Genomic DNA, 141,731 nt, shown 5'->3' on the forward strand with positions numbered 1-141,731 from the left:
ATCTTGTCTCGCTTAGACTATTGCAACAGTCTTTTTATTTGCCTTAATAAGAAGGATCTTTGTCGTCTCCAGACTGTCCAAAATTCTGCTGCTAGGCTTTTAACCCACACAAGTAAAAGGGCACATATTACTCCAGTTTTAGCTTCACTTCATTGGTTACCAGTGATATTCAGAATTCACTACAAAATTTTGGTCTTAACTTTTAGAGCCTTACAAGGACAGGCACCCCCATACATCTCTGACCTGATACAGCTGCGGACATCCTCACGTAGTCTGAGATCAACAGGTAAGAGTTGCCCTCCTTACACATTTTAAAACAAGGGGGGACCGTTCATTCCAAGTTGTTGCACCCAGGTTGTGGAACGCTTTGCCTCCTTCCATACGCGGTTTGGATTGGCGTGGTCGTCTGTCAGTGTGCTTTCGGTACTTTTTGTATTTTAATTTATCATCGTCATGGTAAATTATTGTGTTTGTGGAGGTTGCATAAACTCAGGCCTGTCAGGACTTCAAGGTCGAGTCCACAAGTTTCCATTACAAGAACAGGGACAGTGCTATAGCCTATCTTTTGTTCCTAGTGCGGTTTGTGCAGGTGAAGAGACGGGATTTCTCTTCCGCATCGGCTTCGGAAAACGCCGCCGTGTGTATCGTTCACTTCAGATCAAATGATTATCATCCGATCATATCAATCAACATGAGATGCCGAAGCAAGAATGTTGATCGTCGTATACAAATGGCATCAAATAGTGTGATATAGGTCACACTATTTGAACTTAGTACACTTAACACTTATCCAGAACTTAGTCTTGTCATGCCCTAAATAGAGACAACTTTTAATTTAAAAAAAAAAAATTGGTTGTTTAAATACTCAAATCTTTAATTTTCTGTTTTTGTTATAACCCAGGTGAAAAATATGTATTAAAATTTTACCTGAGTGCTGTTAGTACAATAGAAATATACTCTAGTAAAGTTTTTATACATTTAATAGTATATAACTCTACCCTAAACATACTAATGTCTGCTGGCCTGTTATAGGATCATAATAATCTGTACAATATTGTGAGCACAGTGTATATTAGCGAGCGTGTATACTATAAGCACGTCTCTCACCTAAAGGCACCTGTCCTGTTCTCCACTGGTTCTCCTCACACCACAGCTCAATTTTTTTCTGACCGTTCTGTCTGACATTATCCTGGCCTGTCCCTGATCTCTTTAGCATAGCAGGCTCATAACTTTATGGCTTGATCCGTCATACGAGTATTTCCTCAGCGTCTGAAATGTCATTGCAATCCATTGTTTTCCTGTTGTGTGAATCGACCGCTCTCCCGCTCATTGCGTCACGCCCGCCACGCCCATTTTCAGACGCGGAAGTTAAAATTTCTCACAAAAACGACTCCAGAAGCTTCTGTAGCGTATTTATAAGTATATTTTAAAGAAAATCTAGTTCCTACATTGTTTTTCTACGCATTGACTCGTTGGGTCCTCTATCCTGCAATATGCCCTTTAACTCACCCAAAGAAGGTCAAGGAAAACCATCAAGGGTTTCAATGACTCATTGGTTAGTTAAAGGTTCTTTATAAAACGGTTAGTTCCAATCCTTGATTCTGATTGGTCAATAGCTGTGCTTTATTGACGATAAAACACGGCTACGACCGCTTCACCCAACAGTTCTATTTATCACTGCACCCTTTCCAGATAGCAAACTGACATTGAATCAACGTGGAAATATGACATCGAAACAACGTTGATCTGACATTGTTTTGCTCATCGAATTAACGTTGAACCAACGTCAGACGCGTCATTCTTTCAAAACTAACGGAAAATCAACTTGAAATCAACGCGTTGTTTCAACGTTATGAAAGCAAACCAATTTTCGATTTTCATTTAGCTTTGAAGAATGCCGCGTCTGACGTTGGTTCAACGTTAATTCGATGAGCAAAATCAACGTTGTTTCAATGTCATGAGAGACGTTGTTTCCACGTTGATTCAATGTCAGTTTGCTATCTGGGTTAGCAACACCCTTAGCAACCACACATATCAACATAGGCTAAACATAGAAAAAAAACGTAAGAACTAAAAAGGATAAAATGTTTAAAGTAAATTTCGATTTACTAGGTGCCATGACGATGGATAAGTGGTTTGAGGAACAATTTGGAGAGACTTCTACAAATACGAAACGTCATGCTGAAGTGCTGAAATATAACATTGACACATTCGAGAAGACTCGTAAATACGTAATGAAAAAAATACCGTGCAGCAAACCCAATGGGCAGTGAAATGCTTCGGTGACTGGTGTAGTGAAAAGGGTTGCAGCATAGATTTTAAACAAATCACCAAGACGGAACTCAACGCACTTTAATATCCGTGACTTCTACGGAACTGTCAGAAGCTCCACTGGAGAAAAATATGGGATCAGTAGCTATGTAGTGTTACGTGCGGGTCTGAACAGATTCCTGAATGACCCACCTTTGAGTTTGTCCTGGTGTCTGATGAGAGACAGCGCATTCACCTCATCCAATAATGTTTTCGTTGGAGTCGTAAAGACAATGAGAAGAGAGGGTCGTGATAAAACGGAGCATCACACACCGATTTCTGCTAAAGATTTCAGCACCATAAAACTGTCTGATGCGCTTAATCCCAACACACCTGTCACTACACCAGTCACCGAAGGATTTCACTGCCCATTAGGTTTGCTGAACGTTATTTTTTTCATTACGAGTCTTCTCGAAATTTATTACATTTCAGCACTTCAGCATGACGGTTCGTATTTGTAGAAGTCTCTCCAAATTGTTCCTCAAACCACTTATCCATCGTCATGCCACCTAGTATAAATCGAAATTTACTTCGATTTATTTACGAAATTTACCTAGTATAAAACGAAACTTTTTTAAAATTATTTCTGTGACATTCTTGCTGCAACAGAAAACAGCGCTGAGCCCCAACTAAAATATCACCACAGTGGAGCCGATTGAAATGAGACAAATATAAATGCATGCACAATAAACGGAGATATTCAAATAAATTTAAATAAACAACAATAAATAAAGTATCTCTTGTTAGGCAGCATTTTAGCAACTAAATTAATAACTAGATTAAAGACCTAACTTTTATCTATCAAAATATGTGCCCTTGTTGTTGTTGTTTTTTTTTTTTGTATTTTGCTGAGAGATAAGCTATGCTTATTTGTGTGAGGAAATTTCACAAATTTTGTGTTGTAAAAAAATAAAAAGAATGAGACAAAGTTTGAGAATGGTTTGTTGTTTTTATTTGAGCTTTCCTGCATATTACACATTGGAACGTTGTTGTTCACAGTCAGGGACTATATTTTTCTAGCGGAAGGAATGTTTTTATTGATTTAACTACATGAAAGTTGCAATATTGTGTGGCGACCGTTTCTTTAATATTGTGTGGCAACCGTTTTATAAAAGCAATAAGGTACTCGAGGCAAGTGCTGTATCGTGAATAAGTAACGGCTGAAGGGGTTACTCCGCTTCGCGTCGTGCCTAACAACGCCCTTCAGCCATTACTTATTCACGATACAGCACAGCCTCTCATACCTTATTGCTTACATATGGAACTTTTTTTATAAAATAAATCCTTTTTTATTGCCTGTATTTGAAGGGGTTGTAATTACACTTTGATCCACTTTTCAGGTTTTGCTATAACCTCTGAAGGCCAATATTCATATTTATATGTGAGGTCTCCAGGTTGGATTTTCTGCGTAATCCATTGGATGTGACGTGCATGCGCGCTCCCGAGCCTCTCTATCCTACCTACAGTCTATGTGACCAACGGCACTTTAGCTGACGACATGAAGTCTGATAACCCCCCAAAACGTCCTGCCTCCAGCACAACACAGACTCCAACACAAACTCCACATAAATATAAAAAACAAAAAAAAGTTTTATCTGCTGAAGCTCGTCAGGCAAAACGTTAATCTGATCGACTCCGGACGAAAACGTGGATCAACATCGACAACATATTAGTAAACTCTAGTGAAATAGCAAAACTACATGAAACATGACATGAATACAAAAGAATGTTCCAGTATAACAAAAAGTCGGTGCTTTAGGATGTAAACTAACTAACGTCACTCATCCACTACTATCATATTGTTTATACATATTTCCAGACACGTTCAGTACAGTAATGTCACTTCCTACGATCTTACTGATACACTGAAACTGTTCAGTTTAGTTCACTAACCGTTTTCGTTAACATATTATACGTTCACCTTTGTTGACATTGCTGATTGTGAAAGATACATGAATAGTTAGTGAAATGGCTTATGCTATATAACATCACATGTCGGCTAAATGCAGTTTATTGTAACATTATCATGGTACGAGCACAGAGCATTAGTTCAACATCAAGCTGATAAAAGTACGCTATTAACTGCAGTGGGAGTCTACATTAGTTTCCAGCATGTTGAGTGATGCTTTCGCCCGGTGTATTGAAAGTCTCCGTGTGGCCGGTAGTGAATGCTCACTCTTCAGATCGAGCACGCACAAGCACACGAGCACTCTTGTTGCATTCTGAAACATCACTGCTAGAGGCCGCTAAAAAATCCATAGAGTATTTTAAATTATTATTATTTTTTTGGCTTAATTCTGGCTTAATGTGTTGTAAGTGTTTGAAATGTTTTTGAAAGTGTGACACCTGCTTAAGCTGTTCCCTAGTAAAAAGAATTTATTACATATTTGCTGCCTCTGTAGTCATCATTGAATTATGTGGAAAACGGGTGATATTCATTAATTTATAACATAGTAGTAACTTGACTAAATGGGATTCATTGGAAGTGATATAAACATATTGGCTTAACATCAAGGAATAAATTTAAGATAACATGATTAATTGAAGTTCAATAAAAATCATTAATTCAAGTTAAAAATAAGTGTTTAAATCATGTTTAGTGAATGTCATCTGTTCATGTTAAATGAACACAAATATTTCAAGCTCGTTGAACATCATCCATTGTTGTTAAGATAATGTGGTGTAATCACGTGGAACCACTGTCCACGATTAAATCATGTTCAACCAATGTGCTATTTTTTTGAGTGTATGTTCCTGGTTTCTGAAATCTGCCCGTGTCCTGGTTTTCTCGTTTCTGTCTTGCCCTCTGGAATTGTTTGATTGGACTGATTTTCTGTGTGGTGACCTTCTGCCTGTTTAATGGACTACGACTTTGGATTGTAGTACCAATAAAACTTCACTTGGATCGTCACTCAGTGCTTGCCAACACTTCCACGACATCGAATAAAGGGTTTTTAGATGAGAATGTGTGTATTTCTAAAGAGAGAAAAGCGATACTGTCTGATTTAAGACATACAAGGCTTCAGAAAGCTGTGTTCCTTAAATCTGCTAAAATTACTTTTAAAAAATCAAATAATTGCTTTGAGTTTTGTTTGCAATCTAAAATGTTACACAATGTGTCAGTGCTGTTTGATAAGTCTAGATCAATGTGATGTGGATTCATGACACTGATAAATCTATACATGTCAGTATTTTATGAAGTAGTATTTACTAACCATGAATAATGATGAAGATGTTTCTTGTTCCTCCACTGAACTTGAACTGTCTTGAGCAGAAGTTACTTTGAAACTCCTTTCAGTTCTGTGTTTTCATAAAGGACTGTGGAGGGGTTTCTTTTCTTCAGAACTTAAATCTGTTATACCAGAACTTTTTCATTAAACTAATAGAACCAGTTTTTCATAAGTACTCGTGAAACTCCCCACCCCCCTCCCCCCTAAACCTACCCAGGGGGTGTTCAGTGCGTAGCATTTGCACACAAAAAAACTTTTTTGGCGTATAAATGCCACGAGAAATGACAATCGTGGTATAGATATGCACTTTCATGAGACTGTGTTGGTTGTTCTGGACATGTTGGCGCCCAGCAACCCAAATCTGCGACCTGGAAGATCACGACGTGCCTAACTTCAGGGTCCGAGTGTCAGCCGCATAATTCATGGAGATATGCTTCAGTCTATGTGCTCTAGTAAGTTCTGCACTGTACAGTATCTTGAATGCCTCCATGATCTTGCTGTTCATTATCTGTCAGATTTGCGGCACCAATGCAAACAGTTTCACTCACTACCTGGGCTTGACATTAACACACCGCCAAATGTGGGTGGATTTCACGCGTGGCGGGTATTGCATTCACTCCCAATAGCCACTTTGGCGTGTTGAAATATTGTAGCCTTGTCAAAAAAAGACATCTGACATAAACGAATTGCAATTAGAGAAGATTAGACTCGCGGACTGGCCGTCGGACTGAGGGCTGTTTTTGTCTGCACTTAATGGGCTATATGCACGCATAAGTTCCGCATTTGACGCAAGGATGCTCGTCCATTTCCAGTTGTGGAGATTTAAGCGGAGGAGAACCGAGGAAAACGGGATTATGGCAGAGTCTTCAAAATTTACTGTCCTCCCGTCTTTGAAACGAAACGTACATACGTTTAGAAGTAATTTTATATATAGTTATGTTTACTTAATATAATTTTAAAAAGAAGCATAAACACAACGAGGGGTGTCTGTTTTATCTGTTTTTGTGACTAACGTTTCTTTATTATAACCATGGAGTATAAAATTCAATATAAATTCTCGGTATTGCATTGGACTCTACGATCGGCGGAAGTTATCGAGCATCCTTAATCCTTCGCCGGAAATACCGCCGTGCATAGAGCCCATTATCAACTTAATGTGATGATATAGCAATCTTTTTTAATAGCAGGAGAATCCAGAACATATGCGCGTCTCTCACGCTCTGCTGCAGTGCCGCTGCACGAGTGTGCACGCGCCAAATATGACATCCAGACTTTTGTCAAACGATCATCACACGCGACTGGTGCACAGCACACACACATAACACAGCGTTCAGTCAGTTCGTGAGTGTGAGTGGTGGTCGATATAAAGAAAAAATGATCATAATCTTCATGATTAAGGGACACAGTGTTTTTACTAGCAGGGCTTCCCTTATGGCACGGCATATTACAACTTACCAGAGTTAATTTTATGTTTTAATAAAATTAATCATGCCATGAAAGAAAGCAGGAGAAGCGTTTGTGGAAATAATCTGGAAAATAAAGGCCTGTAGCCCTATACTTGTTTCAGGTGGACATATCTCCAGTTGATGATAATTATTAAGTTAGAGCTCTGAGGAAATGCTAATGCAAAACAAACAATTCAAAGTCCCCAAAACTATCATATGGGCTTATATTAAGTTGTTGCCTCCTGTTCTGTTGCCTTAATTGTGGATTTTTTCTTAGAAAAAAATCATTTATTCTTTGCTCGTTGTTTCTAATGCAGATAATTGTTCTACTCTGTATTCTAGTGTTTGCTGTATAAAATTTTTTTTTTGGCAATTTTAATTTATGTAAGAAGCTATTTTATGTGTATCCTAATAGACAACATGTTTTCAAAAAAGGAGCTTTACAACTTTAAAGTAATTTAAACTTCAAAACTAATTCAAACTTCCTGGTCCATATTTTTACTGAGCATTTTCACATAGGTAAAATAGAAAACATCAAATCATTTATCATATTATTTACTCTGGCTTCTTCCTTTACACTATATCTTCCAGACACTTTAATTGGAGACTATAGATTTTCTGTAGCCATCAAAAATAAATCTATTAGTCATAATCAATCCTCTCACCAAAGCTGATCGTCTGTCAATCAACGCCTGGCCTACAGAAGAGCGGAAGTGTTTAAAATGTACTTGTTTACTTTCCACCTCTGTATATTTCAGATTGTAAAATATCTGTAAACTAATCTAAACTAAAAGCAGAATGCCTAGATCTCGATGTCATTATATTACTGGAGATTAATTCCTGAAGACTTACCGTGATGTGGTATTTATGCCAGTGTCAAATATTTCATCTCTCTGTCGCCCTGTTTTAGTTTGCAGTCTGTGAGCTGTCTACGCTTCCTGTCTTTGTGGTTTTCTGCTTCCCGCCTGCATCTTTGACGCAAGTATTGGCTAACGCATGCATCTTCTGTCCAGCAGCTTTATGCTAACTGCACTCGCCACCTCTCACATACACGTAGGGTGGCCATTTCCATAACACTGAAAGGGAGGGGGGGGGGGTGTTATGGTTTTAAACCCAATACATATTCATATTTCATATAATATTCATATTCCCATTCATAAAATCAACGTTTGGGGGTTTGCGTCGTGCGCGTGCTGCATATATTACCTTTCTGCCGTCGTGCGCGTGCTGCATCTATAATTCTATTATATATATATTATTAACTGTTGGCAAACTAAGATTGTTTGTAGAATTTGTCAAATTCTTATTTTTAGCTGGGTGCGCTTTCCCATACTGTTTCCTTGTGTAAGCAGTTGGAACATTTATTAAACATGTAGAATTCCAGAGCATTACATATAGTATTATAAATTCAGACGTTTGTGATATATAAAAAAAATAAAACATAAGATTATCTTTTTTAAATTAGATTGAACACGGAGCAGTTTTTTCCTGTGAGTGAGACTGGAAAACCCGTAGTGGATTAGAGTGGAGTGATAACAGAACGCTTAGAGTGCAGAGAGGAACGGGCTTTTGCTCCAGTCCTGGCCTTGCGTCCGCGCCGTTAGGAGCTAAGGTCTAGATTAGTGTATTTTTTATAAACTCATCTTTCAGGGATTTGACCGGCCGGATTCACACTTCAGCGTGAGAAATCGGGGGTGTGGCGTGAGAGCGTGAGAATTGGCTCAATTTTGCGTGAAACTCACGCCCAATGCATGAGAGTTGGCAACCCTGCAATCATGTGTTTGACTAGAGATCTACGGCATTAAACGCTATGCTGCTGCTGCGTCTCAATCAAGATTCTAGAGCGGTTTTTTTTTTTTTTTTTTTTGGCCGATTCAGATCAACAAAAAGGAGGACAAATAAGTGTCCGGCTTGAGGCTGCGCCGGACGCCGGACACGGAGCTTAAAATCCGGACTGTCCGGCCAAAATCCACACACGTCCCAGGGAAAAGTGTTAGGAAATAAAAGACGATGGACCTTTACTGCCCACAGAACATGAACACGCGTAGAGGGAGAATGACGCATTTTAATAGACGATTTTTTATAAAGCCTCTAGAACTTAACGAGCTTCAGTGATTGAGCAACACAGGATTCTCAATGTCAAGACGTCTGCCAGTGGCCGTTTCTTCCCATTTGAGAGTTACACAACCATTAAGATGTAAAAACTAATTCTAATGAACCAAGAGCCAGAGGAAATATTCAAACCACTCAACCTGTCACATATAGTTAAGAGACAGACAGACAGCGCTGAAATGTAATGTTGCGAGATGACAGCACTGTCAGGTTTCTCTGATCTCAGACCAGCGTTTGCAGCATTATGACATTCATACTGAGTCTGTGAGCAGGACAGGATCAGAGATGGCCAGAATATTAATGAAATGTATTTGAGCTTTACAAATCTTTGGACTGTGGATGGTGTTACATCATGCCAAAATGTTAGATCGGATGGATCTTTAAGTGTTACGTGCACATAATATTTGGCATCTAGAGGTTATGGGACGTAACACAAAATAAAATTAAAATAAATCCAATAGAATATTGTTTAAAGTAATATACTTTTACTCTATTAAGGAAATATGATGTAATAAATTAAGAAACAGACAAAGACCAAACTGAATGTGTACTTGCTTTAAGTAAGTAAAGTTGTTTGATGTAACAAGACACCCAATAACACAATAAACCGTGAATCAAATCCAAACAAACATCTATTTACAAATTATATACAACATAAAAGATTAACGATTACAAAGTGAGTGACAAGAGCGGTGCTGAAGAAAATAAATAAATAACACTAACCTCAAGTAAAGAAAACAAGAGAAAGAAAAAATCTTCAGCGTAAGACGCCACTAACAACACTAACAAACATAAATACATACAGGGGTTGGACAAAAAAACTGAAACACCTGGTTTTACTACACAATAATTTGTTAGAATGGTGAGGGCCTCATTTTGCATCCAAATACAGCACCAATTGACAGATAGAAGTCCTTCACAGTGACCAGAGGGATTATGAGCCGTTCCTCTTCCAGAACAGTGTCCAGGTCACTATATGATGCTGGAGGACTCGCTCCTCCAAAACACCTCGATAATATTCAGATCTGGTGACTGTGCATGTTCAACGTCACTTTCATCTTCATCAAACCCTTCTGTCACAAGTCTTGCTGTGTGTGTTGGTGCATGATCATGCTGATACACGGTTTGAGCATCAGGTGCTCATGATCCTCCAGAAGGGTTTGGTAGTCCTCGGCAGTGTCGTGTCCATCAAATACAATCAGGATTGTCATGATATTGGAGCTCAAACCATCACTGATCCACCCGTGCTTCACTCTGAAGATTGGCCGCCAGGCATATAGATGTGAAACCTCCAACATTGGCCAGTGTTTTAGTTTCATTGTCCAACCCCTGTAGGATTTGAATCAGCCTCGTCTGATTGATACCCGAACCGGCAAAAATGGCAGTATCGGAGCCGATACGGAGCCGAATTTAAGCTCCTTATTATGTAGCTGAATCTGTGCTGGTTTGCATTGGCCGTCTCCAGTTTTCACTTTGTTTTGCCTCCAGCTAGCGCCGTGACGTAACTGTGACGTCGGCGCAAAAGGGCTCTATATTTATGAATGTTAGCTAACTTATGATTGCTAAGTTAGCTATAGAGTTATTTCAGGGACGTAGCTAGACTTATTTTAGAGCTGTATATTCAGCTGTATATTCATATATTGTATATATATATAAGATCAGTGTCTAACACAAACTGCAAGACAGGTACTCTAATGCTTTTTTTTAACGAGTAACTTTGCATCTTCACCTTTTCTTCTTCTTTTTCATCCATGGCTGTTCTAATGTTACGTCTTTTTACCTGAGTATTCATTGGCGAATATTTAAATATAAACATGAGCAGAGTGGAATAAAGAAGTGTTTAGCAGGAATGATATGAAAACGGTAGGCACACACTGCTTTGTTTACGGTTTGTGTATCTGCAGCGGGCAGCATCGGTTTTTTGAATGTCGAGTCGAGATAGACGAATATATCTGCAGAAATAGACAGTCTCATTTACACCCGGGCGCAGAGCACACATCCTAGCTGACAGTCGGCTGTAGTTCTCTCGGTGTGTTCAAATTGTGCTTTTTTTCCTGCGACGCGAGGGAGTCGGCTTCATCTGCACGGCGATGAAAGACCAAACTAATTAACCAAAACACGAGTAGACCAAACGTGAAAGAGGGCGTGTTTCAAGATACGCAACGGAGTAGACCAAACTAATTAAAGTCGCCATGAAATCAAAATTGACCATACTTACTTTGTTTGCCTAAATTGATCGTTTTGTGGTGAACAATTCATACATGCAAGTCAATCCACACAAAAAAAAACATTTTTGGCTTCGTAATCTTTAATCAAATTTTGAAAATGCCCCTCCCCTCTGCATTGGAGGACCTTGCCTGATGACGTAGGCTTTACGGTTTGGGTGTCTCCTTAACATCCATAACCACACCCCTCCAACTGACAGCTGCTGTGTGTTTGCGAGCGCCGAGCGAGCATTGATTGACAGCATGTGTAAACTTGCGTCATCCTCCATTTCAGAATGAAACACCCATTTTTCTAGATCCAATCAGGTGCTAGTTGGAAAAAAAGTCACGCCCACTATATTGCCTCATTTTGTATTCCGTTTCTCTCGGAAATACGTCACAACACTGGAGAAAAGTCGTTTGCAACTTTCGGTTCACGGGGACTTTAACAGGGAGGGACAGTCACATGCATGCACACGAAACACACTCCTTGTTGGCCACGTGATCGATTCCCTCTTCCATTTGCGTAGAAAGAAATGTAAAATTATGATTTCCGTCATTGTTTTACATATATATTTTTTATATATAGGCTATTTGTGTTCCGGGCTGGCCCACATCGGCCAGCGGCCCACCGGGAAAGGTCCCGGTGCTCCAGATGGCCAGTCCGCCCCTGGATTATGGCCTGCCGGCCTAATTTGGCCTGCTGCCAACCAGTGTTTTTTCTTAATACTTTTTTACTACCTTTACCAGTGATCATTTTCAATGATGGAGAGAAAACGGCCAGGTGGAGCAGAGAGAGAAAGGACAAAGATAAAGAAAGCACTCGGAAGAATAAGCAGCAAAATGTTGCAAAATTATTGACCTGCTCAGGGCTTCAAGTCAGGTCAGTTTCATCTGTAAATACTGTACTTTTTTCTTCGTTAACTTAGTGTTGAACTGCAAGAAAAGTGATAAGCGATAGCGCCCGTCTAACATTACATTCGTGGAGAGATAAAAACAAATGAGTGAAACAGCACACAAAAAACTCACAGAAGAAAAATGTATTTGTTTTTATTTTTAGTAGAACAAATGATTTAGTTTAACGTAACACAACTAAAGGTGTTGTTTTGCTGAGTATTATCACAATTGAAAATTTAATTTATTGTTCAATAAAAAGTAGCATAGTTAATATTAATTATTAAATAACTTACTTTTCAGAGACAAACCATATTAACTGTTTTTGTTCTATTTCACTGACTAAAATAGTTACAAAGGAAACAGCAGCGTGGTGCCACTGAATGATTCAGCGTTCTGAACTAATCTTTTGTATGAATGACTCACTAATTAAGACGGCCACTTGCCGCCACCTATTGGCTATTTAGTATAATGTTTAAGTATTGCATTTTTTTTTATTTGTATATTCCAATATTTATTTAAAACATCAATCTCATAACATTATTTATTGCAGTTGTATTTGCTGGTATGGTATGGTATGGTATGGTATGGGTAAAACAGCCCTTGTTACGATAGGTGGTGGTATGAATCAAGGAAATTCAGGAATTTCAGGACAGGAAACAGGAATTTATTTAACATAACTCGGGAACCACAAAACACGCTATTACAATAAACAAGAACGGACCAGGACTGAGTGATAACACAGGGTATAAATGCACAGAGAACAGATTAGGGAAACAAAGCGACTGAACCAAATTTCTCATATTTCCTCTCTCTTCTCTTTGTATCATTGTCTGTTTTTCTGGGTTTCTCTTTATTTCACTAACAGATATGTAGTGCATTTATCATGGAGCACAAAATATTATGGGTATAATCTCTCTACAGTCTACTCTACTGTCAGCTTCACTGATGATCCATTATAATAAACCCTAAACCCAGGATAGAGCGGTTGAGTGAATGTGGTCTGGACTGTGTGTATGAGGCTCGTTGTGTCAGAGATGCCATAGAAGGACAGAGTTCCTGCACTGGGATCCACACACACTCCTATTTTACTGCTGATGGGCTTTACAGTGAGTTTAGTCTCTACGTTATTGTGTCTGAATGAGTAACTGGAGGAACAGCAGGACAAACTCCAGGACTGATCATTATATCCAAACACACACTCTGGACCCTCTCCCTTCCTGCTGATGCTCTTATATGACACTGATATAAACACATACCCACTCCACTCAATCTCCCAGTAACAGCGTCCACACACACTCTCTCTACACAACACCTGATACACATCATCAAATCTGTCTGGATGATCAGGATACGGCTGGAGTGTGTCAGTGTAAGTAATCATGTTGTTGTTCTCAGACAGATGGAGTTTATTCACTGTGTTCAGATCCAGAGTGAATGGAAGAAGATCTGATGGAGAGAAAACATATCAGAATCAGGAATTATGAATATCTTTTAATGAAGCTGTACGAAGAAATAAAGCACACCAAGGCTGTTTTCACACTGGGCTTGTTTGTTGCGGTCCGAGGCCAGGTGCGTTTGTTCCCGGCACTCCTGCAGCTACCCTGCAGGCTCACTTTCGCTTGTTTCCAAGCTAAATCATCACCATTATCATCCCTTACATGTGTTTTATTTAACTAAATACGTCATCCACTAAAACGCATGCGCAGGTTACTTTACTTCCTGAACAAGTGCGCACATGAGTCCGTGTTGCTTTCACATTCACGCGAACTGTAGCACAGTTAAAGAGTAACCACCTCCTTCAGGTATTCTCGGGGTCGGTACCACAGTGCGCACCATGACAGCGTTCACATTAGTGATTTTTCATGCAAACCGTGCCCTGTTCCTAATTAAACTGCCAGTGTGAAAGCACCCTGAGTCAGAACAGTCTGAAGGTCTTCTGCAAGTGTCCATTTTGTTCACATAATCAGCAACTTTTGTTAGAACACTAAAGTCAACTAGGCAACTGTGCAATAGGGGTGTTACGGTTCTTTGTTAAAAAATCAAATCGTACAGTTCACAAGTTTATACTTAAAAATAAGTCAGATAGAACAAATGCGTATTTGGCATGCTGTCCGAGGAGAGGGCTCCGGGCTCGGTATGCAAATCGAATTCTATTTTAGGGTTGCCACACCCTATTTTTTTCGGGGATACTCACAATAAAAACAAAGTGCTGGTGCTTTTCGCCAAACAAATAAAGAAAAACATAATGCGAGTTCTGCAATCTCTATGTCAGTGAAGTCTATTCTGAAACGCGGAAAGTGTAACTCAGTGAATACTCCGTCGTGCAGGAATACAGGCACACAGGCATGAAGCTTGAATTCTCATCTTTAAAATGAATTCAAACGCAAATAATCTGAAGCAAGCCACGCAAACATGTCAATGCCCACTACAGCTGGATAAAACACATCAAGTTTACTGAGAGTAATTTTCTTTACATCGTCTTGCTACACTATGAGGAATAATACTATCGTAATAATCCTGGAAAAGTTACCTCAGAAGTGCTGGTAGTTTCATTTCCAGGAGCAACGGATCAAGCTGATGTAAATAGTAGTAAGTTATTTATTCTTAAGTGGTTTGTTGTTTTGCGATATGGAATAGTGTCTATCATATACTGCAAAATAAACTGCAAAAATATGTTTTTAAAATATGAATCGTGTGTCTGTGTGAGAATAAATTAACGGCACAGACGCTTGCTGTTATCACTACAGCTGTACACCACGTCTGACCAAACTATTGTTATAGCCTACTGAGATGAGTAAAGATAGACTGAAATCTGTTGATGAACGTCCGTTAATGTTATACGCTAGTTAGGGATGTCAACGATTAATCGATTAATTGTTGATAATACATTAATCGATCAAACTTATTGATCATCGATTAACCAGGTTCATGCGCGTGCCTGCTGCTCAACCGTGAAACATGTAAGCGAGTGTGGCGGAGTTATGTTTGGGACTTCATGACTACGTTTGCGTGTGTATTCGCAACCTTTTGTTTTATGCAAATGTAAGTTGTAATAGTTTATTATGTGTACGCCTTTCTATATCTGATTTATGTCATATTGGATGCATTTTGTAAAGAATTGAAGCGTGATCTTTAGTGCGCGCAGCTCAAACGGCAATGCACGACTAATACTGACTATTGGGACTGTTATATTACATAACATTATAAAGAGAACAATATTGTAATAAAACATGGTGAATTATTTGGGTTTAGTTGCCCTGTCACGTTGTTCCAGAAAGAGCGTGTGCACAACATTTAGTCATTCTGAATGGCACGTAACTTGGTTCAAGTTCACTTGTGCCTTCACATCAATTTGGGAAGATATTATTTGTAATATTATCTTCATTTTGTATATATCTGACTAATCTCATATAGGTTGTGTTTCTTTGATTTAAATAATGAAAGTGCTCAGCGGTTATTCATTCAGCGCGCGCCGCTCAAGCAGCAATGCACTACTAATAACAATGATTAGTTTGTGACTGTCATCTTAGATAACATCAGAACACTATCTTATTAAATCGTTGTGAATTCATTGGGTTTGGTTGCTGTTTTCAGTGCGTATCCAAAACACATTCTGACAAGCACGCATCTGAGGTGGCGTTGGTGACACGTTGTATGAGTCGTTATATTTGATTTTTAAATAATTAATTTAATTTAATTATCTATAATATTGAAACATTTTACAATCCTACTAGCCCTTTATTTAGATTAAAAACCATTCTCTTTAATTTGGTGAGGAACATAGTGTTTTGAGCAGTATTTGCAGAGACTCTGTCCAGCTGTTGGTCATACGCCACCCAGACGCATAATTGATCGTTAATTTAAATAATGACCGATCATGGGGATTTGTGAAAATTGACATCCCTTCAGTTTTAAATTTGTCATTTCCAGCTCAAGTAATCTTACTGTTATCTTTCTCAGACCAAGGGGGATTATAAGTGCTGCTGCTACTGTTTCAATTTTTGAGAAAATTAAAAAAAAAAAAAAAAAAATTTTTTTGTCTGACAGGAAGAACAAAAGACTCGAACTTGAGACTCGAGAGATGAACTAATCATTTCTCTTTCCGGTACTGACAGCATAGACTCTATGGGACTGACAGGAAGAACGAAAGACTCTGATCCGCCCTGAACCCGAACTTGAGACTCGAGAGATGAACTAATCATTATGAAGTTGCAAAGGAAAGAACGACTCGGATCAGGAGGTCACTCAGGTCAGGTGAACTAACAGGGTCAGACTGCAATAGCCTGAACTTGAGACCCAACTAATCAACTAATACAACATTTCAGTTGCTTAAAATTTGGCTTTGGCTGCATTACCCTATAGTTTATTTTTATTCTTTTTACAAATGTAATCAAGATTTTCGTAAGTACTAGATGTGTTGGGATATTTAACATGCCATTTTAATTATATTACGCTGAAATGATCGAAATGACTCGAAAAAACATTTGTTAATTTTGCTGAACGAGACTCAAAGATCCGAGTCAGTAAAATGATCCGAACTTCCCACTACGAGTGTCATGTCATGATTATGAAGGTGTCGTGTCAGTCTTATGCACACCACTACAAGTAAAGTGCTACCGAGTTAGCTGTAATATAACGACAGCTGATAGTTTGAGGGTGGCCCAGAAAAACAGGGTTAGCATAAAAACATGAGAGAGGTATTTAAAACCTTTTAAACAAGACTGAATAATTTTTCCCAATCAATTTTTCATGATTTTTTGTAATGAAATATTAATTTTAGCAAACGGCCAGAGCAGCCGACCCCAGGGTTGAACTGGTTAGACACACCGCTGAGGTCCCTGGATCGACATCGTTCATATTTAATCTAAAGGTAAAGGCAATTGCAGAGGATTATAGAAATGTTTTAGAAGTATCTAGAGGTTACAGAGGGATAAAAATATAACAGATTTTTTATATAATCTCTTAACTATAATATTCCTTACATTTGCAGAGCTTGGTAGACAGGTAACTATTATCTTTAAAGATCTTTTAATAGATTATAATTAATGTTATTTATTTATCATTTATAAATATTAATCACATATGCATAATAAATGATTTTATCTGTCATACACAATGTATGGCATTTAAAAAGTGTATATATACATACGTAAGTGTATGAATACACTTATATGGGTGTCCCTTATTTTGCTTCGCCTGAAGGTGGCAAACATTAGTGAACTTTTATGTAATGGGTTGATTTAGGGGTTGGGTTAGTTTTGGCAATAGCATATACAGTTTGTACAGTATAAAAAGCATTACGTCTATCGAGAGTCCCCACAAAGATAGTGAACCAGACGTGTATGCATGTGTGTGTGTGTGTGTGTGTGTGTGTGTAGACATACATTTTCGTGGTCCTGCTGTAATCCTGATCTCTCCTTCATGATCCACACTAGAAAAAACACCCACAGTGACATAATCAACATAGTGTTATGATTTTTATACTCTATAAACTCTATATCCTCTCCCCCACATTCAATTGTATAACTACAGCTAAACCTAAATAAATGATCAATTAGTACTTTTGTAAAAGTATGAAATAAATAAATAAATACAAACTAGTTTGTAATAAGTGAAGATTGTAATGATGTTTTTATGAATGTGATTTCACCAGAACTCTTCCTGCTCTACATACTTGAGTTTTTCCAGTCTGTAGTTTGGATCCTTGAGTTTATCAGAGAGCAGCTTGACTCCTGAATCTCCTGGGTGGTTGTAGCTCAGATCCAGCTCTCTCAGGTGTGTGGGATTTGAACTCAGAGCTGAAGACACATGACCACAGCCTTCCTCTGTCACCATACAGCCAGACAATCTACAGACAAACACAACAATAGTCCACATGACTTGAACATTTATACCTATTTCAGGCATTCATTCGGTATAATTTATTCATAACTGTAAAAAAAAAAAATTAACAGAAGACTGCGGGGCGCTAATGACAATAAAACACTAGTAGTGACTAGTGATGTCCGGTTTGTGAATGAATCGTTTTTTTGAACCTATTCTTTATAGAGAATTGATTGAGCCACTTCACCAAATTGGACTGAATCATTCTAAACAGTTCGCCAATTTACTAAAGTTAATCACTTTCAGATATGGCTTAGGGTCACTCCGACTCAAAATAAACCAATTTATTATTTAAAAGTTTGGAAAAACAATAAATGGTTAGCAAAACTGTCAAACTAAACATTTATTTGTTTTATTAATATTGCAATATATTTTTAGGAACATCTTATTCAATTATAAAATACACAAACAAATGTTTGCCAAGGTTCTAAGTGGGCAAAGTAAATGTTTAGTCAAAACAGTAGAAACTTATTGAACACACAGGAAACATGCCTTGACTTTTTAGTTTTGAATATATTCAGGTTGCAGCAGTTCTCAGCTCACCGCAACGTTTCTTTCAGGCAACTGATGCTGTGCTGATTAGTGATGGAACAGATCACAAAATTAAAAATAACTTTTTTTGAGCCACGGTATTCAGATATTTCGGATCAGCAAAAAATAAATTATATATATATATATATATATATACTGTATATATATATATATATATATATGTATGGTGGGGGTGTACTCTTTAAGCTCACTTGACAAACGTCCGATTTCTTTCTCAACAGTTCACTTATGACATAAACGACAGAATACTTGCCGAGACGGGTATTTAGATGGGTATTTTTGACAGTTTTTGTTCAAGGACAAGGAAATGCCTTTCTCCTTCTCTCTTCTGCGCTGTGCACAGATAACAGGCACGTTCCGATTTTCGCCTCTTATTCCGCTTTAGGATTTGAGGGTGAACCAAAATCAAATGAATCTTCCAGATGATTCGTTCTTGCATAATTTCACACAAAACTCAACATTTCAGACCCCAAATCACCAATCCAGAGCAATAAAATTCAGGCTAACAAACGATAAACCCCTGCTAAGTACTTTATGGCCATGCAAGCTTCAAAGAGATGAGGCTTAGATCACATAAAAATCATGTAATAGTAAAATGTTCACAATTACATGATTGTAATCATGTAATCTGTGTAAAATGTTTCATATTCTTATAATAGGAATCATGTCTAATTTGTACCCTCTGTGCTCTCTGCTAAAGCTGTAGAGTAAAGAGATCATAGATAACGCATGATTTACAATGAGTGGTTACAAAAATGCCACCTCTCAAATAAAGACAGTGCCTCATTGGTCATTACTCTTCCAGCAGGATGGAAAAACATTTACATTCATTCATTTAGCTGATGCTTTTATCCTAAGCGACTTACAATTGCTAGACCTGCTCTCACCTAACACCTGCTCTCACCACAACTTTGACTATGGCATCAGTAAGTAATGAGTATTTACTGATACTGATATTTACATTTTTAGCTGCCCTTCCTTACTTTCCCATGGTCCTAGCCTCTCTTCCCACTGCTACAACTACAAGTCCCTCTGGGACACCTGCCATGACTCCAGCAGCACCACAGAAAGAGCTGGTAGGTCTTTTGTGACATGTAAACAGTGTGAAGGATGTGCTATTTTTCTGCCTGTGATATTGTTATTTTTTTTCTTTATATATTCATATATTTAACAGGCTGAGGATGAGGGCAGTATCCCAGGGATAGACAGAGTGGACAGCCTGGCAGAGTACTTACTGGGATTGAGGAATGAAACTGGGCAAACACTTAACTCCCAGCAGGCCAGTACCATCATCCCCCTGCCCAGTGGCCAGACTGTTGTCATCTGGTAGGGTGCATTTTTGTAAAACTTTGTGACATCGATAAATGTCCAAAAAACAGGGTACATATGCACTGACTAGATGGACTCTTATTCTCAGAGACTACAGCAAGATCAGACAGCAAGTCCTGGGTAATGGTGCAGTCATGCAGAGCTCTAATCTGCAGTTGTTGGGTTTTAATCAAACGACTCTAATTCGACTGAAGAGGCAGGAATGTAATATTCTACTGCAAGGGGTCAACTTGCCTGCCTCCATTCCTGTTGCTCCCGTACCTCTCCCACCAGTACAGGTGAGGTACACCCCATTGCTGCACCATCACAGCCTGGCCCTCAACATCAGTACCACTTGCCTCAAAGTACAGCAGGACAAGCAGTGGTCAAGAGGAAGTCTGCAGCTCTGGCCCAACGCACAGATTCTCTCCAGTCTGTCTGCCCAAGGTTGCCAGCACAGAGCCAGTTGTTCCCTCAGCATACATCTTCACTTACCCCTGCCCCTTTGCCTACTGTCTTCGGCCCCAGCCCTGCCAGTAACCGTCTTGTGTATGTATTTTCGACCTCACAAGCCTATGCATCCAAACTGCAAAATGCTGGTATTTCACTTCACCAGTGGATGGAGGAGATGCGGAGGAAGAGGGCAGATAAGAAATAAACTGTTCAATATTCATCCCATATAGGTCTGGTCTGGCATTTCAAAAATAATTAACATAAAAGAAAAAAACACTGTATATTACTGTTTTGGGGGTGAGCCTGATTTTGTCTTATATATATATATTTTTACCAGTTGACCAGAATCTTCTACCTTTATTACTTTTTTATTTGGTTTATTTATATATTTTATATTTAATTGTTCAATTCTTTTTTATGTGTGCCATGCTTATTGTTTGTGAGAGAGAAAGAGATAATTAAGATGAATATTTTGTAATAAATGTTTAATATATTTAAACAGCAATACTTTATTTATTGCTAACATTCACTCAGAGAAGACAATTACATTGTTGCAATTCTTTCAATTCTAATTTATTTCATGTTTAAATTAGATTGTATAAATGAATTGGGTATTTTTTCAAAAGCAAATATGTAAAATACATACATACAAATAACATATATGAATATAGTAATAACATTTTATCATTAATCATTCTGCGAGCCTGAGTCAAAACACTGATTTTGCAAAAACGCAGCTTAACTATTATTATTATAGGCCTATATATCTGATATAGTACATTTCAAGGAACTCCATATTCATATGGGTAATAAATAAATATAAACATGTATCCATACAATAAGAAATACATTTTTATAAAATAAGTGTTAAGGCATAAAAGCACATGAAATTTATACATATATGTTCATTCATTAAGAAAAGATTAGAAAAGATATTGGGTGATTTCAACCTTGTCAGAGGTGGGATTCGAACTGACATCTTTCACGTCAGTGATTTACACGTCAGTGAGTTGTCCAGTGTGTCGTACAGCTTTGGCACACAGATTTTGAGAGTTGGTCAGCTAAATAAAACAGGTGGTGTGTCAAAAAGACATGCCATGGGTAGTTGTGAGTGTAGATGCTTTCACATTCACGCAAATCGTTGCACAGTTTGAGTTCAACCAAATTCAGACCACCTCCTCCAAGTAGTCTCCGGTTGAGTACCCTAGGCTTTCACATTACCAGTTTATCATGCACACCATACACCGTTCCGAACTAAACTGCCAGTGTGAATACTGTGCTGCGTTTCACTCTGCAACATGGATCATGCTAGAATGTATATTTATACATTGTTTATATCACCAACTTCAAAATTCATACAAAACCATATCTCATTGTCTCATATTTATAGCTAGAACTTAGGGATGCCCCGAATATTCGGCCACCGAAAATTTTCGGAAAGACTTATCACCGAAACAATACGGCCGAAATGTTGTGATGACGCAAACAGAAACCTCGCGGTGCTTGTCTGAAGCAACATGTCTGCGGTGCGGACGTATTTCAGATTATCTGAACCCGCGAGGAGACAGAAGCCTTGTTTATCCACCTATATCTGCTCTAAACAATGTGCGCCGCCATGACAACGACTCCGGATGCGAGCGGGTCAAGTATAGGTATAAACGCCTTTACCGTTTGGAGCGGTGCGAGCGCTGTCTGACTGTGGAGACTCGCGCTGCGGAGGCAGGCGAAAGTATAAACAAGGCAGCGCTAGTCTCCACAGACAGCACGCGGACTGCTCGAGGCGTTTATAGTTGACCCGCTCGCCGTTGTACTATTCCTTGAAACGACAGGGGACGACTCAAGTAACGGTCCTCTAACCAGGAATCGGTGAGAAGAAGAAAGATAAACACATGACAATGTTTATTTATTTAGTATTCCACCACCAATACAAAAATAATCATGTTAAACCCAGTAAACCGAGATTATTACTTGTGACATTACAAAAAAAATATGTATATGGGAACATGTATGTATAGAACTAAATTAATGCTCTCTTAAATATTTTCTACATTCACTAAACATGTTTAGTGTTTCACTAAACAGGATTTTTATGGTTTTGTATGCTAAGTTTTTAAAAATGTAAGCAACTAATTTAGACTTGCAAACTGGGTGCTGGTGTGATGAGAAGGTTCATGCTCGACTTTGTTTTTATGAGAGAACATTTAATTTTAAAACCTTTCTGCAGGCCATATTATTATTTAATGTACACATGAGTGGGGTCAAAAACATTTTAGTTTGAATTTTATTTTATACTGTGCATTGTGCTAAATAAATATTTGTAATTTGTAATTGATTTATTCTTTGAAAATTTTATATTAATTTATGCAATTGCAATGCCTTGATTTTAGGAAAGTTTGTACACATAGCCATAAATGCAATGATACTGATAATTGGCATAATTTCTTTCGGTGTTTCGGTTTTCGGCCTTGGTTTCCTCTTTTTCGGTTTCGGCCAAGAATTTTCATTTCGGTGCATCTCTACTAGAACTGATTAAGAAAAAATGCTAGCCAACTGTTAAGTATGTGCAAATAAAAAAGAAAGCATAAAAAGAAACAAGGCAGATACAGATATAAAAACATTACACCTAATACAATCCAAATAGAAAATATATAAAATCTATCAGCCAGAAAGAATAGATACGTTTTTAAGAGACGATTTAAAACTGGCTAATGAAGGAGCAGACCTCAAAGCGAAGGGCATACTATTCCATAGTTTAGGTGCTAGTGCAGAGAAGGCCCGATCATCCTTAGTGTTACAACAAAAACAGTTAAAAGCGACTGATTACGAGACCTAAGAGTTCTTTGGGGGAGTGTATGGAATCAGAAGGTCACGCTTGTATTTTGGTGCAACACCAGATAGACGCGAAAACAGAAATTTTAAAATCGATTCTTAACTTAACAGGAAGTTGATGTAAAATCGCTGAAATAGGAGAAATGTGATCTCTCTTTTTGTACCGGTAAGAAGTCTCGCTGCAGCAATTTGTACAATTTGCACATGAGAGATTGTAGTTTGAGGCAGGCCATAGTTTACAGTAATCTAAACAGGTTTACAGTCACTAAATCTTTTGGAGACAAAATGGGTTTAATATCGCAATCAATCTAAAATGAAAGAAACTGCCCTTTCCTACTGAACTGATTTGTTTTTCAAAATGTAGTGCCGAATACAACATAACTCAAGATTCCTTACATGGGGATAGAACCTAAATTAAAAGGAGTTGAGGAAGTAGATGGGCCTAAAATCTACATTTTGCTCTTGCTCTCATTTAATTGCAGAGGGATAAGAACTGTCAGTTTTTGCCGGTAAATAAAACTGTATCGTCAGCATAGCAGTGGTAGGATATCCTATGTTTCTCAAAAATGGCACCCAGTGGCAGCATATAACGGAGCGGGCCTAAAATGGACCCTTGGGGCACACCACATAATAGGGGAACTGATGATGAAGAGGCCTTCCCCATGTCTACTGAGAAGGTTCTGTCTTTAAGATAAGAGGTCAACCACTGCAAGGTGACATCCTGAATACCCACCACTCTTAACCGATATAACAAAATACTATGGTCAGTTGTATAAAAAGCAGCACATAAATCCAACAAGACACGCACGTATGTGAACTGGTATCGAGGGTTTGCAAAAGGACAGTTTCCGTACTGTGCATAGATCTAAAACCAGACTTAAAAGTATCAGAAATATTGGATGTACTAAGGTATTCAACTGATAATGCATGATTCTTTTTAAGAGCTTAGAAATAAAAGGTGCACACCCAACAGGAAGGAAAGCGAGACGAGATAGATGACAGCAAGCGCATGGCAAGCTGTATAATTACTCGTCTAGGCGTCCTGGGCACAGCAGCAGACAAGGATGAGACACAACGACACAGGAAAGTTCCAGCACACAATACGATACACACAAATTATCTCCTAACAAAAAGGGAGAGACACAGCAGAGAATATAACAGAAACAGAATAAGCAACAGGTGAGGGAAATCAGCTTGTGACCTGTGCACACCTGCACTGAATAATCAGTACTGATTGTCCAGGTCACGAGCTGCTGGAAAATAACACGATGTACACAGACAAAATGTGAAAATTGAAAACGAAATCATTCATTGTGTGTTAGTATTTCATTATTTATTTATTTTATTAACATTTACCTCAGTATCTCCAGCCGACAGTTTGGACTCTTCAGTCCATCAGAAAGCAGCTTCACTCCTGAATCCCGCAGGTCATTGTTACTCAGGTCCAGCTCTCTCAGAAAGATATTTGAGGATTGTAGAGCTGAAGACAAACTCTCACAACACTGAGCAGTGAGATTACAAGTGAAAAATCTGAAGAAGAAAAACACAATGTAATTGCATACAGAATAAATCTTAGCAGTGTGATATTTAATAATGAACTCATTGCTAAAAAAAATAAAGTATTTAAACTCAAACCTCAGTGTCTGTAGCTGACAGTTTGGGCTCTTCAGTCCATCAGAAAGCAGCTTCACTCCAGAATCCTGCAGGTTATTGTTACTCAGGTCCAGCTCTCTCAGGACGTTTGAGGATTGAAGAACTGAAGATAAACTCTCACAGGACTGAGCAGTGAGATTACATGTGGGAACTCTGAAGAAAAAAATCACAATGTAATTGTATACAGAATAAATCTTAGTAGTGTGATATTGAATAATTAACTTGTTTGGACTGAACACGAGAAAGATTCTTCGTTTAATCTATATATATATATATATGAAGAGTGTGGTTCCAAAACACTATAAATCCATTTTGATGAATTTGAGTAAAACTGTGTTTTCTTTAGCAAGAAAATGGGAAGATGAAAACCACTATTTTCTGTTTCAAATTATCACATAGCATTTTTAGGTTATAATATCAATAAAGATTTAAATCCAGGTTTTGTTTTTTTCAAAGATTTATTATAAAAACAGATTATTTTTTCCCAAAATGCAATAAATCCATTAATTTATTTTCATTTTCAAAATGCAATTAATCAAAATAAAATTTTATACACATTGAATTTCTGGTGCATACTATAAATTCATTGCTTTAATATAACAATATTCAGTAACACTTTAAGGGTACATGTCATGCACAATCATGCATGAATTATGCATTCGTTCATACATTAATATCATCAGGAACTAACAACGTGTTTTTAACAGTTCAACGTTTTTCATTCATGACTTCATGGATGAACAACACCTTAATTAAAACATTAACTAAGATTTATTAAGCATGATCTAACGTTACTTCTACATATTGCTGTTGTCAACCTTGGGATGTCGCCGCTGAGCTTTTTTGATGGCGATCAGCTGTAAAATGGCTTGGTCCTGCTCGGTTTTCGTTGACTTTGAATAAAACAACCGAAAGTTTTTCAAAAGATACCCAGGGGTCAGTGTGTCAGTGTGACAGAAGTTTGATGCTGTCGTGTGAGAACAAGCAACAGCCGGCATTTCCTCCTCCCGAGTGCCTCATCTTCTTAATCTCCTCACGTAAATGATTTGATTTCGATGTCACATTTACCCATGCAGGATGCCTTACCCTCCGCAGGTTCACCAATGCTGTCAAAATTATTCATTTTTTTTGTTTGTTTATCGAAAAGTACAAAATAGATGAGTGAGTAAACCTAGGAAGCCGGAGTTAAAGCGCTGCCGTTACTGTTTACATTGCGTGGAATGGTGCATTTTGATTGGTTGAGCGGATATGTCACATTTTGCAGAAAAGGGTGACTGCCGTTTGTAGCGGTTTGGAAAGAAAGGGAGAAAACATTACATAATAACACGGCGGATATTTACATTGTTAAATAAACAATCTTTTATAAACAATGATTTAAACAATGTTAAAATCAAACATTGTTTTTTATACTCAAAAGTAGGGCTGCGTCAAAATATTGATACGGCGATATCTCACGATATTTACTCCCGGACCACAGTTTGGGAATAGCCTGATTAAACTGTCCCGTTATTGTGTCGAAATAACAGATAATTATGTTGAAATAATGACTCAATATCTAGAAATAGAAAGTTTTCTTTTCCCCCACACCATTTGTTTCATAGCTGCATAGAACACAGCCTGAATATAGGCTAATGTTAATTGATTCCAGAAATAATATTTGGCGGTGCCTTGGTCTTTACCAGCCCACCCTAGCGCCGCCCATGATTACCAATATTAAACACACATAAATATATATATAAATGAGATATATAATAGTGTTGTAAACCCCCAAAAACATGAAAACAGTGTGTGTGTTATGATCATATCCCAAATTAAAAAAGGTACAATAGAGTGCCAAAGTGATGAACTCGGAAGCTAGCGGCGCATGGGTTCCCTCCATCGAAAAGCTATGCATTTTCTCCATAGACTTTTGGAAAATCGCAAAAAATAAGTTCTGTGTTTAACAAAGAGTTGTGACCCTAACACGTTTTGTCTATCAAGATAATCTTTACAAGTTAATCCAAATACATTTTGAAGCCTATATAAAGTTTTTAAAAAACACAAGCAGACACAATAAAGTTTAAATAACCACAAGCAGGTTATAACTGTGTGTTCTGTCATAGATAAAAATGTGAAAATATTTAAAGGCTATGTTCACCACAGACCTTATTTCAGGCGATTTAGCAAAAACCCATTCGAAAATCCCATAGAACTTTAGAGCAAGGGAACCGGAAGTGCTAAAATGCTAACTTACTTCCGCGTTTTGGCCTACAGAGTGACGTCGTAACTTCGGCACTCTATAGTGACATGATAGAATTCAGCCTAACTATTAGGTTAACAGCCAGACGTTGATCCACACGTTCATCCACAAGTACGTTATCCAGACGTTGATCCACACGTACGTTATTCAAACGCAAAGTAAAAACAATCCTTTCTCAGCTACGTCACCGCCACGCCGCTGCGCACTTTGAGCGCAGCTCCAACACGTGACCGTGACGTGTGCTATCAAATATGGATTCGCGAGCCACCTGATATTAAAGGAAGGTTCAGTACCAAGTTTATTTGGATCAGCTTCCTCCTCCGAATCACAACCTGTAAGTATTATTAAAATTATCAATTGTTGCTTTTATGTTTTATGTATTATGCTCAATAAATATTTTGTGTGTTGTGTACGCACAGCACAGCTTCTAGCTCTTCGACGCATGCGCGAGAACTGAACTGAAGTAGTTGAAGGAGATCGCAATTCTCGCGCATGCGTCGTGGAAATCTCTTGAAGTCTCGTTTCAGGCCAACAAGGAAGAAAAGGAATAGTCGAATAAAGTCGTTATTTTTGTTTGTTTTTTCACACAAAAAGTATTCTCGTCGCTTGATAAACTTATAGTTGAGCCACTGTAGTCACATGGAATATTTAAACATTTTCTTCATTGACTTTCTGGGCCGTCAAGTGTCATTCCCTTAGGAGCCAATGTGGTAGTTATACAGCTCTCAAATTTAATCAAAAATATCTTCATTTGTGTTCCGAAAATGAACGAAGGTCTTACGGGGTTGGTACAGCATGGGGGTGAGTAATTAATGACTTAATTTTCATTTTTGGGTGAACTAACCCTTTAAATATAAAATGCGTGTCTGTGTATGAAATTAATGAATGGCACAGATGTGCACGCGATGTTGTTTACTATAGACTAGGGATGCGTGGTATACCGGTATTGCAAAAATACCGGTATATAATAAATTTAAAACGGTACAATATCATCATTTTGTTAAATTCGGTATTTGATGAGCTGCTTTTCCGAAGTTCTCCACTAGGCGGCAGTGCGCTACCGAAACTGACGCAAGTCACGCGAAACTGGCAAACGAAGGAACACGGTGGAAATAAAGCTCATTCGGGTTTTTTACACGCCCGAAATTATTAAATAGAGAGAGCAGTATTAGTGAAATAAGGCATTACTTTGCCTACTAAAGTAATAAGAATAGTGTAGACACAGACCTCAATGAACCACTCTACAAACTTTGCTTTCAATAATGTGTTGCCATGGAAGGCAACACATCAAATCTGCCGAAGCGCTCGTCAGTTGCTCATCCTGACTTGTTCAAGAGATCGACTGGTGAGTTCTCATCATTCAACTGACCCCTCTCGATGTGGAGGAGCAGCGGCTCTACTCTGAGCTCCTCCCGAGTGACCGAGCTTCTCACCCTATCTCTAAGGGATCGCCCAGCCACCCTGCGGAGAAAGCTCATTTCAGCCGCCTGTATCCGGGATTTTGTTCTTTCGGTCATGACCCAAAGCTCATGACCATAGGTGAGAGTAGGAACGTAGATTGACTGGTAAATCGAGAGCTTTGCCTTACGGCTCAGCTCCTTCTTCACCACAACAGATCGGTACATCGACCGCATTACTGCTGAAGCTGCACCGATCCGTCTGTCAATCTCCCGTTCCATCCTTCCCTCACTCGTGAACAAAACCCCAAGATACTTAAACTCCTCCACTTGAGGAAGGATCTCTCCACCAACCTGAAGTGGGCAAGCCACCCTTTTCCGGCTGAGGACCATGGCCTCGGATTTGGAGGTGCTTATTTTCATCCCAGCCGCTTCACACTCGGCTGCAAACCGTCCCAGTGCATGTTGAAGGTCCTGGTATGAAGGGGCCAACACGACAACATCATCCGCGAAGAGCAGAGACGAAATCGTGTGGTCCCCAAACCTGACACCCTCCGGCCCCTGGCTGCGCCTAGAAATTCTGTCCATAAAAATTATGAACAGAACCGGCGACAAAGGGCAGCCCTGCCGGAGTCCAACATGCACCGGGAAGAAGTCTGACTTACTACCGGCAATGCGAACCAAGCTCCTGCTTCGGTCATACAGGGACCGGACAGCCCTTAGCGAAGGACCCCGGACCCCATATTCCCGGAGCACCCTCCACAGGCCGCCTCGGGGGACACAGTCGAATGCCTTCTCCAAATCCACAAAACACATGTGGACTGGTTGGGCAAACTCCCATGAACCCTCCAGCACCCTGTAGAGAGTATAGAGCTGGTCCAGTGTTCCACGGCCAGGACGAAAACCGCACTGTTCCTCCTGAATCCGAGGTTCCACTATCGGCCGTATTCTCCTCTCCAGTACCCTGGCATAGACTTTCCCAGGGAGGCTGAGAAGTGTGATCCCCCTATAGTTGGAACACACCCTCCGGTCCCCCTTCTTAAAAAGAGGAACCACCACCCCGGTCTGCCATCCCAGAGGCACTGTCCCCGACCGCCACGCGATGCTGCAGAGGCGTGTCAACCAAGACAGCCCCACAGCATCCAGAGACTTAAGGTATTCGGGGCGGATCTCATCCACCCCCGGTGCCTTGCCACCGAGGAGTTTCTTGACTACCTCGGTGACCTCAGCTAGGGTGATGGACGAGTCCACCTCCGAACCCTCAGCCTCTGCTTCCTCCATGGAAGACGTGACGGCGGGATTGAGGAGGTCCTCGAAGTATTCCTTCCACCGTCCGACGACATCCCCAGTCGAGGTCAACAGCCGCCCACCCCTACTGTAAACAGCATTGGTAGGGGACTGTTTCCCCTTCCTGAGGCGCCGGACAGTTTGCCAGAATTTCTTCGAGGCCAGCCGATAGTCCTTCTCCATGGCCTCACCGAACTCCTCCCAGGCCCGAGTTTTTGCCTCCCCAACTGCTTGGGCCGCAGTCCGCTTGGCCTGCCGGTACCTGTCAGCTGCCTCCGGAGTCCCACGAGCCAACCAGGCCCGATAGGACTCCTTCTTCAGCTTGACGGCATCCTTTACTTCCGGTGTCCACCACCGGGTTCGAGGATTGCCGCCTCGACAGGCACCGGAGACCTTACGGCCACAGCTCCGAGCAGCCGCTTCGACAATGGAGGTGGAGAACATGGTCCACTCAGACTCAATATCTCCAGCCTCCTTCGGGATCTGGTCGTAGCTCTGCCGGAGGTGAGAGTTGAAGATCTTTCTGACAGGAGATTCGGCCAAACGTTCCCAGCAAACCCTCACAGTACGCTTGGGTCTGCCGAGTCCGTCCAGCCTCCGTTGTTCTACTGGGGGACTTCAACGCTCACGTGGGTAAAGACAGTGACACCTGGAGGGGCGTGATTGGGAGGAACGGCCCCCCCGACCTGAACCCGAGTGGTGTTCAGTTATTGGACTTCTGTGCTAGTTACAGTTTGTCCATAACGAACACCATGTTCAAGCATAAGGGTGTCCACCAGTGCACGTGGCACCAGGACACCCTAGGCCGTAGGTCGATGATCGACTTTGTGGTCGTTTCATCTGACCTGCGGCCGTATGTCTTGGACACTCGGGTGAAGAGAGGGGCGGAGCTGTCAACTGATCACCACCTGGTGGTGAGTTGGATCCGATGGCCGAGTCCGTCCAGCCTCCGTTGTTCTACTGGGGGACTTCAACGCTCACGTGGGTAACGACAGTGACACCTGGAGGGGCGTGATTGGGAGGAACGGCCCCCCCGACCTGAACCCGAGTGGTGTTCAGTTATTGGACTTCTGTGCTAGTTACAGTTTGTCCATAGCGAACACCATGTTCAAGCATAAGGGTGTCCACCAGTGCACGTGGCACCAGGACACCCTAGGCCGTAGGTCGATGATCGACTTTGTGGTCGTTTCATCTGACCTGCGGCCGTATGTCTTGGACACTCGGGTGAAGAGAGGGGCGGAGCTGTCAACTGATCACCACCTGGTGGTGAGTTGGATCCGATGGCCGTAGAGCCTGGCCGGACCCCGTAAACTCCAACACATGGCGGCTGAGCTGGGGGGCTATAAGCAAGCCCACACCAGCCCGCCGCCTCTCACCATGGGCAACTCCAGAGTGGTGAAGAGTCCATCCTCTCTCAAGGAGTGTGGCTCCAGAACCCAAGCCATGCGTAGAGGTGATTCCGACTATCTCTAGTCGGAACCTCTCAACCTCACGCACAATCTCGGGCTCCTTCCCCGCCAGTGAGGTGACGTTCCACGTCCCTAAGGCTAGATTCCGTGTCCAGGGATCGGGTCGCCGAGGCCCCTGCCTTCGACTGCCGCCCAATCCTCTCTGCACCGGCCCCTTACGGCTCCTCCTGCAGGTGGTGAGCCCACGGGAAGACGGTCCCACGTCGCTTCTTCGGGCTGAGCCCGGCCGGACCCCGTGGGGAGAGGCCCGGCCACCAGGCGCTCACATACGAGCCCCAACCCCGGGCCTGGCTCCAGGGTGGGGCCCCGGCTGCGCCATACCGGGCGACGTCACGGTCCTTGGGTGTATTTCCTTCATAAGGGGGTTTTTGAACCGCTCTTAGTCTGACCCGTCGCCTAGGACCTGTTTGCCTTGGGAGACCCTACCAGGGGCATATAGCCCCAGACAACATAGCTCCTAGGGTCATTCGGGTACTCAAATATATTCATTTAATTTAAATTAATAAAGCATAAAAGTGATAAATGAATGGCATTACTGAGGCTGTGGCGAAGAGAGAGAGAGAGGGTAGTAATATAAATATTAATAATATTAGCCTACAATTAAGCTACATTTGTCAACATTCATTAAGGAACCTGGCCTAACAATATAGCATTGATTAATCTAGATCAATCAGTAATAAAATGACCTAAAAATGTAATATCCTAATATATGTTTAGCATCATAAAATTACTTTTTGCAATGCATTATATGCATAATATGAGCCCAAACACAAACAGTAACCAAACCAAGATGAATAAATGCAATAAATGTTGATAATTCTCTGTTGATGCATGACAGCTAATGGTTTACGTCATTTCATTATTCTATTATGGTAATCTATTATATTAACCTATTTTAATTGTGTAATATCAGTGGTTTTCCCAAATCAAAATTTTACCTACACATAATTTTATTTTAAAATTTTGATACGGTTTTTTTTTTTTTTTTTGGGATACTTTTCTTTGCACATATGGTAGTTGAGAGTTTCAAGCAGTGTTTAATAAAATTGTTTCAATTCACTTAAATTTAGACTCTTTTTTTCCGACTGTGGTATCGATTTAGTATCGATACCGAGGTATTAGGTTCTGGTATCGTACCGAAGCCAAAATTGTGGTATCGAGCCATCCCTACTATAGACGTACATCATCTGTGCGCTCATTCACTCTCGTTCCTACATTAGTAAACGTTATTTTTACATGAATACATTCAAACTATATTGCTATAGCCTACTGAGATCTGTTCTAATCGCGATATAGAATAGTATCTGTAAAACCAAAAAGACTAAATGATTAAATGTTGGTGTCTGGGTGAGTGAATGAACGAACGCACAGAACGAACTGTTAGACTAAATAAAAGACAATATTTTGTTGACTAGTTTTGGATATATTATAAAGTTTTTACTATAAATTAGACATCAAATAAGCTTTTGTTAGACAGTGTCTGTGCATATGTTAAATATATAGTATGTTTTGTCAAAAATAAACTAATCAACTGTTATCCAGTGCAAGCTAAATCAAAATAATGAATCTTTAACTTTGAAATATTTTTGATTAAATGTATTGGTCTACTTTAAAAAATAATTGAAAAATACCATTTTCTTTTCAAGATTTTTCGAACTTAATTTTGAACCAATTCAATAGAATGACAGATATAACCTATTTGAACAAGATTTGTTTCCAGGTATGACTAACAATGTACTTTTGACTTTCTTTTATATTTTGATATGTATAAAAAATTTAGTTTTTTCAATAACCACGCATATACAGTATTCTCTCAAAAATACAAACATGTACATACATGTTGCTCACATATTATGGTAGCCCTGTTTGTGCTAAATAGAGTGTAATTCCACCTGTGCCATTAATATGTTTATTAGCAACTGAAAAAAGCACAAATGTCAGGGCATATCAGAACATCTCAAGGACCCCAAAAACACCTTAGACCCCAGAGGGTTAATACTCCTCCCCCCTGCCTGTAATTCTGTTCTTTCTTAGTTCCTAACCCAACTAATGTGATTGACATTGCTGGGTATCCAGCAATGTCAATCACATTAGTTGGAATGTTACTGTGGAGCCACGATTCTGTTAAACAGAAGTAATCCAAGTTTGAATCCAGGAGAAGTGCAGAGACCTGATTACATTTAGGGATAAGGTGGTATGTGCTTAACTGTCCGCCTAATATTCCCTTTGGTTTGCACTTTACATCCAAAAGCACAGAGGCATGATTGACATTTTGAAAGAGTAGAAAATACTTTTGTTTTGATGCAGCGTGACTGTCTGCTCCATCTGAGCGTGTTTGTAACATGTTGACTGTTACCCCAGACTCAGAGAGGTTAGCACTCAGCTAGTAGCTATCGCCGCTGCTCTGTCACCCGACCAAAAGTGAAAGCCAACGCCGCCCCCCACAACCATAGTAGCAACCAGTCCAATCCTCGGATGACGATCTGTCAGGCGGGGTAACTCACCAGTTGACAGATCTCACTAATTCAAAATAGGTGAGGTAACTCACCAATTCTTAAATTAGAATAGAGAATTGTTAAATTTCACCGTTGTCTAAAATTTTGGGTGTCATAACCTCATTTATTACAATAGAAGGGTCAAAAACAATAATTATTCTTTGTGGGGGGAAAGTGATAAATGAATAATTGAAATCAGTGAATCGAATCAAGATCTCAAAAATCGAAATCAAATCAGGACATATTAATCGATACCTAGCCCTACTAATCAGGAGTAGGCCCCTGAATCGGGACATCTGAATTAATACCCAGCCCTACTTATATATATATATATATATATATATATATATATATATTTATATATATATTAATTCAAACCTCAGTGTCTCCAGCTGACAGTTTGGACTCATCAGTCCATCAGAAAGAAGCTTCACTCCTGAATCCTGCAGGTCATTGTTACTCAGGTCCAGCTCTCTCAGAAAGATGTTTGAGAATTGTAGAGCTGAAGACAAAGTCCCACAACACTGAGCAGTGAGATTACAGCTATATAGCCTGTGAAGAGAAGAAAACAACTAATGCAATTGTATTTTTTTATTAGGTAGGGTTAGTCTGGAAGACAGATAATTTGGAAAAGCCTGACTGAAGATTTAAGCAAAGCTAAAAAAAAAGGTATTTAAGTTAAAGTTAAAACTCAGGTTCATAAATCATTGAAGGTTCCTAATTTTTTTCCTGATGCCTGACCCAACTTGCCTGTTAATGCAGATACTTTGGTAGTTAATTCTGTATCATCACACACATTGATTCATTGATTCATATTTATTCATTTTTTTCATGAGTCATAGCCAGCAAATACCGGTGTAAGATTAAGGCCCAATTAAAATGAGTAACAGTGTATATAAATGAATGTAAAGTAGACTCTTACAATGCTCTTCTGGTGTTTTTGATCACTGGCAGTAGTCTCATCACTGCTTCATCAGATCTTCTGTATTTCTGCAGTTCAAACTTCTCTTGAGCCTCTTCTGACATCAGGAGCACAAACACCAGACCAGACCACTGAGCAGAGGAGAGATTCTGTGCTGAAAGATTTCCTGAGCTCAGATTCTTCTGGATTTCCTCCTCAAAGTCATCTCTCAGTTCACTGAGACAGTAGAAGAGATTGATAGTCCTCTCTATTGATTTTTCCTTTTCTATTTTCTTTTTGATATAGTCAACAGTGTCTTTAATGCTCTCTGTTCTGAGCTCCAGTCCTGGCAGTAGTCCCATCAGGTCACTCTGATTGGACTCCAGTGAGAGACCCAGGAGGAACCGAAGGAAAAGGTCCAGGTGTCCGTTCTTGCTTCTTAAAGCCTTGTTGATTGCAGCCTTATGAAGCTGAAACTGTGGCTTTATGGAGAATTTCAGTATCATTTCTTTCCACCATGGAACAAATGGGTTTGCTTTCTTGTCTTTGTTCATCAAAAATACATAAAGAGCAGCAAGAAATTCCTGTACACTGAGATGTATGAAGCTGTAAACACTTGTTGTTAAAACAGCCTTTTCCTCCTGAAAGATCTGAGTGCATAACCCAGATTGCACTGGCCCTTCTCTGTCATCTAGTCCACACTTCTCAAGATCTTTTTTGTCAAAAATCAGGTGACTAACATTAAGTCCACATTCCACAAGATCTTTTTTGTTGAAAATCAGATTTCCTTTCTCCAACTGTCGAAAGGCCAGTTTCCCAAGCTTTAAAATAAGCTCATAAAAAAACCTGTCAATGTCGTTAAGTTCAGGACCTTTAGGGTACTTCTTTTTCATCTGCTGCATCTGAGAAATTAAGAAGCTTGTGTACATCCCTGTGAGAGTTGTGGGAGTTTTGTCATTGCTCTTTTGAGCCAGTAGAGGCCGAAGAACAGTGAGAGAGATCCAGCAGAATACAGGAATATGGCACATGATGTACAGGCTCCTGGATTTCTTGATGTGACTGACGAGTTTTCGAGCAACCTCAGGACTGCTGTTTTTGATGAAGTATTGCTCTTTCTGCTCATCGTTAAATCCTCGCACCTCTGTCACCTGATCAATGTAGTCACGGGGAATCAGACTGGCTGCTGCTGGTCTGGAAGTGATCCAGATGAGAGCAGAGGGAACCAGGTGTCTCTTAAAGAGGCTTGTTATTATCTTACTCACTGTTGTTTTTTTGTGAACATCTGTAAATCTGACACCATCTTCAAAACTCAAAGGGAAGCGACATTCATCCAGTCCATCAAAAATGAACAAGACCTTCCTGTCACCTTTAGGAAGAGAGGGCAGTTCTTTAGGATCACTAAAGAAGTGTTCGTGCAGCATTTCCATGAGGCTGCAGTCCTCTGTAATCAGGTTTAGCTCACGGAATGGAAGAGGAAAAACAAAGGTTATATCCCAATTTTCTTTTCCTTCAGCCCAGTCAAGGATGAATTTATTGACAGAGACAGTTTTTCCTACTCCTGCGATCCCCATCGTCAGTACCTTTGAGTTTTGTTTAAACATGTCATTACACTTTATTGCCGTCTCCTTGGCAGTCGGTCGGTTGTGAGACTCGATCTGTATCACCTCGTGCTCGTTCACTCTTCCTCCAGTCTCATTCTCCACCACATATAAATCAGTGTAGATATCGTTCAGGTTTTTCCGATGACCTGTCTGTGAATTACCAACCAATATCCGCTCACACTCCTGTTTTAATGTTTCCTTCAGTCTGCAGCTGGCCTCTGTGTAATCGGGTAGAGTGGCTGAACCTTTAATAAGAGGGGGAAAAGACAGCAGAAAGTCATGTTTCTTCATTCTTTCCTAATAATATCCAAATGTAATTTGTAACCTGGTCTGCAGTTCCCATTACAAAAATAACTACATCCTAATGCCCCAGTATAGTAATGGGGATACTATACTGTCAAAGAGCACCGTCCTTCAGATGAGACGTTAAACCGAGGTCCTGACTCTCTGTGGTCATTAAAAATCCCAGGATGTCTTTCGAAAGAGTATGGGAGTAAATTTGGCCCCGGCATCCTGGCCAAATTTGCCCAGTGGCCTCTGTCCATCATGGCCTCCTAATCATCCCCATATATACCAATTGGCTTCATCACTGTCTTCTCTCCACCAGTAAGCTGGTGTGTGGTGAGCGTTCTGGCGCACTATGGCAGCCGTCGCATCATCCAGGTGGAGCTGCACACTGGTGGTGGTTGAGGAGATTCCCCTCTCTATGTAAAGCGCTATATAAATGTAATGAATTATTATTATTATTCATTATTATTACATCACATGTTTGATAAAACTGCACTTCGGCTGTATTCAAATTAACTACACTTGTACTGCAATAGTGTTTACATACACATCTTACACTGATCATGCTTAAGTTGACAACGTACACTCACCTAAAGGATTATTAGGAACAACTATTCAATTTCTCATTAATGCAATTCTATCAACTATCAACATTTTTATCAAAATCTAATCAATCAATCACAAGGAAGTTGCTTCAATGCATTTGGTGGTGTGGCCCTAGTCAAGACAATCTCTTGAACTCCAAGCTGAATGTCAGAATGGGAAAGAAAAGTTATTTAAGCATTTTTGAGCGTGGCATGGTTGTTGGTCTGAGTATTTTACAATCTGCTCAATTACTGGGATTTTCACGCACAACCATTTCTATGGTTTACAAAGAATAGTGTGAAAAGGGAAAAACATCCAGTATGCGGCAGTCCTGTGGGCGACTGAAATAACCGCTCGTTACAACCGAGGTATGCAGCAAAGCATTTGTGAAGCCACAACACGCACAACCTTGAGGCGGATGGACTACAACAGCAGAAGACCCCACCGGGTACCACTCATCGAGGCTACAAATAGGAAAAAGAGGCGACAATTTGCAAGAGCTCACCAAAACTGGACAGTTGAAGACTGGAAAAAATGTTGCCTGGTCTGATGAGTCTCGATTTCTGTTGAGACATTCAGATGGTAGAGTCAGAATTTGGCGTAAACAGAATGAGAGTATCGATTCATCATGCCTTGTTACCACTGTGCAGGCTGGTGGTGGTGGTGTAATGGTGTGGGGATGTTTTCTTGGCACACTTTAGGCCGCTTAGTGCCAATTGGACATAATTTCAATGCCACAGCCTACCTGAGTATTGTTGCTGACCATGTCCATCCCTTTATAGCCACCATGTACCCATCCTCTGATGGCTACTTCCAGCAGGATAATACACCATGTCACAAAGCTCGAATCATTTCAAATTGGTTTCTTGAACATGACAATGAGTTGACTGTACTAAAATGGCCCCCACAGTCACCAGATCTCAACCCAATAGAGCATCTTTGGGATGTGGGGGAACGGGAGCTTCGTGCCCTGGATGTGCATCCCACAAATCTCCATCAACTGCAAGATGCTATCCTATCAATATGGGCCAACATTTCTAAAGAATGCTTTCAGCACCTTGTTGAATCAATGCCACGTAGAATTAAGGCAGTTCTGAAGGCCAAAGGGGGTCAAACACAGTATTAGTATGGTGTTCCTAATAATCCTTTAGGTGAGTGTATATCATAATGCATTTGGATATTAATCAGTAAGGGTTCTTGCTCTTCTTTTGGGCCACAAAATGTGTCCATTTTCTAGAGCAAGTTTGATTTAGTTTACCCCGAAATGTTAATTAATATATTAATTACTAACGTGTAGTTAAGATGGTATATTCATGCAGGAATTCGTATGACTCATGTCGTAGATAAGGTTAGTTCCTCATTAGAACACGTCTTAACTCATCATTAGTTCATAATAAAGTAATTATTAATTCAGGAATTAGTACATTATTATTCAGGTACTATTATTGTGCAGTGTTACCAATAAATGTCACTAGTGAATTTACTCCATTTATTTTTAATGAGCTCCAGCAGTGACAGATGTCTTCATATTGCCTGTCAATTACATTAGTCACAGTCAATTAAACATTACCTTGCTTGTGTTGCTTGTGATTTTTCTCCAGCTGCTCAACCAGATTATTCTGGTTCATCTTCCTCAGGATCTCCACTGTGATCTTCACAGCTTCTTCTGGTCCGAAACACTCCACCATCTTATCCACAGTATTCATCCTATCTGCATTCTCCATATCAGACTTTGTTATTCTCTCCTGATCGTTCTCTAAGTGCCACTGAAACTTCTTTAGATGGTCTTCTCTCAGGTCTTCCAGTGAATTCAGAAGCAGCTCTTTAACAGACGCCATCGCCATTCACAGATTCTCACATGATCTAAATGAATGATTTGAAATAAAGGTTGTGAGATGAACGTGTGCATCTTTGAAGAGAGAACTTCGATACAGTATGAGGCTTCAGAAAGCTGTTGATTAAATCTGCTAAATTACTGTAGTCAATTAAATATTTCTTTGAGTGTTGTTTGCTATCTAAAATGTTATACACAATCTGTCAGTGCTGTTTGATAAGTCTAGATCAATGTGAAGGGATTCATGACACTGTTAAATGCCAGTATTTTATGAAGTAGTATTTACTAACCATGAATAATGATGAAGATGTTTCTTGTTCCTCCACTGAACTTGAACTGTCTTAAGCAGAAGTTGCTTTGAAACTCCTTTCAGTTGTGTGTTTTCGTTAAGGACTGTGAGAACTTAAACCGATTAAACCAGAACTTTTTCAGAAAACTAGTAGAAATTACATTTTTCAAAAGGACTTGAGACAGAATAAGATTGAAACTATGGGGAGAATCACTGTGTGCCATTAAAACACTGCAGTTAAAAGTTTTCTTCAAAAGGATGGGCACCGATAACATATTTCTTTGATGCGTTTCCTGTCTAGAGCATCAGGGGTGAGAGATGTTTTTCTCACCATGGTAAAGATCTTTTACTAAATTAGCATAACAGGAAACAGCAGTGTGGTCTAAGTGACACACATACAGTTTGGGCACTGGGTGAGACATTTCTCTACAGAAAACTCTGCAGGCCCAGATTAAGACTACAGAGGCCACACACACACACACACACACACACACACACGCACACACACACACACACACACACACACTTCTCCAGTGGCTCTCTCTCTCTCTCCCTCCTCTTTAGGGTCTCTCAAATTCAAATGAGCTTTATTGGCGTGACTTGTACAGCATTGGCCATAACATAAGCAAAGAACAAATAATCAATACATTTATTAGTAAACAAATACATAAATACATTTTTATAAAAAAGAAATAACAAGGAAAACCATTAAGACATTTGTTTAAAAGTTGTATACATTTGTACCTACATTCAGGCATGTTTAGACAATTAAACACTGTCCTGATACAAGACCCTGATGGCAATAAACCCATACGGAAATGTATACAAATATGAAATATACATATATTAAATATATCCACATAGAAAGTGAAAACATATATGTACATATATCTGTCCATATACTATAATAGTGTATATATATATATATGTCACATATATAATTATCAATATACATGACATATATTTCTTTATTACACTACACATGTACACACTACACAACTACACATATAGCATATCGCTTACATATATGTGACATATGTCCCTCATATATTTTTGTATAGTCTTAGTATATATTTTTCAAATAATTTACCATATATGGTAACACTTTACAATAAGGTTGTAATGCTGGGGCAGAGGCGTTGAGATCCATTTGCAGAGTTTTATTTAAACATGCAATGAAGCAGTGATAGACAGACATAAACTGTGCTAGTAACAGGGCAATCCAAAATCATCAACTTCATACAGGCAAGGGTCAGGGCAGGCAGCAAGGTTCACAGAAACGAGGATCCAGGCAGAGATCAGAGTACCAGAAAATCACAATAAACAGGAATAAACGCTCGGTAATGATAGCTGATAGAATCAAGACTTCGCGAAGTCACAATGACAAACACAGTCCTTATAAAGGGGCACTAATGAGGAACAGGTGATGCAGATGGGACTAATCAGATGAACTAGGCAGGTGTAAATCCAAGGGGGAGATGGGAAATGCAGTTCCTTAATAATCTGGAGAGAGGGAACGGATGAAGCCAGAGGGAGGCGCAGCCGAGCTTTCTGTCACAGAGCGAGCGGCTCCGGAAGCGAGGGCCTGACCGACGACGGGGTCTACCACGGGGTCTTGGTGCTGGACGATCTGGATGGTCCCGATGGTAGGTGGAGAGCAACGAGGGGTCTAGAACATCCTGAGACCTAACCCAAGAACGTTCCTCAGGACCATATCCCTCCCAGTCAATGAGATACTGAAGAACCCCGCCGCGGCGTCTGGAGTCCAGGACCGCTCGCACCCGGTATGCCTCCTCGCCGCCGACCTCAATGGGAGGAGCCTGGACTGGAGCAATCTCCTCCTGGACCACCTCTCTCCTGGGGGTAGTAGCGGGCCTGAAAAGAGACACATGAAATGTAGGTGAAATGCGGTAATGAGCTGGCAGTGCCAAACGAAAAGAAACTGGAGTGATCTGGCGGAGGATTTTGAACGGGCCGATGAACCGAGGGGAAAGCTTTTTGCAGGGGAGTTTAAGACGGAGATCCTTGGTGGAGAGCCACACCCACTGGCCAGGTCTATACGGAGGTCCTCTGCGCCTTCTACGATCTGCGTTTTGCTGGTAGTGGCGAATAGCGCGCTGCAAATGAACGTGGGCGGTGTTCCAGGTAGCCTCACTGCGCCTTAGCCAAGCATCCACTGCAGGGAGATCCGATGGCTCTCCAGCCCATGGGAAAAGCGGGGGTTGAAAGCCTAAAACACACTGGAAAGGGGTTAATCCTGTGGCTGGCTTCAGCAAAGAGTTCTGCGCATACTCCGCCCAGACCAAAAAACGACTCCAGTCGTGCTGATTCTGGTGACAATAGGTGCGCAGAAAACGGATTAGTTCTTGGTTGAGTCGTTCGACCTGACCGTTGGCCTGCGGATGGTAACCCGAAGTGAGGCTCACATTAATATTGAGTTTGGCGCAGAGCTCCCTCCAGACTTTAGAGGTAAACTGGGGGCCCCGGTCAGAAACAATGTCGTCAGGAAGTCCGAAGAGACGGAACACGTGATTTAAAAGAGCCTCAGCGGTCTGAAGGGCGGTAGGCAACCCAGCCAATGGAATGAAGCGGCATGACTTGGAAAAGCGATCTACTACTGAGAGGATGGTAGTGAATCCCTGAGACTGAGGCAAATCAGTGACAAAGTCCACGGCAATGTGAGACCAGGGACGGTGAGGAATGGGCAGAGGTTGTAAGAGACCGGCAGGTTTGAGATGTGAGGACTTGACGGTATTGCAAACCTCACATTGATGGATGAAAGCGATGACGTCGCCTTGCAGAGTGGGCCACCAGAAACGATTGGAGACTAGTTGAGTGGTAGCAGCAATGCCAGGATGACCAGCGCTGGGCGTACTGTGCACCCATTGCACAACTCGATGGCGGAGCTCGAGGGGAACATAGAGGCGATCTGCAGGGCATTCAGGTGGAGCTGTGTGAGCTTGTTGTGAGGCAGTGACCTCCGCAATTATATCCCATTGCACGGGTGCCACGATCAACGTGGTGGGTAGAATAGGCTCTGGTTTGCAGGGTTCATCGGGACTGTCGAATAAGCGTGAGAGAGCATCGGCTTTCCCGTTCTTAGACCCCGGTCTGAAAGTGATCTTGAAATTAAATCTGGAGAAGAACAGAGACCATCGGGCTTGCCGCGCATTTAAACGCTTGGCAGACTTGATGTATTCGAGATTTCTGTGATCTGTAAGCACTGTAAAGGGCTGACGTGCACCTTCCAACCAGTGCCTCCATTCACCAAAGGCTGCCTTCATGGCCAGGAGCTCACGATCACCCACATCATAATTACGCTCTGCCGAGTTGAGCTTCCGAGAAAAGAACGCACAGGGGAACATTTTGGCCGGGTGGCCATGGCGCTGAGAGAGGATCGCGCCCACTCCGGTGTTGGAAGCATCCACCTCCACAATAAATTCCCTCTCTGGATCAGGGTGATGAAGAATGGGAGCTGAGACAAACCTCTCCTTCAACTGTTCAAAAGCAGAAGTGCACTCGGGGGACCACCTGAACCTCCTTCCTCCTCCCTGAAGAAGGGATGTGAGAGGTGCCACGATGATGCTGAAGTTTCTTATAAATCTGCGATAAAAATTGGCAAACCCCAAAAAGCGTTGCAATTCCTTCACGGAAGAGGGTTGCGGCCAGTTAACCACAGCTTGGACCTTGCTATCATCCATAAGAACCCCCTCAGCGCTGATAATGTAGCCCAGGAAAGAGATTTGGGTCTGGTGAAACTCACACTTCTGGATCTTTGCATACAACTGATTTTCGATTAAACGTTTCAGAACAGCTCGCACATCCCTCACATGCGCTTCGTAGGTCTCTGAATAGATCAAGATGTCATCTATATAGACTATGACGTTTCTGTTGAGCATGTCTCGAAAGATCTCATTGACAAAAGCCTGGAACACGGAGGGACTATTGGACAGTCCGAATGGCATAACGTGATATTCATAGTGGCCCGAAGTAGTAGAAAACGCAGTCTTCCACTCATCGCCCTCGCGTATGCGAATCAGGTTGTAAGCATTCCGTAAATCCAGCTTAGTGAAGAACCGAGCTGTGCGAAGCATCTCCAAGGCAGCAGGAACTAACGGTAGAGGATAGCGGTATTTAACCGTCACTTCATTTAGACCCCGAAAATCGATGCAAGGACGGAGGCTGCCATCCTTCTTCTTCACAAAAAAAAATCCAGCGGAGGCAGGAGAAGTAGAGGGGGTTATGAAACCCTTGGACAGTTGTTCCTCGATGTAAGCCTTCATGGCATCGGTTTCGGGCTGAGATAACGGATACACCCTCCCACGAGGAGGTACCGCCCCAGGCAGGAGTTCAATGGCACAGTCACCTGCTCGATGTGGAGGTAGTTGATCAGCCTCTCTCTCACTGAATGCCAGACTCAAATCATGATAAACTGCTGGTAAAACATGAAGAATGGGTTCTTTTGACTCAACGCAGATCTCTGGGCTTTGGACGGCGGGTATGCAGTTCTTATGACAAAATGGAGACCACTGTGAAATCCTCCTCTCTGACCAAGAAATCTGGGGGTTGTGATTCTCCAACCAAGGAAATCCCAATATCACTGGATAAAGCGGTGAATTGATGGTAAGGAGCTGTATGGTTTCAGAGTGCAGAGAACCGATGTTGAGAGTTATGGGTTGTGTGATGAACTGCACCCTCCCGGTCCCCAGGGGGCGCCCGTCCAGCGCTGCCACCTCCACATGAGAATCACAAGGGACGAGAGAGAGACGGTGAGTTTCGGCAAAAGTGATATCAACAAAACTTCCTGCCGCTCCAGAATCAATTAATGCTTTAGTTTTCACAGTCTTGCCATTACATAGTAAAGAAACTTCCAGAACCAATGAGTTAAGAGGAGAAGTCAACGGACTCACCGCACTAGGAACTGTTGAAGTGGATCTCCCCTGGGGTCTCACAGGACAGGACGCTCTCAGATGACCGGGTTGAGCGCAATACAAACAGAGATTGTTCCGCCTTCTTCTCTCCCGTTCGGCCGAAGAGATATGCGTGACGCCGATCTGCATAGGTTCGGGTTCAGTGCTGACCGATGGCTTGAAGAAGAAGTTCGTCTGATATGATGAGCGACGAGCCCTGATGAGGTGATCAAGACGAATGGCGAGATCCATGATTTGATTTAAAGTCTTTCCATCGTCGCGGCAGGCTAGCTCTCCCTGTAGCTCCGAGATGAGACCCTTTCGGTATAAGAGCTTGAGTGGTTCATCGGTCCAGCCCGTCTGTGCAGCGAGTGTCCGAAATGCGAGAGTGTAGTCAGCCGCGGTGGAGTTTCCTTGGCGTAACGAAAGAAGAAGCTCCCCCGGATCCTTGCCATCCGCCGGATGCTCAAACACCTCTCTGAATTGAGTAACAAACATATCATAAGAGAGTGTAGAAAACTGACCTCCTGACCACATCGCGGTTGCCCACTCCAGCGCTTTTCCGGTTAAAAGCGAACATACAAAGGCGATGCGGCTGTCGTCGGTGGGGTGCTCCCGTGACTGGTTGAAATAAATCTCACACTGCATCAGAAAACCTTTACAAGCGATGGGTGACCCATTGAATTTTTCGGGCAGTGACATTCTGGGATTGCCGGAGAAGGTACTTCCGACCGGTTGAGGAGGCGCAGGTGCAGCGGGCGTGGGAACCCGATTTGCAGCGGTGTCGGCGGGGGTGAGTGCTTGAACAGATCTCACCAGTTCCTCAGTGAGATTAGTAAGTTTTTGCAGCTGCTGACGATGAGACATCAACTCGGATGCTTGTGATGAAACCTCGTGGGCCAGGCGGAGAAAATCTGCTGGATCTTGTTTTGGCGAAGTCTTCTGTAATGCTGGGGCAGAGGCGTTGAGATCCATTTGCAGAGTTTTATTTAAACATGCAATGAAGCAGTGATAGACAGACATAAACTGTGCTAGTAACAGGGCAATCCAAAATCATCAACTTCATACAGGCAAGGGTCAGGGCAGGCAGCAAGGTTCACAGAAACGAGGATCCAGGCAGAGATCAGAGTACCAGAAAATCACAATAAACAGGAATAAACGCTCGGTAATGATAGCTGATAGAATCAAGACTTCGCGAAGTCACAATGACAAACACAGTCCTTATAAAGGGGCACTAATGAGGAACAGGTGATGCAGATGGGACTAATCAGATGAACTAGGCAGGTGTAAATCCAAGGGGGAGATGGGAAATGCAGTTCCTTAATAATCTGGAGAGAGGGAACGGATGAAGCCAGAGGGAGGCGCAGCCGAGCTTTCTGTCACAAAGGTTCATTAGTTAACATTAGTTAATGCATTAACTAACATGAACTAACCATGAGCAATACATTTGTTAAGATATTTGTTAATCTTCGTTGATGTTAGTTAATAAAAATAAAGCTGTTTATTGTTTGTTCATGTTAGTTCACAGCGCATTAACTAATGTTAACAAGATTTCAATAAAGTATTAGTAAATATTGAAATTAACGTTCACAAAGATTAATAAATGCTGTATAAGTGCTGTTCTTTATTAGTTCATGCCAACTAATGTAGTTAACTAATGTTAACTAATGAACCTTATTATAACTGTGTGATTTTTACCCCATCTAGTGGTGATAAGGTATATGACATTCAGTGAATATTAGTTTCTGTTCCTCTCAATTCCGATTTCGTTTGAACTCCTACGGTGGATGTAGTCCAAGATTAACATGGCTTCCAGTTCGACCTCGTCTATGAGTGTTCCTTCAAGTGATGAGGTTATTTTAGAAAAAAAATTATAATTTGCAGTAATTTAATTTGTCAGGTATCATAGGTTATGACATCTATGTAAAATGAATAATAGTTATATGTTTTCATTATTAATTTACCATTGCATTGCTAACATCAGTTATCAGGTTCCCAGACGAATGCAAGTTAATCTTAGTAAAGTAACTTTTATCATTGCTATCGTTATTCTGTATGTTGTACGACATCACTAGTGTAAGGCAAAGTTTACATTGTATGAATATTGTTATTACTGGTAAAGTTGCCGGGTACCGGACATTTTCTCACCGGTTCCCAACTCCCAACATGCACAGTTGCACACGCACACACATGTGTGAAACATTATCTCATCTCACCAACAGTTTAATACTCGCACATCCAAACATAGTCAGAAAAGGGCCTCATCTTCTTTCTGATCGCGAACGTTACGAAACAACAGTTGCTGTCATAAATCAGCCGCTCACGAACCTTGCCATTGACGCCAATTGTCCGCTTTGTAATAAAATGTCTTCTTTACTTTTCTTTTTCTCATCCTCATCTTTTTGCTGGTTGTTTGTTTCAGCTGGCCTCTTTACCCCAGTAATGTGCCGCCACATTTTAGCTAAAGTTCAACGCAATGGCAGACTTCGTTGAAATGTAAAAATCCTAATGAATCACTCAATTCTCATTGGCTACATTAGAACCCCTTACCCGTATGTATTTTCAATGGAATATTATACACTCACGAGAATACTTTATTACTTGAACGAAGTAAATATACATTAATGAACGCATATACTTTTCAAAGAACTAAGTGTTTTTAGCTTAGAATAAACTAAAATTGTTACACAGCTTTAAGAAGCTTTAAGAAGTGTATCAATATCAAATACTCCAAGGAGAAGCATCCGAGCCATGGTAGTGGGGCTGTTTGCATGGCTAGCTGACCACAATACATTTTTTTGTACATGAACTCCTGAGCCCGGGTGAATTTCAAGCTGTGGGGAGAGGACAAACATGCATTAATATTAGTGTTATATTACAAAATAAAACTTTGCTTTAACAAAAAGTTTTACATCCAGTCGCACATGTGCGACCAGTAAATTTGCCACACGTTACGCAACTCAAATAGCCTATGCAAAATACACAACTCAAATAAGCTATGCTTCACGGACCGTTGGCGTTTTTATTAGGTTGGACCCAGGGGCGTCGGACTGGGGGGGGAAAGGGTATCGAGTACCCGGGGCCCGAGGCAGGGAGGGCCCTTAGAAGTCAGTTTTCTATACACACATATACATGCACTAACATTTGTATAGCATTAATGTACAAATAAAAACTTGCTGCGGTGATACAGAGTTGCCAATTTAGCGCCTTTGTCGTTATTTAGAGCGACTTTTCAGACCCCTTTAGCGGCATTTTTTTTTTTTTTTTCAAAAAAGTGACTAGTAACAATTTTAGCGACTTTTTGGACAAACCTCAGTAACCTCCAAATGATGTACTGTCCTGCGAGCGCGAGGTTTTCTCCCTGTCGCCACTCTCTCTCGCTGCGTCTCCCCTGTTCAGTGAATGGCTGAGAGGAGCGCACGGCCGCTGACAGACGCGAATGAGCAGTGTTTTTCCACAGACTTATTACTAATCTGCTTTTCTTTTGTTTTATATTTAAAGAATCTCGTTTGATCATTTTCATTTTATTTACTTTCTTGTGCTTATTATTACTTGTAACACTCACTATCACAGAGCTAAGTTCATCTGGTTCCTTAACTCTTTCAATTCAGATAATACCTATATTCATTAGATCAGTGGGAGAAACACTCATAGAAGGCTTTCAGTCCACAATTCAACATTCACTATGGATTTATGCTAATTTTGTAAGTTAACTCTAACCATAAATATGATAATGTGACATAAATATTCATTCTCTTACAAGTAGCCTACAACTAGGCTACTGATCTATATAGAATGATGTCATTATATAGAACAGTGCCTACTACTACATCTTTTTCCAACACTTCAAAACTATTATATCATATATAAATGTTGTATTTTTTATGTGATGACTAACACATTTTTTGTTCATCCTTTAAAAATTCTCCTAAAATGAAAAATGTTAATATGTTGGAAAACTAATTTAAAAAAACAAAAAACAAACAAACAAACATTGTAAACAGTATGATGTTCATTGGCTATTTTCACTCCTTAATATACGTTTTCACTTCTTTTGTTTCTTTAACCAATATTAAAGGCACTCTATGCAAGATCTGTACCTTAATATAACAGCTTCAAAGTCGTTTTGGTGGTTAACAAAGTCATAGTAGGGCGAATCATCCTGGTAGGAAAGCTTGGGGGGGACGCCGCCGGAAAAACCAGCCATGCAAGTTTGAGAGTGGCGCCCCTGACACAGCGCGTGAGAATCACGAAATTGTTTACGGCAACGACGTCACACGCATCAACAACATCATACTGTATGAAGCTACTTTCGAAACAGGGAAAGAGAATCGGACCGTGCTAGAAACCGGACAAGAGTCCACTCGGTCGGGCTTTCACTCGTTGGCGCGAGCTTAAAAGCTGCACTGGATTGTAACTGCGATGCTGACCTGGCGATCTTGTTGATGGACTTCTAAAAGTAAATCTCTTATTTATAAACTTGTTTGTATTTGTATACTAGTTGTTTCTATATTGTATGTTGCTGCACTGGCTTGTGGTATGTAATTTTTTACGGTGCTGTTCATTCATCCGTTGTTGATAATAAGACCAGTTCAATAATTCTCACATGTCTATAGCTTTCGATTACCAGAGCTTTAAGCAGACTTCCTAAAAACAGTCGTTTCTCTTAGTCTTGTTGTTTTTTCCGTTATGTTTTATTGCCGAGCTTGCCACAAGAGCTAGTTTGCCAGCTGAACTCAGGTGTTGTGATGTGTATTTATCACGTATCTTTAGTCCTGTGTCTGGTTCGGATTTCTTATGACGTATGTAAGTTACTGTTATATCAAGTTTATCTGACTAACAGTGCACTTCCCGACTGTAACTTCAAATTGTGTTGATTATGAATCAATCAAATCTTGACGCTGTTGATGTTGATTCTTGCGATTACCATGAGGACATAGTCAATATCTCACATAATTATTAGGACATAAGCCTAGAGGTTGTAAATAATTGAACACAATTTGCTATTATGATAAATTGTAATCATGTCTAAATCATAACGTCCAATGTTATGAAATAATGCGACGTACATTTAACTTGATTGATGTCATCTGACATTTTGTAATTTTAACATTACAATCAAAAAACATGAATGAAATTATACAGTAGCCTATACACTATAGGCTATTTACTTCTGATTTTGCAGAAATCATGTAAAAACGCTATAAGCCAGCAAACGCGATAGGCAACTTTATTATTAAAAAGCAGTCTAGCACTTGACAGTATATGCAGTAACAGGGGAATAACGGTTATTTACGACAGTGCAAGTACACCACAGCGGCTCTAGAGGTCACTGTTTTACAAAAAAACCAGAGAGTGCATAGTGTGCCTTTAAGACATTATGAATGATAATAACTAAAGTTAATTTCATCTACACCCTAAATTAAGCTTAGTGATTTGTCAGCCCCAGTGCTACCAGATTTTTTTTTTTTTTTTTCAGAACTCAGTGTGAGTTCTCATTTGAGGTGGTGCTGCCCTCAAATTTGAGTATGGAGCCCTGTGAACTTAAAATAAAACTGCATATCGTAATATTTGAATTTGTCAGTATTAGTTATTTTGGGGGAAATGTTAATAATTGCATTGCAAGCTGCTTGCACTCCTAAAATTTTCAGTCAGGGGCAACAGCACTCCTAGTCAAAAAAATTTGTCTGGAGCCCTTAAGTAGTACTTTTGGTCAGGGTGTTATCGCGTGCAAATCGCAGGGGATTAGCGGACGATGAACGCTTGCCAATCTGTTAGTATGAAAGAGCCAACAATGCAGCGAAAACGCTCGCAGACGCGTCGCCGAGCCCAGAAAAATATCTAGCCTGCTAGATATCCAGAGCAGTCACGCGACTCAAACTCAGTGATGTCATGAGTACAGCCAATCATAGCAACGCATGGGTTGAGGACACCAGGTAAATCTTACTTTTTCTTTTTTGCATTTTTTTTCTCAGAGCAGATCGTTGCGCAAACAGTGTGCAGCACTAGTTTCTGTCTGACGTCCATTTTCACATGTTGTGTTCTCTTCTTCGCTGGGTATTGGCGCAATATTTATTTATTTATTTATTGCGTGGTTTTTTGTGATAAAACGTGGTTTGTAGACAAGATAGAATCGTTGGGTGACAGAGTTATTGTCAACTCGTTATTTATTTGATTATTTTTAGGATTTAGACCGTAACATAGTAATGAAACAGTTCTCATTGACTCACAAATGATTTGCTCTTATCATCCAATTGTGGTTGTATCTCTATGTAGTGCGTTGTCAACTCGTGTAGTGAGTTACCTCCTGTTGTGGATCAATCACGTTGTGTTGTGTGGTGTGAACAGCTCAACAACTTGAACACTCCTGATTTCACTGAGAGCAAGTCATGTAGTGTGAACCACACAGTTCAGCCCGACGTTTTAAAATCATGTAGTGTGAACAAGGCTTAACCTGCAAGTAAATAAGTTGTGTTTCGGCAAAGATGTTATGAATTGTCTTATATTGTAATAAAACAGACATTTAACAATCTTACTTTGACATGTAACAGGCAGCAGATTAGATGGGTTTGACATACAGCTTGAGAAAACTTTAGACTTTCTTTTATAACAGGTGAACATAAGTACCGGTAATAAACTAATGTTCTCATGTTCTGCAGCTTCCCATTGGTCTTTTTCACTCTTCCAATAATTTAATGGAACCACTTCCATAAGGGTGGCCTAATGTTCCTCTTCTTTGGCCATAAAAGACAGAGAAGTGACGTTGTATGGGGGTAAGTTATGTCCTTATAGTACATCTGTGTTTTGCCAAACAGGTCTGATCCGGCATTACTAGCCTACAATAAGCCTGACAAATTTGGGTAGCCTAAATGTGTAACCTAGAAGTGTTAATATTTTCCTTGTCATAATGTATGATTTGCAAAAATAACAACTGCTGCATCTGTGTTGGTGAGAGAATCAAAGTGTATGCACGTTGTGCACCCGCTACATTATGGCTAAGCATGCGCCCATAAAATAGCATTATTAATAAAGTGCAACGCGCCACTGACTTCAGACTAGGTTTTTTCGCATTATATGTATATGGCAATGCATGTTTGTCTTTGTTTGTTGTTGCTGGTACACGTTGCAAATAGAGGGGCGGCAAAATTGTTTTTCGCCTAGAGCGGCAGAAGTGCACGCGCCGGTCCTGATCATGTGATACAAAATGACCCTATTCATCACTATCATCTCCGCCATCATCAACTACAAGTTCATGGCGAATTCCTCCTCCTTGTCGCTCTCCTCCACTTCTCCCTCTCCGGCCTCCGCCAACTCTGCCTGCCGGTCTTTCGGCTACCTTTAACTACCACCCAGATGTGCAGGGTTCTCTTGCGTGTGCACCAATCTGCACCAAGGAACTGGCTTAAACAGACGATCTGACGGGTTTTAGAAGATTAAATACAACCCAAAACTAAAAAACAGACCGGGCCTCTATTTGAGACTGGCCTTTATTTATCCAAACCTGTAACCACACCAGGTTTGTAAGAAAGACAGGCCTCTATTTGAGACTGGCCTTTATTTATCCACACCAGGTTTATAAGAAAGACAGGCATCTATTTGGGACTGGCATTTATTTGAAGTTTTGCTGTATATGTATTTGTGAGTGTGACGTTTTTATTACACTAATAACTATGGAATTGTCTTTCTCCAGAGTGAATGCAGAGATGATTGCTGAAATTGCTACTTTTTCTAAACCTCCTCACACCGAGGAAAAGGGTGGTTTCTTTACAGAATGAGTTTGCGAATGCCGTTTCAGGTTTGAGTGATATGTGAAACTCTTCTCACACTGAAGACACTTGTAAGGCTTCTCTCCAGAGTGAACTCTCGTGTGCATCTTAAGGTTTCCTTTAATCGTAAAACTCTTTCCACACTGAGGACAGGTGAAAGGCTTTTCTCCAGTGTGAATTCTCATGTGAAGATTCAGGTATGATTTATCTCTTAAGCTCTTTCCACACAGTTTGCAAGGGTATGCCCTCTCTCCTGTGTGATTTCTCATGTGGGCATCAAGGTCTCTTTTATGTTTAAAACTCTTCCCACAGTGAGAGCATGTGAATGGCTTCTCTCCTGTGTGAACTCTCATGTGCATCTTAAGGTTTCCTTGTAGTGAGAAGCTCTGCCCACACTGTTGGCAGGTGTAAGGCTTCTCTCCAGTGTGAACTCGTATGTGGATTTTAAGGGTTTTTTTCTGTGCGAATCTCCTTCCACACTGAGGGCATATGAACGGCTTCTCTCCAGTGTGGATGTTCAAGTGGACTTTAAGGGTATTTTTCTGTGTGAATCTCTTTCCACACTGAGGGCATATGAACGGCTTCTCTCCAGCATGGACTTTAATGCTGTCTTTTCGATTGAAACTCTTTCCAGACTGTTTGGAGGTCAAAGAGCTCTCTCCAGTGTGAACTTTCATGTGGATTTTAAGTTTTTTTTTCTGTGTGAATCTCTTTCCACACTGTTGGCAGGTGAAAGGCTTCTCTCCAGTGTGGATTTTCAAGTGGGCATTGAGAGATTGTTTTCGATTGAAACTCTTTCCACACTGTTGGCAGGTGAAAGGCTTCTCTCCAGTGTGAACTCTCATCTGAAGGTTTCTGTTTTCTGTTTCGTGTGTCTGTGAGTAAGATCTTTCCACTGAAAAAGATTTCTCATTCTGATCTTTCTCTTTCATTCCTTTCAGTTTTTGACTCTCCTCTTTCAGCTCCATCAAGCCTAAGGTGAAAAGAAATTTTAAAAAAAAGTTACTATTTTGACATATAAAACATCAGATCCAACAAGTATACTAGATGCTATACCCATAAAACAAATGAAAAAGGTGAAACCTGTAACCTCAAAATGTCTTGTCAAAATTCTTTGCTTTCTTTAGGACACGTCTCACATACTTTCAAGCTGTCAGTTATCAAAGCCCTTATAAAAACTCACAGTAGAGCCCTGGATAAGGATCCCGCTCGTCCTAACACAAATCTAGCAGGATCAGTCAGCGGCTTTACCGTTGCTGCACGTGGGATTGGGAGGTCAAAAATATACACAAGGTCCCGGGATTTAATGAGAAGAATGGCATCAAATTTTCATTTCAAAACATTAAGGTGGGTTTTTACTGTACAAAACCAAAACAAGGCAAGTCTGGCACTCTAAAAAAACTATAGGATTGCACTTTGTAAGTTGCTCTCCTTGGTCAAAGTAAGCTTTCCTACAAGGTATGTGCACTTCTTCCTGCACATACTAAACAAAATTATAACGTTTCCTTGTTCTGATTCCCACCACTCGTTTGTCTCCATAGTTACCACCATTTTAAGTTTGTATGAGTCAGCTGTGTTTAAGTAATTATTCTCGTTTGTGTTCAGGGCGCTCACCATCTGAGCCACCAAGCAAGTCTGAACAGGGGTGTGAGCCTGCGACATCAACGACTGAGGGAACGGGAACAGAGGACTGGCTGCTGTGAAGAGGAATCTACTCCCACCCAATACCACCCCATGCATCATACCCTGAATGATACCCTGTATCATTTTCTCCCACCCAAGCCAACCTTGTATCATTTTGTCAATATTTAAATATAGCATTTTGAATGATATGGATGCTGATTTATTCTTCTCTTTGATTTTTGTGGAATGTACCCTACTTCCCATCATCCAGTCCCGTCTGATATCACAATCTTCACAGAGTTCAGCCAGTCCTCCAGCCCCGCCGCTGCTACATGACATGCCCTGCTGGAACATCGAGCCACAGTTCATGCATTCATCTGCCTCTGGTCTCAGTTTCTCTTGTTCCATCTTGGCCCATGGACCTGCCGGCTCTGTCCTGGCCCCTCCAGGGAGCCTCTGTATAGTGACTCCACTGGGTTCCCTCGTCCCACTCTAGGATTTTTTCAGCTGTTGTGGCAGGCCCATTTCCCCAGGGGGAGGGGGCGTGGCCCACGAGTGATATTCCCTTAGGCCACACCCCCTTGTCTCCCCTAAGTATTATAATATGAAAGGCTCCACTAAGAGCAGCAAAGCGATCATGCGCATCCCGTGCGCAGAATGATGCATTTGAAGCAACGCAAAGTCACAGCGCGCAACGCTTCACATTGAAAAGTTCATAGCACATAGCGAAGGGATCATATCCATCTATGCTTAGTAGGGCTGCACGATTTGGGGAAAATGTCATATTGCGATTATTGAGGTCAATATTGCAATTGCAATAGTGATATAATAAACAAATGGTTTCATGAGTCAACTTGCTTGGTTCTTAAGTAAAATGCACACGCAGATTAGTGATTATTCTGTGTATTAATGTGTATTTCTCAACTCAAACTATCAACAACAAGTAAATGATTGATAACACCTATGATCAATAAACCATCAATGCCATATTTACCTGTGCCCTTCCTGTCTTAACAGGTAGATACAGAAATTGAATAAGGTTAAAGTTATCAAACAGTCTGCACTGCATGAATTATAAATTATATATAGACTAATCCTTATTAAAGCTACAAAAGTTCTTTAGTCAAGAGCAGTGAGTAATTTTCTATGTTCCCTTTGCTCTTTGATTAACCTTACTGACCGCTTTATTCGCTGCTGGCCCTTTAAGAGCAGCCGTTGCCGAGACGCGGATCTCACACGTGCTATAGCTCTACAGGCCCCTTTTCTGATGTGCGTCTTTGAGCGACCCGTTTCAAAGCGTCCCCTTTAAATAAAAAGGAGATGCGTCACACCCCGCCCGCTCTCCAGGTCGATGAGTTCACGGTCGGTTCAACTCCCCGCGTTCGGCCATTATTGTAGTTTAATTAGAGATATACGATTATATACGATACCTTCAAAGAACATTTTTATTCACACATTAATAAAATGTCAACAACAGAAGACTTGTCCATCAAGCCTTACATATTCGAGCTAGAGCGAGTTGATAAAGACGACGACGAACCTGCAGAACAACCTCTTCATGTATTGGTATGCGAGTTAACTGTTTTGTGTTATTAGTGAAAGTCGACTATTTCTCTTGGTAAAACAAGCACACTGACAAGATAAATGACTACAGTCTAATCTTACCACAAAAAAAATCTGTATTGACAATCTGATACGTTTAGAAAAGCATCAGAAAACAACGCAGCTAAATGAGCATTGATGAGACTCAAGAACAATAATACTGCAGACGTGTAACGTTACTTCAAAACAAAAACAAAGAAAGACAAAGAAACCATGAACACCATGTGTTTTAAGAAAGTAAAGTACTTTATTTTTATTACCGATATTTACAGCTTATCGAAATGCTCTGTTCGTCGTCTCCAAAGATAGAAGGAATTTCCCTCTCATTCAGACGAAGTCGATCGGCAAACCCTTCTGTATAACGTTACTGGCGGAGGTTGTTGAAGTGGGAATCCTTGAAGTGCTTCAGTCACTAACGTACATCCAACAACCGAACATTTTGACTTGCCCTCTCGTAACGTCTGCATCATTGAGCTCGGACAACAAAATCGGAGCGAGAAATAATAATGGCGGATTGCTCGAAGTGTTGGGCCGGTAGTTGATGTCCTTATTTGGCAGTTCCGCTGCAAATACGGTGACGCACTTGCTCAAAAAACGTCATAGACAACAGAAAAATCTGAACAGGTTGAAAAATATGACCAAAACAGAATATAAAGATATAAACGAAGCACCTGAAGAGAATAATTTCATCTTTTCTGTATTTATAAACACTCCAAATATACAACAAAATGCATTTAAGGGCTAAAAAAGTGGATTTTGCATGATATGTCCCCTTTAAGGCCCGGTTTACACGAGAACACTCGCGGGTGAAAACGTAAAAATATTGTATCGGATGTGCCTTTCGTTTACACGGCTTTACACGTTTTGAGGCTTAAAAACGCAAAAAAGTGAAACCACCCTCCAGAGTGGAAATCTTAAAAACGCTCCACCGCCGCGTTCCCGTGTAAACAGTAAAAACGCAAAAGTCTGCTTGACAGCGAAGGTTGAACGCAGGCGCGTGGACTTGGTGTTGTTGTAGTATGCACTCTTAGCCGCCTGAAGTGCATACTACATTGAATTTCACACACTTTTGCGTCACCGTTTGCACACGGATTTCCCACACAAAACGCTCGTCTAAACGCAGAATAAAAAGTGATGACGCAACGCCACTTTTGCGTTTTCTCTTCAGAATCGTTTCCATGTAAACATAGCCTAAGAAAACAGTCCTAAAGGACTATAATCCACAGTCTGACCCAGGAGAACTGGTTACTACAGACAGATCTCAAAACTACCATTCATCTATAAAATATAAGACAAATAGTGTCCTCTCAACTGTGTTCAGTTTTGCAGAACAATTTTATGAAGAATATTGTCAGCTTCCATGTGCTTCCATCACACAAAAACGCGACAAAAATTTAGAACAACATATTACATTACAGCAGTTATTTGTACAAGGAGTAAAAGGTTTCTTGTTAGATACTGTTGCATAATTAAGTGCTAGAAATAAACGATTTTTAGTGTTTTTAATTCAGAAGTAAATATTGGGTTTATTGTTACACAAAATAGTTCACTGTGTGACACCATTCATTTAGTCATGAGTTGCATGTATAAATATAGATAAATAGATGCACAACACAGAATAAAGAAAGACTTGAGAATGAAACTGACCTGTTTGTGTCTCAGTTTCTTCATGTTTGACTGTGAATGTTTCTTCAATCTTCACGTCTTCACTCTCCTCTTTAATAAACGCCATCTTTATAATAGTGTGTCATGTGGATCTCAGTCGCTTCACCAGGAGTTTTTCTGTGTGTTTGGACACTCTCACACTGGCCTGTTTAAGAAGAGAATAATTAACAAATAAAAACACTTAAAACTAAATCTCTGAGCGTGTCTCAATCAGATCTAGTTCAGTAGTTTAGTTCACTGGTAAGAGAGTCAGTCAGAGAGAGAGAGTTAATGGACTTAAATGATCTGATTAGACTAAAAACAATTAATGTTTGGGAGTTTGTAAAATATATTTAATGTATCACACTGTGATGAAACATTGTCAGTTGATTTGCAGAAGTTATCATTCCACATGTGTGTGTTGTTGTTGCTGCATTTACACTGGTGAACTGCAGGAGTCGTCAGCGTGATTCGGTGATTCGAGCACACACTCTGAATCATTTGATTCATTTGAATCTGAACCGGTTTCAAAAAGCTCCGCTTCTCAATAATTACCTGCCAGCGCGCAAACCGCGTGTTTATGATGAACTGATTCACAATATAGAGCAAAATGAGACGCAGCTTTTCTGTTACTCATGTGTGGATGCGCTTTACTCATAAACAAAACCGTCCATTACTTTTATTAAAAACATTCGTGTTGCACAGTTCTCTATAAAATTGTATTTGGATTATCTTTGTTGAAATGATTGAAAACACAAACCTTTCTTCTCCAGAATCACAGGATCGCGGCGCAGCCTTATGACGTCATATCGCCAAACCAAAATAAAAGTCCTGTTCAAAATCATAGCAATTCACATACAGAAAACACACTAAAACTAAGATAAATCGTTGATTTAAAGGATGAATCACAGATCTCCAAAGCTATTAAAATTGCTGAGATTTATTTTTAAAAAGCTTATGACTTATACATACAATTATTTCTAAATCTAAGCAAGTTATAATAATAATAATATTAATTCATTACATTTATATAGAGCTTTTCTGATGTAATACTGTAGTGTTTATTATAAATTATTTATCTGTGCACTTCATTATTTTTTATAAAATCATGTACTCTTATAATCTTTAATCCAGGGGTTCAAAGTGGCCTAGGGCCCATTCAAATATTACCACTTTATTGGTTTATTGATCTCACCCTGGATTTGATTTGTATTCAATAACTAAATAGAATCCAATTGCAGTATTACAGTTTAATATTCACGCATGTAAACCTGCACATATAAGAAGATGCCAAACTCACAAAAATTCATGGAACAAATCAATCTGCATCACTGTGGCCAACTGGACATGTGCAGAGATCCAACTACTGTGTCCCGATGTGGAGGATTTCCCCTCAGACGACTTCTCTGCAACCTTTTCTTTAATTTTACATTTTTATAGATATATTTGTACAATATCCCACAATTCCAATTAAACTACACTACTAAATCTAGTGCACTACATTACCCCACCACCTGGTCAAGGTCTGTAGACCTCACTTCTTCCTTTGTTTCTGTTGCATTGGTGAGGTGTGTGTTTTGTTATGGAATATGCAATTATTCTATTAGATCTATGCCTTTTTACGCATGAAGTACTTATGTGTTATAGCTAATCACAATTGTAACATGCTATGAAAGTCTTTTTATAAAGTAAGGCACCAAGTTATTAAACGATTTATTAAGAAAGTGTTATATAATGAAGGACACTTGTAATAAGCATTGTAACCATTTATTGAAAAACATGATGTTTTGCCATTGCGCCTCTTGCAGATAAAGCTTGTTTTATATATTAGTACCTTTTATGTAAACTAGTTAAACTGTATTCAATAAAAAATATAATTGAAATTGAGAAGCTCGCCTGCCGTAAGTCTCTGCTTCACAAAAGATTGAGCTGAACGTACCACGAAGAACTCTTCTATAACCTAATTACTGTAAGTATGAATATTCAATTGCTTATTAGAACAGATCTGACTTACTTTATCTAACCTGAGAACAATAAAAATGAGGTAAAAGGTGTTTAAAATTGCACACCATAAAACAGTTTGAATGGACACACAACCATGTGCTTTGAGTCCTTACGATGTCGTTTTACAGAAAGCATTTTTCGGTGGTGAAAATCTATTAGCTACTAAAACTTCTTTGACTTTGTCGTTCTGTTATGTAGAGTGCAGTGCATGGATGCTTAGCAACGACACACGTCACGGGTCAAATCAGACCGAATTTTACTATTAATAATAAAATATAAGCTAATGTGCATTAATGTAAATGTCTGATTGAAAGGCTGAAATATGTGAGGTTTTTCTTTTTATAAAACCTTTTTTTTTTTTTTGGTGTGAAAAATGATTTAAAGGCTGAAACATATCTACTATATGTGCTTAGGGGTGGGCCGGGGATGGCGGCAATGTAAGTTTCTGGATATTTTCCGCGTGCGAGGGCTTCGATTACCTCTCTCTTTTTTGACCATACATGTGTTTGCATCCCTGAGACTGGCGACTTTGCACAGTTAGCGTGTGCCATAACAGCTGGTTCATGGTGCGTGTTAAATTACGGTAAGGTTGTAAACGCAGCGGTAGTTTCTGTATTTCTCTGTGTATTTGAGCAACACATTTGGTCAGGTCTAGCTAGCAAGTGTGTGCACTGATGGTGCCCCTAGCATGCGGAAGGGGCTTGTTGGGCTCATGAAAAAAAGAGAAGAAATACCAAACTTTGTCAGTTTCCACTGCATAATTCATCAGGAGTCACTGGTTTCAAAACTAAAAAATAAATCTTACCAGAATGTGATGCAAACAGTTGTTCGTGTGGTAAACTTCATAGTCTCCAGAGTGCTGAATCACAGACAGTTCCGACAGTTGATTGAGGAATATGACACAGAGTATTTACTGATGTACAGAGAAGTAAGATGGTTATCTGGTGGGAAAGTGCTTGAACGGTTTCTGAGCAGGTGTTGGTCACTTCTGGAGTTTGGTGTCTAAAAATAATTTTCCCACTTTGAAGCCACTTGTGCAAAAAGTGATGTCCTTCTTTGTGAGCACATACACTTGTGAGTCAACATTCTCAGCCATTAACACTATTAAGAGGAAACAGAAGCCGCCTCACCAATGAACATCTTGCATCCCTCACAAGGATTGCAACAACAAGCTACAAATACAACATGAATAAGGTCAAGAAAATGCATGCATGCTTCCGGTCATCCCAGCATTAAGTTAATCCTGCCTTTTTGTTATTAAGGGAAATCATTGTGTCGCAGTTACAAATTTGACTGGTAAAATAAAGAATGATTCCCATTTTTTTTCTATGACTGTGAAGCACTTTGTGACCGTTCTTGTCTGTGAAAGGTGCTATATAAATAAAGTTGACTAAATAAAGTTTATTTACTTTTTGTATTTAATGCATTATGTTCAGGGGTGACAGATTGATAAGCAGACTGGAGGTTATTTTTTATACTTTGCAGTAAAAGTGGCTCTCCTATTGACATTTTCCTATAAGTGCGGCTCTCATGAAAAAAATAGTGAAGACCACTGTGCTAGACTGTAAGTATGAATCTGAATAGTTACTTATTATCTAGAGAATAGAATAAACTAAATAAGGTAGATGATCTTTATCTAGGAGATTAGGGTAGATCTGACACCATAAAACAATATCCAGCAGGAGTGTCTCAATAAACGGCAATACTTGCATTTGGTTCTACGACTCTCAGTGTGACACAAGAACTCTGTCTGTGTTCTGCAGAAAGAAAAATGAAAGACTGAAAGACAACAAAAATAAAACATGGAATCGTAACATTTTTTTTTTATTTACAAAATATTAATCTCCTACACGCATGCGTCGTCGTGGTGCTAGTGAACGCGCGTCTCTGTTTACCTTTCTCTCTCGTCACTCATGGAAAGTGAAAGTTAGTTCTCCTGTCGTCATTATGAGGAAAAACTCGAAGACAACACGGAAAAACAGAGCACCAAAGAGTTTATCAACGTTTAAGAAGGAATTTCTGTTATTCTTTATAATTTTAAAGCTGGAGCAGGATTTGGGTTGTATCTTGTAAAAGTTTGATCAAGGTGAGTTCATGTGTGACTTTCTCATGTTAATATGAATTTCTGAATGACATTTTACGTGATTGTTTGATATAAAATCTTTAATTAGCCTAAGTGTTTCTTTCACTTCAATGTTTCTTTTGTGTTTCATGATGTTTGTGATTCTTCAGAAGTTTAACAGTATACATACTAAATCACACCTCAGACAAACATCAACAAACACGTGATCTATGGCAAGCCGTTTTAACATTTAATCATTTAAACCTACTAGTCTCTTTTTTCATGCTACTAGTACTTATTTTTTTAGATACTATCTATTCCATTAAGTACTAGTACTTATTCAATAGCTACTAGTGCTTATTCTTTAGATACTAGTGTTTATTCTTTAGGACGGTACTAGTACCTTTTTACTTGTTACTAGTAACAAAAGAATAGTTACTAATCACTATTGAAATAAGTACTAGTATCTAATGAATAAGTACTAGTAACTAATGAATAAGCATTGGTATCTAATAAATAAGGACCAGCATCTAATTAATACTAGTATCTAATAAATAAGTACTAGTATCTATTTAATAGGTACTAGTATCTAATGAATAAGTTCTAGTATCAGATAAGAAGTACTAGTAACTAATAAATAAGCACTAGTATCTAATAAATAAGTTCTAGTATCTAATAAATAGTACTAGTATCTAATAAATAAGTTCTAGTATCTAATAAATAGGACTAGTATCTAATGAATAAGCACTAGTATCTCTTTAGAAGGTACTAGTCACTATTGAAAAAAGTACTAGTATCTAATGAATAAGTACTAGTAACTAATGAATAAGCATTGGTATCTAATAAATAAGGACCAGCATCTAATGAATGAGTACTAGTAGTATCTAATAAATAAGTACTAGTATCTATTTAATAGGTATTAGTATCTAATAAATAAGTACTAGTATCAAGAAGTACTAGTAACTAATAAATAAGCACTAGTATCTAATAAATAAGGACTACTATCTAATGAATAAGTACTAGTATCTTTAAAAAGGTACTAGTACCTAAAGAATAAACACTAGTATCTAAAGAATAAGCACTAGTAGCTAATGAATAAGTACTAGTACTTACTGGAATAGATACTAGTATCTAAAAAATAAGAACTAGTAGCATGAAAATAGAGACTAATATGTTTAAATGATTAAATGTTAAAACGGCTTGCGATACGTGATCAGAGTCTCAGATTAGAGTCTGTCGATGCGGCCCGGGGTTTGTTTTATTTTTCACCCGAACATGTTCAATGAGTGTTTCTCGGTGTCCGCTATTTTTCATAAGATCTAAATCAAACAGCCGACTTGATTGTTTTTGTTTGTGTTTGTTTGTGTGGTTTAAATGAGCTCATGAGGTAAATGAGTTAACCTATGTTCACATTAATCCGGATACATTCGAAAACGGCGTTTTCGTTTAAAAACACTCTCCGTCCACACTAGCGTTTTCAAGCATTTTCTGACGTTTCAGTGTGGATGAGATACTTCTAAATTCACTTTACTGCGCATGCGTGAAACTTCACTAAAGCTCACTGAGATGATACAGATGGGAAAATAAATAATAATGTTATCGCACAATTCTTTTAGAGAAAACTAACTGTTAGAAACAGGATAATTTTATTTAGCAAAATATCTCACCATCACTGATGCATCCAGGTCGCATTCAGTCACCGTATGTTTGGTCTAAAACGCAACTGCTCTCCTGTTTTCCCGCAGGACAGCAAATGTGAGTATAATCTGTCATCATTGCAGTACTGTGCTATGAAGAATGTGCAAATTAACATATTTTAGCAACGGTGTAAAAGTGAATAGCACATAACAGGCACAATACCGATAAACATGAATATCTATTGGTACTACATGGATCACATGACTAAACTTACATCATCGTTTTCAAATACCTCCGGCTTCACTGTCCACACTACAACGCGAAACGGCGTTTTCAAATTTATCCAGATTGGAGAGCGTTTTCCAAACGATACTTTTTCGTTGAATTAAAACAGCGTCTCAGTGTGGACGGAAGGCCAAAACGGAGAGAAACATATACGTTAGTGTGGACATGGCCCTTGTCACATGTTTTTTTTCTCCCACACTCCAGACATGTCCAGCATGTAATATTGTGAACATCACAGAAAAAGAGTTAACTGTTACCCAGCCTACAGACACACATATCAGAGGAAGTTGACTGATTTTTTTTTTTAACCTATTTTTGCCTGTGTTTTTTGTTTTGAAACTAACATGAAATATTAAATAAAAAGATCATGAACATTCCTCACAGTGCTTTAAGATGAAGGACAAATATGTTAATATAATGAACACAGTAACCTAGAGGATTAAACTAAATCTGTTCTCTGTTCCAGTTCAGTCCAGCAGAAGAGCTCAAACCCAGAGTCCAGCTGTGTGTCTGTGAAGAGTGACCGCTCTATGGATCATCCAATAGCGTTTAAGAGCGGAGACAAACGGCCCGATCTCAGGTAAATCATATCTATAAAAGATGTGCTTATAGTGACACTTTTATTAGAATTGGATGCATAGTGTATCTCATTTGGTCAGTCTAAAACTAGCAGTGAGATCAAGTAAATGTAAGCTGAGATTTTCTCCACCTTTATATTAGGGCTGTAACGATTTTGGCTAAAATCATAATCACGATTAATCGAACAAGTCACCTCGATTACGATTATTGAAGGATTATTTTAATTTTTTTGCTTTCTATGTCACTGGCAAGGCTTATCCTGTAAATATGTATGTATTTTTTTCTAATGAAAGAGTTCATAATCTTTGAGATTCTAAACTAAGGAAACACACAGATAGCTTTTAATGCTTATTAAATATTTAAAAATATTTTTTAAAAAATGTAGAAAATAGTTATTTTTGTAAATAAAATAAATTATTATAAATATTGCCATCTAAAAAGTAAAATATAACTTAATAAATAAAACTAAAAAACTAATCCTTTTCATATTGTAAAGCATCTGTAAAATGCTTGTGCTATCGAAAGCTGCTTTGTGGAGTGGAGGCACTTGTTGCTGGGCGTTTGTCAGTCTCTCTCTCTTTTTCGTGTGTTTCTTTGGTGCTGAGTTGACTCAGTATTCTAGGAATCAGAGAGTGCATTCACACACAACCCGCAAAGACACGTGACATCTCAGCAGCGTCTCTAGTCTCAGCAGCGTCTATAGTTTGCTTATGAGTTGCGATTTCTTTTTCGAAAAACCACGCTTGTGCATTTGTTTTTCTCTGATTCGATCATAAACTAGTGCATTACGTACCGTTTCACGCTGGCGAACGATCTCGGCTTAAACTGCATCATTACAACGTGACATTGATTAGGCTATGGCTTTTGTTCACACAGCGCGCGCTCCGTGACTGAACCACAGCAATTGTTACTCTGTCCCCAACCTGGCGCCACCAATCCCAGGCCGTGTTTGCGTTCACACAGGTGTTTGTTCTGGCAATTTCCCGGGATCAACGCGTTGTGTGAAAGGGGCTCGTGTTGTTTCAATGTCGCAGACTGGACGAGGTGGAGTGATGTGACTACTATGTTTTAAGGGGAAAGTACGTTAACACCACTGATCTATATAGAATGATCAGTATAGATCAGTGGTTAACACACAGTGGGCGGATATATTAATAGTATTCAAAAACCGAAATAACCGACATGGTAAAATCACGTCGGTTATAGGCTCTGAATTTCGGTTTCGATTATTTTTCAGTTAATCGTCCAGCCCTACTTTATATAATGGAGTTGGTGTAAAATTGAGCATATTTTTGTAAGCGCTGGTTCAGATTTGTTGAGAGCTTTACAGTGTCTGGTCAGACTCAGAACAGTGATGTTTCACAGCAAGATACCGTTACTAGAGTACAGTAAGCCGGTTTATCTTTAAAGCTCAGCAACACATTGGTCTCTTTAGTCAGTGAGTCTTCGTACTCCATTGGGCCGTTAAAAAGAGTCATGTGATCGCGGTTGATGTTCACCTGAGTTTAAAGGTGCTCCCTGTTGCAATGGGATCGTTATGAAGTGACTTAATTACGTGACGTGAACATCATCGAAAAGCAAAGACATTAAAAGGGCGAAGCTGATCGTTTGTTTTTGTCACATGACCTGCGGTGAGCTTGCAGCATTCTGAAAAGTTGAGATGTTCTCATCGCGGCTTGGGCGGGCCTGGAGAAATACAGTATACTTCCATTTTGAGCGTGCTTGCTACGCGCCTGGATTAAAAAATTGTGGCCACGTCGAGAGGAAACTAATCTCCACAGTCATCTCATCTGAAACGCAACCTCAGGGAGCTATCTACCAAAACTGCTAACGAAATGCCAAGTAACAATAACAGAGTCTCATAGACAACCATTAATCAAAGTTTTGCAAGTGTAACTCCTTCTAAAAAAAAAACCCTGAGATATTCCTCTGAAGATTAGAAATTTTTTTTGCCTACTTGTTTATTTTAGTATGATTTTTATATAAATTATTTTTTTTAAAAAGCTTAATAAAAATCTCATTTTTCTAGGAAATTTTATATCGCAAGAACTATCGTTATCGCAATACTCAACAACAATATCACTGCTATCGCATATTTTCCCAGTATCGTGCAGCCCTAGTAGTAGGGTGACCATATTTTGATTACCAAAAGCCAGGACACTCAGCCCGGCAAACAGATACTCAAATGATACTTGAAGTTTACTCAAAGATTCCTTATTAACTTCAATATAATTAAAGTAAGCTATGCCTCCTCTGTATGGATAGAAAATTGTTATATAACAAGACACAAATTCAGATGCTTCTCAGAGGTTACTCAACATGTTTTATTATGACAGTTTTCAAAAATAATGAATGAAATAATGATAAAAAATATTAATTTATAAATAATAAATAACTAAAATAAATACCTCCAAATTGAACAAAAATAGCTCTCACAATCTTGAGAAATGAACTAACAAAATATATTTATATCTTTTAGTTTTCTTCCTCTTTATCCTGTTTTTCTTCCTCATCCTCCTTGTTTGTCCATCTATATTTTGATGTAGAGGAGATCTTTCCCAGCAGTTTTTTGAAAACCAGGGCATTTTCATCATTTTATAAAAAACAGCCAGGACATGTCCTGGGAAAACAGGACTGTTGGTCACCCTACCTAGTAGTATCCTAGTGAGAACAGGGTGGGGGGAATCACTTTTTTCCTCTCTTTTTCATCAAACCGCAGTTTTTGCAAGTTCCCGCAATTTCATCACATAAAATTGCATAAATATCCCACATATTCCACATATATATCCCATAAATATCCACATATTTACCCTCTTCATCCTGATTTAAGGTCAAATCTTCCATCCAGACCAGTTAAAAACAAAACTGTGTACAAGCCTGTGATTCAACCACAAGACTTTAAGCAAGTTTCAGGTAAAATGCAGGACTTTTGCTGTTGTTGATTAATTTTAGGAGCTGCAATTCGCATCACACATCACTCAAACACATGATTAATAATAACTGACTGTTTGTGAAGACCCGCCCCCTTTGGTTACTGTTGCTATGTCCGACAAGCCATGACAACGCCCCGACAGAGAGGACAGACCAGGTTACTTCTTATATGAAACAACACCAACTTTCAATCAATACCATTTTGTGGCTCTTTACTGTGTTGTAACAGATCGCTGTAGAGCCTCAGATGAAGCTGCTTGTGAACAAATAATCTCTTCCTTCTAGTTAATATATAACATCAAATAAACATGAATGAACATCAGAATCAGAAAGACTTCAGTACACACCATTTTTAAATTTAAATCTACTCACGTTAATTTACTAACTCTCCTGACTTTGTTGAACAAAAAGAGCGGATTATGTTTGGTCAGATCGCCTGTAAATCAAACTCCCAGCAAAGTTTTTCAGAATCCTAATGATGTTCTGTGTCCCATTATACAGCTAACAAATAATATATTTTTGTAATTTATGGCTATTTATTTCTCTGACTTGTGTAATAATGTGTTATTGTAATCTTCCAGCCATGACTCTAAAGCTGCTGAAGTCCTCAACACACTGAGATCAAATCTGAGACAGAAGTTTGAGTGTGTGTGTGAGGGAATATCAAAGCAGGGAAACCCAACACCCCTGAATGATCTCTACACAGAGCTCTACATCACAGAGAGTGGAAGTGGAGAGATCAATAATGAGCATGAGGTGAGACAGATTGAGACACAGTCCAGGAGAGCAGAAACAGAGGACACACCGATCAAATGCAGTGACATCTTTAGACCTTTACCTGGACAAGACAAACCCATCAGAACTGTGCTGACAAAGGGAGTCGCTGGCATTGGAAAAACAGTCTCTGTGCAGAAGCTCATCCTGGACTGGGCTGAAGGGAAAGAGAATCAGGACGTCCAGCTCATATTTCCACTGGCTTTCAGAGAGCTCAACTTGATGAAGGACAAAACACTCAGTCTTTCAGATCTTCTTCATCGCTTCTTCCCTGAAAGCAGAGAAATGGCCATATCCAGTGATGAGTATAAAGTGCTGTTCATCTTTGATGGTCTGGATGAGTGTCGTCTGTCTCTGGATTTTCAGAGCGATGTGAGGTTGTGTGATGTGACTGAATCAGCCTCAGTGGACGAGCTGCTGACGAACCTCATTGTGGGGAATCTGCTTCCCTCGTCTCTCATCTGGATCACCTCCAGACCAGCAGCAGCGGATCTCGTCCCCTCTGAGTGTGTCCATCGAGTGACAGAGGTACGAGGCTTCAGTGACACACAGAAGCAGGAATACTTCAGGAAGAGGATCAGTGATCAGAGTCTGGCCCACAGGATCATCTCACACCTGAAGTCCTCAAGGAGCCTCTTTATTATGTGCCACATCCCAGTGTTCTGCTGGATCTCAGCCACTGTTCTAGAGGAGATGTTTAGGAAATCACGGAAAGTGATTCCCAAGACTCTCACTCAAATGTACACACACTTCCTGCTCATTCAGACCAACATCAAACATGAGAAGGACTATGAGAAGAAAGTGAAAGATGAAGACATGATCGTCAAACTGGGGGAACTGGCGTATCGGCAGCTTGTGAAAGGCCACCTGATCTTCTATGAGGAAGACCTGAGCGAGTGTGGCATTGATGTGGCAGAAGCATCAGTTTACTCAGGATTGTGCACTCAGATCTTCAGAGAGGAGTTGGGCTTGTGTCTGGGGAAAGTCTTCTGCTTTGTTCATCTGAGCATTCAGGAACATCTAGCAGCTCTATATGTGCATCTCTCCTTTATCAACAATAACATCAATGTGTTTGACCAGATTACCAAACCAACTAATGGAGGCAAAGTGTCCCTATCTGATCTCCATCAGAGTGCTGTGGATGAGGCTTTACACAGTAGAAATGGGCATCTGGACCTTTTCCTTCGTTTCCTTCTGGGTCTGTCAGTGGAGTCTAATCAGTGTCTCTTACAAGAACTAAAGACACAGACAGCAAACAGCTCTCACAACAATGAGGAAACAGTTGACTATATTAAAGAGAAGATCAGTGAGAATCCCTCTCCAGAGAAATACATCAATCTGTTTCACTGTCTGAATGAACTGGGTGATCTTTCTCTAGTGAACACAGCTAAACCTTATACGAAGCGCTATGGAGGATTACGTGATGTGAAATTCTCCTCGTCTCAGTGGTCAGCTTTAGTGTTTGTGTTGTTGTCCTCAGAGAAGACACTGCAGGGGTTTAACCTGAAGAGCTTAATTGGAGACAGTAATGATGGGTAAGTAACACTAAGTGCAATCATTACAGTCTAAAACATTATGAACAAAGAGAAACTCAGAGATTAGAGGTGTTTAAATCATGGGCACAGACTGATTTATGGGATATTGTACATAATTTGCGGGTGTTTCTCAAACCGTGGCTGTGTCCTAATAAGGCTGCATATCTCGACAAAGAATATACTTGATACATCCTTCAAAATGATCTGAATTAAAGACACAAAATGAAGTCTGTCTTCAAATGATCCTTCAAACTGAGACGGCCTTTAGAGGCGCTTGATGATGTGGCGTCATGAAGTGGGTAAAAGTTTTTCTTTCTGAACTACCGCTGGTTGTGAATTGTGCTAAAATAAAGTTGCCTTATCTTCTCTGAAAAGCTTTCCACACACTCAGATGACATAAACCACACTTTTAATAAACCAAAAAAATCCATCTGGTGATGAAATGTTCCCTATCGGTCAGTCACTACAATGTAGGTCAGACTGACCTATAGGAATCTCGCTAGAGAGTGATTGCACTTCAGATTTTTGCTTCGGAGCCTAAACTTCGATGCCTCTGCTAAGAGTGAATTCTCACAGCAAGTCAGTCATCTCTCATCCTCGGTGCGGGCGTGACGGCACAGCAGTGCAAGCAGTTTTCCTCTCAATCTACAAAAGATTGGAATTTTCTTTTATTAAATCCAGACAAGACAGAGGTAATACTTATCGGTTCTAAAAACCGTCCACAAAACCTTTCGCAGCACGACTTTAATATATTAGGATGCCCTGTTACTTTACCCGCTACAGTTAAAGACCTGGGTGTTATAGACTGCAACCTCTTTGTCTTTTGAAAAGTCTTTTGAAAAGCATATTTCATATGTTACAAAAACAGCCTATTTCCACCTTAGAAACATTGCTAAGCTACGTAACTTGACTGAGCCTGGGTTCTCCCAAGGTTTTTTTCTCCATCCAATCTGATGGAGTTTTGGTTCCTTGCCACTGTCGCCTTGCTTTTGCCTTGCTTTTGGCTTGCTTAGTTGGGGTTAGTTAATATTTAATATTTAACAATATTATTGATCTGTGTTGTACTACTTTCATGTTATCACTGTGAAGCTGCTTTGATACAATCTGTATTGTGAAAAGCGCTATATAAATAAATGTGACTTGACTTGATGTAACATGCTATCTGTCTCTGATGCAGAAAAGTTAGTTCATGCATTCATGACCTCGAGACTAGATTACTGTAATGCTTTATTAGCCGGTTGTCCTGCATGCTCAATAAATAAGCTACAGTTAGTACAAAATGCAGCCGCTAGAGTTTTTACTAGGTCAAGAAAATATGATCATATAACATTGATTCTATCATCACTTCATTGGTTACCTATAAAGTTCTGTATTAATTACAAGGTATTGCTTTTGACTTATAAAGCTCTAAATGGTTTAGCTCCTGTCTATTTAACAGATCTTCTATCGCCCTACAATCCACCGCGGATATCCAGATCCACCAAAGGAGGGACATTTTCACATTTAGCTCCAAAGCTCTGGAATAGCCTTCCTGATATTGTTCGTTGCTCAGACTCGCTCTCCCAGTTTAAAACTAGACTAAAGACGCATTTATTTAGCCTGGCATTCATGTACATTTTTTTTATCTTACAGTTACTGTAAATTTGGCCTCTAGTTCATAAACACCAGAGGAGAACTGGCCCCCGACTGAGCCTGGGTTCTCCCAAGGGTTTTTTGTCTCCATTTTTATCTCCGCGCGCTGGTTCTCAGCAACCGGCTTTACAGAAGCAGACTGAGGCCATCAAACAGAGGCTATTTCAGCTTATCACAACCACATCGATGGCAAAACAGTTGGAAAGCACGACCTGGTCGTCATGTTTCGTAGGGGGGCGAGACGATTAAATCCTCCTCGACCCCCTCCATACCCTCTTGGGATCTTTCCCTGGTGCTCCGAGCATTTCAGGAAATTCCCTTTGAGCCTTTGCAATCAGTGGACCTAAAGCTTTTTTCCATGAAGACTTCCTACTGGTTGCACTGGCCACTGTCAAGAGGGTAGGAGACCTGCACGCATTTTCGGTCGACGAACCGTGCCTACGTCTCCGTTCCCTCCCTCAGGGAACGAGGGTTACCATATGTAACCGAGGCGTTTTCTGTGTCGAGACCAATCTCGTGCGATGTACTACACTGCCTGGATAATCACACGTGTGCCGTGGTCTGTTAATGACATGTCCGATTCGCGAAATAATGACTCCTTTGAACCGATTCACTTTAATGAAAGATTAAAACAACTGACCTGTCCAATACTGAACTCAAGAGACATAAATCAGAAACACTTTACAATAAGGTTCCATTTATTAAAGTGTACATTTGTTAACATTATATTAATATTAGTTTCTATGTGACTGCAAAACCAACCCAGTCATTTTAGAATGATTCATTCTTTTGAAATAGAGCTTCAAGTAATCTGGTGAAATTGTTTTTATATCACAATATATTGTCACGGGGTGAGTGCAGGCAGAAGAACAGGCGTATTCCAAAGAGCTCCAATACAAAGGTTTAATATAAATAATCCGAAGACAGGCAGGCAGAACACAGAGTAACATTCACATTGACCGACAAAGACAGAATGAAACAGAAGGAACTAAATACACAGAGGAATCAGGCCTAATGAGGTGCAAACAGGTGAAACAGATGAAACAGGCCGCTGAACGGGAGGCTGATGAGGGAGTGAGTTCAGGTGTGCAGACGAGAGGATCATGGGAAGTGTAGTGCAGGAGACACAGACAGGATGGTGCAGACGCAGACTGTGACATATATATCGCAGAAAAATAAAATATTGCAATGTCATTTTTTACCAATATCAAGCAGCCCTAATCCTCACTAGGTGTTTTCTATACAGAGATATCGACATCGGTAAATTTCAGTATCGGCCATAACAGCAATATTAATATCGGTTATCGGTATCGGCCACAATTTTCACATCGGTGCATCACTAGTTATGAATTAATATTGATAACATTAATTAAAAAAGCATGAATTAATGGCATTAATTAACTTTTTTATTTTTTTTTACTTTCAATTAGTGTCCCACAAAACACTGGAGATGAAGTTCTTCAGAAGCTGATGCCTGTGGTTACAGCAACTAGATCAGCTTGGTAAGTAACACTGAGAACAAGCATCACTGCTAAAACATTATAATAGTTCTTACTTAAACATCATAAATTATTTTTTTAACAAATAATATGAGTGTCACACTTTGCTTTTAAACCCTCCACCTATCTTTTTTCTTTATTTCTGATCTACGTAACCATTATTTATGATATTTGTGTTATAAATAGATTTTTAAATATTTGCATCAATAATGTATGTATATAAATTTTTATATTTAGACTTTTTTATATTAATTTTGATGTAATTTAAATGCTAATATATTTATTTAGTTAAAAAAACAGATGTATTCAATGTATTCAATGTATTCAAGTTCAAGTTCCGTTTATTTATAGAGCACATTTACTACCGGCTGGTAACCGACCAAAGTGCTGTACAAAAATTACAATAAAACACAATAAAACAAACAGTGATCACTTAGGATCAGTGAGTACAAGTCAATTACATGTTAAAAGCTGCATCAAATAGATGAGTTTTCAGAGCAGATTTAAACTCAGATAAGGAAGAAGCCATTTTAATTTGAGTTGGGAGTTTGTTCCACAATGCGGGGCCCGCTACTTCGAACGCTCTATTTCCCCTGTTTTTCAGTCGGGTTCTGGGAATCTGAAGGAGGCATTTATTTACAGATCTAAGCCCTCGTTTAGGGGTATACAAGTGAAGTAGTTCCGATAAGTAAAGTGGTGCTGTCACAGTCTTCGTCTTCACCTGTTTGTCCCGTCATCTGCACTACACCTCCCCGGATCCTTTTGTTTCCACTCCCGGACTCACTCCCTCATCAGCCACCTGTTCCTCGTCATCATCATCTGTTTCACCTGTTTTCACCCCATTATGTTTGATTCTTCTGTGTATTTAGTTGATTCTCATTCAGTCTGTCTTTGTCGATCGATGTTAAATGTTACCCAGTATTTGCTCCTGTTTCCCTGTCTTCCTGCCAGTATTTTGTAAATAAACGTCATCTTCGTGTTAAAATGGACTTCTTCCACTCCTTCTACCTGCACTCCTGCACTCCCACCACCACACCCCGTGACAGATCGATCGACCACACCAATAACAGCATGGGACTTCTCCTAACCCCGGCTCTCACCACCTTCAACCTGTTTCAGGACGGACGCTCTTCCGAGGAGTATGTCGTCAGGTTCCTGGAGCTCTCTGCTGGGGTAAGTTGGTCAGATGACGTCCTAAAGTCAGTCTTTTGGCTGGGTTTGGACGATCCTCTGTACCAGCAAGCCCCAGCAGCAGCGTTTCCAGGGACCTTCACCGGATACCTGAACCATGTGTTGTGGTTGAGTGGGTCAGCCTTCACCGTTGGTGAGGCTGAAGATGACAACACCCCTCAACCACACACACACCCCATCATCACCGCATCAGCCCTCATCGCCCATCAGTCAGAACCACACACACCCATCATCACCTCACCAGCCATCATCGTCCTCCCGTCTGAGCCCTCTTCACCGCTGGTTCCGTCCAGCTCTCCAGAGACTGAATGCTCTTCACCGCTGGTTCCGTCCAGCTCTTCAGAGACTGAATGCTCTTCACCGCTGGTTCCGTCCAGCTCTCCAGAGACTGAATGCTCTTTACCGCTGGGTCCGTCCAGCTCTCCAGAGTCTGAATGCTCTTCGCTGCTGGTTCCGTCCAGTTCTTCAGAGACTGAATGCTCTTCACCGCTGGTTCCGTCCAGCTCTCCAGAGACTGAATGCTCTTTACCGCTGGGTCCGTCCAGCTCTCCAGAGTCTGAATGCTCTTCACTGCTGGTTCCGTCCAGTTCTTCAGAGGCTGAATACCCTTCACTGCTGGTCCCGTCCAGCTCTCCAGAGTCTGAATGCCCTTCACTGCTGGTTCCGTCCAGTTCTTCAGAGACTGAATGCTCTTCACCGCTGGTTCCGTCCAGCTCTCCAGAGACTGAATGCTCTTCACTGCTGGTCCCGTCCAGCTCTCCAGAGTCTGAATGCCCTTCACTGCTGGTTCCGTCCAGTTCTTCAGAGACTGAATGCCCTTCACTGCTGGTCCCGTCCAGCTCTCCAGAGTCTGAATGCTCTTCACTGCTGGTTCCGTCCAGTTCTTCAGAGACTGAATGCCCTTCACTGCTGGTCCCGTCCAGCTCTCCAGAGTCAGAATGCTCTTCACTGCTGGTTCCGTCCAGTTCTTCAGAGACTGAATGCCCTTCACTGCTGGTCCCGTCCAGCTCTCCAGAGTCTGAATGCTCTTCACTGCTGGTTCCGTCCAGTTCTTCAGAGACTGAATGCCCTTCACTGCTGGTCCCGTCCAGCTCTCCAGAGACTGAATGCTCTTCACTGCTGGTCCCGTCCAGCTCTCCCGAGTCTGAATGCTCTTCACCGCTGGTTCCGTCCAGCTCTCCAGAGACTGAATGCTCTTCACTGCTGGTTCCGTCCAGCTCTCCAGAGACTGAATGCTCTTCACCGCTGGTTCTGTCCAGCTCTCCAGAGACTGAATGCTCTTCACTGCTGGTTCCGTCCAGCTCTCCAGAGACTGAATGCTCTTCACTGCTGGCTCCGTCCAGCTCTCCAGAAACTGAATGCTCTTCACTGCTGGTTCCGTCCAGCTCTCCAGAAACTGAATGCTCTTCACTGCTGGCTCCGTCCAGCTCTCCAGAAACTGAATGCTCTTCACTGCTGGTTCCGTCCAGCTCTCCAGAAACTGAATGCTCTTCACCGCTGGTTCCGTCCAGCTCTCCAGAGACTGAATGCTCTTCACTGCTGGTTCCGTCCAGCTCTCCAGAGACTGAATGCTCTTCACCGCTGGTTCCGTCCAGCTCTCCAGAAACTGAATGCTCTTCACTGCTGGTTCCGTCCAGCTCTCCAGAAACTGAATGCTCTTCACCGCTGGTTCCGTCCAGCTCTCCAGAGACTGAATGCTCTTCACTGCTGGTTCCGTCCAGCTCCCCAGAGACTGAATGCTCTTCGCTGCTGGTTCCGTCCAGCTCTCCAGAAACTGAATGCTCTTCACTGCTGGTTCCGTCCAGCCCTCCAGAGACTGAACGCTCCTCCCTGCTGGTTCCTTCCAGCCTTCCCGAGCACGAACTCTCCGCCCCGCTGGTTCCGTCCAGCTCTCCCGAGCGTGCACTCTCAGCCCCGCTGGTTCCGTCCAGCTATCCCGAACCTGAGCTCCCCTCACCACTGGTTCCAACCAGCCCCGTCCAGACCGTCCAGCCAGAGACCGTCCAGACCGTCCAGCCAGAGACCGTCCAGACCGTCCAGCCAGAGACCGTCCAGCCAGAGACCGTCCAGACCGCCCAGCCAGAGACCGTCCAGACCGTCCAGCCAGCGACCGTCCAGACCGTCCAGCCAGAGACCGTCCAGACCGTCCAGCGAGAGACCGTCCAGCCAGAGACCGTCCAGACCGTCCAGCCAGAGACCGTCCAGACCGTCCAGCCAGAGACCGTCCAGACCGTCCAGCCAGAGGACCTCAGGACCTCACCGCCATGGTTGCCCGAGAGGTCCTCACCCTGCTCCGCCCTGGCCACGCCCTCACCCTGCTCCGCCCTGGCCACGCCCTCACCCTGCTCCGCCCTGGCCCCGCCCTCATCCTACTCCGCCCTGGCCACGCCCTCATCCTGCTCCGCCCTGGCCACGCCCTCATCCTGCTCCGCCCTGGCCACGCCCTCACCCTGCTCCGCCCTGGCCACGCCCTCACCCTGCTCCGCCCTGGCCACGCCCTCACCCTGCTCCGCCCTGGCCACGACCTCATCCTGCTCCGCCCTGGGGGACTTCCTGCTCCTGACCACATCCTCCACAGCCACCAGGGCGCCCACCCCCCCTCCCCGCTGATGTTACGGCGTGAGGTCACGCCTACCGGGAGGGGGGAGTGATGTCACAGTCTTCGTCTTCACCTGTTTGTCCCGTCATCTGCACTACACCTCCCCGGATCCTTTTGTTTCCACTCCCGGACTCACTCCCTCATCAGCCACCTGTTCCTCGTCATCATCATCTGTTTCACCTGTTTTCACCCCATTATGTTTGATTCTTCTGTGTATTTAGTTGATTCTCATTCAGTCTGTCTTTGTCGATCGATGTTAAATGTTACCCAGTATTTGCTCCTGTTTCCCTGTCTTCCTGACAGTATTTTGTAAATAAACGTCATCTTCGTGTTAAAATGGACTTCTTCCACTCCTTCTACCTGCACTCCTGCACTCCCACCACCACACCCCGTGACAGGTGCAAGATTATTAAGTGATTTGTAGACAAGCAATAGAATTTTGTATTCAATTCTAAACTGAACCGGTAACCAATGTAGGGATTTCAGGAGGGGTGTAACATGCTCAAACTTTTTACATCCCTTCAGGAATCTCGCTGCTGCGTTTTGAACGACTTGTAGACGTGTAATTTGAGTCTTAGCCACACCATAATACAGAGAGTTGCAGTAGTCCAGCCTCGATGTTATAAAGGCATGGACAGCAACCTCTAAAGAGGCAGTAGAGAGAAAAGATTTAATTTTAGAGAGAGAGAGCGTAAGTAGAAAAAGCTAGAGCCCACTACAGAGGCAATTTGCTTGTCAAATTTCATACTATTCTGTTTAATCAGTTTTATATTTCTCCCTCGCATAAATAAAAAAAATGTGAATAACAGTTAAACTTACTGATAACAAAGATTTCTGTCTTGATTTGAGAGTGAAGATTGTGTCATTGTTCTCTACAGGTTGAGGGATTGTGGTTTCACAGATGAAGGTTTTGCTGATCTGACTTCAGCTCTGAGATCAAACCCCTCACACCTGAGGCAACTGGATCTGTCATATAATAAACTAGGAGACTCGGGAACAAAGCAGCTTTCTGATCTGCTGGCGAATCCTCACTGTAAACTGGAGAAACTGTGGTAAGATCATCTCTACCATAAAGACTTGGCGTGAATAATGAATAATATGTACGGTAGATAGTGCGTACAATATAAGTTTGGCGTAAGACCATGTCCTAACCAGGCATGATGCGATAAGATTCCAGCGACAAATCATTTCTCTGTCCACACTAGACACGACTGCGAGATGCATCAAAATCAATCAAAACCCACAGCCAATCAGAACAGCATGTAGGTGGATACAATATATCACCAAATCTATGGAAATCTTGGAAAAAAATTTAATAATGCTATCAGTCAAATTCATCTTTACTTTGTTTACTTTGTGTTATTTTTGAAAAATAAGAATCCCTTCATCACAGAAAATGAACAATTACACTTAATGCGACCAGTTTGAAATAATAGTGACACTTTATCACAAGTATACAGTAACACAGCTCTTATGAATCATTTTCAAACTATTAGTTTGCCCTAACCCTTTTTCCATAAATGTCTTATAAAGTATTCTTTTTTAAAGTAGGCCAATACATGTTATCATACAAATTTCAAAGTTAAGGATCCGTTAGTTTGATATAGCTTGCTTTGGAACAACAGTTCATTATATTACATCTTAGTTGATTAGTTTATTTTTTGACAAAACATACTGTATATTTAACATATTAGCAGAAACTGGCTAACAAAAGCTTATTTGATGTCTATTTTAGAGTAAAAAAATTATAATCTATTCAAAACTAGTCAATGAAATGTTGTCTTTCATATTTCATCTATAACAGTGCCTTCGTTCATTTATTCACACACAGACACCCGATTTATATTTAAACAGTGTTTTTGCAAGTTGTACTAACAACAGCACCCATCTGTGCTGTTAATAAATTCACACACAGAAATGTGATCCAAATTGAAACAGTCTTTTTGCGTTTACAGCCACTATTCTATATTGAGATTCGAACAAAGCACAAGAATATAAAACTTTTCTCACAATTCTCAGCTCGATCCTGTAGATAAACCAGCACTTGTTCTGAGGTAAATGTCCCAGGATTATTCCTCACAGCCTCGCAAGACGACATAGTACATTAATCTGATTACATTTGGTGTGTTTTACAGAGTTTATGTGGGTCGTTGACACATCTCCATGTGTTGCTCCATGTGTCATTATTCTGCTAACGTCACATTAGCAGAATAATGAGCTGCGAGAACGATAATGAGAACAATTGACATCTCTCTCTTTTTATATAGATTACCTAAACAGAGAATATTTATTTTAGTTTAGAATCATTTAAGTATGTACTTTAAATGATCTAATTCAAAACATAAGTTGCTCATGCCTGGGTGCATAGTATTCGCTGAGGTTTGTTTCAGTTTAGAGACGTGCTCCAGGAAAAAAGTTCACTGAGATGGAGAGGCAGAAAGCACGCCGTGTTTATTTTCTTTATTTTACAAAAGCACAATGTTTTATTTCAATTGTAAGTGGACACATAAAAAATAGACATTTAACAGTTTATTTTGGCATTTTTCTAAAGTCTGTATGGCCAGGAATTAAGTATTTTAAGTCTCTTTTTCTGCTATGTGAACATTTTTTTGCAAAACGCTCCTGTTTGCCGACCCCAGAGGGTTTATGTGTGTATTTGTTCTCTACAGGTTGTGGGATTGTGGTATCACAGATGAAGGTTGTGTTGCTCTGGCTTCAGCTCTGAGATCAAACCCCTCACACTTGATAGAACTGCATCTGCCTGAGAATAAACTAGGAGACTCAGGAGTGAAGCAGCTTTCTGCTCTACTGGCGAATCCTCACTGTAAACTGGAGAAACTTTGGTAAGATAATCTCTACCATAAAGACTCTTAATCACTCTGAGTGATTAAAGATTAATGTGTAAATAGTGTATAGAATATATGTTTGGCGTAAGCCCCATTCGGTGGTTCAGAGACAGATTCCTGCTTGAACCGTCAGATCCTGCCGGCGGTAGAAGACAGCGGTGAGGAGTCTCCCTGAAGAGGAACATTTACATCTCACTATATTATTATCTCACAAAACACAGTAAAACCAGCAGTTAAATAAACCGGACGAACTACAAACCAGACAGCAGATGCAGGATACAGGTAGAGGGGTTTTAAAGCCCAAATGTTTGGTGTAAATCAAATTGCCTTGTAATGCTTGAGCAAACAGACCCTTGCAAAAGCGTGAGCATTTCCTCTAAATGTGTGTGTGCAGCTAAAAAGAGGGAAGTGGTGTGTGTTTCACCTGAACCAGGACTGACACCATATCAGATTTATCACTACAGGATCATCATGGCCAAAATAACACACAATAACAATATATCACCATAACTATAAAAATCTTAAAAATAATAATAATAATGCTATCAGTCAAATTCATCTTTACTTTATTTATTTTGTGTTATTTTTGAATAAGAATCACTCTATCACATACAAAAGAAACAATTACACTTAATGCGACCAGTTTGAAATAATGAATTACTCTTTATCACAAGGATACAGTAACATAGCTCTTATAGTAGATATCCTTTAGTTTATAGTTAATGAAAATTATATAATTGTATATAAGTTATAGTTAATCTATTAAGAGAGGATATACAAATAATTGGGTGCCGATACAATATGTTTTGTGATTTGTTTTTAACACTAGACTATGGGGAAATGTTAAATCATACACTTATACAGCCTTAACATGATGAATAAGATGAGTCATATTTACAAAAACAATTTAAAAAAAAAATCAGAAACACAGGACCTAATGCATCTAATGCATCCTTTAAGTGAATGTAACAAGAATGTACTTGAGCTTGGCAGTGTAGTTGTCACAGTGGAATTTTCGGGTGGGCATCCTCCCTTGATAAGTGATTCAAGGGACGCATCGACAGTAGTACACCTCAGACTTTCGGCCATTATAACTAGACATCCTCGGTTTAAGGAAGGCCTTACGGGGGTGATCAAGTCCCCGCACTGTATCCCCCCAAATATTTCAATACCACATACATTTCTTAACAGTCACTTGTTGCCACTTAGTTGCGAAACAATGTAATCGATAAATGCGTTATTTTAAGTGCCAAGTTTCAAACAAAAAGTAGGGATGTGAATTTCTGCCAAAAATGCCATTTGACAAAAGTCAATTATCGTATAAAAAATAAAAAAATACCCCCACTCACAATGACAGAAAGGGAGGCCAATTTCATCTTTAGCGATTTGTCATTGTCACGGTGAGGGTTTTGTGTCTTGTTCCTTGTTCTTGTCTGTCATGTGATTCCGTTTGTCATGTGTTCCTACCGTTTGTCTTGTCTTTTGTTATGTTGTTGCTCAGTCTCCCCAGGTGTTTCTTGTTAACCATGCCCCCTTATTATCTTGTTTAGCTTGTGTGTCTGTGTATTTAAACCCCTGTGTTTCAGTTGTTTGCTGTCAGTTGTTGTTTTATGTTATGCTGTTTCTGCGTTGCCTGTTCTGAGTTTTCCCTGTTTTATTTGTTTGTTGGATTATTAAAGTGCTAGCGATTGGATCCGATCTCTATTTCGTTCTTGCCGTATCATAACAGTCATCAAACAAAATCATTAATTCAATCAGGGCCGTGCAGAGACCTCTGTAGGGGCAGGTGCTCAAAGTATAAAATGGGGCACATGGAAACAAGGCTTTATAGGGCTGTGCTCAAAATATCAATACAGTAATATATCAATACAGATGATTCTGCATCGATACAGCAGCAAATGCATTGATGCAGTTTTGAAAAAGAAACAGAACAGAAAAGACAATTTTAAAGTTTAAAATGTAAAAAAATAATTTATTTATATATATATATATATATATATATATAATCATTTATATATAACTCTGGGATTAGAAACTGAAGTATCTTAAGTTGTCCCAACCTGATGGCTTTTTCTTCTCTGTTATACAGAATAATAAAGAACAGCTGTTATAGTGAACTGTATAGGACAAAATCAACCTGGCCCATGTTTCGTGCAGTACAGTATAGATTTATTTAATGGCATATAAGCATCTGTGGCTATTTTCATGGCAAAAAGTGATTTACAAAAATACAAGAGTTACATTTTATACAATGAAAATAAAAACAAAGCATACAGAAACAGCAATTAATACTTTACAAGATTGTTAACATTAATGTGATGCCTGTTATGGTAAATTCTTACGTAAGTCCTTAAGTGAGTTTGCTGCCTTTGCTGTTGATGTTGTTACTGCTGCTGCTGCTGATACTGCTGGAGTTGATCTGAGACTGTAGACATTAAAATAAACAGAAATATAGGTTATTAGCTGATTAAACCATTTTTATGTGACCATGGACAAGATGTAAAGATTGCTGACAGTGTTTGGAACTGGCTCACTAGTTCACTGACCTGCTAAAGCTACAGATTCTGCCCAGGCTGCTATAGTATAATAATACAATAATAGTATATAATAGTAACGTTACTAGGGCAGATGTTCACAGAGCCTTCTGCACACAAAACATAAGATACTAACTGGTAAGCCTATGTGATAACTTACCAGAGTTGTGATAATAATTTTTATGTGAAAATAATTTTTTTAATAAATACTGTAATAATAATAATAGTTTAAAGTACAAATAATAGTTTTTAGTCAAATAACACCCCTCCACGCCCGTGAAACTTTTCTCCCTCAAACAGCAAGCTAACGTTACTTCTACAGCCTACACACAGCAATACAAACAACATCTCTCTGCATGCTCTCTTCACGTCGTTCTAGTAAAATAATTATAATAAGTAAACAAACATCAAAATCACTTCGCTGAGAATAGAACACCACTTACCAGCAGCCGCAAGAGTTGAAGATATCCTCTGGGAATGCGCAATTGCGCGTAGCCGCGCGAAATTTAAAAAATGCGCGTGCAGCGTGAGGAATCAGGTGAAAGGTCATCATGTGGGTCATTTTATTTACAGCTAAATTATTATTCATTCATTTTACTACTAGTTAGATGGGGCAGGCATACACAAAAGTGCCTTTAAATACAAAAAAAAAGGAAAGGAAATTTTGTCTTGACAAAAGGGCACTTTGGGCACCAAGGGGCAAAAGGGCAGGTGCTCGAGCACCCAACGTAGTACGTAGTACGTAGTACGGTTTTGTGTAGTACGTGCAAAAGGAGTTTTGAAATGATATTGCCTTCAATGGCTATCCTCCTCTGATACGAGAGTGAATACATTTTGTAAGTCCATAGGCAGAACTCTCTGCTTTGCTTTCCACATACAAATCAAAATCTTCATATCAACCAAATCTTTGAATTTTAGAAGTCCAGAATTTACAAATAAACTGTTGGTGTGTTCTCTGTAGCCTTTCTTATTAATTTTCCTTAATGCTTTTTTCTGTAACAAAAACAGAGGTTTTGTGTTACTGGGGTGTGTATTACTCCAGACCTCTGTGCAGTAACCAAAGTATGGAAGTATTAGGGAATTGTATAACATATACAACGAAGAATAATCTAAAACATCCTTAACTTTATACAAGACCCCAATACTTTTACAAACTTTACTCTTAATATAAACTATGTGAGATTTCCAATTCAATTTATCATCCAAAATAACACCTAAGAATTTTATCTCATTAACTCGTTCAATATCAGTTCCTTCAATTACTATTCTTATATTTTCATTCTTTTACGATTACCAAAAATCATATATTTAGTTTTCTCCCAATTTAAACAAAATTTATTTTTGTCAAACCATTCCTTAATTTTTACCATTTCTAAGCTTATATTTTCTATAATTTCTGACAGATTATTTCCAGAGTAAAAGATATTAGTATCATCAGCAAACATCAAGAACTGTAATACTTTAGACACCTCACATAGGTCATTAATAAACAAAATAAAAAGTAATGGACCTAAAACGGACCCTTGTGGAACTCCACATATTATGTCTTTTAACCATTGATTTGAACAAACTGCTGTCGATTACTAAGATAACTTTTGAGCCATTGATAAGCTGGACCCCTAATGCCACAATTGAATGATTTTGACAATAGTAAACTGTGATTTATGGTGTCGAATGCTTTGCTTAAGTCGATGAAGACCCTCACTGTGTATTGCTTATTCTCAGTTGCAGATGTAATTTTTTCTATAAGTTCAATTAATGCCAAAGCTGTTGATCTTTTTTCTCTAAAGCCATATTGCTTTTCAGTAATTCATTTATATTTTTCTAAAAAAATATTTATTTTTGGGAAAACCATTTTTCAAGAATTTTAGAAAACTGAGAAAGCAATGACACAGGTCTATAATTGTTAAAGTGGTGTACATCTCCATTTTTAAAAAGTGGAACGACTTTAGCAACCTTCATCTTCTCAGGAAAGACACCCGACTGTATAGACAAATTACAAATAAAAGTCATTGGTTCAATAATACAGTCAATAGTCCTTTTTACAATAGTCATGTCAAGTCCATCACTATCAGTGGATGTTTTACTTTCACATTTGCCAACAATGGACAAAACTTCATTTTCCTGAACCTCACCCAAGAACATGGACTGCATTATTCTACAGGTGGTGTTTTGACTATAGCCAGATTTATCAATTGATTTGGCAATATTTTCCCCAATATTAATAAAAAATGAATTAAATTCATTGGCCACATATATACTATTGTTCATAACAGTTTCATTACACATAAAATATTCAGGTAACCTTGTATGTTGTGTGTTTGATTTAATTATATTATTCAATATTTTCCATGTAGTTTTCATATTTCCTTTATTGTCTTTTAATTGTTAATTGTAATAATCCCTTTTAGTTTCTCGTAAAATTGTCGTCAATTTATTTTTGTATGCTTTATATTTGGCCTCACAATTAGGCGTCCTATGTTTTACAAAGTCTTTATACAATCTATTTTTCTTTTTGCATGCTTTAATTTATCCTGACGTCATCCAAGGTTTAACACTTTTAAGGGGTTTCCTTGACAACGTTAGTGGACAGCATTTGTCATAGCTAGATATATAGATGCTTAAAAAGGTTTCATAGGCTGCATTCACATCAGTCACATAGACACCTGACCAGTTCTGTTGTAAAAGCTCACTCCTAAAGTCATTTATAGTTTTCTCAGTTCTCACTCTGAAGTATGTAGGCTGATGTGAACTCTTATATATCTCAGGTTGCATGTCATATATGGTAAAAACAGGCAAGTGATCGCTTAAGTCATTTATCAGTAATCCACTTTGGACAATTTTTTGGACATAATTTGTCAGGGTTCCTGCACACTTTTTAAAGTAAAATTTAAGGCTTTTTAAGACCTTTTTAAGACCTGAAGAAATCAAAATTAATACCATAGATTGGGGTGTGCGATATTGACAAAAATATATCTCGATATTTTCACGTTTTGTTGATAAACACAAAACAAAAACAAAATCAGTAAAATATCAACTAATTATTATCAACAATAATTAGTTGATATTTTACTGATTGTGTTTTTGTGCTGGTGCCATGGCTGGTTTAGGCCTGTTGTTGACAGCCGACTCGCGGAGATATTTATATTTTTCATATTCTATGCAGTGGTCAGTTCACAGCAGTGACAGAAATTATTAATTAATGTGCAATATTTGCCACCTTAAATTGATTTCCAGGGCATTTTCACCTATTTATGGAGATTTTTTTTCTAAACTTATTTAGAGTTATGCATCACGACGTGCATCACATATATACAGTAATTATACTTATTTATACAATAATATTTCATTACACAATAATTATACAGTACCACTGTTAGCAGTCAAATTAAATCATTCAATCAAAAATCCATCTTTGCAGTGCAGAGTAGACGCAGAAGCAGCCTTAGAAGTGGCATTAATACACTCCATTTACAATTGCATAAATCAAGCTATAAGGTTTTAAAAAAAAATCAATATTCAATATTTAAATGTGAAATGATTTCTAGTTTTTTACTTTTAATATGAAACTAAAACCGCCAGTAGGCGGCGGCAAATCGCTGTCTTAATAAGCGAGTTGAGGGAGTCATTCATTCAACCGATTTGTTCAAACGGGAAAGAAGCAAGTGATTGAATCGTTAAAATGACTCGTTCAAGACGCGGATTTCCTTCAAGAAATCATCGCTGTCTGTTGCATTGAGACTCTGCTATGGTTTCATTTTGAAATTCTAGTCGGCGAAATAAAGGGAAAACAAACAATATCGATAATGTTATGGCTAAAAACTAACTCACAATGTCACTTTATTTTTAATTTAACTATTGTATAACATAAATATCACACTTGTGCACGGGAAAACGGCACTCTTACTGATGTGATATTCTAATATAACAACATGATATAAATATAAGGCAAAAACTAATTTGGGGACATACCTATAACCATAATAAATACATGTCTATGCCTATAAGCACACATCACGCCGTAAAAACACGAGAGACAAATGCGATGTCAGCTCACACTCACTGTGCCTCGTCCATCGTTAAAACAATAGAATATCATAATAGACAATACACATCGCACACCTTTACGCACATAAAGAATTAACTTGCGACTTAACTGACATTTGCCAACTTTCTTCTCTCCTCCTCTCCTGTCTCGCGTGCAGGAGACGGACGTTATTCTGCCGCGAATGTGACGCGAATTGTCACGTGAACAAGCAAATCCACAAAGATAAAAATTAATACGTACGCAAATTAGATGGTTTTAATTTGGAAAACATTAAGATATGACTGAGTCGAAGTGTCATCTTAAATTTAAGACCTTTCATACCTAAAAATAAGACTTTATAAGACTTTTAATGGCCTTAAATTTTAAATATCTAATTTAAGACATTTTAAGACTTTTTAAGGACCCGCGGGAACCCTGTTTGTGACAATATTATCAATTAATTTAGCACTCGAGCTAGTGATTCTGCTAGGCTGTGTGATTAAAGGAAAGAGATATCTTGTATACAATGCATCTAAGAAATCTGAAGTAAGCTTACATTTAGATTGATTGAGAAAATCAATATTGAAATCACCACTTATTAAAAATGTTTTGTGGTTATTCTGCTTATCAAGTAGTTGTTCAAATCTGTCCTGAAAAACAACTATTTTGGATCCTTGAGCTCTATAAATGCAAGCAGCAATCACATTCCTGTTTTTCCTCATGTCAATTTCAACAGCTACACATTCAAAAATTCCCTCGATAGCAATAGACATTTCTTTAACAAGGTTGCATTTCATTTGACTATCAACATACAATGCCACACCTCCTCTTTTTTCTGGTCTATAGACCTTTCTCACAACTTCCGTATTTGTGACCGGAAATTAGGGGTGGTTAATCTGTCTGATTTCCCGATTCGATTTGATTCCGATTATTGAAGTCCCGATTCGATTATAGTCGATTTTCGATTATTAACGATTCTCGATTAGCGATTATTGATTTTCCATTTCACAACAGTAAATGAAAATACTATACAAAGTGATTACAATATTTAAAAAAAAAGTCAGCTGCCGAATTACTTAACTCTTTTATTGAGTAACAACAAATCAAAACACTTTCTGTGTCGTGTAGTTATCACTTCAGAATTATTTGTATGTAGCTTATGTTCTGTAGAACACAGAAATGAGTACATCACATTGTGTTGTGACTCATCAAGTTTAACTAAACAATAACAAATAAATGAAAGGCTTATTTCCTTTAGGAAGTAGATCAGAACCAACATACTGTAGAAATTGGACAATTTTCTTCTAGAAAGACAAGGTGTTGTTCAGGTGGAGGAAGACTGCAGGTTGCAATCGAAATTGTCAAGGTAAAGAAAAAGTTTTTTCTCCACCTGAACACCTTGTCTTTCAAGAAGAAAATTGTCCAATTGAATCATTAAGAAGACAAAATGAGCATTTTTGAACAACTTACTGTAGCTTCAGCTTATCTACTGTACTATAGAACACAGTGACAAAAGGCAACACACTAACTTGTAATCAAGTTGTACTAAACATTCATATCTCTGGAATGACCAGATTCTTATGGAGGAAGACCAGCTGGTCCACATGTTGTGGCGTGAGTGTGCTCCGTTGTGCTGACACGATGTCTCCGACACGATGTCTGACATGGATTTTCATCCAGCTTCAGGGCTTCATCGCAAACCTTCTGAACTTCATCATCCTCCTCACCGTCATCATACCCCTCAGCCATGTTATCACCTTCCCCCTCAGGGACTTCATCCTCTTGCCTCATCAACTAACACAGGGAAGCAGTGAAATAAGACACAAAGCATACAAAGCACAGAACTGATACAAAGCATTAAATTAATCAGATCATTAATTAATCATTCTCTAAAAAAGTAGAATTATTAATAATCAAAAGAGAGAATACCTCAAGGGATGATGCAGCCTCTGCAGTCACTCTGCTGTATGTCTCTACTTTTTCATCCTCTGAAAGAAATGGGAGAGCTTTAAAGCGAGGATCCAGGCAAGATGCTGTATGGAGTGTGTGCCTCTCTTTTGTAGATGTGTATCTCTTCCTCAAATCTTCCTGGATGGCATGCTTGATTTCCCGGGTCATCGGATCATCCTCTGGTGCAAAGGGTGAAGTCAGCCAGGAGCTGTGTGTGTAGTGGGGCGATGATTGAGAGAGTAGGCATGCTTTCCTCAGACATTGTGGTGGTGGCCAATTTCATTGGCTTGAGGGTCTTCACAAGGTGTTCAGCGCCAGACACGTCTCCCTCACTCAGTGTGCAGATGTCATGTGCACCTTTCCTTATCTGTAAGGATGATGGGAATTGAGAACAGGAAAAGTTAAAATAAAGGAATTAACACTGTATGCTAAGTAACACTGTATTAACACTGTATGAGTTCTCCATTCACGTCAGCACAACAATTTAAAGTCATTAAGACTAAGTCTCAAACAAATGCACCTGTGCCTCCTCAAGGTTGTTGTGTCAAATTGACAAACAAAACTAAAAACATTTTCTGTATATACATATTTTTTAGTTAGTTATTTAAGTTTTGTGTGTACACAATATCATATTTTTTATAATATTTTTATTCTAAAGTCTATTTTTTTTTTCATTTCATTTTAATCATTTAAATTAACTAAAATTTATATATATATATTTTTTTTTACACCTTGGCTTGCTACTAGGTCTGATTAAATCTTAAATCCCAGACTTACTTGAGGGGAGAGGAGCGCAGCGCAGATAGCAGGCTGCTGTTCAAGGAACCGATCAACCATGTCAAAGCCACTATTCCACCTTGTTGGAGCATCTGTCTTCAGTTTGTGTTTAGGCAGTTCTGGTAAAATTAAAAAAGAAGAAAAGCTAATTAGTAGCCTATATAAGGAATTATATTTTTAAATAGCCTACTGGTCATTTAGAAACTAATAAAAAGCTTGCTTTGAATGCAAAACCGTTAAAATAGATTCACTTCTATTACAATTTTTTTTTTAATTATTATTTATTAAATGAATTTTAAGCCTTTTGCTTACCGAGTAGGGCCTGCTTTTGTTCCAGCACATGACTGGCTGTGGTGCTCCGGTGGAAGAAGGCGGTGATCCGTCGGACTCGACCCAACAGTCGGGCTACAGCGGGCAACTTCAGCGCTCGTTGGCAGGCGAGGTTTAGGGTGTGAGCGTAACAACGAACGTGTATAAAGTTGCCAAGCTCTGCAGCCACGTTCATATTTGACGCATTATCTGTGACGAGAACCAGGTCGTGTTTGTCTATTCCCCACTCGTCCGCCGCAGCTTTGAGAAACTCACACATATTAGCGCCCGTGTGGCTTTCATCCATAGCTCTCGTCTGAAGCACGTATGACATTAGCTTCCACTCACTGTTGACAAGATGAGCTGTAACGGTCACATATGAGACGGTGGCTCTGGAGGTCCAGGCATCGCAAGTTATTGCTACCCTGGGAGCAGACTTGAGGGACTCTTGCACTAAAAACTTTGTCTCCTTGTAAAGAGTCGGAATCGACTTCTGTGAAAAAAAGCTCCGCGATGGTATCACATACCTGGGCTCCATACTGTGGACCATGTAGCGGAAGCCTTGGTTTTCAACCACGCTGTATGGCCTCATATCTTTAGCTATAAAATAAGATATCGACGTTGTGATTTTCTTAGCTCTCTCCGAGCCCGGGGCCAATTTTGTCACATCGTGGAGAGTGCGCTGATTCGGTGGGATGACGGGCTTCATGCGGTCGTCTTTATTAACCCACCCTGCCTCATCTGGATGAAAGCGGGAAATGTGGGCCCTCAAGTTGCTCGTATTGCCGCAGTACTTCAGTTTAGTGTGGCAATGTCGACAGACGGCATGCGTTCTATCAACATGTTTAGAGCTTCTGCCATAAAAACCAAAATGAATCCACACCTTTGCTTTGTGGCCAGATGAAGCGGGGTAGATCGGTTGATTGCTGGTGTCTGGTTCTTCCATTTTAAACATGTTCGCTCTGGCTGCCGTTACATGCGATTGGAACTAGGCGCGTTCGCGACCTTCAACTTCCGGTATAAAATTTTTTAGAAAATAAAATAATGTTTTTTTTTTTTTAATCGATTTTTGAAAATTTAATAATCGATTCATAATCGTCCATTACATAATCGCGATTAATCGAAAATCGATTTTTTTCACCACCTCTAGCGGAAATACGCAATTGTCGTGGTAGTCTTCTTCCGCTCCATTCATAACAGATAGCGCCGAAGGCAACTAGTGAGAGTTGTTGTGTACCGATCTTTTTGGTTATTCCCAAAAGCAGCCATACCTGTCGTTTTCATTCCTTCCCTCGTCAGTTCCCTGTCGATGAAGTTCGAAGGAACTGGATTCAGGCAATCTGGCGGGATGTTATTGATCCTGTGATCTTCTGTACTTCTCATGTCACCATTCACTAATAAGCCGTCATTGTTTGTTTATTTTTTATGTTTTGTGTATTTTTGAATTAACGTTAGTTCATGTTCAACTTTATTAAGATATTTGTATCCAGTGGAATAAGCACATAAAATACACCACAATATAAATAAGAACACACAACAGTGGGCTACATATAAATTTAAAATATTAATATATACCATTCTGAGTATTTAACAATCTGAGTGTACAAGGGATAAATTAATATTTGTATATTTTTTCTTCATCTTTGATCGTTCTATAGCAACAGCAGTGCAAAAAATTCAGGATAACTGTTGAATAAAACTGACAGACTTCTTTCTGGTATTTACATCAAAATGCAGTTTATTGTAAATAATACTCCCTAAATATGAATAACTTTCCACACACTCCACCTTCTTACCTTTAATGAACGTATATCGGGAAGAATGAGCTTCAGTTCTGAAATCAATAGTCATATCTTTGGTCTTAGATACATCAGCTGCAGACAAGCATCACCACAGCATTTTACAAAGTCATCAACAACTGGACCATGACAAGTTTACATTTTTTCGAAGTTTTGAAGACTCTCTGATCAATTTTCTCCTCCCAGAGTAGGTTTTTCTAATGTGTCGACAGTTGACGGGAACTCCGTTTCCACAACGATTACGTATTTCCGGTTTTTGTGAAAAAGGTCTATAGATGTAGTAAAGCTTGTATCCTTCTATTTCAAAGTCTACACCCTATTCATTGCTAATCCATGTTTTAGAGAGTGATATTATTTTGAAACGTCTTGTAAATGTAGTGATGTAATCCTTCATTTTATTGAAATTTGCATAAAGACTTCTGATATTGAAATGAACAAGTGACAAACTGTCCCTTGAATTAACATTTAAATTAAACTCATAATCAGTATAATATTTAGAGATGTCACATATTTCATTCAACCCATTTATTTACCTTTATTTTACCAGGAAATAGTCCCATTGAGATTCAGAATCTCTTTTTCAAGGGAGTCCTGGCCAAGACAGCAGAATAAATAGTTCCATATTTAAAAAATACATATAAACATTTGAAAAGACAAAAAAACAACAACAAAAAAACAGTAAATTTTTGGAATCATAATATAATCTCAAACATAATCACCAGCAGCTCTCAGTAACAATACATGTGCATCTAGTACTCAAATAGTCCTTTATCCTCCTTTTAAATTGCGTCATTGTCGGAATACAGTCAAATTTTAGCTGATTTTGCAATTTATACCAGGATAACAGTGCAAAAACTTTAACAGTTCGCGTTTGTGGGATTTCATACATGATTTGTCCATTTGATCTAAGATTACATTTCCTAGTGACTTTAATAATCAAAAGAGAGCATAAGTAAGGAGGCAGTTTACAAAGTATGGCCTTAAAAAGAAACATTTACCAGTGCTCCAGCCTGCGATTGTGTAGAGATGGCCAACCAACACTCTTATACAAGCTACAATGATGAGTACGGAAACTGGAATTCGTTACAAATCTTAGTGCTGCGTGATATACTGAATCTAGCATCTTCAAAGAAGATTTATTTGCATGCATGTATAAAATATCACCATAATCCAGCACTGACATGAATGTAGTTTGTATAAGTGTTTTTCTCGTACTAAAAGAGAAACAGCCTTTGTTTCTATAATAGAAACCCAACTTTACTCTTAGTTTTTTTTTGTTAGACCCTCTATATGCTGTTTGAAGGACAAATTTTCTTCTAAAAGGAAACCAAGATATTTATAGACTGATACTCGTTCAATTACTTTTTAGTCACATCATTTAGTTTACATCATTTTAGTTTTATCTGGGTTTAGTACAAGTCTCAATTTCTGAAGATTTTGCTGAATAATTTTAAAAGCAGATTGCAGATCATCAATAGCACTTGTCAAGGCTGGAGCAGAACAATACAATACGGTATCGTCCGCATAAAAATGACATTTTGCATTTGTTACATGGCTTTCAGGGTCCAGATCCTTATCAAACTCATACATGCTTTGCTCTCTAATATCAACTCTTGTCAGTGTTATACATCTAGTTTTAAATAATAACAACCAAAAATCTCCATATATCCACAGATGTATTCAAAAAAACAGGTATAAGGCAAAATATTGGTGATTGAACATTCCCTTCCCACCCATTCCACCCCCCCCCCCATCTCCCATTCATAAAATAAAATAAATCAGCGCTGATAATAGTTCCACTCTCCCAAAATTTTGATCAAGTGACAGTCAATGTAACGAATTTAAAAAAAAATCATCACACATTCATAAGTGAAAGAAAAAGAAATAATAATAATAAATGTTTCATAGCAGCCTCACCAAATCACTGCGCTGGAGTTACTTTAGTACTCTATAGTTGAAATGAAAAGCTCAGCCTTACTTAATTGCCTTGTAACTTCAATATTCAGGAATCGTAAACATAAAGAATCACGATAGTTTGGTCGATTGATTTTTTTTCTCCCAGCCCTAACATGCGCACACACAAAAATTTTCCTTAATTTTTACACACACACACACACACACACACACACATTCCTTAAAATGTTTACAAATACATTAACCACATACACGTTGGTTGTCCATGTTTTATGGGGACTTTCCATAGAAAAAATGATACCGAACAAACTGTATGTTCAATATTCAATCACTTATTCCTAACTGATGTATTTTAACAAAGTGAACTTATGAGTATTTCTATACATTACATATTGACATTATTAAGTTATTTATTGTTTAAGTGTTATGTTTATCTCTGTAAATAGGCTTAATGTGTGTCATTGTTCTCTACAGGTTGAGTGATTGTGGTGTCAAAGATGAAGGTTGTGGTGCTCTGACTTCAGCTCTGAGATCAAACCCCTCACACCTGAGAGAACTGAATATGTATGGGAATGAACTAGGAGAATCAGGAATCAAGAAGCTTTCTGATCTACTGGCGAATCCTCACTGTAAACTGGAGATAATGGGGTAAGGTCATCTCTACTATGGGAGAGGTGGTGTAACGGTATGACTAATTTTATTTCATGGGAACGTCTTGGTTGAGTTGGGAATGTAGACGTTACGTCTGATGACAACGAATGGGGTTTCGCTCGACTTCGAGTATACAAAACAAGCCAATGGCACAGAATTGCCATGGCTCTGCAGAAATTGCATAGCGTATCTCCGCCTTACCTCGTGGGTATAAAAGGAGGACGCCGGCAACATGCAGATATATTTCTTCGCTGAGGAGCCGAGACTGAGGGAAGCACCGGAAGCAGCGCGTGAGCAGCAGTGAAGCGCGAGTTTCAGCGCAGGGTCTATTCTGCTCACGCTCAATTAAAGTGAAAGCACACTTTTAAAATGATTTTACCCAAAAAGTGCCCAAAATGCACAGAATTTGCATGTCTGGTGTGTTTTAAAAAGAATTGAAGTATGTCAAAAAAGAAAATGAAGACTCTTTCCCAATTGTTTCCCTGCACTTGCTCCACTTGCCCGAGCTTAGCGGTTGTTTAGCCTGGCTGGATGTGTCAGATGAGAGAACTGTTTGCGAAATAAAACTTGCCATTGATTTACAAGTCATTGCAATAGGCCTGTGTGTGTGTGTTTTGAGAAATATCTTTATATTGCAAGGCTATATTTATTTTATGTTATTTGTTATTTATATATTATTTTATTGCCATTACCTGTTTTCATACAGAAGTTTAACTTGCTAAATATATCAAGTTTTTTTGTAAGAAACTGGATATAAAAAGAAATAAATGTTTCTTCCATAACTCAGTACTTTAGATGTGTGTGAATTTCCCACACCAGGAGTAATTTATTGACCGTAGTTCTATTTTATAGAAATGTTCTTTGCAAAATGCTCTATTAAAGAGAAGAAAGAAAATTAATATTTGTGTGTGCTGTAAAGTGGTTAGAAAAATGAAATCGGAATTGGCTAAAATTGGTATCGGCACGTCAAACTCAGTGAAAAATCGGAATCGGCCTAGAAAATTGTAATCGGTGCATCTCTAAGTGTTATGTTTATATAGGCTTAATGTGTTTCATTGTTCTCTACAGGTTGGATGATTGTGGTATCACAGATGAAGGTTGTGTTGCTCTGGCTTCAGCTCTGAGATCAAACACCTCACACCTGAGAGAACTGGATCTGTCTGGGAATAAACTAGGAGAATCAGGAGTGAAGCAGCTTTCTTATATACTGGCGAATCCTCACTGTAAACTGGAGGAACTTAGGTAAGATCATCTCTACCATAAAGACTCTGAGTGAATAAGTTAGTTTATACAATATCCAGTATGTTTGGCGTAAGCCCCATCCGGTGGTTGAGCGACAGATTCCTGCTTGAACCATCAGATCCTGCCGGCGGTAGAAGACAGCGGTGAGGAGTCTCCCTGAAGAGGAACATTTACATCTCACTATATTATTATCCCACAAAACACAGTAAACCCAACAGTTATATAAACCGGCATATATAATAATATATAAGCTGTAATTAATGTATTTAGAGATTATATACAATTTATTGGTTGTCGATACGATATGTAATTGCGATTCAATATTGCAATCTATTGTGATTTGTTTTTAACACTAGACTATGGGGAAAAGTTAAATTATACACTTATACAGACTGTACATGATGAATAAGATGAGTCATATTTACCAAAACAATTCATCACATCTTTCAGAGTTTAATTTCAGAAGCATCATACAGTACTTCATTCTCTTGAATATAAAATAATAAATACATTTTTTAACAGTCATTTGTCCCCAGCTAGTGGAGAAACAGTGTAATTGATAAATGCGTTGTTTTAAGTGCCAAGTATCTATCAAAAGCTGATTTACTCTATATTGATCACTACTGTAGACATCAGTGTTTATATTTGAACTTTAAACTTTTATTACAATTTAATTTAAAAACTATAATTTGAACTATTGTATCACAGAAATATTGATACAAGTATGAGCCGATTCATGACAACTCTACAGCATATGAGTAGTGCGAGGGCTTTTCAGTGGCATTCAGTTCAGTGTTGCCAACTGTTTTAAAGGAGAGTAGCAAGCGCCTTCCCTAAAAGACACTAGATTACGTCATACCTCAATTAGCATATTAATTATGTAATCGCGTCATACTTGCGTTCTGCCTTATGTTTTCTCTCTAAATTCATGCTCACATTCTGTATTTTAATATAATATAAAATAGCCGATTGTGCAATAAAGATGTTCTAATTTCCTTCTCCTTTTTGTCAGACAATAGAACAAGAAACTGATATAGTGAATGACTACCTTTTTTATATGTGTAAAATTATCTGAATTGAGAGTACGGGAACTGGATGAACTAAACCTCTGTGATAGTGAGTATTACAAGTAATAAGCACAAGAAAAGAAAGGGAATTAAAACTTTCAAACTAAATTCTTTAAATATAAAACAAAAGAGAAACAGATGAGTGAGAAGTCATTGAAAAACACTGTGTCAGTGGCCGTGCGTTTAACCCTCTGGGGTCCAAGGTGTTTTTGGGGTCCTTGAGATGTTTTGACATGCTGTGACATTTGTGCTTTTTTCAGTTGCTCATAAATAGGGTTGGGAATCGTGAGAAATTTTCCGGTTCCGATCCGGTTCTGCCAAACGATTCCGGTTCCGGTTCCCATTCAATTAAAAATATTAGTAAGAGAAAAATCCACAATCCCTTTTGTGTTTATTTCTTATAGTACTTGAAAAATGAGTTTAACAGACTGGTAATGTAAACAAATTCAACATATTATTAATCAATCTTTGCAAAAAATAAAAGAAAATAAAAAGGAAATTAAAAAATTCTGCATTCTTTAGAATAATTTAGGACCTCTTCTTTATTGTATCTCCAACAGTGACACCCTCTCAGAAGGGGTAGAATATGCTTTAACACACATATGTGTGTAGAACAGATTATTTTTAAAAACGGTTTGAATTGTTGATTCATAAAGACTTTAATTATTGCATTATTACTGGATATATCGGCCCTAAATAGCCGTTAATAAACAGAACTGCAGTGCATGCGTCTTGCGGAAGAACATAGTTGCCGGAGCTACTTCTCTCTGTTTATGTCCATGACGAGTCACGCAGGCATTGGGCTATTCCGCAGCGGCTGTGATCCGCCATCCAGTCTAAACAAGTCGGAGTATTAATGCTTATTACAGGCTTTACGTAGTGATTCAAGATAAGACAAAAACACGGTTTGAAAAAAAGCATTTATGTTGCACTCGCTCATTGTATACATTTCGTAAATTCTGAACACAAAAAAGTTACGGACTGCGTTTTAAATACTACCGTCAATGTTTACTCAAACTATAATCTCACTACTTCTGTAACGTTAATCATTTCAATATGTGTAACATAAATATTGATACTGTGTGATTATAAAGCAGTTTCATATCGACAACTGCTCTCTCTCTCTCTCTCTCTCAGCGCAAACAGATTTGAATGTACGTGACTCAGCGCGCGCGTGTTTGTTTACATTAAATGCAGCGCGTGTGAAAGCAATCGCAACTTCAGTGGTGAAGTTTTTGTCATTTAGGAATAAGATGGCGTAGGTGTTTGAATCAAAATCTTTTAAAGATTAATTATGCAGCTCTACTCTCTCTCTGTTTGCGCCTTGAGGTGAGACGCTAAAGGATAATCTACTCCCAGGACTTCGCCCTCATATCGCACCAGAAGAACTGTTTTAGCAACCGAAATTTAGGAATTTTGCACGGTTCCGGTATTTTTTCAAAAACACAATCTCGGTTCTCAACCCTACTTATAAACATATTAATGGCACAGGTGAAATTACACTCTATTTAGCAGAAACAGGGCTACCATAATATGTGAGCAACATGTGTGTACATGTTTGTATTTTTGAGAGAATATTGTTTATGCGTTGTTTTTTATTGAAAAAAAAAACAAAAAATGAAAGTTTCTGAAATAAGGCCACAAAACACATACTAAATATGCGTCCACAAGACTTTTGACTAATGGATGTTGTCGCCTAGAGTTTTTTTCTTCAAAATGGTCTGAAAATCATCCTGCCAAATCATTCACATAAATCTGTGAATTGGGTTATATTGTGAAAAATATTTTTTGTTTGCCAAGGCAATATGCGAATAGGCGTGAACAGGCCAGCCCCATCATGAATAATTAGATTATTCTCACCTGAGAGAGACACAGACATGCACAATAATGAGCCTTTCATTCAGGTGTGCACACAAGAAAAAATTGAAAGGATATATATATATATATGTTCTCCTTTCAATTTTATATGTAATTTTCAATATATATGTAAGTTGTCCTATATATATATATATATATATATATATATATATATATATATATATATATATATATATATGTGTGTGTATAAAATCTAAATATAAATGACAGTCAAAAAACATTTTTAGTCATACCTGGAAACAAATCCTGGTCAAATAGGTTATATGGGCCATTGTGTAGAATTGGTTCAAAGTTAGAGTTGGAAACATCTTGAAAAGAAGATTTTTCCATATAAAGTATTATTTTTAAAGTAGGCCATTTACATTTTATAATACATATTTCAAAGTTAAGGATTCATTATTTTGATATGTGCATTGCATTAGCTTGCATTGTATAACAGTTGATTAGTTTATTTTTGACAAAACACTTTATATTTAACAAATGAGCAGAAACTTTCTAAAGCTTATTTGATATCTTTTTTATAGTAAAAACTTTAATAATCTATTTCATCTGTAACAGTAGGCTATCCATCTGTGCGTTCTTTCGTTCACACACCCAGACACCCGATTCATATTTAAACCATCAAAGTTAAATGATTGTTTATTCTTTATGAATTTCCAATATTTTCTTTAGCAAGGGTTTCAAACTTTTTAATGGCAATGAGCCCTAAACAACACCCTTGTGAGATTCTTTATTTAGGCTTATAATATAATAAAATATAGGCCTAATATAACCTAAACAATATCTTTGTGAGAGTCTTTATTTAGGCTTATATTATAATAAAATATAGGCCTAATATAACCTAAACAATATCTTTGTGAGATTCTTTATTTAGAGTTGTAATATAGTATAATATAAAAAAGAAGAATTGGTGTATTTGAAGTGATATAATATATCAGTTTAAATGCTTCAATTTGTTTACATATTTGTTTACATACACAAGCGCAGCTTAGAGGGAACATTGATCATGATTAGAACAAAGCACAAGAATAAAACACTTACAAAATTCTCAGCTCCTTGCTCCTCGAGGTGAAAATAAACCAGCACTTGTTCTGAGGTAAATGTCCGATGGATTATTCCTCGCAGCCTCTGAAGACTCCGCAGTTCATTAATCTGAGTATCTGAATAAGTGTTTACTGTGTTTATGTGGGCGTTTACAGTCTCAATGTGTTCCTTCAGATCGTTTGCGTTTTAATTGAGCGCGCTCTCCGTGGGCGTGTCACATTAGGAAAATAATGAGCTGTCAGAACGATCATGAGCACAGCTGACATCTCTATCTTTTTATATAGATTACAATAAACAGAGAATATTTATTTTAGTTTTAATTAAGATCATTTAAAAGTACAAATTGAAATGATTATAAACATATATTGCTCAAGCCTGGTTGCATAGTATTCGCTGACTTTTGTTTAAGTTTAGAGACGTGCTCCAGAAAAAAAGTTCATGGAGATGAAGAGGCAGAACACACACTATGTTTATTCTCTTTATTTTACAAAAGCATAATGTTTTATTTCGATTGTAGGTGGCCACATAAAATAGTAGACATTTAACAGTTTATTTTTAAATATTTCTTAACTCTGTATGACCAGAAATGATGGAGTATATTAAGTCTATTTTTCTGCTATGTGAAAAAAATCTGCCAAAACGCGCCGGCACGTTTGCCGACCTTTAGGGGTTAACAGAAGAACAAGCCGCTGCTCCTCTCAGCCATTCACTGAACAGGGGAGACGCAGCGAGAGAGACAGATGGCAGGAGAAAGCAAGAGCTTGCGCTCGCATCACTGACAACATGTGGAGGTTACTGACGTTTGACCAAAGAGGCCCTAAATTGGAAATGTATTTCATATTAACGTGTTATGTTTATCTCTGGATATAGTGCTGAAGACAGGCGCACTCAATTCCCAAAACGTCTATGCGAGCGAGTAATGAAAAAGAAATCAAAATGAAAAGTCGCACTCTCTAGTTATATCTCATACTTATTTATGCCATGTCCACACAGACGCGTTTCAGCCAAAACACTGATGATGGCTGAAATGCGTCTGTGTGGACATGGGATAAAAAAATATGAGATGTAACTAGAGAGTGCAGTTTTTCATCTTTATTTTGATATCTCTAGATATAGGCTTAATGTGTTTCATTGTTCTCTACAGGTTGTTTAAGTGTGGAGTCACAGATGAAGGTTGTGTTGCTCTGGCTTCAGCTCTGAGATCAAACACCTCACTCCTGAGATATCTGGATCTGTCTGGGAATAAACTAGGAGACTCAGGAGTGAAGCAGCTTTCTTATATGCTGGTGAATCCTCACTGTAAACTGGAGAGACTATGGTAAGATAATCTCTACCATAAAGACTCTTAATCACTCTGAGTGATTAAAGATTAATGTGTAAATAGTGTATAGAATATATGTTTGGCGTAAGCCCCATTCGGTGGTTCAGCGACAGATTCCTGCTTGAACCGTCAGATCCTGCCGGCGGTAGAAGACAGCGGTGAGGAGTCTCCCTGAAGAGGAACATTTACATCTCACTATATTATTATCTCACAAAACACAGTAAAACCAGAAGTTAAATAAACCGGACGAACTACAAACCAGACAACAGATGCAGGATACAGTGAAGAGGGGTTTTAAAGCACAAATGTTTGGTGTCAATCAAATTGCCTTGAAATGCTTGAGCAAACAGACCCTTGCAAAAGCGTGAGCATTTTCTCTAAATGTGTGTGTGCAGCTGAAAAGAGGGAAGTGGTGTGTGTGTTTCACCTGAACCAGGACTGACACCATATTAGATTTATCACTACAGGATTATCATGGTCAAAATAAGACAGGATAACAATATATCACCATATTTATAGAAAACTTGAAAAATAATAATAATGCCATCAGTCAAATATATATTTACTTTGTTTATTTTGTGTTATTTTTGAGCGGCAACACAGGTTTGAATGTTGCAATATTATTTTGTCAAAGGTTTAATAGACAGAGGAATTGGAAGAAGATTGTTTGTAGAAGATTGTTTGAATGGAGATCACAGTATTTTAAAAATGAATCTTGCAGCTCTACTTCTTATCTCTCTCTCAGCATATGATTAGCGCTCATATGGTTCTCCCAGCCCTAACACACAAACGCACACACACGTTCCTTGAAATGTTTACTAACACATCAAGCACTCACACACACACACACGTTGGGTTTCCATGTTTTATGGGTAATTACAGAAATAATGTTTTGTATACTGTTCAAACTGTATGCCTATATTCAATTCCATAAATTGATGTAACTTATAAATTTCATATTGATAGCATTATGTTATTTATCGTTTAAGTGTCATGCTTATCTCTGGATATAGGCTTAATGTGTGTCATTGTTCTCTACAGGTTGAGTGATTGTGGTGTCACAGATGAAGGTTGTGTTGCTCTGGCTTCAACTCTGAGATCAAACCCCTCACACCTGAGAGAACTGATTTTGTCTGGGAATAATCTAGGAGACTCAGGAGTGAAGCTGCTAAAGGATCTGAGGGATGATCCACATTATAACCTGGAGACACTAGACTTAGAATAGTTCAATCTTCGTGTGTGTGTGTGTGTGTGTGTGTGTGTGTTGGCATATGTGGTTTATGAGACCAATTTTCATTTTTTTATTGTAATAATTATTGACTTCTAATAATAAATAAAAAAGTAATGCTTGTGTGTTTTCTTTATTATTACTTTTGTTAATTAATGTTTTTATTTCAGTGTTACGACACTCCCTATGTTAAAAAGGCCATTACTAGTAATATGTCTTCTGACTTAAATCTTTTTTCTTTTCCGAGATTGATTGTCGCACGGCCTACAGCATAGCAGCCTATCAGCGTCCGCTGAACTACGTGCATGCGAACATCCCACCCACAGTGCGCAGTGTGAAGTTGAGAGTTGATTCTGTCGGAGCGCTAAAGCTGAACTTTGCTGTTGTAAATAACATTTAGTTTGTTCATTTCATGGGTGTTGTGCGTCAATGCAAAAAAAAAGCCACACCTACTTATACACCTTGATAAGGACAACTGCTTTATAATCCGAGTTGATGTGGTGACAAATAAACGGGTTATTCCCAAATATCGGACATCTACTGACCAGTCCCTTACCAGACACCCTGTGGCGGGTTTTCAACTTAACTGGCAATATAAATAAATGTGATTGAGCTGTCATCAGCCAACTCATTTCTTCACCCTACCTCTTTTATAACCTTTACAAACACTGTCCTCAACCATGATGTGTCTGTGTATACTCGGAACAGTCCCCTTGTAGGTGGGAATTGGTATTGCAAGGTATACACATTGGTGCCAAATTACACACACATTCGCGCCAAATTAACGCAGTTTACATCAAAGAAGATTTGCAGCGCTTAAGTGAACACCACAGCAGCTGGATCTAAGGTGAAATAGTGAGTAAGATAATATATTTTGTTTATTTTTACATAAATATGAAATCCGCGATTCCTCAGAGTTAGTTTCAGTTGTCAAATGTATATTTGATGTAATTTTATCAACTGCATCTCACGCGCCATTAAACTGTGAATGGCGCGTGAGAGGAGCACTGCTTGTAGAATCAGCTCTGAGACGCAAACATGATTCAGATAGCAGCGAATGTGGTAATCATTAAAAAATACAATTTAAATTAAATATATCGTTGTGAAATAAAGTGGCCTTGGGCAGAGCACACTGGTGGGAAGATTAAATCCAATTCAATTCAAGTTTATTTGTATAGCGCTTTTCACAATACATATTGTTTCAAAGCAGCTTTACAGAAAGTGCACTCCAGAAACATATGATGCATCCAAAACATATCAAACTGTGGAGGATCCAATAGCAGAACACGCACATTGAGTTTGCACGAGCTACTAACATCATTGTTGCGGATTCGCACAACAACTCGGCGCAACCCAGATCAATTCCTTCTCTATGCAACCGTGTTGCTCAGGATCAAGTAAGTGTTTTCTGATTTTGTAGTAACTCTTTTACAGTCAACTTTTCTTTTCTTTTTTATCATGTTTGAAACAGGTGTTTATTAACTTAGACATAACAAGAGGTGGGATAAGCAAATAAGATTGCTTCCAATGGGGAGAATACTCAAAACAAATACTAGGGATGTCCCGATCCGATCCACAAAAAAATATGATCCGATACCATAGCCAACAATTCTTGAATATTAGCATATCCCTTGCTGCGACATCCAGTTAAGCAGTGCAGCCAGCAGATTGGGGGGGTTTGCAATCTATTTTGCGGGCAAAAATGATTTTGGGAGTGTGGATAAATTGTGCAGGTTTCGGATCAGTTTGGCAGGTTTTTGTAGCCAAAGCACCGGCACTTCAGATCCTTCTTTCGGTGACCCTCTGTTCAGCATGCAGTAGTCTTACTCACTCACTCACTTACACACACTCACATACACGCACATCTCTGGCTGACATCCTAAACTCACAACAGACACTCCCTCCCACTACCTTCGGTGTACTAAAAACACGGTTTTGCAATCCGTCTCCTCAGTTTATAAACCGTGGGCTGTAAACTGCAGACACAAGAATTAGGCGCATATCCAAGCAAGGGTTTGTGCGGAGTGTGGGCACACTGCATGGCACAGAGGCACAGGCGTGAACACTTTTCCTTTCAACAGTGGAAACAACTAATGTACAAAGGACTGAAGCGCGCGCCACAGTCTGGCCAGTTCAACGTATGAACAACATCTGGAAGTAATTCAAGTAATGATCCTGAAATGACACGTCACAATTAGCCAATGTAGCCTTGATTTCAAACATATATGCATTTTCAATTGCTGTAGCCTAACAAAAACAAGTATTATTTAAGTTTGTTTTATAAAGTATACCCAAGTAAAGCTCAAATATATTTTTAGGTAGCACATTTTTTAGTTTATGACAGTACACTTTGAAGCATACTCTCAGTAAACTACTAGTTTTGTACTGCAAGTATACTTGTAAGTTTTCTTTAAGTTAACTCAACTTCATATAATTGCATTTACATTTATTCATTTAGCAGATGCTTTTATCCAAAGCGACTTACAAATGAGAACAATAGAAGCAGTTAATCTACCAGTAGGACAAGAAACTTAAGTGCTATGACCCCTTACCGTTTAATTTAACACAGTTTTTTTAAATAAGAAGAGAAGAGAAAAGAGAAAGTGTTAGTATTACTGGATCAAGTGCTGCCAAAAAAGATACGTCTTCAGCAGTTTCTTGAAAGTGGCCACTGACTCATTAGCTCTGGTTGAGTTAGGCAGATCATTCTACCAACAGGGAACAGTCATGGTAAAAGTCAGAGAAAGAGATTTTGAGCCTCTTTGAGATGGTACCACAAGACGACATTCGCTAGCAGTGTGCAAGTTTCTGGATGGTACGTAAGTCTGCAGTAATGAGTTTAGGTAAGAGGGAGCAGAGCCAGTGGTTGTTCTGTAGGCAAACGTCAGTGACTTGAATTCAATGCGAGCGGCAACTGGCAACCAGTGCAATTTTGTGGGGAGAGGAGTGACGTGTGCTCTCTTCGGCTCATTAAAGACCACTTCGGCTCATTAAAGACCAAGCTGGAAGACCAGCCAGGAGAGCATTTTATAGTCCAGTCTGGATAGAACAAGTGCTTGGACAAGGAGTTGTGTAGCATGCTCTGTTAGAAAGGGCCTGATCTTCCAATGTTGTGCCAGGCAAATCTGCAGGACTGGGCAGTTCTAGCAATGTGGTCTGTGAAGTTCAATTGATCATCAATTACAACATCAAGGTTCCTAGCTGACCTTGATGGAGTTATGGATGATGAGCCAAGCTGAATGGAGAAGTTGTGATGAAGTGTTGGATTGGCCGGGATCACAAGTAGCTCTATCTTCGCAAGGTTTAGTTGCAGGTGGTGGTCCTTCATCCAGCCAGAAATGTCAATCAGACAGGCTGAGATACGAGCAGCCACTGTCGGATCATCAGGCTGGAATGAGGGGTAGAGTTTTGTGTCATCAGTGTAGCAATGATAGGAAAAGCCATGTTTCTGAATCACAGATCCTGGTGAGGTCATGTTGATGGAGAAGAGGAGTGGTCCAAGCACTGATCCCTGAGGCACCCCGGTAGCTAGATGTTGAGTCTTAGAGACCACACCTCTCCACGACACCCTAATGGACATACCTGACACGTAAGACTTGAACCCGAGATGCCCTTCATCTTTAGGATTGACAGGAGGATCTGGTGGTTAACTGTGTCAAAGGCAGCAGACAGATCCAGCTGGACGAGGACTGAGGATTTGGAAGCTGCTCTTGCCAGTCTCAGAGCTTCAATTACTGAGAGCAGGGCAGTCTCAGTTGAGTGTCCACTTTTGAAACCAGAATGATTGTTGTCCAATAGGTTGTTCTGAGTAAGAAAGGAGGAGATCTGGTTGAAAACAAGTCGTTCAAGTGTTTTTGCTACGAATGGAAGAAAAGAAACTGGTTCAGCTGGCAAACTAGCTCTTGTGGCAAGATAGGCAATAATACATAACGGGGGGAAAAACAAATAGAAACGACCGTTTGTTAGGAAGTCTGCTTACAGCTCTGGTAATCGAAAGCTAGCTAGACATATGTGGGAATTATTGAACTGGTCGAATTATCAACACTGGATGATTGAACAGCACTGTAAAAAATTACATACACTAATACATAGGGTAAACACAGTAATGAAGAGCCGGGATCCATCTCGGAAGAATGATCAAGTAGACACAAAGACTGTAATACCATAATATTCTCGAAGTTTATTAAGGAAGAAGGTTCATTTTTATTCACAAGTTAAAGCAGAACTATTCACGATGTCCAGTCCATCCAATCATAGTACTCAAAGATCAACCCCTACTATATATGGTATATTACTAAACATAATAACAGAGAGGTCAGATGTTCATATGTGTGTCTACAGTTCCTGTTTGGGTGCGAGTGTTGAAATGTGTCCAAGGCATAGTTCTTGTTTTGTCTAGGTGTGTTCATGATATGCTTATAACCAAATGGAAAGAAGTTTCACAAGAGTAGACAAAAGTGGAGCATAAGAAATAAAAAAAAATATACCCTTAACTATACTTGTTCACTTTCCCTGCCAGCTTTAAAAAAAAAATTGTGAAAGTGTATTTTGATCTATACACAAAACTGTGTTTTGTTGAGACGAGAGTCCAAGAGATTTCCACGACGCATGCGCGAGATTTGCAATCTCCTTCAACTACTTCAGTTCAGTTCTCGCACATGCGTTGTGGAAATCTCTTGAACTCACGTCTCAGGCCCACAAGTTTGTTTTTTCGCTCAAAAAGTAATCTCGTCGCTTGATAAACTTAGTTGAGCCACTGAATAGTTGAGCCACTGTTGTCACATGGAATATTTAAACATTTTCTTCATTGACTTTCTGAGCTGTCAAGTTTCAATCCCTTAGGGAGCCTATGTGGGAGTGATCCAGCTCTCAAATTTAATCAAAAATATCTTCATTTGTGTTCCAAAGACGAACAGCATGGGAGTGAGTAATTAATGACTAATTTTGGGTGAACTAACTCTTTAAGGGCGGCAGTGGCTCAATGGTTCATGTAGGTTGTCTACAAACCGGAAGTTTGGTGGTTCAATCCCCGGTTCCATCTGACCAAGTGTCGAGGTGTTCGTGAGCAAGACACCTAACCCCAGCTGCTCCCGACGAGCTGGATGGCACCGCCGTCGGTGTGTGAATGAGTGTATGAATGGGTGAATGTGAGGCAATATATAAAGCACTTTGGTGGCCATTAGGTCTATAAAAGCGCTATATAAATGCAGTCCATTCATTTAAGGCGGAAGCTCACGGCCCCTTTAAAAATGCGTAGATTTACATTTATTTCTGTTTTTCCCTCCGGCATGGTATGCAGGTGGCGTCATTGTGTTGCAAAAAGAAGCTACCTAATATGCGTTAAGCATTGAGCGAGATAGTAGACTGAATAAGTGGGAAATTCACTTCTTTTGACTCTTGCCGTGGGCCTGTGAATGTCCAACTTCATAGACATTTCAAGGTACGCTCCTGCATTGATGTGATGTTGCATTTGGTAGTAGTGTCGTTTTTAATGATTGCTCGTTTATGTAGTGTGATCAAGGCCGTATTGGTGGTTGTTCACCGTTCTTACAGATTATACCGAGGGCCAGTTCGTTGTGATGCAGGTAAGTTTATATAGTATTTTGTGAGTTGTTTTTTTAACGGAAGATGTAATTTTAGATAGTGTATGTGGGGTTAATGGCTAAATTGGGTAATTAGTTTATAGATATCTGCCCGCTGTTGTTTTTCTGCTGTGTGGCGGCTCGTTGCGGCTACCAGTGGGGTTGTGCTGTGGAGACTGGAGAAGTTGTGCGCTCAAGTCCCACTGATTACCGTGATAGACGCACACGGTTATGTGTGCAGGGGTTTCTGTGAATGTGTGTTGATGCAAGCGCGTGGTTGTATGTGGACGAGTCCTTATGTTGAGTGTGTTAATAGAAGCGCGTAGTTGAGTGAGCTTGGTGCAAACATGTGTTTGTGTGTGTGTTGAGATTTTTTGGTATGGATTCATTTTGTTATATTGGTTGATTGAATTGTATTTTCTTTTCTGATAAACTTTTTGTTATTTTGGTTGATTTAATTGCATTTTATTTTCTGATAGACTTTTTGTTATATTGGTCGATTTAACAGTTTTTCTTGAATCTGATTCTTTTGTTATAATTTGATTTCATTGTATTTTTCTTTGATTTGTTGTTGCTTGTGAATTGTTTTCTTGAGATCTTATTTGACGTCAATTCCTGGTACCATCGAGGATTACCACTGGGACTGGGAGAATTTATTTGATTCATTTTGTTTGCTTATTGTGTGGATTGTGGTTTTGGTTATATAATTGCATGGTGGTGTGATTTGAGGTGGCTTGAACTGAATTTTCTTTTCTCATTTCCAAATGTTAACTTATCCCATGGGATATTGAAATTGACCAAGATCCGATTTTACAGGTGACCGCTGTTTATCATCAGGATTTATTTATTTATTTTTGTGTGCATGTAATAGTAATTTTGCATTGTTCCCTCAACTGGGGGGGGGGGGGGGGTGATTGTATAATGTATACATGTTCTTTTACCTCTCTGAGCATCAAATAAAGATTGTACACATCTCTGCTTGTTCTTTCCATTTGTTTGGAAACCCTGTAGTTGGAAGCGGTTAAAAAATACATTTACCCCTTAGGTGGAATTAGCCTCCGCTCACACACACAAAAAGTATTCTCGTCGCTTGATAAACTTAAGATTGATCCACTGTAGTCACTTGGACTATTTTAACAATGTCTTTAATAACTTTGAGGCCGGCAAGTTTCAATCCCTCAAGAAGCCTATGGACTAGTATGGAGGAGTGATCCAGCTCTTAGATTTCAGCAAAAATATCTTAATTCATGTTCCGGAGATGAACAATGGTCTTACGGGGTTGGAACAACATGAGGGTGAGTAAATACTGACAGAATTTTCATTTTTGCGGAACTATCCCTTTAACACTTTCATGCATATTGTCCACATTTGTGAACAGTTAATTTAACTCCATTTAAGGTGCATTTATCATGGTAATTGTCTCCAAACCACTTGAGGGCAGTGTCAATAGAGTGACAGCAATGTTGTAACAGTGGCTACTGTCTTGCAATCCAAATATTCCATGTATACTGGCTTAAACAGACGATCTGACAGGTTTTAGAAGATTAAATACAACCCGAAAGTAAAAAACAGACCGGTCCTCTATTTGAGACTGACCTTTATTTATCCACACCAGGCGTGTAAAAGAGACAGGCGTCTATTTGGGACTCAGCTATTATTTAAAGTTTTGCAGTATATGTATTTGTAAGTGTGATGTTTTTTATTACACTTATAACTATGGAATTGTTTTTCTGCAAGATGATTGCTGAATTTGCTACTCTTTCTCAACCTCGTCACACTGAGGAAAAGGGCAGTTTCTTTCCAGAATGAGTTTCCGAATGCCGTTTCAGGTTTGAGTGATACGAGAAACTCTTCTCACACTGCAGACACTTGTACGGCTTCTCTCCAGTGTGAACCCTTATGTGCATCTTAAGACTTCCTTTAACTGTGAAGCTCCTTCCACACTGAGGACAGGTGAAAGGCTTTTCTCCAGTGTGAATTCTCATGTGATGATTGAGGTATGATTTATCTTTTAAGCTCTTTCCACACAGTTTGCAAGTGTATGGCCTCTCTCCAGTGTGATTTATTATGTGGACATCAAGTTCTTTTTTTTGTTTAAAACTCTTCCCACACTGAGAGCATGTGAATGGCTTCTCTCCTGTGTGAATTCTCATGTGAATCTTAAGGTTTCCTTGTAGTGAGAAGCTCTTCCCACACTGTTGGCAGGTGTAAGGCTTCTCTCCAGTGTGAACTCTCAAGTGGGCATCATGGTTTTTTTTCTGTGTGAATCTCTTTCCACACTGAGTGCATATGAACGGCTTCTTTCCAGTGTGGATGTCTAAATGGACTATAAGGTTTTTTTTCTGTGTGAATCTCTTTCCACACTGAGGGCATATGAACGGCTTCTCTCCAGTGTGGATGTTCAAGTGGACTTTAAGGCCGTCTTTTCGATTGAAACTCTTTCCACACAGTTGGCAGGTCAAAGAGCTCTCTCCAGTGTGAACTCTCATGTGGACTTGAAGGGTTTTTTTCTTTGTGAATCTCTTTCCACACTGAGGGCAGGTGAAAGGCTTCTCTCCAGTGTGGATTTTCAAGTGGGCATTTAGAGTTTGTTTTCGATTGAAACTCTTTCCACACTGTTGGCAGGTGAAAGGCTTCTCTCCAGTGTGAACTCTCATCTGAAGGTTTCTGTTTTCTGTTTCATGTGTCTGTGAGTAAGATCTTTCCACTGAAAAAGATTTCTCATTCTGATCTTTCTCTTCCATTTCTTTCAGTTTTTGACTCTCCTCTTTCAGCTCCATCAAGCCTAAGGTGAAAAGACATTTAAAAAAAAAAGTTATACTATTTTGACATGTAAAACATCAAATCCAACAAGTATACTAGATCCTATACCCAGAAAACAAATGAAACATGTGAAACCTGTAATCTCTAAATGTCTTCTTGTTTTGAATGTCATTTGAATGTCAAAATTCTTTGCTTTCTTTAGGACGCGTCTTACATACTTTCAAGCTGTCAGTTATCAAAGCCCTTATAAAAACTCACAGTAGAGCACTGGATAAGGATCCCACTCGTCCTAACACAAATCTAGCAGGATCAGTCAGCGGGTTTACCTTTGTTGCACGTGGGATGCATTTAATGAGAAGAATGGCGTCAAATTTTCAGAAAACATTAAATTGGGTTTTACTGTACAAAACCAAAACAAGGCAAGTCTGATATTCTAAAAAACTTTAGGATTGCACTTTGTAAGTTGCTCTCCTTGGTCAAAGTAAGCTTTCCTACAAGGTATGTGCACTTCTTCCTGCACAGATCACATGTCTAGCTAGTATCTTGTTTAATATGTCACCATTCTGTTTAATTTTGTTAATGGACTTTCAGATTTAATTTATCATGTTTCCTTGTTCTGATTCCCACCACTCATCTGTCTCCATAGTTACCACCATTATAAGTTTGTATGCGTCAGCTGTGTTTAAGTAATTATCCTCGTTTGTGTTCACTACATAAGTTGTTCCTTCTCCTGCACCGAGGAGAATGCATGAGAGCACACCGCAGAGGTTGTGGGACCACCCACTGTGACACATGAGCCAAAGCCCGAGGACAAGAGGGCGGTGCTCACCATCTGAGCCACAAAGCAAGTCTGACCAGGGGTGTGAGCCTGCGACATCAACGGCTGAGGACTGAGGACTGGCTGCTGTGAAGAGGAATCTACTCCCACCCAATACCCCCCAAGCCCACCCATGTATCATGATACCCTGAATGATACCCAGTATCATTTTTAGCCACCCAAGCCAAGCCAACCTTGTATGATCTAATCGATATTTAAAGATAGCTTTATGAATGATATGGATGGTGATTTATTCTTTTCTTTGATTTGTGTGGAATGTACCCTACTCCCCATCATCCGGTCCCGTCTGATATCACAATCTTCTCAGAGCTCAGCCAGTCCTCCAGCCCCGCCGCTGCTACATGACATGCCCTGCTGGAACATCGAGCCGCAGTTTGTGCAATCATCTGCATCACTGCCTCTGGTCTCAGTTTCTCTTGTTCCATCTTGGCCCGTGGACCTGCCGGCTCTATCCTGGCCCCTCCATGGAGCCTCTGCATAGTGACTCCACTGGGTTCCCTCAATCCACCGGCTCACCCTTGGTCAGTCGTCGCTCCACTTACGCCACAGACATATGGCCCATCCTCTATGCCTCATCCCTTCTCCCCTATGGCTTTAGCAGCTCCTTCATCCCTACGGCATCACCTCTGTCCTTGATTTCACCACAGTCACCCCAGTCCTCGGGTACTCTGGCTCCACCTGCAACCCTCGTCGCTGTCGCTCTGCACCATCGATCCTCCGATTGCGCCTCCCTCTATTCTGCCTCCCTGCATTGTTTCACCATATCCTTCTCCTCCTTCAAAACACCCTCCCATCCAATGTGTTATCCTTAATGGGAATAAATCTGATCTTCTGATCCAACAATGAGGTGTGCCTCCAGGTTCAATTCTGGGACCACTTCTTTTTTCTGTTTATGTAAATAATCTACCATTACTTCTCAAAAACTGTCAAGTTCAACTTTATGCAGATGATACTGTCATTTATGCATCTAATTCTAGTTCTTTACAAATTCAATTATCTCTTCAATCGGATTTGGCTTTTGGCTAACAAATTAGTGCTATCACTATCACTAAAGTCATATACTAATACTATGATTTTAGGTTCTAGACAGAAACTTAATTCCAAAACCTGTTCTTGTGTTTTGATTCTAAATTTTCATTTAAAACACACACATTAATCATGTTTTACATAAAGTCAATGTTTGAATAAGTATCTTGCATCAATCTTGAAATTGTTTTTCTTATAGTGTTTGTAAGTAACACATGCGTCTCCTCCCCGAAATAACCATATATGGAGCTTACAACGCCTAGTTTAAATATGCATGTCCTCATCTGCATATCATTTGCATATGATTATTCATCCACATGATACAATGTTAAGGTACAAGACGTTAGGAAAATCTGAAATACAGATGTGCCGTGTCACAAATTATTATTATTTTTTAGTAGCCTTTATCCTTGCCTTGTTTTTGAATAAATGAATCAAATAGTGTAAAATATACATTTCAGAGAAAGATTTTCGCAATCTTTTCCACTGACCAAATAGTATTTTTAATTAATTTATATTTTTAATGGAAACAGATGGACATGGTTGTGCATTATTTGCATGGAACTGTTTTCTCAGACAATCTGCTGTTATCATGATAAGCAATTATCTCTAGTTAAAACACAGCATGTATATATATATTTATTCAACTAGAGTCGGAAACAAAATTATGACATAGATATAGATTTTTTTTTTTGTGAACTATCCCTTTAAGTACAAGTGGCAGTACTATATACTATAAGCACTATAAGGCGCACCTTCAATGACCTATTTTAGAACATTTTTCAAACGTTTGACTGGGTTTGCGTTATGCATCCATTAGATGTGCTAAAGGGAATGCAGCGAGTGCGCGGCTTCGGAGGTGAGGCGTTTATTTAGTAAGCGTGAGCGCTGGGGAGGGCGCGTAACTTACATTCGCAGCCTGACTCGCTGACAGCAACAGCTGTTGAATGAGACGACCCGATTACTGTGAACGGGGGAGCGCTTTATGCACATTCTGTGACGCGCGAGCAGCACCGGGGACAGTGTGTCTGTTCGTGAGTGTGTGTTAAGAGAGAGCGATCGTGAGCGGGAGACACACATAACCTGATTACGAGGTTGAACTGGCCATGTGACGAAGCGGACATAAGATGGACACGAGCGCGAGCAATTGATCCATATATAATGCGCTCCGGATTATAAAGCATGAGAAAAGGCCGGATTGAGAAAATTAAAGGCTTTTAAGTGCGCTTTATAGTGCGGAAAATACGAATAGGACTCTCGCTTTTATTAGACTAGCACGCGACGTGTTTAATATAGAGGCATATTACACCAGATTTTCTCTCAAATGTTTGCTTTCACTTTAGACATAGCCGATTCTGTTTATGTAAATATTGTGTGTATTTAACAATTTTAGCATAATAAGACTCGAAAGATAACTTAGTCCAGTATTCAGGCGCTGTTTGACAGCCTTCTAAGTGCCTGTGAGCGTCGGGGGTAACTTATGCCGCGCGCTCAGGAAAGCGCACGTTAGAACAGCGCGTGAATTAAATGTTTAACCGGCAAGGCTTATGCAAATAATGAACTTTTGTGAATTGCAGTGTCCCGTACCTATTGCTTAACGTGTGATGTGTAGGCTACGTCACTTTGTACAGTTGAGACAGAGGCGCAGGACGAGCTTCAGCATCAAGAATCATCAAACTAACCCCAGGACCGACAAGGTATGCTTGCTCCCACGTCGATGACATAAAGTTTGCCTTTTTATTATTTTTTCCAACTTCAATCCAGGAGATCTTGATTGAAATTACTAATTTGGAAGGCAAGAGAGTGTATGGTGACAGCTGGAAGGATGTAGATTGGACAGAGCTGGAAGCTTTTTTAGTGTTTATCGCTCACGCAATGAGGCCTTGACAAGCCTTTTGGATGCAATTTTTCGGGCTGTCATGTCCCTGGATAAATTCACAGCATTGACAAGAATGATCCGATTTGATAACAAGGACACAAGAAAAGGTCGACGTGAGACTGACAAGCATGCTGCAATTCGTGAAATCTGGGATCTGTGGGTTGAGCGTCTCCCTATGATGTATAACCCAGGCCCAAATGTTTGATTCCATTCAGAGGAAGATGTGCTTTCAAGCAGTACATTCAAGCAAACCTGCGAAGTAGTCCAGGCAAAATAGCCCATTTTGGAGCCAAAAATAGAACTAATTGTAAAAGAATTTTTTTCAGCATAGATCATTTCTATGAGGTGTCCAGAACAACATACTAAAAGTCCTAAGAAATCCTAGTTGAGGAAATATGTTTAATTCGCATCAATCCGAGATGTGTGCCAGTAAGGCCAGACAACAATACACTCCAAAGGGGCTATTTTTTTCCTTTACTCCTATCAAAATAAAACTTTATACAACGAAAGTACCCATGAAAAGTAACAAATTTTGTATTACAAGTTTCTTTGAAAATTAATTTTATTATGCAAATGAGCTATACACTAATCGAATATGCCCAAAATACACCCAAATAGGCTTAATTTTTTCCTTTACTCCTACCACAATAAAACTTTACACAATGAAAGTCTACAAGAAAAGTAAAACATTTTGTATTAGAAGTTTGTTTGAAAATGAATTTGAATATGCAAATGAGCAATTTACTAATCGAATATGCCCAAAATACACCCTAATGGGCTTTTTTTTTCCCTTTACTCCTATAAAACTCACAATTAAACCTCACAGAACAATGACAGTGAAAGTATACATAAAAAGTAACCTTTTTGTTTTACAAGTTATCTTGTAAAACAAAAATGTATGTAGTTAGCAGAGCCGGACAGTATCAGAGTAGTACTTTAGTACAGTACTTAAGTACAATTTTGAGGGATCTGTACTTTACTCAAGGATCATTTTTGGGAAGTACTCTTGACTTTACTCAAGTACAATTGAGAGGGAAATATTGTACTATTTACTCCACTACATTTCTACCCATAACCGTGAGCACCCATTACTACTTCTAAAAAAAAATGAAAATAAGAAAAATCTCGGAAACCCTCAATTTGTTGTTTCCCTCTCAAACGTGATTGGATTGTGCAAGCGCCTAGCCTGGATTTCCCCATGCTGTCTTGCCACAGCGCGATTTTATTCACGCTCCTAGGAAGCCTGGACACCATGAACCAAATTTTCGCCTGAGCTAGGGAACCAATCACAGAACGGGGAGGGAGCGGCAAGACGATGACGATGTCTATGCGACACAGAAGCAGTTTGTGTATCTCTATGGATCCATCTTGGCAGTGGACGCGAAGTTACCTTTTGATACAGTCTTTGTGTATACATACATACTGTAAAACTTAAAATAATAGCCCGGGCTCTTATTTTCCCAAATCATCGAACTGCACTGGCTTGTATTTGAGACAGGCGTCTATATGAAACCGGCCTTTATAATTTAGTGTTGAGATGTTGTTCATTGAGTCTATAATCTCTAAAAATCTCCAAATGCCCCACCTGAAACTGCGGTCTTCCAACCTTTTAGTATCGTGTCAATTGATTATGCGCGAAGGAGAGAGAGCAAGACAGCGCTCGTGTTGTTTGAAGACGTGAGAGTGCGCGCGTGTGTCCGGTGAGCTCTCTCTGCTCCTTATGTGTCCTATCAAGTGCAGCAGTTTCTATTCTACATCATTCACCGATCAAAATAGTCTTTGGCGGGACAAAAATTTGCTTTGGCAGACGCCAAAAAGCGGACGATCTGACGGTTTTAGAAGATTAACAACCCGAAACTAAAAAACAGACCTGGCCTCTATTTGAGACCGGCTTTTATTTACACAAACCTGCAGCCACACCAGGCGTGTAAAAGAGACCGACTATTTGGGATTCGCTATTATTTGAAGTTTTACTTTAAATCTCCTAAATCTCTGACCCATCGTCTTTTTCCTCGTCTAATTTTCTGCCGTTCTACATACCGTACGTCATCTGGTATCATTGATCTGATTGGCTATGAGCTACGTACAGACGCATTTGATAGACATTCGTAACACCCAATAATATGGCTCCGGGCATTCATAAACCACGCCTCAAACCCGAGAAAATGAACATGTGGTTTCTAGACAATGTTTCATTCTCAATGAGACGTGGTCTGATATCAGCAATCACCTTCAGCTTTCCGCCAAAGTCAACTCCATGGTCAGATTTAGATAAGAGACCAAACCATGGACGAAACAATGGATGGAGACGCAGCCGGCCCATCCCGGGAATGTGCCGACCCGTGGGCCCACCTATATTCTGAATAGTGACTGAAAAGTCACCCCGAACTCATCTCCAGAGGAACCTCAAACTCTCCCTCCAACGTCAACATCTGCAAAGTTCCATAGTCTTCAGGTCTTTAAACAAATGATGGTGTGGAAAGGGGGAAGTGAATGTATGGACCCAAAAGACGGAGGGTGGCATGTTTTGGATGGGGGAGTTTTGCCAATAATGACCGATCAGCCTGCGGCACCACCAGAAATACTAGATGTAGTCCGCTGTAGTTGCAAGAAAGACTGTGGCACAAAGAGAAGAACATGCAAAAAACATGGACTCCCTTGCACTGCCATTTGCAGGGAATGTCGTGGTACTAGCTGCATGCACAAACTCACAGTTGCCTGATTTATCTGATGAATATGAGGGGAAGAACTAAGCAAAGAACCAACCGGGAACTGATTTGGGTATGCCAGAACCAAGAGCCACAGAGAAGGGGTCGAGGATAAAATAAAATAAGAGAAAACAAAAATTAAAAAACACCCAACCCTCCCCTGAGGCTTGTGTACCTCTGTGACCCTGAAGACTATACCGGCGGGGGTTATACCCCTGACAGGTACTACCAAGCCAGGCAGTTTTCAGGTTAGAGGCCAGTCTAAAAGCAGCATTGCCATCACCCATTGGCAGTAGGATGATTGGATGAAGATTGGGCCGATTTGTCATACATATGAAGGGTGTTTCTGCCTATGCAAATTATGACATATTCAATAAGTGTATAGCTCATGTGCATATTCAAATTAATTTCAAAAGAAACTTGTAATACAAAATAAGTTACTTTTCCTGTATACTTTTACTTTGTAAAGTTTTATTGTGGTAGGAATAAAGCAAAAAATTAAGCCCATTAGGGTGTATTTTGGACATATTCGATTAGTGTATAGCTCATTTGCATAATAAAATTTATTTTCAAAGAAACTTCTAATACAAAATGTTTTACTATTCTTGTAGACTTTCATTGTGTAAAGTTTTATTGTGGTAGGAGTAAAGGAAAAAATTAAGCCTATTTGGGTGTATTTGGGGCATATTCGATTAGTGTATAGCTCATTTGCATAATAAAATTCATTTTCAAAGAAACTTGTAATACAAAATTTGTTACTTTTCATGGGTACTTTCATTGTATAAAGTTTTATTTTGATAGGAGTAAAGGAAAAAAATAGCCCCATTGGGGTGTATTGTTGTGGGTGAACATGAAAGTGTTTCAAGCGAAGGCTGTTTATTGAACAGCTGGGAAAAACTCTCGTAACTCCTCACATGAAGAGCCGAAAACGCCTGCCTCGTACACCAGCCTCAGTCAAATTACTGAGGCAAATGCAAGATCCTCCGTCTGATATTGAAGAGGAAGCTCCAGGACCTTCCATCAAACCTCCACTCTCCAAAAGAAAGCGCTGTGAGGTGTGTCCACGGGACAAAGACGTGAAGTCTGGAAGGCAATGCACAAAGTGCATGAAGAACACCTGCTCATGCTGTCAACATCTGCCAGATGTGCATGGACTTTAGTTCATGATATGACATACCATTATCAGTGTTTTGCACTCTGCTTGTTCTTTCACTTGTCTATTAGCCATGTGATTTGATTTATAAAAAAGTTGTATTGTTCTGTGTACCCTTCACTACTGTTCATTACAGTTTATTAGTCATGTCATAGTGGTGACTTGTAATGTATGTATAATAATTTGCAAAAGCAGATAATTGAAAATATAACAGAAAACAACAACAAATTCTAACTCTGACAAAACTACAGATTTATGTATTTCAAAATGTTTAAATAAATATTCACAAAATATAAATATCAAAGTTGTGAAGTTGAAGCATCAAGAAAAATGAAGTGAAAATGAATGAGTCTCTATGGCCCTCTATGGGTACATTTGGCCATTGCATTTTAAATCTTTAACTATGAGAAATAAAGTTTTTCAACTAATCTTTAGATGGCAGTATTGTATCCCTAACACATAGAGCAATGTCCAAAAACTATTTAAATTCAATTAATATCATAATTTAAGTGATTTTTTCTTTAAAAAAATATTTTTCATGAACCAATTTATAGCCTAGTTATGTAAGTATGCAGTAAATAGGTACAAAACTTCAAAATTTCCACAAAAAACACAGTATAAATGTATAGTTGAGAAGTAAATGAAAAAATGATATATAGTTTTCCAAATAAAAAATGTATATTTCCTTATGCAATCGCTCTTTAAAAGTTTGGGGTCAAAATGACCGCTGCTGTTCACTCTGTACATGCTGCCATTAGGAGATATCATTAGGAAGCTTGGCATTAGTTTTCACTGTTATGGTGATGACACGCAGCTCTATATTTATTCACACCCTGACAAATCCCAGCACCCATGACATATGCTCTCATTGACAAATGCGAAACAGTTAGTTGATGCATTCATGACATCAAGGCTAGATTATTGTAATGCTCTACTGGGTGGTTGCCCTGCACGCTTAATAAACAAACTCCAGCTAGTCCAAAACACAGCCGCTCCAGTTCTTACCAGAACCAGGAAGTATGACCATATTAGCCTGGTTCTGTCAACCCTGCATTGGCTGCCTATTAAACATCGTATATATTTTAAAATATTGCTGATGACTTACAAAGCACTAAATGGTTTAGCTCCAGTACTTGAGCGAGCTCTTATCGCATTATAGTCCTTCACGTGTATTGCGATCTCAAGACCGGCCAGTTGATAATACCAAAAATTTCCAAATCGACTGCAAGTGGTAGATCCAAGCCCGGAACACACCAAGCCGACGCCTTATATGATGATATATTAGTCTATATTCGTCATTGAAAAGGAAAACCGACGCTGCCGGCTGCAGATACACCGTAAACAAAGCAGCGCGTGCTTACCGTTTTGAATATCAGTCCTGCTAAACGCTTTCTTTATTCCACTCCGCTCATGTTAATATTGAAATATTCGCCAAGGATCACTCAGGTAAGAAGACGTAACATGAGAACAGCCTTCCATCTTTACTGTTTTGACTTCTTTGCTTGCTGTTTTGCTTTAATTCTCTTGCACTGACTCTTTCAGTAAGCTGAACAGCCAATCAGAATTCACTCTTTTCCCGACGGCCCGACGCCGAATCAACATGTCGAATCGGCCGAAACAAAGCCGGCGAGGACTATTTTCAGCTGACGGCATGGAACTGTGCGTATCACACATAGGAAACTTGGTCAGCCGGCGAACAAAGACTGCCCGACAGCCGACCGTCGGCTTGGTGTGTTCCAGGTTTTACAATCTAAGACCTTTTGACTTCAGTCAAACACTTGGAGAAACAGATCTCAAAATTCTGGTCAGTTGATAAGTGAGATTAAGAAAACAGTCCTAAAGGACTATAATCCACAGTCTGACCCAGGAGAACTGGTTACTACAGACAGATCTCAAAACTACCATTCATCTATAAAATATAAGACAAATAGTGTCCTCTCAACTGTTCAGTTTTGCAGAACAATTTTATGAAGAATATTGTCAGCTTCCATGTGCTTCCATCACACAAAAAACGCGACAAAAATTTAGAACAGCATATTACATTACAGCAGTTATTTGTACAAGGAGTAAAAGGTTTTTTAATCTGTATGCTTGTAATGAAAGCTATGATTACAAACCCTGATTTGATAAAGTTATTTTGAGGGTGATAAAGTTACATTTGCAAAATAAATGAATTTGTTAGATACTGTTGCATAATTAAGTGCTCGAAATAAACGATTTTAGTGTTTTTAATTCAGAAGTAAATATTGGGTTTATTGTTACACAAAATAGTTCACTGTGTGACACCATTCATTTAGACACGAGTTGCATGTATAAATATAGATAAATAGATGCACAACACAGAATAAAGAAAGACTTGAGAATGAAACTGACCTGTTTGTGTCTCAGTTTCTTCATGTTTGACTCTGAATGTTTCTTCAATCTTCACGTCTTCACTCTCCTCTTTAATACACGCCATCTTTATAATTGTGTGTCATGTGGATCTCAGTCGCTTCCAGAGTTTTTCTGTGTGTTTGGACACTCTCACACTGGCCTGTTTAAGAAGAGAATAATTAACAAATAAAAACACTTAAAACTAAATCTCTGAGATTCTCTAAATCTCAATCAGATCTAGTTCAGTAGTTCAGTTCACTGGTAAGAGAGTCAGTCAGAGAGAGAGAGTTAATGGACTTAAATGATAATTAATATTTAGAAATTTGTCAAATTAGAAATTTGATTAGACTGTGATAAAAACATTGTCAGTTGGTTTGTAGAAGTTATCAGTGTGTTGTTGCTGCATTTACACTGGTGAACTGCAGGAGTCGTCAGCTTGATTCAGTGATTCGAGCGCTTACAAACTCTGAATCATTTGATTCAATTGAATCTGAACCAGTTTCTAAAAGCTCCGTTCCTCTATCATTACCCGGCATACAGCAAACAGCGTGTTTATGATGAACTGATACACAATATAGGGAGCGAAATGAGACGCAGATTTTCTGTTACCGATTAGTGGATGCGCTTTAGTTCGCAAAAAAAAATCTTGTTGCACAGTTCTCTTTAAAATTGTATTTTGGTTATTCTTGTTTAAATGATTGAAAACACAAACCTTTCTTCTGCAGAATCACAGATGCAGGATCGCGGCGCCACCTTATGACGTCATATGTCCACACCAAAATAAAAGTCTTATTGAAAATCATAGAAATTCACATACAGAAAACACATTAAAACTAAGATAAATCGTTGATTTAAAGGATAAATCCCAGATCTAAAAAGCTATTAATATAACTGAGATATTTTTTAAAGCTTATGACTTAAACATACAATTATTTCAAGATCTAAGCAAGATATTGCAATTATAATTTAAACTACTGAGCATTTGTGATTCACAATCAAGTAAATACAGTATCTTGATCTTTATACTATAAAAGATTGGTATTGATAGCGGTGGATCGATATTGTTTTTTTGATGGCTGATGCCGATATCTCAGAGAGCAGGGTGGCCGATGGCCAATATAAAGCAGATATTTTTTTTTAATATAAATATATACACTTAATGTATTTTAATACAATTTTAATAAATTAGAAATAAATTAGAAAACAGATCTTTAAAATAAACATGCTTATACTTTAGTGTCAACTTCTTGAATCTGCAATCCTAAAACACTTTTTTTTTTCCAGAAATAAAACATTTGAAAACAATACATATCACTTATTTCCAGTAATGTTTACTTCCAATGTACTGCGGTCAATGAGTTGAACAAACGCCACCTAAAATGAGTGTCTGTAAGAAGATTTCATATTTTGGAAATTTTTATTGACAGAAGAAGAGATATTCTGATGTTTACCGTGTGCAGAATTTTCAAAACTCATCAGAACATGAAGTTTAAGTCCAAACCAAGCCAATCCGAGAAAGCTGTTAAAAATATGCCATTATTTCACCACAGGGTGTCAGTGTTCGTCAACACTAGTGACCGCAACGCTGAAATGTGGGAGAACAGATGAATAACATCAGTAGGACACGCGAACATTTATTTATTTGGAATAAATGTAATCATTCAGTGTCTCATTTTACTATTTATATGTTCATGCCCAAAATGCTTAATTAAATATTTAAAGAAGTTGACTGTCATTCTCCTCTACGCTGTGGGCGTTCTGATCGTAGGCACCTCACGAGCATTCATTCATTCATTCATTCATTCATTCATTCATTCATTCATTCAACTATTTTAAAAAGACAGGAATAAAGCACCAATGCACAAAAGACATACTTTTTATTAGTCAAATTCATTAAAAAAAGTAAACTCAACAGATATAGAATATAAGTAGGCTAAGAGAAAAATGCTGTTAACGAGAAGACATGGTACTACTGCAGGTTAGTGGATAAATATAAATAGCCTATTTATTATTCAGAATGGAACAGTTGGAAAGAAAATATATTTATAGGAACATTTCCGCAGGCTCAAGATAATTAATACAGAGATCATAATTCATTGTTTTAATCAATTGGCATCCATAAAAAGTAGTGATAATCTGAATTCTCATGTATGGACGTGCGATGAACACTCTCACCGTAAACTCCCGATATGTAATAAGTGGAACGCGGTAGTTCATTGTTTAAAAATATATATGAATATATGATACTTATTACATGTAAACCAATGCTATAGATTAAAAGCACAATCCTAACGTGAAGTGTGAAATGCATAAATATTATTGTTCTGTGTTGACTTTTTTTCACCTTAGGTTGCATAAAGAATGGACCAGCTTCCAGTCCCACCAACATGTATAGTGCACCATCCTGGATTTGAACCTAAGACCCCGTTTACACCTGGTATTAAAATGCGATCTGTATCCAGATAAGTTATCCGGATAATAAGTGTTCTGATCTTTACCTTTGCGTTTACACCTTGCATTAACATGCGTTCTCGTTATCCACATTGAGTTCGGATCTCTGACACTCGCGCGTGAGCGCTGAGGTGGCGGGAAATCAGCTGTAGTTTGTAAACATGGCAGTTGTAGGATCGTTAGAGATGCTATTAATGTACCACCTGTTTTTATTTTTTCTCTGTCGCGGTAGGAGTTGTTTTCAGCATTTTTCTGTTAGAAACAAGCAGAAAAGACGACAGGTCCTGTTTACAGCTTTTGTTTTTGCGGCAACTATGAATACTACGACAGTGAACCGGTCTCTGTGGATGAGAGAACGGAGTAATGATTGGTGGGAACGTATTGTCTTGGGGTCTTTTGGCAACGATGACTGGATGGCAAACTTCAGAATGAACCGACATTTGTTCAACTATGTCTGTGAGAAGTTACGGCCTGTGCTGTCACGCAGAAATACTCTGCTGCGGTCGTCGGTGTCTGTGGAGAAGAGAGTTGCAGCTGCGCTTTGGTATTATGCCACAGGGTCTGGGTACAGGACAATCTCTCATCTCTTTGGAATAAGTGCAGCAACTGTATGCCACGGAGTCTACCAGGTCGCCAGAGCGCTACGGTCTGTGTTGTCATAGCCCCAGAGCACAACGCGACTGCATATTTCAACAGAAAAGGTTGCCACTCGGTTGTGCTTCAAGCTGTTGTTGACCACCAGTATAGGTAAATATGAATGAATGTGTCTCTTTTATTGGTAAAAGAAAAAAACAAAAACTTTAGTCCCAGATTGTGCTTTTTTCACCCCACCGATGGCGTTAGTAGGCTACCCTAGCTTGTAGGTGAACTGTCTTGGTTTCTTCATATAGGGTGACACATCACATATTATGCCCTGTCTTTTAAAAGACTGCTATCCTTTCAGCCCCAGCGTGGTGCTGAAAGGATAGCAGATAGCCTATTAACCCCTTTGACTCCCGATTTGTCCTCAGTTCTCTGAACATAGGAGATAAAAAATACACACACACACACACAAAACAGTAATATTGTGAATTATTATTACAATTTAAAACAGCGGTTTTCTATGTGAATATATAGTGAAGTGTATTTTATTCCTGTGATCAAAGCTGAATTTATCATCATTACTCCAGTCTTCAGTGTCGCATGATCCTACAGAAATTATTATAATATGATGCTGAAGAAACATTTATGATTATTATCCATGTTGAAAACAGTTTTTTACATTTTTATTTCAGGATTCTTTGATGAATAGAAAGTTCAAAAGAACAGAATTGATCTGAAATGGAAAGCTTTTGTAACATTAATCACTACCATTCAAAAGTTTGGAGTCAGTAAGAATTTATTTTTTATTTTGGGGGAAAGAAATTAGAAAATACTTTTATGCATCAAGGATGAGTTAAATTGATACAGTAAAGACATTTATAATGTTAGAAGAGATGTTCTTTTGAACTTTCTATTCATCATAGAATTTTGGGGGAAAAGCAGTACACTTCACGTACACGTACATGTTTTCAACATTGAAAATAATAATTGATGTTTTTTGAGCATAAAATCAGCATATTAGAATGATTTCTGAAGGATCATGTGACACTGAAAACTGATGTGTAATCAGCAACAGTAATGATGTTGAAAATTCAGCTTTCAAATTACATTTTAAAATAAATTAAAATAGAAAACAGTCATTTTAAATTGTCATATTATTTCACAATATTACTGTTTGTCTTTTTTTTTTCATCAAATAAAGCAGCCTTGGTGAGCCGAAGAGACTTCATTTAAAAAACATGAAAAATCTTACTGATCTAAAACTTTTGACCGGTAGTCTATATATATATTCTGTATCCTGTAGTCTATGTCAAAGGCTACTTCATTGTTCATCACGTTCATCAGGCTATGTCAAAAAGACATTACATCAAATTGAATACTTTTAGGGGAGAAAGTAATCTATGTAGCATATCCCTATCATTAAAGTTCTGTTGGTTTGAAATAAACAGCATGTATGTATGTGGCAGGTTTATCAACACATACGTTGGCTGGCCAGGAAGCGTACATGATGCACGAGTGCTGAGAAATTCCACACTTTACGATCTGGCTGAGAACAACGAGCTATTTCAACTGGTGAATATTATAGAGCACAGTGATTCACTGTTTTTTATATTGTTAAACCTGCACATAACCCAACACTGGTCGGTGACTCCATTCATGCATTATATATAGATGTTATCCAAATATATATTTGTATAACATCTAATATATTTGTATATTAGATGTTATACAAATATATATATATATATTATATATATAATGCATGTATCTATCTATCACATGTGTGTGTGTGTGTGTGTGTGGTACATTTCTAGGTCACCCGTGACATACATGGCACATCAGTCCCTGTCATGCTTCTAGGAGATGCAGCATACCCCCTTCTGAGCTGGCTCATGAAGCCTTATCCTGATAACGGCCAACTAACTAACGCTCAGGAGTACTTCAACTACCGCCACAGCCATGCTCGTATGATTGTGGAGTGTGCTTTTGGTCGACTCAAAGGACGATGGAGATGTCTGCTGAAAAGAATGGATGTTCAAATCTTGCGAGTTCCGCATGTTGTAACAGCATGCTGCATCTTGCACAATCTTTGTGAAATTCATGCACAAAGTTTTGATGAAACTTGGATGGAATCAGCCCATGAACATACACCCAATGAGTCTCATCTCCCCCAACCCAGAGATGCTGGGCCACATGCTGTCCGAGATGTACTGACCAGGCTGTTTTCTCAGCAGAGAGGACATCAGTGACTGTCCACATCAGAAGTAAATGAAAATGAGTGCAAAGAAGAGTTTTGATGGGCACACAATGCATTTTACACAATGAACAGACATGACGCATATGATTTCTATATATGATTTAATACTGTTACAATTTTACAGATTTAGCCACTTAATTTTTGTGTTATTACAACTAACTTAAAGTTTAAATTTTGTTGTATACAAGTTCACAATATTTCTACTGTAGCTATTTTGTTAAATTATCTTAAATCAATTTTGTACAGTCCATCACTTGCAAATTGAACAAAGTTACATTGTTAAACTGATGCATTTTGTAATAAACTAGTATAACTAAAAAGTCATAAGTGCTAATTAATAACTGTACAATTAAACTACTGGCAAACTTACACTGAATAGATAAATGCTAGATAGTAAACCTTTATAAATGGGAGAAAAATACTTAAACAAAACCATCTATTCTTTGAATGCTGAATTCTCATCTAAAGTTCAAAACGATTGCAAATGCGCCATTAAAAATGCTAATATTTCAAATGTTAAAGAACAGTAAGTATTAAAACTGCAAGTCAGAAAATATACAACATTTAAATCAATCTCATGAAGAACATCCAAACAACTTAAAATACCTTTGACTACTAAATGCTAGTCAGAGTGCGGCCATTCTCTTCCTCCTCTTTTTCCTCTTGTGGCTTTGGGTCGCGTTGAGAAGGTGGAGGGTTGTGTACTGCCACAGGGGGTTCAAACTGCCCCAGAATTTGGAGGAAGGACTGTTCCATGCCATGATCTTGGGAAGGAGGCTGCTGGGAAAATGGCACCCGAGGGTTATATGGAGACAAAGGTGGTTGATACTGGGGTCCACGGTGCATGTATGGATGTAAAAAAGGAAGTTGGGTCTGAGGTGTGGGAAAGTGTTGCTGATGGTGCTGTGAATTTTGGACTTGTGTGGTTATGGACTGCATTAAAGGGTTAGTTCACCCAAAAATGAAAATTAATGCTGTACCAACCCCGTAAGACCTTCGTTCGTCTTCGGAACACAAATAAAGATATTTTTGATTAAATTTGAGAGCTGTATAACTACCACATTGGCTCCTAAGGGACTGCCTCTTGACGGCCCAGAAAGTCAATGAAGAAAATGTTTAAATATCCCAAGTGACTACCGTGGCTCAACTATATGTTTATCAAGCGACGCGAATACTTTTTGTGCGAAAAAACAATAAAAAATAACGAGTTTATTCGACTATTTCTTTTCTTCCTTGTAGGCCAGAACGAGACTTCCTTATAGATTTCCACGACGCATGCGCGAGATTTGCGATCTGCGTACAACAGCTTACACTACTTCAGATCGCAATTCTCGCGCATGCGTCGTGGAAATCTATAAGGAAGTCTCGTTCTGGCCTACAAGGAAGAAAAGAAATAGTCGAATAAACTCGTTATTTTTTATTGTTTTTTCGCACAAAAAGTATTCGCGTCGCTTGATAAACATATAGTTGAGCCACGGTAGTCACTTGGGATATTTAAACATTTTCTTCATTGACTTTCTGGGCCGTCAAGAGGCAGTCCTTTAGGAGCCAATGTGGTAGTTATACAGCTCTCAAATTTAATCAAAAATATCTTCATTTGTGTTCCGAAGACGAACGAAGGTCTTACGGGGTTGGTACAGCATGGGGGTGAGTAATTAATGACTTAATTTTCATTTTTGGGTGAACTAACCCTTTAACATTCCAAACATAGCCCTCTCATGCTCATGTTGTGCTGCTTGTAATTTGAGTTGATGTTCATTGTCAGTTGTAGAAATAGATGTAATGGCCTTTGCAAACGCCTCAAGTGATGTGTCAAATTTGGATTTCTTTCTCCGGCTGCTTCCAGCACTGCCACCTATTAATGGGACACACACACAGGTTTTACATTAATGATGGAAGTCATTTAAAGTTGGCATTTGCTGCTGTTAATCTTGATAGAAAGTATGAAAACTAATGAAACGTAAAATTTCCATAAAAGTAAAAAGAACACAATGTAAGATCAAGGCTTTTTTTTTTCATTTAGCACTTGATAAGACTTTCAATAAAGCTATCATTTACTTTACAAATCAATTACTTAACAAATTGCTTATAATGTTGCTTAGTTCACAAGCAAACTATATACACTTCTAACATAAAAGACAATAATAATAAACACCAGAACTAGTCTGAGTGAGAAGAGGAGTGTATAAGAATGGTTTGCTAGGACAAGGTAATAAGGAGAGATGGAGATGCATTCTGTACCCTTTGTATACATCCTCCTGAGACCCAGAAAAAAGTTTTTTTCATTTAGCTTTTTTTTTTCCATGTCATCACACTGTTTAGAGCATAAGAAACAAAAAACATTACAAATGGTAAAAACATTTTTTTGAAAAATTATATTCTATTCATGTTATACTATGTCCTATGTAGTGGACACCAGCACTGTTAAAACAATTCAATGACATAAAATTATATGTGTAGGCAAAAACAATGTTTTTTTTTTTTTCAATCACCAATAAATTTGGGGTTTCAGGATTTTTTTAAACCAAGATGATTCTCAACTATGTTATGAAAGATATAATGGAATTAATTGATACACCATTTTACTTTATGCAATATGTGGGTAAAATGGGCATAAATAAATATTCCCATTTAATGCAATGTATCTTTACACTGCATCTAATTTGCACGTTAATGTTTTCTTGGAGCAACATTTAATGAAAAAAAGAAGTGTAAGAATTGGAGTAATAATAAGCAACATTTTAATAATAATATCTAATATGTCATAAGAATATTGATGTATAATTTATTTTCACTTCTTCACTTGTTATATCTCCCAGAATGCCTGATAAACATGATTTTTATGTCCTGATGTCCTCTACAGTGGACATGTATTAAAAAATCAATGCCCTGTTCTGTAACAGAAAGTCATTTTTTGATTTGAAACCCCATAACATTTTCCTGAGATGTTGGTAGATGAAATACAATTTGAAAAGTAGTTTGATTTAAATTATAATTACAATATATTATTATATTTCCATAAGAGTGCTACATTTGATCACTAAATTAATGTTAGACATTTTTAAAGACCAAGGAGAAGTTGTTTTCATGGTGAAACCTCCAAAAATTTGGTATCTCTGCCCTGAATGTGCTCTTTACAGGACATCCAGAAAAAAAATGTGACATGCATGGTGTCAGAGAAATACACTAAAATATAATGTCCACTACGGTGGACAAAAAAGTCTATTCCTGGTTTCCCAGGAGGATAAACTATGATTGTACCTGGAGACCAATATCATGTAGCATATTACCTGCATCCTTTGCAGAGGTTCTCTTGCCTTTGCTGGAGCATGGGACCTCATCTGAGCTGGAAGGTTGGTCCACGGGAGTTGTGGATGGACCATTGTCCTGCTCAGTTCCTTCTCTCGATGTTATGTTCAGAGAGTTCTCTAAGCAATGATAATACGAGTCACAATCTCAAAGCGGACCCGTCAGAATTTGTGAGCTAAGTTACTTCATTAATTTGTCTTAGGTTAGCTAACGCTATAGATGATAGTGTTAGCAACTTTATCTAGTTAAGACATTATTAGACTAATTGCGTTTCAACGTTAGTGTTACCAGGATTGTTTACCTTTATCATTTGAAGTCGAGTCGTCGTCGGTGTCGGTGGCTGGCTCCGCACTGTCTAACGTTAAAGCAGGTTGAGATGTCGCACGGTCTGATAAAATCTTATCCAATTCTTCGAAAAATGGGCAAGTTGTCCTTGCGCGTCCGCTTTTGTTATTATTGTCTTTAGCTTTATGGTAAGCTACCTTTAGATGTTTTATTTTCCGTTGGCATTGCAGCCAGGTCCGTGGCCAGCCTTCTTCTTCCATTTGTTTTGAAATGTCCTCGTAAATTGAGCGATTTCTGTAGGAACTGTCCAGTTTTGCTTGAACAGTGCTGTCACCCCATAAAGCTATTAGACATCTGGTTTCCTGATGGCTCCAGGGACGTGAGTCGTCCATTTTTAATGTTAACTTTCCTTATTAATTTTGTTTCATTACTTCTGAGGGGTGTGGTTTTAGCGGGAAGAGGTCAAGGATCAGGGCGGAAGGATGACGTTTGGTACGAATGCGATCCCGTCGTACGGATTGCGTTTACACCTAGTAAAGATCCGAACACAATGCGAGCCAGACTACCTCCAGATGTGGTCAGGCAGATCCGATCACGATCCGATCACAACGCGTTTACACCTTGCATTAACATGCGTTTTTTATTATCCGGATAACTTATCTGGATACAGATCGCATTTTAATACCAGGTGTAAACGGGGTCTATCTGTCTAAATCCATATCAGAACATTTACAACATCTATAGATGTGACTATGGTCATATAAGGCGCAGGACCATAGAGGAGTAAGTGTAATTTGATAACCCTGCAAACAATGTAAATAATATCACAAACAAATCTGTATATTGCATATTTTCAACACGTAAATGACGACATTTAAACAAGATTTGTCACACCAATTTATTATGTAAAAAATAAATCACATATCAAAATGTACACACTTTATTCGGTCACATAGATAAGAGTTTTGTCTGTCGTTTTTAGGCAGTACCGCCATGTGGCATACTGCAGCTTTGTCAGCTGGTGCTGGGGCTACATAGGTCGCAGTGTCCGTGTTGTCATTCCGTGCTGTGTTGTAACACGGATACGTCAGGCATTTCCAGATCCGGCTGGACAGTACACTGGCTTTCGACCTCCTCTCGACTGAATCTGGAAACATGACGGTCCTTTGACGGTCTGTCATACTCTGCGCAAAGTGGCGGTGGAATGTGGATTGTCTTCAGTGCATCAACAAATGGAGAGGGGTCCACGACAACTTCATCAAACACAAGCTTCAATAGGTCATCAACATAAGCTATATGAAAAAAGTGAAATTTTTATGTAAATATATACTTATATAATAATTATTTTCTATATTTGTTGGTTGTAATAAAGTTTGGTTCCTTTTTTTTTTTTTTGGCCGTGCTATGCATGCCCCTTTTTTGGATTTCGGGAACACAATTTTGTAAACCCCCTGGTCCTGTTGATGTTGTGGCTTGTTCCCTGTTGGCATTTTCGTTATGATGAAGCACAGCAAGGTATAGTCTGCCAGAACAAAATAGACCGGTTAAAGGCAAGATCTACTTTAAATATTATTGAAAATACAAAGTTTATCTCTGTATTACCTGCACAACATTCCAATGAAAGGGAACACTACATTTTTAGGTGTAAAACGAAGAATTAAGGCCCTTTCACACCGGATGCGTAACGGAAAAGCGAAACGAAAAAGCGAATAGTTCGCGTGAGAATATTTCGCGTCAAAACCATTCACATCAGCCGCGACGCGAATTTGCGACGTTCAGAACTTCAACATTCCAAAACAAAAGCAGACCTGATTTTCATCAGAAAACGTAGGCTACTCTATAGGCTACTTATTATTATAGCCTATAGGTGAATAAATATAGATTTTATATTAGATGTCTTTTTGAAGTGATGTTAACATGATGCTTTAATAGGCTTAATAAAAAAAAAAAAAAATCCCAATCTCTAAATAGCACATTTTCAAATAAGCACATAAGTCCATTAGGAAAGATAAAGATGAATGCGTTCTTACCGGATTCGATCAGTGCATTTTGAATTTATATTGTTTGTCTGATGATCTGGCAGCTTCGATTGGACCTTCTTTTTAATTATGTGCATGTCAGTAACTCGCAGTAACTACTGGCAGGTGGAGCTCACTTTCACCAGTTCACTTTAGGTCCACAGTTGCCTGGTTCCTTGTCCACGCAGCATTCATCAGAGCAAACACTCTCTCCACGAAGAGTTTGTTTGTTTGTGATGGCTCCATTAACGTCTGTGCTGTGCATTTTCTATGTTTTCTTATTACATTTTTTTAAATTGTAGAATTGTTATTTAAAGGACGATTAAATAAAAGGATGCAGACAAAAAAATGCGGTACAGTGCTATGACTTGCGGGACGTGGCACATAGCTTCTTCATCACTATCATTATCATCCAGTGAAGACAAGCTTTTTATTTTATTTAAAAGCAGAAAAGAAGGTTTGGGGCACCCACTACCGGAGCTAAAAACATATGGCAGAAGGTGAGCTGTCCCATTCATCAGGGGCTACGTTTACATGCAATCAAATAAACACTTTTAGTAAACGTATTGAAGGCTCAAATGGACTGAAAAGCCTTGTAAACACCCGGTTGGGCTCGATACGAACGAACGAGCACAACGTCCCACCAGTCCTTGTTTCAGATATTCATTCACAGACTCGACACACAAGCAATCAGAAGGTCCGTCCGTCATTGCTGCGGTCACGTCACCTTTGTTTCCCTGTATATGATTGGCTGAAGCCTTTTCTTTCGCCTCAAAAATCGACATCGAAGCGGAAAAAATAAAAGTCGTTTTTTCGCCGCATCAGATTCGCGTTCGGTGTGGAAGCACTCATTACACAAACAGCTGATCAAAAAATAAAACCATCGCGCGAATTATTCGCGCGTCAAAATCGCGTTCAGTGTGAAAGGGCCTTTAGGCTGTGGAAAGCCTCCAGGGAAGATGTCTGGAAATGATGACTGAGTTTCTTCACATCTTTGAGAACCCTCTTGTTGCACAGTATTTGTTCAATTTTGTGGACAGACACTGACCCCGCAATATTGTCAGTAATAGCCCAGAATAATTTTCAGAACAGTAACTTAAATTTTTTTACTATTCAATGTTTTTGTATATATAATATAAAATACATTACTCAAAAAAAATAAAACAGAGATACACGTATTTATAAGAATAACGTTCATTGGATGCTGTGAGTGGATGCGCGCATTTGGGAAAGATGGGATTGTCGTGTGCCACCTTCTACAGAGAAGTAGCCACCTTCTCGGTATCCTTCACAGTATACTAGTTTAAAAAAAAATCAGACCATTTTACCAATCACACTTAGACATTTAAAATACTACCAGACATGAAAGGAAAAAACAATACAGAAATTCTAAGTGACTTTAATCGGGGGGAAAGGGAGTCGGTAGAGGGTGGTTGCATAGATAAGCAATGAGATACGTCTGGACAAGGAGGTGTCCTGTGTTCTTTCTCTCACGCTTTCCCTCCAGGGGTCCGTTTTGTTGTTTTATTGTAGGGGGTTTAATCTCAGGTTTTGACTTTGCAAGAAAGCCAAGTCTAGTTCGAGTTGACTTACAAACAGAGAAATTCAAGTTGTGATGTTTTTTGTGATATATTTCACACATTTTTGTCATGTGTTGTTTAAGTAAGTTTCATAGGTAAGAAATTTGTTAGGTAATGTATGGTCCAAAGATGAGGCGGCAAGTTATAAAGTTGAGAGCGAAGACATACACTCTCACACACACATATAACACATTTTAAACCAATGAATATAAATGTATATTTATTCACAACTCTTATGTTAACAGCAATAATAAGACATTTCTGTCATAAGAATAGCTAATCCGCTGATGGACCCCGTGCTGCCTTGTTATGGGAACACTCCCAGGTGAAGGTAATGAGGAAATTAAGTGGCATTTCACTGCTCCCTTCACCAAGTGTGTTCCTAACAACTACATAATGGCACGCCAGTGTCCTGCTCCCTTCAAAGTCCCCACTTCAAGGCTCTGCCCTTGAGTAGGGGATAGGGATGCTCACCTCCATTTGGAGTTTGCCCTCTTGTTTCTGTTTCTTATTCGCCTGTATTTTAATCTGGAAATTCTGTACTCTTTCAGAAGATGCATAATAGCGCCCTCCACTGTATACAAGTGAAAATAGATTTTTATGTAAATTCCTAGATACTAAGAATTCTTACCATACTAAGAATTAAGATCATTTGGTTTTCTTTATAAATCAATATTTTCAAACAATGTGAGCATTTAAAACTATGTGAAAAAATTATTTAAAATGCAACTAAATCAAAAGAGTAAACAACTACAAGCCAAGAATTAATGCTAAAATTACTTAATTATACTTTTAATTACACTTCCAATAAATCAAAATATTGAGAACAAGTATAGGCTATATGAGTCAGGTATACTTAAGTGTAATTGAAAGTTAAAACTACACTGAAAGTATACTTTTAGTTTGAAAGACGTATATGAATATATACGAATACACACTTTTTGTGAGGGGAGTCTTTAAACAGGAAAATAATCTGGGTCTCATGTTTACATGACTTTTCATATGTATTTGTAAGAGTGACGATTTTATTACACTGATCACAATTGAATTGACTTTCTCCCAAATGAATGTGCAGAAGATTGTTACAATTTCTCTTTTTTTCTAAAACTCGTCACACTGACGAAATCAGCAGTTTCTTTCAAGAATGAGTTTGCGAATGCCGTTTCAAGTCTGTGTGATACGTGAAACTCTTCTCGCACTGAAGACACTTGTGCGGCTTCTCTCCAGTGTGAACTCGTATGTGGATCTTAAGGTTTCCTTTAATCCTGAAGCTCTTTCCGCACTGGATGCAGGTGAAAGGCTTTTCTCCAGTGTGAATTCTTATATGGTTGTCAAGGTTTGCTTTGTTTGTGAAACTCTTTCCACACTGATGGCATTTGTAAGGCTTCTCTATGGTGTGAATTTTTACATGATTCTCAAGGTGATTCCTATCTGAGAAACTCCTTTCGCACTGATGACATTTAAAATAGTCTCCTCCAGAGTGAATCCTCATGTGATGATTAAGGTTTTCTTTATGTCTGAAACTTTTTCCACACTGATCACAAACAAACAGCTTCTCTCCTGTGTGAATTGTCATGTGAGTCTTAAGATTTCCTTTCATCGTGAAGCTTTTTCCACACAGTTTGCAGGTGCAAGGCTTCTCTCCAGTGTGATATGTCATGTGGGCATTAAGGTCTCTTTTCTGTTTAAAACTCTTTCCACAGTGAGGGCATGTGAATGGCTTCTCTCCTGTGTGAACTCTCATGTGAATCTTAAGATTTCCTTGTAGTGAGAAACTCTTCCCACACTGTTGGCAGGTGTAAGGCTTCTCTCCAGTGTGAACTCTCATGTGGCCAGTAAGGATTTTTTTCTGTGTGAAACTCTTTCCACACTGAGGACATATGAACGGCTTCTCTCCAGTGTGGACTTTCAAGTGGATTCTAAGGTTGTCTTTTCGACTGAAACTCTTTCCACACTGTTGGCAAGTCAAAGGGGTCTCTTCAGTGTGAACTCCCATGTGGACTTTGTCATGTAGTTCTTGACTCTCCTCTTTCGCCATCAAGTCTATGGTGAAAAGAAACAAAAACAAGTTAACACCAGTTTATTGACACAAAGCAACAGACATTGAAACATTTAGACATGTAAAACATCAAATAACCTGTGTAACCTGTAATCTCAGAAAGTCTTGCCAATAATGTTATTTCTCTGAAAGCAGAAGTCAAGCAACAGAAGGTGACAATAACTGTAAGTGTTTTTGTATCTTTTTCTCATTTGATTTAAGTGCAGTTTTAGTAATTAGGAAACAGTGTTTGTTTATCTTTTTTCAAAAGTGTGTTAAACTGTTTAGAAGCAGATCTCCTAGAAGTGGTAAATGCCTCACTTCGCTCTGGGAGTTTTCCGAACTCCCTGAAAACTGCAGTTGTCAAGCCCCTCCTGAAAAAGAGCAATCTGGATAAGACCATCTTAAGCAATTATAGACCGATCTCAAATCTTCATTTCATAGGCAAGATCATTAAAAAGGTTGTCTTCAATCAGCTGAACAACTTTTTAAGCTCAAATGGATATTTTGACAATTTTCAATCTGGTTTCCGATCGCATGACAGCACGGAGACAGCGCTCATAAAGATAATAAACGATATTCGCTTAAATACTGATACAGGCAAATTATCCATGTTGGTACTACTCGACCTCAGTGCTGCATTTGACACTGTTGATCACGACATACTTCTTGACAGGCTGGAAAACTGGGTGGGGCTTTCTGGGATAGTCCTAAAATGGTTCAGGTCATACTTAGAAGGGAGAGGTTATTTTGTGAGTATGGGAGAACATAAGTCTGAGTGGACATCCATGACTTGCGGAGTCCCTCAGGGCTCGATTCTTGCGCCACTCTTGTTCAACCTGTATATGCTCCCAATGAGCCAAAAAATGAGAAAGAACCAAATCGCTTACCACAGCTACGCAGACGACACACAGCTCTACTTAGCCCTATCGCCTAACGACTACAGCGCCATTGACTCCCTGTGCCAATGCATTGATGAAGTAAACAGTTGGATGTGCCTATGTAGCCGGTAGATTTATGTTATATTTTCACATGGAGAGAGAAATGTTGTATAGACTGATAACTTCAGCAAAACTTGAATGCTATGTTTTATTTTAAATGGTTACATTTGAGAGTTCCGGCAAATTGTTGTATGTGGGGCTTTAATTAGGGAGACACCTGAGGGAAGTACATCGCTTCTCCTTTAAAGGAGTAGTTCACTTTTAAAAAAACTTTTGCTGATAATTTACTCGCCCCCATGTCATCCAAGATGTCCATGTCTTTCTTTCTTCAGTCGAAAAGAAATTAAGGTTTTTGATGAAAACATTCTAGGATTTTTCTCCATATAATGGACTTTACTGGTAACCAAACGGTTCAAGGTCCAAAAGACACTTTCAGTACAAACTGCAAACTGTTCAAAGGGCTTTAAACGGTTCCAGACGATGAATACGAGTCTTATCAAGCGAAACGATCACTCATTTATTAAAAAAAAAAAACAACAACAAAGTTTAAGTTTTATAAACACAAATGCTCGCTTTGCTCTGTTCTGTGATGCGCGTTCGTGACTCTCCTGTTCGAACTCGTTCATCAAAATGAACAAAACTTTTTCCGAGTCAATTCGTTGAATGAACCAAATGACACAAAAAAAGATTTGTTCATTTTTATGGACAGAATTTCTAGGCGCAGCCAGGGGCCGGAGGGTGTCAGTTTTAAGGACCACACAATTTCGTCTCTGCTCTTTGCGGGTGATGTTGTCATGCTGGCCCCATCAGACCAGGACCATCAGCATGCACTGGGATGGTTTGCAGCCGAGCAAAGCGGCTGGGATGAGAATCAGCACTTCCAAATTCCAGGCCATGGTTCTCAGTCGGAAAAGGGTGGCTTGCCCACTTCAGGTTGGTGGAGAGATCTTGCCTCAATTGGAGGAGTTCAAGTATCTTGATCTTGTTCAAGAGTGAGGGAAGGATAGAAAGGGAGATTGACAGATGGATCGTTGCAGCTTCTGCAGTAATGCGGTCGATGTACCGGTCTGTCGTGGTGAAGAAGGAGCTGAGCCATAAGGGGAAGTACTCGATTTACCGGTCAATCTACGTTCCTACTCTCACCTATGGTCATGAACAGTGGGTCATGACCGAAAAGACAAGATCCCAGATACAGACAGCCAAAATTAACTTTCTCCACAGGGTGGCTGAGCAATCCCTTTTTTTCACCATAGTTGTAAAAAATCCTAGAGGAAACACTGAGACCAATAAACAACTCTTTTAACAACTAAAATTTAATTTGAAGTTTGTCCTTTTTTCATTTGCACGCTGCCTTTCTACTAGCTTGTCTTAGTCGTCGGATATCAGAGTTGAGCCATGGTTCAGTTTTAAGTTTGGGCTTATAAGGCTGAAGTGGAGCAGTTACATTTAGGACATTTAGCCAGGCAGAGTTTAATAGACAGAGATGTTGGTCGGCATCCAAATAAGATAGTGGTGAAATCAAAAGCAAATGTGAGCAGGATTCCAAATCATGCTCGTTAAAAGTTGAGCCAAACTGAGACCAATAGGACTGAGACAATGTAATATCTTCTGTAGTGGAATGAGAAAGACAAGAAAGGGATGTAGAAAATAAAATTGGCTTATGGTCCGAAAGCATAAAATCAGATACAACAACATCGCTGATTGCAAACCCATGAGAGAACACAAGATCCAAAATGTGACCCTGAGTGTGAGTGGAGTGTTTTATCCACTACACCATGCTAAAATAACTCCTTCGATAGTGTTAAATTGACAGCAATCGTGGATATTAAAATGATCCACTAATTTAAAAAATGGTCATAGTTTGTGGCAATATTACCAATAAATTCAGTGAATTGCTTGGTAATCAGCACAGAAAACTAGTTACTGTCACATCCCAAACGTAACAGCCTAGAATACTGTCTAACACTTGATGGCTGCTCTGTTAAGTCTTCATCGGCGGTTAGGAACCTGGGTGTGCTCTTTGATACTAATCTCTCATTTGAAAGTCATGTGTCGAGTATCTGTAGTTCCGCATTTTTCCATCTTAAAAATATATGTAAATTACGCCATATGCTCTCATTGACAAATGCAGAACAGTTAGTTACTGCGTTCATGATCTCAAGGCTAGATTATTGTAATGCTCTACTGGGTGGTTGCCCTGCACGCTTAATAAACAAACTCCAGCTAGTCCAAAACGCAGCCGCTCGAGTTCTTACCAGAACCAGGAAGTATGACCATATTAGCCCGGTTCTGTCAACCCTGCATTGGCTGCCTATTAAACATTGTATAAATTTTAAAATATTGCTGATTACTTATAAAGCACTGAATGGTTCAGCTCTGCAGTACTTGAGCGAGCTCTTAACGTATTATAGTCCTTCACGTCTTTTGCGATCTCAAAACTCCTGCCAGTTGATAATACCTAGAGTATCAAAATCGACTGCAGGCGGGAGATCCTTTTCCTATTTAGCACCAAAACTCTGGAACAATCTTCCAAACATTGTCTGGGAAGCTGCATAGTTCAGATCAGCCGGAACCAGGAACACGTCCCGTAAATCCTGATGTACTTGGTACATCATAAGAAGGATGGCGTCTACGCTAATATTAGTTTCTTTGTTTTAGTCTTATTTCCTTTTAAAGTTACTATTTTAAAGAGTAAAAGTGTTTTAAACAGTGTCCCTGGTAAGAAACTAAAGTTTACAAACCTTGATTATATAAAGTGATTTTGAGGATGACACATTTTTTTTAGAAAATAAATGTATTTGTTAGATACTGTTGGATAATTAAGAGCTAGAAATTTCGTTGTTTCATTGACTCACAAGAAGATTGGGTTTGATGTTACACAAAATAATTGTTTTGGCAAATTATTATTCTTTACTTATTTAATGTGTGTCATGTCATTAACTTTGTCATGAGTTAATTTATAAAATAATGAGCATGTATAATATATAGATAAAAAGATGCATGATGCAAAATTTCTGAAGAAAGACTGAGAATGAAACTGACCTGTTTGTGTCTCAGTTTCTTCATGTTTGACTCTGAATGTTTCTTCAATCTTCATGTCTTCACTCTCCTCTTTAATAAACGCCATCTTTATAATAGTGTGTCATGTGGATCTCAGTCGCTTCACCAGGAGTTTTTCTGTGTGTGTTTGGACACTCTGGCCTGTTTAAGAGGAGAATAATTAACAAATAAAAACACTCAAAAGTAAATCTCTGAGAGCGTCTCAATCAGATCTCGTTCAGTAGTTCAGTTCACTGGTAAGAGAGTCAGTCAGAGAGAGAGAGTTAATGGACTTAAATGATCTGATTAGACTAAAAACAATTAATGTGTATAGGCGACTTGTAAAATATATTTAATGGATCACACTGTGATGAAAACATTGTCAGTTGATTTGTAGAAGTTATCATTCCACATGTGTGTGTGTGTGTGTGTTGTTGCTGCATTTACACTGCTGAACTTCAGGAGTCGTCAGCGTGATTCAGTGATTCGAGTGCTTAAAGACTCTGAATCATTTGATTCAATTTAATCTGAACCAGTTTCTAAAAGCTATTAGTTTCTCTATCATTAGAGAAAAAACCGTGTGTTTATAATTAACTGATCCACAATATAGGGAGCGAAATGAGACGCACTTTTTGTGATATAAACTCTACAAAAAAACAAACAAAAAAAGATATGTTGGTATTAGATTGATTATTCTGTTATTTTAATCAATCAAAGTTCTCAATATAATAGTTTGAACGGATTGTATTGATTTAAACACACAGATAATGAAAAACACAAACCTTTCTTCAGCAGAATCACAGATACAGGAGCACGGCGCACTCTTATGACGTCATGTCGCCACACCAAAATAAAAGTCCTGTTCACTTGATGGCTGCTCTGTTAAATCTTAAATTTCCTTAAAATAGGAAGGGACTTGAAGCCACTTGCTGGATTTGCAAAATACAAATATGTCTGATTAATAAAAATATATTGAATTTACTTCTGTTAAATTATTGTAACTAAATTAAGAAATGATTAAAGGAATTAGATCAGCACTTGTTGATTTTTCGTTTAAAAACGGTGACCTTTTGCTACGTTTGTACCTCCCGTCCAGACTAAAATGAAAAAACCGAAGGCGTAAAACGGAGAAGTTTTTAGAATCTCCGAAGGGCGTTTTAGTAAAGACCGAACAAAATGGAGGAGTTTACAAACGATGACGCAGAGGCTCACGCTCGGCTCCATGATTGGGTGTCATCAGTCATGACGTGTCCTTCCCTGATTCGTCAGCCACTGTTTACACTGGCACGCGCATGCCCAGTGTTGGTGAATGGTCACGTGATCTGCGTTTTCAATCGTTTTAATGTGGACAGAGATCATTCTAATACGCAGATAAAACGCTGGTGTGGACAGAGATCATATTCATGTTTTAATTCTCCTTTTTTAAACGAAAACGCAGTAGTATGGATGGGGCCTGAAGCGCATGCCGAATGGAAGTTCGGGAGCACGCGGGTCCACTCCACTGTTGGTGGCTGGAAGCCGGTCTCATCGTTCTGCATCCTTGATATTGAGGGGTAGGTACTTTATATTTACCTGTTTGTTATTAGTACTGCTGGATTATAAATTAGAAATAAGCTGTTAGACACTGTTTCAATGATTTTAAGCAGGCTTATTTTCACAGACTTGAAGCACACGTGTTGGGTTCAATTATGTGGTTCGTCGATACGAGTTTCACCTTAACGTTAATATTTCCGCTACAATTGGTGCCACAATTCAATGTTAGCTACGACTAACTTTTAAATACATAACCCACATACTTTTATATACACTTTTATAGGTAACTGTCTATGGTGCTGGAGTAATTGAGCTTATAAATGGACTGAGACTAGAACAGTGTTTTACCAAAAGGACAACTGGCTCGTTACACACTTACAAAGATTTTCTGGCAGTGGAGCAGTCACTAATGTACAGTTTTAGTTCGTTTTTTTCAAATGTGAAGCATTCTATCTACACCGGGAATTTATAATTAACAAAATTTTCGTTTTATTTTTTTTAGTAGTGCATCAGACTATCTTTTTATCATTATTTTACAGCTCAAAAAATTGTTACACTCACAAATGTTAGTTCATGTTTGTTTAAATGTAAAATTTTTTTAGGCCAAGGTTTAACTTAAAAAATATTATTAGTATTTTTATCATTTTTTAAATAGTATTGCATCAGAATATATTTACTATAGTATTTTACAGTTCAAATTGTTACAATTGTTTTTGTTAAAGGGGTCATGAACTGGCTTTTTAAATTTTATTATATTGTTGGGCGTCTCGCACTGAAGACTTGGAAGTAAACGCCCACTGCTGTGAGAAAACAATTTTGCATATTATAATGAGTTTCAACTCACTTCGTCGGTGCACATAGGGGAAATTGTTTTGAAAACGTCCAATGATGTAAAAAGGTAACCGAAATGTTTCGCCCATGTTCGACCCAGAGTCTGTGTGTTGCACCATGCCTGTCAGATCCAACATAAACGGCACAGCACCGTTCTTTAATCTTAATCGGCTGCAAATCCAGTCTCAATCTGTGTCTTGATTACAAAACAATCATCAGTGAAATGAAGCGAACAAATGAACAATGTTTTGCCCCCATCAGCTGGAACGTCATTAAAATAAAGTTTATCCATGCAGTCCTATTGGAATTCAGAGGAAGCTTATGCAGCGGCTGTCTTCTTCCACAACCAGGCACTGCACAATATTCTGTATTCTGCATTGCTCGCTTGGTAGCTCGATCCTGTTTGTCATCACGAGGTAGGCTTCTAGGTTATTTAGCTATGCGTGTAATGCGTGAATCGGTGGGCGGGGCTAAACCGGCCGTGTTGAAGTAGGCGTTGATCTTCTTCAGCGGGGTTGGTGTTTTATCCTGTTTGACATCATAGTTCCCCACTTTGAAAAACGAGTCGTTTGCTGAGGCTGGTGTCAATAAAAGCTTTTCTTGGACTAACGAGGACGTTTTCAGTTCTGAAACTTACAGGATATTCTTATAAAATGATGACCTCTTAGAGGAAAATTTGATTTCTCAGTTCATCACCCCTTTAAATTCATTCTTATTTACAAATTTCATTTTTTTTTTCTGTCAGGCCATCGTTTAACTTACAAATTTCCAAAAGGGGAGTGTTAAAATGGCTTAATTAAAAAATGGGTCAAAGTTTTACAAGCATTGCTTGGGAATCAGTTTTCTCAAGAGCCAAGATTTTGTTAGCTAAATGTCTCTTAAACATTCTGTTACAAATACTATATATATTTATATACTATATAAAACCTTTTCCATGTGTTTTTCTATCAACCGGAGGTCTCCTGACAGCATCTTTGAAGTTCATTTAGACCATGAACCCATCTCTGAGGTTAATGAAACGAAATACTTGGGCATAATCTTGGATAGACACCTGAAGTTTAAAAGTCATGTAAATCATGTTTGCAGGAAAGTTAAATCAAATCTAAATTGCTTTCGTTTCATTAGAAGAGAGTTGCCACATCATGCGGCTTTATTGTTTATGCATGCAATGGTTTTTTCACATTTCTCATATTGTATTACAGCATGGTCACAGACATCAGCGTCCACTCTGAAACCAGTCATTTCTCTATACAAACAGGCAATTAAGATATTTGACAAAAAACCCATGATATACCATCACTGTAATATTATAAAGAAGCATAAGCTTTTTACTTTTGAAAACTTTGTAAATTTTAGTATTTTGAAATTGACTTTTAAATGTTTGAACAACTGTGTGTCACCACTGTTCTCTGGCCTCATAGAGAGGCGTCAGGGCTCTTTAAGACCTTCCACCAGAGCCTCAGTTAGTGGGGATTGTGTGATACCGAAGTTTAGAAAATCTTTTGGTCAGTCTAGCTTCTCCTTCAGAGGGGCTACACTATGGAATTCTCTCCCAATTGGACTCAAACTGCAGAGGAATATTAACATCTTCACCAGAGACCTTAAACAGTGGCTGAAATCGGGCCAAAGTTGTTCCCATGTGTAAATGATCTTTGTCTTGTTTTATAATGTGTTTTTATCTGTAGTAAAAGCCCCTATGGACAGGTGTTGAAAATTAGCACATGTGCTATTACACTTTAAACAATGCATCTGGTTCGTCCAATGTTATTGCTATGTCCATATTAAATAAATAAATAAATAAAATATATATATGAGTGTATGTATATGTTTTCCTTTCAATTTTTTCTCGTCTGACTCACCTGAATGAAAGCCTCCCCAGATAGCAAACTGACATTGAATCAACGTGGAAACGACGTCTCTCATGACATTGAAACAACGTTGATTTGCTCATCGAATTAACGTTGAACCAACGTCAGACGCGGCATTCTTCAAAGCTAAATGAAATCGAAAATTGGTTTGCTTTCATAACGTTGAAACAACGCGTTGATTTCAAGTTGATTTTCCGTTAGTTTTGAAACAATGACGCATCTGACGTTGGTTCAACGTTAATTCGATGAGCAAAACAATGTCAGATCAACGTTGTTTCGATGTCATATTTCCACGTTGATTCAATGTCAGTCTGCTGTCTGGGCCATTATTATGCGTGTCTTTCACATATTGCCTTGGCAAACAAAAATTTTTTTTCACAATATAACCCAATTCACAATTTTTGTGAAGGATTAGGAGGATGATTTTCAGATCATTGTGAAAAAAAAACTCTAGGCAACACATTTCGTATGTGTTTTGTGGCCTTATTTCAGAAACTTTCATTTTAAGTTTTTTTAATATCGCATAAACAATATTCTCTCAAATATCCAAAACTG

General features: G+C 39.1%; 6 protein-coding genes across 17 annotated transcripts in view; 1 reads left to right on the forward strand and 5 right to left on the reverse strand.

The window, feature by feature from the left end:
* Window positions 1–8,016, reverse strand: part of LOC120480881 (protein NLRC3) — an 83,312-nt gene extending 75,296 nt beyond the window's left edge. For 3 of the 7 annotated variants that reach the window (XM_089126847.1, XM_089126848.1, XM_089126849.1), the window contains exon 1: window positions 7,838–8,014. The gene's annotated coding sequence lies outside the window, so the exon portion shown is untranslated. Of the gene's footprint in view, window positions 1–5,525; window positions 5,590–7,837 lie in introns of those variants that run through there. The other 4 variants (XM_089126846.1, XM_089126844.1, XM_089126850.1 and 1 more) reach the window with 3 other exon arrangements.
* A 4,754-nt stretch (window positions 8,017–12,770) lies between these two features.
* Window positions 12,771–39,740, reverse strand: LOC120480867 (NACHT, LRR and PYD domains-containing protein 3). Of its 4 annotated transcripts, XM_039674308.2 has the most exons (9): window positions 39,263–39,739; window positions 38,709–39,001; window positions 34,686–36,510; window positions 34,142–34,315; window positions 24,859–25,029; window positions 24,580–24,753; window positions 17,873–18,046; window positions 17,583–17,629; window positions 12,771–13,644 (listed from the first exon to the last, which is right to left on the reverse strand). In XM_039674308.2, exons 2-9 carry the CDS (start codon window positions 38,980–38,982, stop codon window positions 13,121–13,123), a joined length of 3,363 nt encoding a protein of 1,120 aa, XP_039530242.2. In that variant the 5' UTR covers window positions 38,983–39,001; window positions 39,263–39,739; the 3' UTR covers window positions 12,771–13,120. The 4 variants fall into 4 exon arrangements, with proteins under 4 accessions (XP_039530242.2, XP_088982965.1, XP_088982966.1 ...); XM_089126839.1 differs by having other exon boundaries at window positions 24,580–25,029; window positions 39,263–39,740; XM_089126840.1 differs by lacking the exon at window positions 24,859–25,029 and having other exon boundaries at window positions 12,772–13,644.
* A 12,024-nt stretch (window positions 39,741–51,764) lies between these two features.
* On the reverse strand, window positions 51,765–119,184 carry LOC120480875 (uncharacterized). Of its 2 annotated transcripts, none has more exons than XM_089126940.1 (3): window positions 119,157–119,184; window positions 56,810–56,972; window positions 51,765–52,910 (listed from the first exon to the last, which is right to left on the reverse strand). In XM_089126940.1, exons 2-3 carry the CDS (start codon window positions 56,892–56,894, stop codon window positions 51,910–51,912), a joined length of 1,086 nt encoding a protein of 361 aa, XP_088983066.1. In that variant the 5' UTR covers window positions 56,895–56,972; window positions 119,157–119,184; the 3' UTR covers window positions 51,765–51,909. The 2 variants fall into 2 exon arrangements, with proteins under 2 accessions (XP_088983066.1, XP_088983065.1); XM_089126939.1 differs by lacking the exon at window positions 119,157–119,184 and adding an exon at window positions 57,567–57,634.
* Window positions 60,734–100,196, forward strand: LOC120481474 (protein NLRC3). The gene is made up of 10 exons (XM_089126870.1): window positions 60,734–60,896; window positions 63,262–63,375; window positions 66,887–68,614; window positions 71,677–71,748; window positions 76,414–76,587; window positions 78,205–78,378; window positions 92,166–92,339; window positions 93,411–93,584; window positions 98,718–98,891; window positions 99,936–100,196. Exons 2-10 carry the CDS (start codon window positions 63,326–63,328, stop codon window positions 100,117–100,119), a joined length of 2,904 nt encoding a protein of 967 aa, XP_088982996.1. The 5' UTR covers window positions 60,734–60,896; window positions 63,262–63,325; the 3' UTR covers window positions 100,120–100,196.
* On the reverse strand, window positions 105,849–119,219 carry LOC148969346 (uncharacterized). Of its 2 annotated transcripts, XM_089126937.1 has the most exons (3): window positions 119,157–119,219; window positions 118,445–118,604; window positions 105,849–108,489 (listed from the first exon to the last, which is right to left on the reverse strand). In XM_089126937.1, exons 2-3 carry the CDS (start codon window positions 118,527–118,529, stop codon window positions 107,477–107,479), a joined length of 1,098 nt encoding a protein of 365 aa, XP_088983063.1. In that variant the 5' UTR covers window positions 118,530–118,604; window positions 119,157–119,219; the 3' UTR covers window positions 105,849–107,476. The 2 variants fall into 2 exon arrangements, with proteins under 2 accessions (XP_088983063.1, XP_088983064.1); XM_089126938.1 differs by lacking the exons at window positions 118,445–118,604; window positions 119,157–119,219 and adding an exon at window positions 111,919–115,290.
* A 10,017-nt stretch (window positions 119,220–129,236) lies between these two features.
* LOC120481484 (uncharacterized) lies at window positions 129,237–138,074 on the reverse strand. Its single transcript, XM_089126949.1, has 3 exons — window positions 137,727–138,074; window positions 136,948–137,106; window positions 129,237–132,969 (listed from the first exon to the last, which is right to left on the reverse strand). Exons 2-3 carry the CDS (start codon window positions 137,030–137,032, stop codon window positions 132,065–132,067), a joined length of 990 nt encoding a protein of 329 aa, XP_088983075.1. The 5' UTR covers window positions 137,033–137,106; window positions 137,727–138,074; the 3' UTR covers window positions 129,237–132,064.
* Between the last annotated feature and the right edge of the window lie 3,657 nt (window positions 138,075–141,731).

This window comes from Pimephales promelas, chromosome 24, assembly GCF_988280905.1.
Source record: "Pimephales promelas chromosome 24, fPimPro1.hap1.1, whole genome shotgun sequence".
NCBI lineage: Eukaryota > Metazoa > Chordata > Actinopteri > Cypriniformes > Leuciscidae > Pimephales > Pimephales promelas.

Bases quoted from the DNA above. Each gene is read 5' to 3' on its own strand.
- LOC120481474 (XM_089126870.1), top strand. From the start codon at position 63,326: ATGGATCATCCAATAGCGTTTAAGAGCGGAGACAAACGGCCCGATCTC. The intron at 63,376-66,886 runs GTAAATCATATC...GTAATCTTCCAG, and splicing joins GACAAACGGCCCGATCTCAG to CCATGACTCTAAAGCTGCTG. The intron at 78,379-92,165 runs GTAAGATAATCT...TGTTCTCTACAG, and splicing joins TGTAAACTGGAGAAACTTTG to GTTGAGTGATTGTGGTGTCA.
- LOC120480867 (XM_089126839.1), bottom strand. From the start codon at position 38,982: ATGGCGATGGCGTCTGTTAAAGAGCTGCTTCTGAATTCACTGGAAGAC. The intron at 36,511-38,708 runs GTAATGTTTAAT...CTCTTATTAAAG, and splicing joins TCACAAGCAACACAAGCAAG to GTTCAGCCACTCTACCCGAT. The intron at 17,630-17,872 runs GTATGTAGAGCA...TGTTTTTTCTAG, and splicing joins TACAGACTGGAAAAACTCAA to TGTGGATCATGAAGGAGAGA.
- LOC120481484 (XM_089126949.1), bottom strand. From the start codon at position 137,032: ATGGCGTTTATTAAAGAGGAGAGTGAAGACATGAAGATTGAAGAAACA. The intron at 132,970-136,947 runs GTCAGTTTCATT...TTTTCACCATAG, and splicing joins AGAAACTGAGACACAAACAG to ACTTGATGGCGAAAGAGGAG.
- LOC120480875 (XM_089126940.1), bottom strand. From the start codon at position 56,894: ATGGCGTTTATTAAAGAGGAGAGTGAAGACGTGAAGATTGAAGAAACA. The intron at 52,911-56,809 runs GTCAGTTTCATT...TTTTCACCTTAG, and splicing joins AGAAACTGAGACACAAACAG to GCTTGATGGAGCTGAAAGAG.
- LOC148969346 (XM_089126937.1), bottom strand. From the start codon at position 118,529: ATGGCGTGTATTAAAGAGGAGAGTGAAGACGTGAAGATTGAAGAAACA. The intron at 108,490-118,444 runs GTCAGTTTCATT...TTTTCACCTTAG, and splicing joins AGAAACTGAGACACAAACAG to GCTTGATGGAGCTGAAAGAG.